General features: G+C 43.8%; 1 protein-coding gene and 1 long non-coding RNA gene across 2 annotated transcripts; both read right to left on the minus strand.

Moving 5' to 3' along the window:
• Positions 1 to 9,919: 9,919 nt before the first annotated feature.
• LOC137096243 (scavenger receptor cysteine-rich type 1 protein M130-like) lies at positions 9,920 to 97,912 on the minus strand. The gene is made up of 10 exons (XM_067465027.1): positions 97,607 to 97,912; positions 64,424 to 64,729; positions 59,183 to 59,485; positions 35,215 to 35,520; positions 26,638 to 26,946; positions 23,403 to 23,702; positions 21,899 to 22,204; positions 16,543 to 16,848; positions 12,512 to 12,814; positions 9,920 to 11,106 (listed from the first exon to the last, which is right to left on the minus strand). The coding sequence occupies exons 3-10, from the start codon at positions 59,265 to 59,267 to the stop codon at positions 10,955 to 10,957; spliced, it is 2,067 nt and encodes a 688-aa protein (XP_067321128.1). The 5' UTR covers positions 59,268 to 59,485; positions 64,424 to 64,729; positions 97,607 to 97,912; the 3' UTR covers positions 9,920 to 10,954.
• A 28,489-nt stretch (positions 97,913 to 126,401) lies between these two features.
• On the minus strand, positions 126,402 to 138,346 carry LOC137096250 (uncharacterized). Its single transcript, XR_010909376.1, has 3 exons — positions 138,238 to 138,346; positions 130,681 to 131,022; positions 126,402 to 126,737 (listed from the first exon to the last, which is right to left on the minus strand). It is a non-coding gene; the product is annotated as an uncharacterized lncRNA (long non-coding RNA).
• Positions 138,347 to 144,179: the final 5,833 nt, after the last annotated feature.

The raw sequence follows: 144,179 nt of genomic DNA on the forward strand, positions 1-144,179 counted from the left end.
AACGAAAGCCCTGATCAAAAAGCCATGTGTTGTGCCATACAACAGGATGGGGATGAGAGTCCGGAATCCAGCGCTACGGTTGCTGAGCTTGTTAAGAAGACGGGAGGAGTTGGAGAAATTCGGCAGGAACAAGGAGCCGATGAATCTCTAAAACCTCTGTTCGCTTTGGCTCAAAACCCCACAGTATCGGCAAAAGGACAGCCCTCCGAGTTTGTGTTAAAGAATGGTGTCTTATATAGAGAAACCAGAAATGTGAAGTCAACAGAAGGATCAGTGACATGTAATCAAATTGTAGTGCCTCAAAGTTTTAGAGAACAGCTGATGAGGGTGGCACACGAAAACCCTCAAGGTGGACATTTGGGTGTGAGGAAAACCACAAAGAGAATCACTAAGAACTTTTATTGGCCTGGCATGTTCCAGAAGATCAAAGAGTTTTGCCAGTCTTGTGATATCTGCCAAAGATTGAGTATTGGAAGGGATAAAATTAAAGCTCCTATGATCCCTATGCCGATAATTGGAGAACCATTTTACAGAGTGGGCATTGACATAGTGGGTCCTCTTTGTAAGCCAAGCAGACGTGGTTACAGATACATTTTAACCATGATTGACTACGCCACAAGATATCCAGAGGCTGTAGCTCTAACTAACATCGAGACAACAATGATTGCAAATGCACTGTTATCCATTTGGGGAAGAACTGGTTATCCTAGGGAATTGGTTTCGGATTTGGGAACCCAATTTACTTCCAGACTTATGTCGAAATTGCTTGAGTTATGTGGAATCAGACACCTGACTTCAACAGCTTATCACCCACAGACAAATGGACTAGTTGAAAATATGAACAAGACTTTAGTCAAAATGATAAAGTCTTACAGTCAAAAGAAGCCATACGACTGGGACGTCAAATTGCAACAACTGTTATTCGCCTACAGGACCGTCCCTCATGACAGTACTGGCTACAGTCCATTTGAATTGCTATATGGAAGGAAAGCTCGTGGTCCATTAGACCTGATAAAGGAATATTGGGAAGAAAATCCGGCAACAGATCCAATTCCAGTGTCAGAGTATTTAAAGGATCTTCAATCAACAATGCAACTGGCTAGGGACATTGCACAAGGACATTTGCTTGCGGCTCAGCAGAGACAAAAAGACTATTATGATTCTACTGCTAAGCCAAAGATCTTCAACATCGGAGATGAAGTTTTATTTTTATCTCCCAACAAAACCAACAAACTTCAATTGGATTGGTCGGGACCCTGGAAGATCACCAGGAAGCACAACCAAATAAACTATAATATTTATGATAAACATTCCAATGTAGAAAGAAGAGTCCATGTAAACATGTTAAAGCCTTATGTTGGAAGGTCTGCTAATGTATGTTTTGTTGTTTCGGAAGAAGAATCCGGGCCCTTCTCTTTTTGGGAGGGTGATCGTGAACAGTACAAAAATTTGGATCGAGTAGAAATGAACATAGAATTGTCCCAACCACAGCGAAGAGAGGTTGTGGAAGTTTTGAGTAAATATAAAGACATATTTTCAGATTTGCCAGGAAAGGTCCAGGGAGTCCAGCATCAAATAAACACCGGTGATGCAACTCCTATAGTATCTCCACCCTACAGGGTCACGGGGAGAATTAATGAGTGTATTGAAAAGGAGATTAAAGAAATGTTGGACCTAGGTATCATTGTTCCATCAGTTAGCTCTTGGGCTTCACCCATAGTGTTAGTACAGAAGCCAGACAAGACAATTAGATTTTGCGTGGATTATAGGCGGTAAAATAAAGTAACCCAGACAGATACTTATCCTATGCCACGTTTAGACGATCTGCTAGAAAGGATGGGGAAGGCCAACTTTATTAGTAGTATAGATCTGACTAAAGGATTTTGGCAAGTGCCCATGGCACCACAGGATCAACACAAAACCGCCTTCCGGACCCAAAGTCGGTTATTTGAATTTTCCGTCCTTCCCTTTGGACTAAAAAATAGTCCAGCCACATTTCAGAGATTAGTAGACAGAGTTTTAAGTGGGCTGGGGTCTTTCTGCGTGGCTTATATCGATGATATAGGGATTTTCAGCGATTCATGGGAAGCTCACCTTGAACATTTGGATCTGGTGTTGAGCAGGTTGAGAGAAGCAGGGTTAACTATTAAAGCTTCTAAGTGTAAGATAGGATACAATATTACCAAATATTTAGGACATTTAGTGGGAGGAGGTCATATTCGACCTGACCCTACTAAAGTGGCAGTTATTCACCAGTGGCCAGTGCCCAAAACAAAAAGACAGGTTAGGACATTCCTTGGATTGGCTGGATACTATCGCAAATTTATTCCATCTTTTAGTAATTTGGCAGCTCCTCTTTCGGATCTTACCAAAAAGAAGAACCCGAACCAGGTAATTTGGACTCCAAATTGTCAAACTGCCATGGATCAATTGAAGAAATCCATTACATCGGATTCTGTCCTAATGGCGCCAGATTTTGATAAACCTTTTATTCTAACATGTGATGCATCAGATACTGGGCTAGGAGCTGTCCTAAGCCAGTTAGATGTAGAGGGTGAGGACAGACCTATTTTGTTTTTAAGTAAAAAATGGCATTCTAATGAATATAGTATGTCAACAATTGAAAAAGAATGCTATGCCATCATCTGGTCAGTTAAAAAAACTAAAACCATATTTGTGGGGGAGAAAGTTTACTTTACAAATGGACCATGCTCCATTAAGATGGCTAGATAATGTAAAAGGTACGAATAACAAATTGTTGAGATGGAGTTTATGTTTACAGGATTTTACATTTGAAATTAAACATGTTTCAGGTAAACGGAACATAGTTGCAGACGCCTTATCTAGAATTTCGTAAGGTTAAAGGTTTGTATGTATGTATAAATTGTAATGTATTTAACCATAATATGTTTGCCTTTCAGAAATGGTGTATATGTATATATTGTTGGATAATATGTGGAATTATTTTTGCCATTCCGGGATTGAGAATAGTCCAAAAATAATTTTTCTGGGGGGGAAGGTGTACAGAAGTGTTTATAATAATATGCTTATAACTGTATTTATGTTTGCATTGGTTGCCCTAAGGCTGGAGCGGCCTAGCTGTGAGAAATGTGTTACCATGGAAACGAGGCAGAAGAGGAGGTGGGAGGAGCTTAGAGAGTAAGGTTTTAAAAAGTGACAGTTAGAGTCAGTCAGGGAAGAGACTCTGAGAGAGCAGCAGAGTCAGTTTTAGACTCTGAGGAGTGAAGAAGTGAAGAGTCAGGTTTTATTGTTCGTGAATAGTAGAGATTTCTTCAGCTAGGAAGCTGAAGGGGCAAACCTTGTTAGCTGCTTTAGTTAGAAAGAACTAACAGAGGCTTGTTAGGATCGCCAGTCGGGGAAAGACTGGAAATCTGTGATTTGATCAAGTATAGATCAAACAGAGAGACTATTCACTGCAGGGAACACTGGTTAATAAAACGCTTCACCACAGCAAGAGTTTATAAGTTGTAACATCGAAAGTCTGAATTGTATCGCAACCAAGTTACATGTAACCATCAAGTATTTGCCAAGCTTAACATCTTCATACTGCAACCATATGCTTTGTTAAAAAATAAACTTGTTCTCTTTGGTTTTTAAAACTGCCTCATCTCCATTAATTTTATGTTCTGAGCACCCACTCTACCAAAATTACCTCACCACACAAACAGATCTTTTAATACCAGAGCCTTTTTCAAATCAGTGGCTCCTCTCTCCTAAACCTAGGCGCTTCCTCATTAATTGGTAGCGTCTCTTTACAATTGGGTGGCAGCTTCATTACCATTGGCGGAGATCCTTTACACCACCATTGGAAAAGGATATAAGAATACAAACTTGAGAGAGGAATGTAAAGTGCTTTCATGAGAGTGTACAACAGTGAGTGCTTATACCAGATTTATGACTGTATTTATGTGGATTTGTTATACGCTCCTATTAATTTATTATAATATTCTCAGATAAATTCACTTGAGGAAGACTGAGTCGAAACTGGTCATGTGTTCTACATGCTCTTCGGTTCAACTGATTGATTTCACAAGCGACAAAACTATGTATGGACCTATGGATTTTGACGTATAGAGCATCAACAATTGTAAATTCTGTACTTATTGTATTTCATTCAATATAAGTTTATATTTTATGCCAGCTTAGTGACCATTTCCCAGTGCATATTGTTGTACTTGTGGGTATATATTATTTTGGTTTGTTTTTGTTTTTTTTGTCGTGTCAGGAGCGACTTGAGAAACTGCAAGTCACTTCTGGTGTGAGAGAATTGGCCGTCTGCAAGGACATTGCCCAGGAGGTGCCCGGATGATTTGATGTTTTTATCATCCTTGTGGGAGGCTTCTCTCATGTCCCCGCATGAGGAGCTGGAGCTGATAGAGGGAGCTCATCCGCCTCTCCCGGATTTGAACCTGTGACCTGTCGGTCTTCAGTCCTGCCGGCACAGGGCTTTAACCCACTGCGCCACCGGGGGCTCCATTCATTATTTTGGTGTAGAATCAGGAATCCATTTGATAGAATCATAGAGTTGGAAGAGACCTCATGGCCCATCCAGTCCAACCCCCTGACACATTACTTAATATGTGTCTACATAACAAACATCAGTCTTAGCTGGGTTGTTGTAGGTTTTTTCGGGAGCATTCTCTCCTGACGTTTTGCCTGCATCTATGGCAAGCATCCTCAGAGGTAGTGAGGTGCCTCATGATTGTCTACCTCACTACCTCTGAGGATGCTTGCCATATATGCAGGCGAAATGTCAGAAGAGAATGCCTCTAGACCATGGCCATATAGCCCAAAAAAACCTACAACAACCCAGTGATTCCGGCCATGAATGCCTTCGACAATACATCAGTCTTAGCTCTTGAGTGTTTTTGTTTTCTAAACGCAGAGTCTTGAGAATTTATCAGAGATTTTGCCTAAAGATTAGGATGACGTTCTCTACTGGAAATGATGTTCAAGAGTGGAATAAACCGCCTTAGAGTTTAGGGGATTCTCCTTCTTGAGAGGTTTCTAAACAGAGGTTGGGTGGATGTCTTTCAGGAGTGCCTTAGTTGTGTATTCCTGGATAGCTCCATGGCTGTAGGATTCTATGATCACTGCTGGTGGTTCACTGGTGGTGAGAGAGATTCCTCGCCTCTGCTGCCTGTCAAGTGAGCTGCAGAATAGTTTCATGGTTTCATTCTATAAATCTCTTGCCTTGTTTCATCCACATTGTGATTTTTAAGATCATGGTATGACCTTGCATGTCCTCATATCTACCACATCTCATGAAATGTTTCACTGCCTCCTGCCAAATTTTTATGGTATTTGTGCTGTTAGCATCCTCTGATGCTCATGTGAGGCCACGCTGAGTCCCCCTTGTGGGGAGAAGGGCAGGATATCAATATATGAATAAATAAATAAATAAATAAATAAATAAATAAATAAATGTCTCAATGCCTCCTGCCAAACAGCCCAGATCCTTTCTTCTGCAGACTCTGCTCTGAGGAATCTTCAATCATCACGCTACTATGAGATAGGCATGAGTAAGTCATGTAACCCAGGAGGGGTGGAATATTCACCAAAAGGCAAGGGATATATTGTGCTAACTGAAGGAGAAAAGGCATAGCCCTTATGTTTCATGGTGCAAGAGTACCCAGTCATTGACATATCTTGCACAACATTCACACTCTGTTTGGGTGTGAGTTGGCTGGTGCTGTTTATCTCCACTTGGAGATAGATATACTACACTGAGAAGTTGTGGCTGGAAACTCAAGTATCAAGTGCTTGGAGCTTGTTTTAAAACCAATCACATTCTGATGTCTAGGCTTCCTGTTCCTGAATTCATTATCATAATGCAAAGGTTTTTCCAAATTCTCTTTAAATGTATGTTGACATCTACCATCAGTTTCACTTCTATTATATTGTCAATAAAGTTGGTATCAATCAAGCAGAAAACAAAAGCTAGTTTTCTATCAGCTACTTAGTTTAGTATCCTTAGTTTTATCCATCCGCAACTGTTCCATAGTCACGACTTCTGCTTAGTAACAATGGTGACACAATTGTAATTCCTTCCAATCTACTTTAAGGGGCAGGAGCCCATGCAGAGAAAGAGGTCAATTCTGCTGGTAATGGGAGCATGGGGAGAGGACATTGCTCTCAGCTGGGAGAATATTTCAGGCAAAAAGATTACTTACTTTTGTAGCTAAGTAATGATAGAGGTTACTGGACAACACAACATACAATTTTTCATATATATTTTTGTGCAGAATAAATCCTTGGTATAGTCCTGCCTTGTGTAAGCATTGACCCAAGACAGTTAGGCTTCCCTTGACTTACTGAGGTCTAATTGTCTGATCTGACCTCTTGTTCCTGGTCTTCTCCTGTAAATAAAAGGAAGGGCAAAGGAAAGAGCTACTTTGCTGTTGGAGGAGTGATCAACGGACTACCTGAAGCTCGGTGGCTGCTCCCAGATTGAGAACCTCTTCTCTAAGAGGCTGGGATGGCTCCTCTCTTGGTCTCCCTCTGCTATGAAGTTCCCATTTTCTTATTCCACCAGAGCTTTCATGAATCAACTGTGCTTGGCTTTTTAACAATGTGCTGTGCTATTTTGTTGATTGATATTGTTTCAAAGTGAATTTTAAATAGTTTAACTGTACTGATGATTTAATATTTTCTAAAATATAACTTTGTGAGAATGAGTGTCTTAATTGGAAAAATAACTTTCTACAGTGATCCAGAATGTCTTTGTAGCAAATGTGTTTGAGCTAAAATAAGAAGCTGAAGACCAGAAGAATGAGATCAAAATGGAGAAAAGCCTCAATGCATGATGGCATGCAGGTTCTGGCAGCCAAAAGTGAGGAATTGTTAGGGATTCCTCATCTTTGGAGGAGGAAGGGGAGCAGGGAAGTGCTCAGAAACAGAGGCGGCCCTAGGTAATGTTCAATGGTAAGCAAACAGTATTCCCCCCCCCCCCCCTAACCAATCACTGACATATATTTTCTGTTCATTGTGGGAGATCTGTGTGCCATATTTGATTCAATTCCATCATTGGTGGAGTTCAGAATGCTCTTTGATTGTAGGTGAACTATACATCCCAGTAACTACAACTCGCATATGTCAAGGTCTATTTTCCAACTAACTAAACACACAGATGTCTATAATATGCAGTAGACAGGAAAGAGGGTGTATGGTATAGAGTAGTGTAATACTTCTCATATTGTTGTTGTTCATTCGTTCAGTCGTCTCCGACTCTTCGTGACCTCATGGACCAGCCCATGCCAGAGCTCCCTGTCGGCCGTCACCACTCCCAGCTCCTTCAAGGTCAGTCCAGTCACTTCAAGGATGCCATCCATCCATCTTGCCCTTGGTCGGCCCCTCTTCCTGTTGCCTTCCACTTTCTCCAGCATCATTGTCTTCTCCAGGCTTGGCTGTCTCCTCATGATGTGGCATTCAAAGGACTTCCACTTTCCCTCTAGTCTCCTTCCCTCCAGTGAGCAGTTGGGCTTTATTTCCTGGAGGATGGACTGGTTGGATCTTCTTGCAGTCCAAGGCACTCTCAGAACTTTCCTCCAACACCACAGTTCAACTTCTCATATAGGTATTCTATTTATCTACTTTTCACATAAGTATACTCATAACATATTAAGTGGTATAACTCACATAATTTTACTCCAAACTTGCTATGTGCATTAATTTGTTTGTTGACTCCATGAAGACTTAAGAATATATTCAAGATGGCAATAAGACTGTTTTTGAACTTTATTTGTATTACAGAACCAATACTACTACTATTGTACTGTTAGAATAAGGGTTACCTATATGTACAGCTTTATGTTAAGTATGCATTATTAACCTAATTTGAAGCCTTAGTTATACTTGAGAATCTTAGCAATTTTGGAGTAAAATTATGTGAGTTATACCACTTAATATGTTATGAGTATACTTATGTGAAAAGTGGATAAATAGAATACCTATATGAGAAGTATTACACTACTCTATACCATACACCCTCTTTCCTGTCTTTTCCCCCAAGAGCACCTCAAGAGCGCCCCTGGGCGAAATCAACAATACCGCAAATGCTTATTTTGTGTAATGGTTGAGCCACCCCTGCTCAGAAATTGGAGAGAGAGGAAGAGTCAGATGATGAGGCATTGCAGGTGCCTCCTTTTTTTAGAGAGACGAAGGGAGACAGAGCACAGACGCAGATCAGCCCGAATAGCTGCTAAAAGATGCTGAGCTAATTAGGAGATGCCCTAGTACCTCCTGCTTGGGGAATTCAGGGCTATAAATCAGAGGCAGGTTTTAGTCAGCTTCCGCTGGTAACAACGTCCCTGATAGTGCTGTTTTCACTCCTGTGGAATTCTGCTTTGTGTCCGCTGCTAAGAACTTTGTTCATTGTCTGTTGTTTGATGGAAGACTGGTGTTTCTTTTGAGGACCTTGTAAGAAACTTGAATTTGTGTCTGGATTAAGACTTCCTTGCCTTCTTTTGCACTTTTCAATTGCATTTTGCAATTCCTTTGTGTTTGCTTGAGTAAAGCATTTTTCTTTTACTTTCAATATTGTCTAAAGGCTGTTTTTGAAGGGCAACTCAGGACAGGAATATCTGAACCATGAACCGAACTTTACCAACTTGTTGAATGAAGAACATCAAGGGCTGGTACAGTCAAAGGAGTATTGCCCTTTGTCATTGTAGGGGGCTGCGTTTTGTAATTTTTTTTATCCCTTACCTATATGACACTTTCTCAAAATCTTGTTTTTCTGTGAAAGTGTTGACAGGACATGTTCTGCCTGACATTTGCTATTTGCTCACAAGATAAGGTCATGCAAACCGCAATAATGAATTGGCTTGCTGGATAATGTGTATGTGGGATGAACTATGAACATGTCACCTGAGGATAATGCATACATGGAACAAACTATGGACACTTCACCTGACGTGATGAATAATAACTTATATAACTTTACAAGACAACTACGGATGTCCAAAAGGATTGTAATAATCAGCAAGTTCCATTGTTAGCTCTCTGCGCATGCTTGTGTAAAACTCTCTAAATTGGAAAGCCACTACAGGAAAGGTGTGGTGGTGCATTTTCCGGGCATTAGCTAACTGTCACTTGCTCTTGGCCAAAAGTAAACTATCTTGAAGACAACTTGTGCTGTCAGTCTGCTTTCTTCACCCGCGTCCAAATGAAATTCTGCAACATCATGATGGACTGAACATGAACTGAGTGGGAGGAGGACATGAGAGATTTTTTCCTTTAACATGACTGATCAAGTGTAGACTAAGTTAAGAAGTAAGTTGTGGACTACGTTGGAGCCCCCAGTGGTGAAGAGAGTTAAACATGGACTACGTTGAGGAATAACAAAGGAATAACTCCCTGATACCAGAACCAAGACATGGAAGGAACGATGAGATTACATGAAATGGAACGTAATGTTTATTGCCATAGAAGTCATAGACTAAACTTGCTCCTAAATAATATAAAAGGAGAGCTTCTTCTGATCTGGCTGTTGTTGTCAAATGAAGCACTGCATCAGCGTCCCATCACTTCTGCAAAGGAAACTGATCAGTCCTTTGTGAGAAGATTGGTGAGTGTGAGTGAATGTGTGTGAGTGTGGGTCCGCTTGGTGCCAGGAAAATGTATGATTTTAAATGCTGAATAAAAGTCACATGCATAGTGTTTAAACCCAGATCTGGTGTCACTGGTATATTCTCCAGAGCTATATAGTCTCAAGTGTGCAGATTATCCAGTTTCTCCTCTTCTACAAAGAAAGGACACAAACTGTGTATTTGTGACAACTTTTATAACACACTCACACATGAACTGTCACTAGATTAATGGGGCTCATTAATTGGGGTTTTCAAAGTGCTCCTGAGTGGGAAATGTAGGCATAAAGAACCCAGATCCACACAGGTAATTAAGATTCATTACATGGTTTATTGATATAAAATGTTCAATTCAGGAACATTAAAGAAATAACAGTAATATGAATTTCAGTGATTACATGAGTTGTTTTCATTGTGTGCCTTTAAGAAATTTCTAACTTATGGTTAGGGTCAGGTGAACCCATCATGGAGTTTCCTTCTGGGGCAGAGAATTGGGGATTCATCCGAAGCACCCAGTGGGTGTCCATGGCCAAATGGAGCCCTGGTCATGGCCCTCTCCTTCTCTTCCTCTTCCTCCTCCTCCTCCTTATTTGTTGCCCACATCTCCTCATGGCTTCAGGTGGTGCGGAGCACAATTAAAGCATTGTATTATAAAATACATGCCATAAAATACAAATATTTAAAAATTAGCATAAAATACATGTAATAAAAAGCATAGTACAAGAATTAAAATTCAATACTAGTAGAATCTACATTTAACATTCGTAATATTAAATTGACTTGGTAGGCCTGCCTGAAGAGAGCGCAAATTAAACCCAAAACAGTACATTAAAAAGCTCATCAGCATATCTTGAAATAAGTCAGATAATCCATTGCAGCCAATCAGAGTATATATCCCATACTGAGTTTGAAATTATCCCTTTGTTCTAGCTCTTACACTTCCATTTTTACACTGTACAAATCCGACTCTGACTTCTCCATAAATGGCAAGTGCATATTAATTAGCAATAAGAAATTGACGGTAGTGGAATGAGAGCACAAGGCGGTTCATTCCCATCACGTCAATCACCCATATGCTTAGAAAGACAAAAATGTAAGATTTATTTAATTGATTAATATTTCTGAAGAAGGAAGCTTCCCTAAATTCCTATGAAAGTAAATATGTAACAAACAAGACATGTATCAATTTTTAAAAAGTAACATACAGATATAGAATGATATGCACGATTAACTGTATATTGTTATACTGATAGATTATGATGAACTCTAATATTCCTTCTGTCTCTGGCTCCACCGTACTGGGAGACAGACCTTGGCCCCTGGAACTGGCTGGTGAAGAGGGCTACTCAAGGCTGCTGCTGCTCTCTCCTCCTCCTCCTCCTCCTGATGGTCTTCCTCCTTCTCCTGCATCCAGCCTCAGCCACAATCCCCACCAAGGCAAGGGAGACCAAGGCAGCCACGCCCAGGTGAATGCTGACCTCAAGGGAGGATTCATCAGCTGCAATATAATATAATATAATATAATATAATATAATATAATGTAATATAATATATTGTATATACATATAATATTTATAATATTATAATGTAATACAATATAATACTACTAATAATATGATATTATAATTATATATTTTATATTACATGTAATATTATGAATAATATTACAATATAATGGTATAGTACAATATAGTAATATGTAATACTGATATTGTACTAGGCTAATAATATAATATATTGTGTGTGCGCATGTGTGTGCGTGTGTGTGCGTGCGTGTGTGTGTGTGTGTGTGTATAGCAAGCTGCTCTGAGTCCCTTTTGAGGTGAGTAGGGCAGCATATAAATGTTGTAAATAAATAAATAATAACTACAATGACAACAAAGGACAAATCAGGTGTTGGCTGCAACAGGAAATTGTTATTATCTGATCCCAGTGTCCTTGATTCAACTATTACTCCCAACCAAAATAGATTGATTGAATCACTCACTGAAAAGGAAGTGATGTACAGAGCTATGGAATATTTAACTGATTTATTATTCCAGGTGTCTCTTTTAGCTGGGACCCCAGTTAGATTTTGTTCCAATTGCACAATATTTTGCTCTTCTGGCTGGGCCCACACAGGAATTTGGGAAGCCATTTTTTTTCTGTGGTCTTTCATTTGTTCTAGTATTGCAAAAAGTAGACTGAACGCTTATTTGGCTGTGTAGTAATAACAGCTTGAAATCTATATCAGTGGCATAGTTAATGAGTTTCTACTGTCTGCCTCAAAGTAAGTACCAAGACAAGGAGTTCTGCTCTGGTTGAAGATCGAGACTATTTTATACGATGTACTCTATTAAGAGAGAGAGATTCTTGGGACAAATGCTGCCCTTCCTCTGGTTACTCCTACTAGTTACAGAAATATTTTACAGTCAGGCAAATATCTCATGCTTAGAAAAAAGCTGAGAGGGTATATTGATTAGGGCCAAATAGATGTAGCATTACTAGCATAGCCTTTCAGGGTCTTTGAAGGTGGTTGCCTTCTCTCTCCCTCCATGGTTTTTTTCAAAGATAAAGGAAATAGATTTCACATTTTGAATGTATAAAGCTTTTGCAACGGACTGACCAGAATGGTAATCATTAGGAGCAAGTTTGGGTGGATTATCTCCTTTTGGGTGAAACAATACTAAGAACAAAAGTTTGGATGGTCTGTTGAAGAAGCTATTGAATATTTCCGGTGTTAAGAGTGGATTATAATCTTTCTGAATATTTCCAGAGAAATTCAGCCATCCAGATTGCACTCCAAACTTTTTATTAATTGGAACAGCTGATTTCAATACAAAAGAAAGACTCTCATCGTGATCATGCTGGTTTTGAGGAACCCGATGCAGGCTTTGGTAAGGAAAACTGGGAAAGGCATGTACCTGAACACTCCACGCTGGCATCCTGGCTGTGGCTGCAATTCTGCTCTCCCCAGCTTCCTTTTTGGCACTCCTTCAGGGATGCTTCTTCTCCTGTACAGTTGATGTTCTCCATCCAAATGGGGCCAGATCCTTGGCCATAGTGTGCTCCACCCAATGCTTTGGAGGCATTGCCACAGCCCAGCTGCCTGCAGACCACTTGGGCATCTTGTAAATCCCAGCCAGCATCACAAACGGTCCCCCATGCGTCATTGTGAAAGACTTCAACCCTCCCAGAGCAGGGACTTGTGCCACTCAAACGGAGATCTTTAGCAGAAAAAAGAGAGACTTGGTACGAGATGAATGGTGATGATAGAGTTATAAGCAAAAGTTTTGTTAGAATTCACTAGACTATAAACACTGAATCCATTAATTTTACCTATATGTTGATTCATCAACCAATGAATGGATCTACTCTAGCTGGGAATAACCAGCAGGATGCCAGTCATTGTGATGACTTTGAATCAAATTGCTAAAATAAAAGAATTTAGTATGAGGATGCCTTGGTCTCAGACATTGCCACCCTAACTTAGCTTCTTGTTTCTTCTGTACTCAATGGGATAATTGGAATTGAGGTCTGCTCTCAACCAAACCTGATACACATATCTATCATGACAAACTTAAAATAGTTGTGGGGTTTGAGGACAATGACAGAGGATGATGATGAGAGTTATGGCCCACCCACATATGGAGTGTCATGTTAATCCCAGATACCCATAATGGATCTGAACTAATCTTGGTAAACATCCTCATCATGGCCATCTTAAAATATTGATGGGGTTTAAGGGGGTTGATAAAGGATGATGGAAGTTGTAATCCATGTGTGCATCTAGATCAAATCGGGTACAAGGACCCTTTGTTATTTCATTTACAATAATGATAGGATTTGGCATGGGGGGAGGCAAGAAAGAGGATGATAGAAGCGGGAGTCCACCTAAATCCAGAGAACTGCATCAACGCTGGTTCCAAACCAAACAGACGTGGCTGATGGGATTTCCAGAAAGAAAGATCTCAGATTGGTGGGATTTGCACCCACCCAAACCTAAGGATGTTGGGAATTCCACCTGGCCAGATCTGATCCTGGTGGCATTTTCAGTGAGCCATTTCTATCTCTTATGTGAGTTTCAGATTCACCAGGTTTGGGCTCATAGAAATTGGAACCCATCAGATATACCCTTTTTAAAAGGTCCCATTATATAGCTATACATTTTCTAATGAGGCCATTAATAAAACCATAAAGCTAACCATGATTTTTTCTCTCATGAATAGCATTTGAGAATGCATATGCTGGCAATGCCAGGTACACCTAAGATAATCTGTCTATACACATATTAAAAGTGAAAATATATGTGTGTGTATGTGGCTGGGGTGTCCACTTCCACAAACAGGCTCCCACTTCCACAAATAGCTATAACCCACAGTGCTGAGGAGTCACCAAAAAAACTCCCTCCAATGACATTTCAGGTTATAGTGAGAGTCATGAACATGTAGCCCAACCCTGCCAATGTCTTCCCCAAATACTATGGATCATCACCCAAGGAATGCTTTCATTCAGGGACAATTTCATCCTAGATTTTATGTGTTTTCTCCACCACAGGTAGGCATCGCAGGGTTCCTTTCTTTTTCCATTGGTGTGGAATTTACATGATCCCACTCACTGCCTCTTCCTTAACCCTTAACCACAGTTATAAGGGAGGGGAAAATAGCAGATGAGGAGACACAAATAAACAAAGATAATGGGTGACAAGCTGAAAATGTGCTTTTAAAATACAAACCGTATGGCTTCGAATTTGAAGTGGTCAAGAACAGTACAATTAGGAAAGAAATCACATTGCAATGTGTTTTATTTATAGGAAACCCACAAACATTAGAAAGATAATAAACAATAAATAAATATACTAGATTTATTAAGGGTGATATGAATAAAGCCAGAAGAATAGTGATAGCAATGGAAAACTCATTAAAATTGGAAATACTAGAAACAACAACAGATAAGGAAGACAGATATATAGTATTAATATGTAAAATAAATGGCAGGAAGTATACAATAGGAAATGTATATGGCCCAAATATAGGACAAACAAAATACTTTAGAAAGTGGTTTAGGAAAGTACAAGAAATTTATCAATGGGAGCCAACAGTTGGAGGGGACTTTAATATGGACCTTAGAAATAATATATTTTTAAAAGAATGTAAATTGGAGGACGTATTTGAAGTAAATTCTATAAATCAAAAACATACTTCTCATATAGTCATAAATGTATTAATAAAAAACACCAATAGGTCTAGAATTTTAAATACACAAATACAACCAATCTGGATTTGAGATCATGCGTCTATTATAGTGGAGTTAAACATAAGAGTAGCCAGATGAAACAGAGGCAATAAAAACTTGGAGACCTAAAAAAAATTGATAATTAAGACAGAAAACGTAAGAAAGAACTATTAGAAGAGATAAAAAAGAGGAGGTCAGCAAGTATAGAAATGGTCTGGGATACAGTGGTATATAGGGGTTATTGCATAGCAAAAGAAGTTACAGTAAAGAAATAGCAAGATAAAGAAAGGGAAAGAATGCTTAGAGAAATAAAGGAAACACAAAAACTATTACAAAGTAAATATGAAATGCAGGTGAAAATAAACTTGGAAAAATTAAAGAAACAATAAAAAGAAATGAATAATTTGGACTTCTGGAAAAAAGAGATGTTTATTAAAATAATTTCTTAAGACAAAATACAAATACAATGAAAAACTGGCTAATTATGTGAAAGAGAAAGGTAGAGTCCTACAGTTAAAGAATAAATATAATAAAAAGGTAAATTGAAGCAATGAAATAAGAAAGGTATTTGTAGATTTTTTACCAGGACTTATATATTTAAAAATACATGGAGGAAGTTTTAATGAAAGTTACAGACAATATTAGATAGAGAAGACAATAGGAAACTAAGAACAAAAATAACATATCAAGAAATAGAGCAGATGATCAACACATTGAAAAATGCAAAATCCCCAGGATGTGATGGTTACACTGCAAAGTTTTACAAAGAAACAAAAGAAATAATAATACCAGAATTGAAGAATTTATTTAATAGCATAATGAAAGGAGGAAAACCCCAGATATTTGGAAAGAATCAGAGATAACAATAGTGGGAAAGATCCAGCAGATCCTAATTCATACAGACCCATTAGCCTCCTAAATCAGGATTATAAAATATTAACAAGAATATTAGTAAACAGAATAGAGGGGTTTTAAACTAAAATTGTAAAAGACAATCAATAGGGCTTTATAAAATGTAGAAACATCACACCCTACAAGAAATATATTAACCATAACAAAAGAAAAAGAAAATTTGCACTCTTAAAGTTAGACATCTGTAAAGCTTTTGATTCATTAAACCACGATTATCTGTTGTAATTACTGGGTAACTACGGATTTGAAACTTCATTAATCAAAATAATAAAAGAGTTATATAGTAACATGAGAGCAAGAATAAGAGTAAATGAAGGCTTAACAGAATAAAATAGAAAAAGGAGTAAAACAAGGTTGCCCTCTATTTCCGCTATTATTTGTGTTAGCAATGGAACCTCTGGCAGATAGAATCCAAAACAATGTCAGGATAAAGGGATATGAGATTAAGAACAAAGAATTGAAGATAAATCTTTATACAGATGACATTTTACTAATAATGGAAAACCTAGTAGAAGCAATAAAGAAGTACAAATAATTCTAAAACATTTCAAAAATGACTCAGGATTGAAAGTGAATATGAGAAAATCAGAAATGCTTAAAACATCAGTGGAGGTTTGGGAGAATGGAATATAAAGTAGAAACTCATTGTCCTATTTACTGCCTTACAATTGTTATAAGAAACCACAGTTTGCAAACCACCACAGCATTTGCATATTTCACCACAATTTATTCCCTAGGTTTGGACACTTTTGAGGGAACTGTGGAAATTTCCTGAATTATCAACATTTCTTTAGTTTGCATCGGTTACCTGAGCACACAACACTGGCATCTTCTTCATGACGACACTCGTATAATGTGTGCATTTTGTAAAGGCAGTTGTACAGGGAAACCTCTGTCCCATTGCATTGGACTTCATTTATCAAGATGGGATCTTTTCCTTTTCCAAAGTGGGCTTCTTCAGGAGCGGACACAGCTTCACCACAGCTGAGTTCTCTGCACACGACTTGAGCATCTCTCAGGTCCCATCCATCATCACACACTGTTCCCCAGGTCCCATTGCGGAACACTTCAACTCTCCCAGAGCAATGGTTTGGACCATTCACCAATCTGGTTTCTATTGATGTTGGAAGAATGAAAAATGCTTTATTGATCTATAGTTCACTTCCTCGTTTTCTCCATCATATCTTCCTAGTCATGGGGCCATTCATAGTAAGTGTAGGAATTTAGCTGGCTATTGTGGAATCAATATAGAAACAAGGCTTTGTTGTGCAGGTTATCCTATCTCTTAGTAATACTCATTAGTTGTCATTGACTTCACTTGCCTTCCCTCAAATTCCAATAGTCCACACCTACATACTGCAGCTGGCAAATGAATGTGTCAGGATACACAGTTTGGAAAACTCTGGTCAAAATATTTCATTGTCGAAGGGCATTAATACATAAGTATATTCCTATTGTTATTTTACACAATACCCCCAACAATTTATAGTTTTTTAAGGGCATTGGAATGAAAATATAATTTTTATGTTTTTTTCTGATCCTTTCCTGAACTACCACAATTGCAGTGAATAAGGATACTAAGAATGGACCAGTGGCAGCGACTCCCCACAAAGACTATATTGTTTCAACAATTTAATAAAATATATCCTTTCATTTCAACTTTCTATATTCCTTGTATTTTTAATATTATTTCTCTCCCCATGTGTGTATATAGTTTATGGAACTCATGTCAAAATATAACTGTAGCTTGTCTTCATCCTGGTGAGAGGTTACTCTGTCCTGGTTCATTCAGTTTAGCTTAAATGCTTGCCAGGCATGGATCCTCTTACCCACGATCCTAGCTCTAAATTCAACTAAACTATCATGATATTACTTGTTCAGCACTTAAGTCACATGCATCCTCCAATGTTCCATTGCTGGCCCTGGAGCTTAAATCAATCTATCTATCTATCTATCTATCTATCTATCTATCATCCTTGTACCCCGCTCTTCTCACCCTCAAAGGGGGACTCAGGGCGGCTTCACAGCAAGCACCATTTGGTACCATCACAATAATAAAAACAATCAACAAATTCATTAAAGCAGGACATTAAATAAACAGTTGTTGAAAACACACCAGTTAAAATAAAAGGTTTTGCTTCCAAGTACCCTTTAGAGCAGGGGTTTTCAAACTTTTTCAGCCATAGAGCCCTTTTTGAAGCAAATGTGTCTGGTGGAGCATCAATAAATGTTTATGTATTAGAGGATATGGAAGGGATTTCCACCATATTTTGAGTATGGGCCTCCTCTGGGTCTTTTCTCTAATCTACACTCCATAGAACAATGTCTTGCTGCAACCTCCAAGAGGCATTGACTATTTTGACTGAATGTGATGTATAATTTTATACATGAATTCAGAAAGAGATTTGCAAAGAATGAAAGACAGAATGCACATGGTGCCTACCTCATTTTCTTTTCCCATGTATTACCACATAAGCCTCAATACCCTACAACTGTGTTTCTCAACCTGTAGGTGCCCAGGTTTACCAGCTGTTATGATTTCTGGAAGTTGAAGGCCAAAACATCTGGGGAGCAACAGGTTGAGAACCACTGCCTTAAAGGCATCATATCTCATCTTGGATACTAAGCAGTGCTGCCATGTTTAACACTCAGACAGAAGACAGGTAATGAATATCATGTGCTGTGGGCTATAGTGTCATAAAATATAATGTGTGGAAATTAAATGGATTTGGTATGAATGAAATGGTATGAAAGAAGTATGACTGGGGCCTAATTGGGATGAAGGCATAATTGTAAAATATTGAGGCCTGGAAAACAACTACACTGCTGAATTGTAATTAAAAGTTGCTGATAAGAACCATGGCAATGATTAACTGTTCAGATTGCTGACTCGATTAACTCTTGGAAAACAACATGTTTACATAATCAAAGACAATTCTCTTTTAAGTTAAGGAAACCAGTGACTGTTAAGAAGAAAAGTCAGCATCTGCTAGGAACTGGTGGGGAGCCAGGATGTTTCAGGCTGGAAAACAACTTGTCACTCATTTACAGCTTCTTCAACTTTTTGGAACGGCATCAGCAAAAAATTGCTATAAAAGAGACCTTCTAATATTCCAAAATTGTGGCAGATAGCTGGTCTGCTCACCCGCTGCTCGCCTCCATGGGAAGGAGAGAAAGTTGGTATATTAGGAGAATGGCAGATCTGCAATGGATCTCAGAGTCTGGTCACTTGCTTCTTTCACAGAGGAAGGGAAAATGTGTATTGGAAGTATTGGAAAAGCGGCAGATGTGCAGGGAAGCAATCTGGCCTAAGTGCAGGTGTTCTTCTCCAGGAGACGGAGAAAGAATGGTGATGCATTCATTTGAAGGGTGAATGCGTATGTGTAGTGTGAATGCGGAGTAGGTGTAGAACCCCTTTGTTTGTTTGTTAACCAATGTATCTTAGATAATCTGTATGTCTACCTTCTTTCTCTGTGTAAAAGTTACTCTGATATACTCTCTCACTGAAAATGCAATAAAAAGGACCTTTGTTTAAAAAGTTTCTATTACAATATTTCATAGGTTGAAATGATCACTACTACCTCTGAGGCCCCTTCTAAATTGCCTAATATCCCAGGATCTGATTTGATCCCAGATTATCTGCTTTAAACTAGGTTATGTGAGTCTCCACTGCCTGATAATCTGTAGGCCTGGGTAACAACGCAAAATCGATTTGTAATTGGGGTGTTTTTTTGTTTCGATATTTAAAATAATTACAAAATTTTCCAAAAAAAAGTTCGGTATTTACGAAATTTCGTAAATATTTACAAAACATTTTGTAAAGATGGCGCCCTTTTTTTTCAATATTTTTAAAATATTTTTTAAATTTAATTATTAATTTAGTAGAATAGGGAGGAGAAATTATTATTGAGGGAAGGCAGGCACTCACTCTGGCGGACCCTCTCGCTCGCCGCTCGCTCGCCGCTTGCCCTCTCGCTCGCCTTCTCGCCCTCTCGCTAGGATGGGTTCCTTCCAGGAGGGGCTCTTTTTCCCAGGCTGCCAAACTATAACTCCCAGGATGTTACAGCATTGAGCCAATGTGGTGCCAAACCTCATCCAGGCTGCAGTGTAGATGGCTGCAGGATGGAGGGGTTTCCTGCCTCGAATTGAGAGAGAGAGAGAGAGAGAGAGAGAGAGAAGAGGAAGCAAGTGAGCCTTCTTTGGAAGAGAGCTCAGAACCCCCCTGCGAAAGGTGAGAGAGAGAGAAAGAAGAGAAAAGGAAAGAAAGAGAAGGAGACCTCCCTCTCGCCCTCTCGCTCGCCCTCTCGCTCGCAGCTCGCCCTCTCGCTCGCCCTCTCGCTCGCCGCTCGCCTTCTCACTCGCCCTCTCGCTCGCCGCTCACCCTCTCACTCGCCCTCTCGCTCGCTTGCTCAGCCGGCGCCGAGAGAGGAGAGCTCCCAGCAAGCCAGGCGGCCATCTTACGTATTTCCGAAATGGACGGAAATACAAAATTTTTTGGCGCCTGCCGTTTCGATATTTAAAAACACTTCCAGGTTTAAAAATAAGTTTTGTAATCGTTTTGTAATTCAAAAATTAACGAATTTTTTAACGAATTAACGAAACGAATTGCCCAGCCCTAATAATCTGGGATCAGATCCTGGGATATAGGGGCAGTGTCGAAGTGGCCTGAGTATTCCTTGCCTAATTCAATCTTATGAATATCCATCCAAGCATGGGAAGTCAACAGGTGACTTACGGATTGTGCATACACAGAAACACATGCAGAAACATTATTCATAGAGCTTATTAAAATTAATCTATTTATCCATTCATCCATCAGTCTATTTCATCTATGTAACAGTTTCTAGAAATACTGGATAGCACTTAATTGAACAAATGACACATGCATCTTTTTAACAAGTGCAACTGAGCTTTGCCTGAGTTTTCAAGTGACAGAAGCTGAAATGCCTCTCTTTCTTGACATTCTGTATCAAATAGCCAGATGGAGCCATTCTCCACCAAAGAGAGCTACTTGTAGGACTGCCATTGCTTCTCTGCAATCAAGTTCCTTGCACACAATTTGAGCATTGTTCAGATCCCAACTGTCATGGCTGATCTGAGTTCCTCATTGAGGGAGAGAGGATGGAATATAAAACTAAGTAAGTAAACAAATAAATAAATACATGGTTTACCACGTCTGGTTATAAACACCTCAATCCTCCCAAAGTAACACTTTGGACCAATTATTTATTTATTTGTCATATTTATACCCCACCTTTCTCTACCACGGCTGGGGGACTCAAGGCGGCTTACAATGGCACATACACAGTGCCTTAAAACAACACATTCACCTAAAATAGTTTAAAATTACAATATATTAGACATGATTAAAATATATTCAAAATTAAAAACACGACATCCAGATTTCAAGTAGGGAGGGGGATGATCTAATGTTGCTAGGAAGGGAGTTCCACAACTGAGGGGCCACCACTGAGAAGGCCTTGTCTCTCGTCCCCACCAGCCGTACTTGTGAGGCAGGCAGGACCGAGAGCAGGGCCTCCCAGATGATCTTAGTCTTCAAAGCTGGTTCATCGGGGAAGATACATTTGGACAGTTAGCCTGAGCCGGAACCATTTAGAGCTTTATAGGCTAAGGCCAGCACTTTGAATTGTACTCAGTAGTGGAGTTGTATGCTCCCTGAATGCCGCTCCAGTAAGCAACCTGGCTGCCGCTCACTGGACCAGTTGGAGCTTCCAAGCAGTCTTCAGAGGCAATCCCATGTAGAGTGCATCGCAGTAATCTATACAGGATGTAACCGGAGCGTGGACTGCCATGGCCAAGTCAGACTTCCCAAGGTACAGGCGCAGCTGGTGCACAAGTTTTAATTGTGCAAAAGCTCCCCTGGTCACCACTGAAACCTGAGGTTCCAGGTTCAGCAATGGCTCCAGGATCACTCCCAAACTGCTAACCTGCACCTTCAGGGGGAGTGTAACCCCATCCAGCACAGGCTGTAACCCTAACCCTTGTTTGGTCTTTTGACTGACCAGGAGGACCTCTGTCTTGTTTGGATTCAATTTCCATTCACATGGAAATGGAAGATAAAGACTCATCCTATCCATGATCACTTTGAGGATACATTAACCCCATGCAGTCTTTGGTAAGTACAACTTGTGAAAGGCATGTACCTGAACACTCCACGCTGGCATCCTGGCTGTGGCTGCAACTGTGCTCTCCCCAGCTTCCTTTTTGGCACTCCTTCAGGAATTCTTCGTCTCCTGTACAGTTGATGCTCTCCAGCCAAATGGGGCCCGATCCTTGGCCATAGTGTGCTCCGCCCAATGCTTTGGAGGCATTGCCACAGCCCAGCTGCCTGCAGACCACTTGGGCATCTTGTAAATCCCAGCCAGAGTCACAAATGGTCCCCCATGTGTCATTGTGAAAGACTTCAACCCGCCCAGAACAGGGACTTGAGTCATTTCTTAAACGGAGATCTTTAAAAAAATATTAAATATAGTAAAAGATTAATGGCGATAAATTTATGGACAAAAATTCTGTTCTTAGCCTTGACTACACTCACACAGAGAGAGAATCTAGATATACCCCAGTTGGGAGTAACTAGCAGGAATTCTTGCCATTATTCTTGCCTCTTTTGATCCAACTGGTAAAACAGGATTTAGTATGATTATTATTACTGGATCCTCTGTACTAGAAGGAATCATTGGACTGGATGTCTGCATGGCAGCTAAAAGTCTCAGGTTTTGTCCTATGCATATCATGGGATATGCATAGGACAAAACATGAGATATGCATGTGCTCCGGGCATGCTCAAAGCAGTTATTTCATGGCACTAGGCATAGCAAGAACTCAGGCATAAAAGGAGATTGGGTGAAATTATTCTCTCTTTGAGACAACACTGAGTGTGATCACAACACGGGCAATTAAAAACACCTATGTATAAACATGACCCCAAACTGTCTACACTTGTATTTCAGGTGAGTACAACCTTGCACTCCCACAGGGAAGTACCCAATAAATATGTTAAGAAAGTGAAGTGGACATGTAAATTATCTCTACCTAATTTATTTGGATGCATCCAATACATTTGTGAAGACACGTTCTGCATGTGTATCTAGACTTACTTACTCAATGCTATGTCTTACTTGAAGCCATAAGAGTAGAGCAACCAATAAGCAAATAAGTGCAGATTTAGATTAAAAACTGCAGAATAAATTATTAATTTTAAATTACATTAATAGTACAAACATAAGAAAATCTTGGTTGAGATTCTGCATGGTAGATAATGTATAGCTAAGGCTAAGGTCCATTTCCAGATCTTGGTTATTAGTAGTGTGTAAACTGTTTTTTCTCTTAGCTATAAACTCCTTTTCATTATAAGTTTTATAAGGCTTTATTACAGTAATGCTAAAGGTTGGGTATATGCTGTATTGAAGGAGTGGAGATGTGGGAGAAAGGCCTATAAGGTCAAGTGGGAAGACAGTCCCCTCTTTGCTGCCTTACAGTGTTCGCAAAGCAAGCACCATACGTAGTCTTTCCTAGCACTAGAAATCTGTACTGGGATTTCTTTTCTGAATATCCAGTTTTTAAGATGGGTTAATTTTAGACTCTTCTGCTATCAAATGTAAAAGTCCAGAGTGAATAATCAATCTTACTTTAATTTTCAACAATTACCTGAACACACAACACCAGCCGATTCATGTGTGTTACAACGACTTCTTCTATCAAACATACATTGGTCAAAGGCAACTTCTGTTCCCAAACATTTATGTTCATAAGGGAAGTTTCCGAAATTCTCTCCAGTCCCAAAGAAAGATCCTCCTGGGGCTGACACGGCAACTCCACAGCCAAGTTCTCTGCACACGACTTGAGCAGCACGCAGGTCCCATATGCTATTACACACTGACCACCAGGTCTCGAAAAGCATTTCAACTCTGCCAGAGCAACGGTTTCTGCCATTCACCAATCTGGTTGCTGTTGGTTTTGGAAGAACAAAAGGTGTTTTCATTGATTTGAAGGTCAAATACATTATTTCTCTTGCATACTTTCTGGTTATAGGACCTCTCTTAGTGAGAGATAAGCTGGCAGTTGTGAAATCAACGCAAGAGTGTTGCAAAGGCCTGCAGCACAACTCCTATCTCCCAGGAATACTCATTTGTTGCTATGGGACACTCCCTAACCCCATTGATAACCAATAGTCCACATGTTCATTTGAAGATCCCTCCCTCCTATTTGTAAAGTTCTGTCTTGTGTTTTTCAGTGAACTGAGGAAAATTGAGTTACAACTTAGAGTGGGACTGGATTCTAGAATTGAGGATCGCAGAGGAATCTCTGTTCTCCTTCAACTTCCTTTCCATTTCCAATAGGCAAGATTCTCCAATGATAACAACCAGCTTGGAATATAAGGTGATAATTATAATAATAAAAAACCCTCCAGCTAGATAGAGCTGAACTGCTTCCTGCTTCTTGGCAGTTGGAGTGGATGGCTCGCAAGGATTCTATGATTCTATGAATTGATAAACACAGCTGAGCAAAACCTAAGCAGAAAGAATCACAGAAGAATCATAGGATCCTAGAGTTGGGCCATCCAGTCCAACCCCTTGCCAAGAAGCAGGAAAATTGCATTCAAAACACCCCTGACAGATGGCCATCCAGAGTTAAGATCTTGAGTTTATGGTTGGATTTAATGGGGAAATCAGCCTCAGGGAAGAGCCAGAGGCAAATGGCCCACTGGGCGAAGCTTCCAGGTGCTTTTAGGGAGAACTTCCTATATAAGCCTCAGGGGCCCATGTGCTTAGAAAGAGGAGCTCAAGGTATGTGGGAAGGGGAGGGGGTCCTAGGCTGGGCAGACAGAAGGCCCAGGCCCCCAACTCCCAAAGACAACCCAGACCCCCAGGAAGTGCTGGAGCCATGAGTAGCCAGGGACCGTTGGGTTGGGGAAATTCTATTTCTTGAAGCTCTGGCTCAACATGATTCAATAAATAACAGTAAAGAACAACACGCAAAAACAGGGGAATTCCAGTCAGGAAGCTATCAGGGCTGGGTAACAACGGAAAAATTTGTTTCTAAAATCAATTCGTTTTTTGGGTTTTTTTGCGTTTCGATATTTAAAAGAATTCCGAAATTTTCCTTAAAAAAAGTTCAATATTTACGAAATTTCGTAAATGGTAAAAAAATTACAAAACAATAACGAAACAATAACGAATTGATTCGTTAATGGCGGCCGCGATCGCGCAATACGCTAAAAAAACTTCTGAAGCTTCCCTCTCCCTCTGTTGTTGACTGTTGGTGTGATATTATAATTTTTTTTCACTAATTAAACAAAAAACAACTATAAAACTTGCCCCAGACATGCGGAAATAATAACGAAACGACCTCAAACCAATAACGAAACGAATACATAACGAAATACGAAGCATTTACGAAACGAATTGAAAAATTTGTTTCGTTTTTAAGTTGCTCCAGAATGGTTCGTTATCGCTTCATTAACAAAAAAAATAACGAATGTTTAACGAATTACGAATTAACGAAACGAAACCGCCCAGCCCTACTAGCTAATCATCTTCCAATGAATGATTCCCCCAGGCAGCAAGCAGCCAGACCTTGAAGCTGCAAGGCCAATAAATGTTAATCAAGGTGGCCAATTATAACATTCCCACCTGCCTCAAACAGACAAGAGTTCTTTCTCCCACCCTGGACATTCCATAGAAATATATAAATCCCACTTGCCTAGTTTACGACAGACCTCCCAACCTCTGAGGGTTCCTGCCATAGATGGAGGTGAAACATCAGGAGAGAATACTTCTGAAACATGGTCATATAGCCCAGAAAATTCACAGCAACCCAATGATTTGTTTTTGAGCTTTATGACTACTCCTAACTATATCAGAACAACATTGCCTTCCTGTAAGAGAGACCTTTCCATGCCAATGCCAATTTTTTGCTTGGAAGAAAAGGTTCCTTTTAAAACTCTCCATTTCTTTCCTTCTCTTTTTATGTGCCTTTTCCTCAGTGTGCATGTGCACAGGGGATCTTCCCTTCCACAATAACCTCCTCACTGGATCACTGAAATCAATGGGAGGGGGCAACTATTCCATATGGACTTCCCTTGCAATTGTAAACAGTGGCATTGTCCAATAGGCGGTTTATGATCCACATGGCCTTTCACGAATGTCTTAAGAGTGGGGATTTCACCTCAGAAGAGAAGAATAAGCAGGAGGTCTTGCCTTAAATTAAATAAACGGTTCTTCTCTTTTCCTGCTTCCATCATAATATTATTAATTCAAAAAGCAAAACAAAGTGTTTACTCAAACACCTTCTCTTTGCTCCTCTGGATATCTTTTCTCCTCTGGAAATACCCGGCTGAATCCTGTTTAAGGAGGTTTGGTGTTTCAGAAAAGGTCCCCAAGTGATGAAAAGTCCTTCAGTGGTGACTCTTGGTGCTTGTCATCTTTATTTCTCTGAATGGCTTTGGCCCCCTCCCTTCCCCTATGATGACTTATTGGGAACCTTTACATTTTTTATGGCAGCCCAAACATGAGACCTAAATAGCCTAAAGCCACCAGATACCATTTAATTTTTTGTGGCTCAGCAGTGTCCATCCTGGTTGGTACTTGAATGGGAGACTATCAACAATTGCCAGATATATTTCACTGAAAAAAATAGGCAATTTGCCCTCTTTGCCTTAGAAAGACCTATGACATTCATGAGGTAGCCATAAATTGAGAGGCGACTGGAAGGCACAAGTACAAACCAAGTGTTTTCTATGCAACATTTGTTCAGAATGAGTTTGCCATTTCTTTCCTTTAAGACTTAAAAGTTTTGCTTCCACCTGGTCACCAAGCTGGTATTTGAACCCTGGTCTCCTCCCGTCCTAGTCTGACTATCCAACCAGTTCACCAACAATTACCTGAACACATAACAGCTTCTCCATTATTGCAGCTTTCCCGTTCGAAATCTGTCAGGTCACATTCAGCAAGGTCATTTGCTGTCCATTTGCAGGATTCTATAGATGGCCTCTTCTCACTGTATGAACTGTAAAGTGGATGTATTTTTGGGGCCCATGAGATCGTTCCACAGCCCATTTCCCTGCAGGCGATATGGTTTTGATACATATCCCAGTTTTCAATACATATGGATATGGCTTTCCATTGCTGCTTGTGGAGCACCTCTACTGTTCCAGAACAGCGGCTTAAACCGTTGACCATCCTGATCCAGCCTGAAAAGGGAAAAACCAATATGATTTCTTCTCCTCCCAGTTTCTCTCTGATGTCTGTTTCTCTTTCAGGTAGATAATTATTTGTCACACAGGGACATTCAGGAGAAGTGGCGAGTGTCCCTTGCTAAAGCCATACAGCAGCAGTACATGGAGCAAACACAAGCTGTGGCATATGGTAGGCTCAGGGGCAAATGTAGTAACAGGGAGTCATGCCACCAATAATAATAAGAAGAAAAGTGATATCTAGATCACCATCCTCCCAGGACACCCCTGATGTTCTTCTCAAGCATCATGTATCATCCATTCTCAGCTGGCTTCTCCCTGCTTTTCCCCCATCTCTAATGCAGAGAAGCAGGACACTGTCTTATGTATTACATCTTATAGATGGCAAACTACTAAACTATCGCATTCAGACCAACACTGTGTCCGAAAAGATTTTCGGACACTAACCCCGTGGTTACTCACAAGGTGTTGCTATTTTCTCAAACAAATAGCCAACAGCTGTAGGGAAAAGGTCCGCAAGGCTAAAGCAAAAAACGAGCTCAGACTTGCCAGGGACATTAAAAACAATAAAAAGGGCTTCTATTCTTATGTCAGTAGAAAAAGGAAAAACAAGGAGGCGATAGGACCTCTTCGAGGAGAAGATGGGGCAATGCTGACAGGGGATAGGGAAAAGGCAGAACTACTTAATGCCTTCTTTGCCTCAGTCTTCTCACAAAAAGAGAGTCTTCAACCTCAGCAAGATGGAGTGGATGAGGGTTTGGAGGACATCCAACCCCAAATTGGGAAAGAAGTCGTCCAGGAATACCTGGCCGCTCTTAATGAGTTCAAGTCCCCAGGGCCAGATCAACTACACCCAAGAGTATTGAAGGAACTAGCGGAAGTCATTTCGGAACCATTGGCAACCATCTTTGAGAGTTCTTGGAGAACGGGAGAAGTTCCAGCAGATTGGAGGAGGGCCAATGTGGTCCCAATCTTCAAGAAGGGAAAAAAGGATGACCCAAACAACTACCGTCCGGTCAGCCTCACGTCGATACCGGGCAAGATTCTGGAAAAGATTGTTAAGGAAGCGGTCTGCAAACACTTAGAAACAAATGCAGTCATCGCTAATCGTCAACATGGATTTATCAAAAACAAGTCATGCCAGACTAATCTGATCTCTTTCTTCGATAGAGCTACAAGCTGGGTAGATGCGGGGAATGCCGTGGATGTAGCGTACCTGGATTTCAGTAAGGCCTTCGACAAGGTCCCCCATGACCTTCTGGCAAGGAAACTAGTCCAATGTGGGCTAAGCAAAACTACGGTGAGGTGGATCTGTAATTGGTTAAGTGGACGAACACAGAGAGTGCTCACTAATGCTTCCTCTTCATCTTGGAAAGAAGTGACAAGTGGAGTGCCGCAGGGTTCCGTCCTGGGCCTGGTCCTGTTCAACATCTTTATTAATGACTTAGATGAAGGGCTAGAAGGCATGATCATCAAGTTTGCAGACGACACCAAATTGGGAGGGATAGCCAATACTCCAGAGGACAGGAGCAGGATTCAAAACGATCTTGACAGATTAGAGAGATGGGCCAAAACTAACAAAATGAAATTCAACAGTGACAAATGCAAGATACTCCACTTTGGCAGAAAAAACGAAATGCAAAGATACAGAATGGGGGACAATGCCTGGCTCGAGAGCAGTACGTGTGAAAAAGATCTTGGAGTCCTCGTGGACAACAAGTTAAACATGAGCCAACAATGTGATGTGGCGGCAAAAAAAGCCAATGGGATTTTGGCCTGCATCAATAGGAGCATAGTGTCTAGATCTAGGGAAGTCATGCTACCCCTCTATTCCGCTTTGGTTAGACCACATCTGGAATATTGTGTCCAATTCTGGGCACCACAATTCAAGAGAGATATTGACAAGCTGGAATGTGTCCAGAGGAGGGCGACTAAAATGATCAAGGGTCTGGAGAACAAGCCCTATGAGGAGCGGCTTAAGGAGCTGGGCATGTTTAGCCTGAAGAAGAGAAGGCTGAGAGGAGATATGATAGCCATGTATAAATATGTGAGAGGAAGCCACAGGGAGGAGGGAGCAAGCTTGTTTTCTGCTTCCTTGGAGACTAGGACGCGGAACAATGGCTTCAAACTACAAGAGAGGAGATTCCATCTGAACATTAGGAAGAACTTCCTGACTGTGAGAGCCGTTCAGCAGTGGAACTCTCTGTCCCGGAGTGTGGTGGAGGCTCCTTCTTTGGAAGCTTTTAAGCAGAGGCTGGATGGCCATCTGTCAGGGGTGATTTGAATGCAATATTCCTGCTTCTTGGCAGGGGGTTGGACTGGATGGCCCATGAGGTCTCTTCCAACTCTTTGATTCTATGATTCTATGATTCTTTTTGCCCTGGCAGCACAGAAAATCCGGGCAAAACTAATAGCTGAAATTGCAGTTGACTGTGCTAGGGATGCTTTCAACTAATAGTGGCTGTTTATGTAGTTTTAATAATGCTGTATCTATTTGTTTTTACTTGGTTTTTAATTACGCAGATGTTCTTCTCAAGCATAATGTATCATTTATTCTCAGCTGGTTTTCCCTCCTTCCCTCAGCTGGCTTCCCCCTGCCTTTCCCCATCTCTAATGCAGACAAGTGGGACACCGTCTTATGTATTACATTTAATTTATCTTATGGGGGACATGAGAGAAGCCTCCTTGCAGGATTGCAAGACATCTAGGCATCCCCTGGGCAATGTCTTCATAGAGGGCTGATTCTCTCACTCCAGAAGCAACCAGAAGTGACTTGCAGCATGCAAACAAGCAAGCAAAACAATCAACAGACCTTTTCAGGACCAACCATGACAATAATCTCAATCAACATTGAAGGCATGTCAGCTGCCAACGAACAACTGCTCTCAAAGGACATCTAATCAACTACCAAGCTTGCAAACTTTGTGTTTTGTTTGTTAAAAAAATGCAATACAACTGTTTGGTTTGCTCCTGACACGATAAATAAATAATTTATCTTATGTAGATGGTAAGCTGCTATGAGTGCCTTTGCGGTTGAAAAGCAGGGTAAAAACTATCTAAATAAAAAAAATTAGAAAATTTAGACAGGTCATTTTCAGGTGAGGATAGAATCATAGAATCATAGAATCAAAGAGTTGGAAGAGACCTCATGGGCCATCCAGTCCAACCCCCTGCCAAGAAGCAGGAATATTGCATTCAAATCACCCCTGACAAATGGCCATCCAGCCTCTGCTTAAAAGCTTCCAAAGAAGGAGCCTCCACCACACTCCGGGGCAGAGAGTTCCACTGCTGAACGGCTCTCACAGGAAGTTCTTCCTCATGTTCAGATGGAATCTCCTCTCTTGTAGTTTGAAGCCATTGTTCCGCGTCCTAGTCTCCAGGGAAGCAGAAAACAAGCTTGCTCCCTCCTCCCTGTGGCTTCCTCTCACATATTTATACATGGCTATCATATCCCCTCTCAGCCTTCTCTTCTTCAGGCTAAACATGCCCAGCTCCTTAAGCCGCTCCTCATAGGGCTTGTTCTCCAGACCTTTTATAATTTTAGTCGCTCTCCTCTGGACACATTCCAGCTTGTCAATATCTCTCTTGAATTGTGGTGCCCAGAACTGGACACAATATTCCAGATGTGGTCTAACCAAAGCAGAATAGAGGGGTAGCATTACTTCCCTAGATCTAGACACTATGCTCCTATTGATGCAGGCCAAAATCCCATTGGCTTTTTTTGCCGCCACATCACATTGTTGGCTCATGTTTAACTTGTTGTCCACGAGGACTCCAAGATCTTTTTCACACGTACTGCTCTCGAGCCAGGCATCCCCCATTCTGTATCTTTGCATTTCGTTTTTCCTGCCAAAGTGGAGTATCTTGCATTTATCACTGTTGAACTTCATTTTGTTAGTTTTGGCCCATCTCTCTAATCTGTCAAGATCGTTTTGAATCCTGCTCCTGTCCTCTGGAGTATTGGCTATCCCTCCCAATTTGGTGTCGTCTGCAAACTTGATGATCCTGCCTTCTAACCCTTCATCTAAGTCATTAATAAAGATTTGAACAGGACCGGGCCCAGGACGGAACCCTGCGGCACTCCGCTCGTCACTTCTTTCCAGGATGAAGAGGAAGCATTGGTGAGCACCCTCTGGGTTCGTCCATTTAACCAATTACAGATCCACTTCACCGTAGTTTTGCCTAGCCCACATTGTACTAGTTTCCTTGCCAGAAGGTCATGCGGGACCTTGTAGAAGGCCTTACTGAAATCCAGGTACGCTACATCCACAGCATTCCCCGCATCTACCCAGCTTGTAACTCTATCGAAAAAAGAGATCAGATTAGTCTGGCATGACTTGTTTTTGATAAATCCATGTTGACTATTAGCAATGACCGCATTTGTTTCTAAGTGTTTGCAGACCACTTCCTTAACAATCTTTTCCAGAATCTTGCCTGGTATTGACGTGAGGCTGACTGGACGGTAGTTGTTTGGGTCATCCTTTTTTCCCTTCTTGAAGATTGGGACCACATTGGCCCTCCTCCATCTGCTGGAACTTCTCCTGTTCTCCAAGAACTCTCAAAGATGGTTGCCAATGGTTCCGAAATGACTTCCGCTAGTTCCTTCAATACTCTTGGGTGTAGTTGATCTGGCCCTGGGGACTTGGACTCATTTAGAGCGGCCAGGTATTCCTGTACGACTTGTTTCCCAATTTGGAGTTGGATGTCCTCTAATCCCTCATCCACTCCGTCTTGCTGAGGTTGAAGATGACTTTCTTTTTGTGAGAAGACCGAGGCAAAGAAGGTATTAAGTAGTTCTGCCTTTTCCCTATCCCCTGTCAGCATTGCCCCATCTTCTCCTCGAAGAGGTCCTATCGCCTCCTTGTTTTTCCTTTTTCTACTGACATAAGAAAAGAATCCATTTTTATTGTTTTTAATGTCCCTGGCAAGCCTGAGCTCGTTTTGTGCTTTAGCCTTGCGGACCTTTTCCCTACAGGTGTTGGCTATTTGTTTGAATTCTTTTTTGGTGATTTCTCCCTTTTTCCACTTCTTGTGCATGTCTCTTTTGTGTCTCAGCACAGTTAGAAGTTCTTTGGACATCCATTCTGGCTTCTTTGCACTTGTCCTGTTTTTTCGTTTTGTTGGCACGGTTTGCAACTGCGCCTTGAGTATTTCACTCTTGAGAAACTCCTATCCATCCGTAACTCCCTTGTCTTTTAGTATCTGTGTCCACGGAATGCTGCTCAGTGTTTCCTTCATTTTTTAGAAATCAGTTCTCCTAAAGTCCAAAATGCGGGTTTGACTTGTCTTAGTTTCGGCCTTTCTTTGTACCTCAAATTGCAGGAGCACATGGTCACTTGCCCCTAAGGATCCTACCACTTCAACCACATCGATCAGGTCCTCCACATTTGTTAGGATGAGATCAAGAGTAGCCAATCCCCTTGTTGCCTCTTCTACCTTCTGGACCATGAAATTGTCTGCAAGGCAAGCGAGGAATTTGTTGGACTTTGTACTCTTGGCCGAGTTTGTTTTCCAGCAAATATCGGGATAGTTGAAATCGCCCATGACTACTACATCTCTTCTCTGTGCCTGTTTGGTCAACTGTTGGCAGAAGACTTCATCAAGTTCTTCCTCCTGGCTTGGAGGTCTGTAGTAGACTCCTACAACAAGATCTTTTTGAGTCCCAGTTCCCTTGATTCTTATCCAGATGCTTTCAAGCTGGTTTCCCGGATTGCTGTCATGCATTTCTTCTGCAGCATAAGAGTTTTTGACATATAAGGCTACTCCGTCTCCTCTCCCCTTTGTTCGGTTTCTGTGAAAGAGGTTATACCCCTCGATATCTACATTCCAGCGATTGGTGTCATCCCACCAGGTTTCAGTGATGCCTATGATATCATATTTGTGGTGTTGTGCTAAAAGTTGGAGTTCGTCATGTTTATTTCCCATTCTCTGTGCATTAGTGTAAAGCGTTCCTCCTGACACCATTTTCTAAGCCAGTCATTGACCTGTACTATTTTTCTGGCCCTTATAGGACCGTGTTTTATGACTGGGAGGAGGGATGAAAAGACCACCTGTACATTACATTGCTTTCGCTTTGTTCCTAGAGCTCGAAAATCATTTGTGATCTTTTCAACAGTATGCCTAGCAGTATCATTGGTTCCTACATGAATCAACATGAGGGGAGGATGGTGAAAGAAGAAAGCGCAAAAGCTGGGTTGCAGCTGAACATATATAAAAAACCCAAGATTATGGTAACAAGAATGATTGACAACTGGAAAATAGAGGGAGAAAATGTGGAGGCCGTGACAGACTTTGTATTTCTAGGTGCAAAGATTACTGCAGACGCAGACTGTGGCCAGGAAATCAGAAGACGCTTCCTTCTTGGGAGGAGAGCAGTGTCCAAGCTCGATAAAGTAGTAAAGAGTAGAGACATCACACTGGCAAAAAAGATCCATTGCATAGTCAAAACCATGGTATTCCCTGTAGTAACCTACGGATGTGAGAGCTGGACCTTAGGGAAGGCTGAGCGAAGGAAGATCGATGCTTTTGAGCTGTGGTGTTGGAGGAAAGTCCTGAGAGTGCCTTGGACTGCGAGAAGATCCAACCAGTCCATCCTCCAGGAAATAAAGCCCGGCTGCTCATTGGAGGGAAGGATACTAGAGACAAAGTTGAAGTCCTTTGGCCACATCATGAGGAGACAGCAAAGCCTAGAGAAGACAATTATGCTGGGGAAAGTAGAAGGTAAAAGGAAGAGGGGCCGACCAAGGGCAAGATGGATGGATGGCATCCTTGAAGTGACTGGACTGACCTTGAAGGAGCTGGGGGTGGTGACGGCCGACAGGGAGCTCTGGTGTGGGCTGGTCCATGAGGTCACGAAGAGTCGGAGACGACTGAACGAATGAACAACTAGACCTTAGTCTACACAAGCTTCTGACACCTGCTTCTTTCTTACAGTGAATTTCCAAAGTGATGCAGAACCCCTTGGCACTCTGCCTCTGCCGTTGTCTCTTTTCATGCCCTCTTCTCCTGAAGCCGAGCATGACCACCACCCCAACAAGGTATGGTGACTTATAGTTCTGCAAAGGACAAAGGTACCAGACTGCACAATAGGGGTTAAGTCTTGGTCAATTTGTCAAGGCCTTAACAACAATGAGGACCCCATGAAACTTTGGGAATGGCTAGACCTTGGGGTCTCTGCCTCTCTCTCGAGAGCTGTAGTTTTCCAAGGACCATGGGACCGGTTTCCATCCCAGCGCTGCAGGGCGTTGCGTCTTGACCCAGTGGAACTCCATAGACTCCCTTTGGTGGCTTTTTGAATTCTGCTACATTCCTGGACTTCACTCTCTTCAAGGACTCGCTCTCTACCCATGAACTTTCTTCAAGACAACTTATGAATTCATGCTGTGTCCTGATATCGTCTGCTTTTTATAATTGGTATTATTAATCTCTCTCTGGGGTCCTGGATGGGAAGATAGCTGCATATGATTTCCCTGTGTATAATTTCTATATGGTTTTTATGTTTCCTTGTATTCCTGACCCTTTGCCCCTTCTCCCTCCAAAGAAATATGTAAGGGAACCACCTGGCCTAAACAATTGTTTGACAAAAGTTTCTGTAAGATAAGGGGAAACCTTCCCCTCTGCTTTTTGTTTACTTCCCATTGATAGCATTAACCCCAGGCATTGATCCCCTGTCTCACAGCCAGGAAGGACACATGTTGATTCACAACATGCAAAGCAGCCCTGTATGGACTCTTTGTCTCACAGAGCACATGGCATTTCCCAGATTCCTTTGTGTTCCATCATCCCGCCTCCATCTCTCCTGATTGGCTGTCACCACCAGGTGGCAGAGGTCTTCCCATTGGATCCTACGGACCACTGGAGCTTCCTGATTGGTCCAGAGGCACCGGGGGCAGGAGGGCCACCTCCCAGGTGTCCGCCCATCACCCAATCACAGCAGGGAACAACAGGGAAACCGGGGTGGGGAGTTTGAACTCTGCAAATTTGAATTCACTATAAATATGACTGCATTGGTGTAATCTCCTCATGCTTAGCTTTGGCAAATGATTGCAGCTTTGCATCCGGTTTCAGCTGAATCGCATTAAACTTCGATGGCTTTTCTTCAACTAATGAGATTTTTCATTGGGAAATCAGGGAAAAATATGGGATGCTTCTCTGTCTCGCCAGGGAAAAAGAACTGTTTGATGAGTCTAATTGGTCTCTGCCTCCTTGCAAAGACCCCTAAATTTTAGCTCTAGAACACTCCTGCATCCTTTGCTAGAAACCTACCTGTGCACTCCACGCTGGCATCCTGGCTGTGTTTGCAGTGGTGCTCTCCCCATGGGCTTCGGGGACACTCCCTCAGAGATGCCTCTTTCCCTGTACAGTCCAGTCCCTCCAGCCAGATGGGACCAGATCCTTGGCCATGATGAGCTCCTCTGAATGCTTTGAGGGCATTTCCACAGCCCAGTTCTTTGCATACAACCTGAGCATCATTTATGTCCCAGCTGGTATCACATACGGTTCCCCACTCTTGGTTGTGCAAGAGCTCTATCTGCCCAGAGCAGGGATTTGGGCCATTCACCAGGCGAGCCTCTGATGGGAGAAAATAAAGGAATCTTGAAATGTACTCATATAATTAGATCCAGCAGTTTTAACACAGCTTTTGTACAAAGTGGAGAAATCAATAAAAATGTCCTGTGAAAACTTTCCGGGGGGAGACAGCTTGTTCTGCTTTCAGGAGAAATCAGATATGTTAAATCTGTATATTTTAATTCTAATTCTGAATTGCATTGTAAAATTAATATTATATATTTCTCTGACTGCCCCTACACAAGGAATAAAGAGCACCAGTCAAATGCCAGAATGTCTGCTTCTTCATTAGGGGGTTGGACTGGATGGCCCATGGGGTCTCTTCCAACTCTTTGATTCTTTGATTCTTTGATTCTTTTATTATTGTCTCTCCCAAAAGGTTTAACACATCTACAGGGATAACAGAGGAGAAATACTTCTTGTCTGAGAGTCCCATTTCCACTTTTGAATATTGCACAGATTGAATTATGGAACTGTGCATGGCTTCTCCCTCACCAATGCACTGTCTTGGGCAAAAAAAGAAACCTATGCATTTCCACCTGGCAATCAGGAGAAAAGCTTTATTCTCACTTCTTCATGAGGAAGAAATAAGAATGAGGGACTTCTGGTCCATAGACATCTACTGAGACATGTGGTCAGGTCTCAAGTCCAGGCTGTTTTTTAATACACAAATGAATATTACTGTACAATGGTAGTAATTTCTGAACAGAAAATGCTGTTTTCTACCACATGTGAAATTTGTGCCAATAAAATCTGCCCAAATTCTTAGTATCAGATTGATACTCAAAAAACCTTTTTCTACAATATTTCAAATAAGTATATGCATTTATTTCCATACATTATTTAAAGTGCTACAGTTTAACTCTCTGAGGGAATATATTTCAGTGTTAAAAGGCAGCAAGTTATCATCTTTAAAGACCCTAAGATGGCAGTGCAATTGTCGATAAGCTTAAGATTGGACTTCTTCAAGGCACTGCACATTGGCCTACCTCTGTGCTGTCATGAATGACTTTTCAATGACTTTGAAGCATAGGTTCTTTTATTGCAATTTCCAGTGTGAGAGGTATATCAGAATACAGAAAAACATTTAGACAAAGAATGACATTGGACATACAGACATACAGATTCTATGCAACTACATTGGATTTACAATTACATTGGTTAACAAACAAACAAAGGGGAATTACATTTTCTCTCAACATTCACATGTACACTAGGCTTGGGTAACCATGGAAAAAATTGTTTCTAAACTCACTTCGTTTCCAGTGGGGCGCTTGCGTTTCTAAATTCTAAATACTTCCGAAATTTGAGATTTCAAACTTTCGATATTTACGAAATTTTGTAATTAATAACGAATCGATTCGTTAAAATGGCAGACGCATTTGCGCATGCGCAAAGCAATTAATTACGAAATAATTTCGCAATTAATTACGAATCGATTCGTTAAAATGGCGGACGCGTTTGCGCATGCGCAAAGTAATTAATTACGAAGTAGTTTCGTAATTAATTACGAATCAATTCGTTAAAATGGCGGACGCGTTTGCGCAATGCACTAAAAACAAAATCATTTTAAACAATTACTCAAATAGAATAAGAAATTAAATAAAAAATAATAAAATAAAGTAGCAAAATAAGTAGTAAGTCAAGAAATTGAAATTACTTAACTTTGTAATAAAATATAATATATAAAATAATAATAATATTTAAAAATAATATATAAATTATAATTAATAATATATATATAAAATAACAATGTAATTTATAAAAAATTAGAAAGTAAATATAAGAAAAAAATAAATAAAAAGTAACAAAAATTGCACTTTGAAACAAACTATGAAGTTATTAAATTATGGCCAAAGTATCTGGCAAGTGTTCATATTAATTATAATTTCTCTAACAGTAGTGCAAGTTAAGTAAGGACCAAGCAGATAATCTGACTGTGATGTCCAGTACCCATTCCGCCCACCTCCAAGCCCTCCCGGGGGTCATGAAGCCTTGACCCCCCCCCCCCCCCGGGGTTGCCTGCTTGCCTAGTTTCTGAAGGCCCGCGCCCCATTCCGGCCTTCTCCAAATCCTCCCGGGGGGTGGGGCATCAGCCATCAACACCTTTGGAGTGTAAGGCCAATATCCTTCCCAGCCTTATCCAACTCCGGAGGGGGGGGGGCATCGGGCATTAACCCCCCGGGAGTGTCATAATGCATTCTGCTTTCACTGAATATCAGCCGTCCTCCAGTGAGACTGCCTCCAAGTCCTCCCGGGGGGGGGGGGGGCATTGGGCATTGGCCCCCCGGGAGTGTCTGTATGCAATCTACTTTCACAGCATATCAGCCGTCCCCCAGTGAGACAGCCTCTAAGCCCTCCCGGGGGGGCCTTGACCCTGGCCCCCCGGGACTGCCTGCCTGTCTGCTGTGTGAAGGCCAATTCCCTTTCTGGCCACCTCCATGCCCTCCTGGGGGGCGGTAAGTCTATTAACCCCCCGGGAGTGTCAATATGCAATCTACTTTCACAGCATATCAGCCGTCCCCTAGTGAGACAGCCTTTAAGCCCTCCCGGGAGGGGGAGGCCTTGACCCTGGCCCCCCGGGAATGCCTGCCTGCCTGCTGTGTGAAGGGCAATTCCCTTTCTGGCCACCTCCATGCCCTCCCGGGGGGCCGTAAGTCCATTAACCCCCCGGGAGTGTCTGTATGCAATCCACTTTCACAGCATATCAGCCGTCCCCCAGTGAGACAGCCTCTAAGCCCTCCTGGGGGGGGGCTTGATCCTGCCCCCCCGGGACTGCCTGCTTGATTGCTGGGTGAAGGCCAATACCTTTCCCGGCCTTCTCCAAGTCCTCCCGGGGGGGCATTGGGCATTGACCCCCCGGGAGTGTCTGTATGCAATCTACTTTCACAGCATATCAGCCGTCCCCCAGTGAGACAGTCTATAAGCCCTCCCTGGGGGGGGCATTGATCCTGCCCCCCTCCCGGGAATGCCTGCCTGCCTGCTTTGTGAAGGCCAATTCCCTTTCTGGCCACCTCCATGCCCTCCCGGGGGGCCGTAAGTCCATTAAACCCCCGGGAGTGTCTGTATGCAATCCACTTTCACAGCATATCAGCCGTCCCCCAGTGAGACAGCCTCCCTCTAAGCCCTCCCGGGGGGGGGGCTTGATCCTGGCCCCCCTGGGACGGCCTGCTTGATTGCTGGGTGAAGGCCAATACCTTTCCTGGCCTTCTCCAAGTCCTCCGGGGGGGGGGGCATTGGGCATTGACCCCCCGGGAGTGTCTGTATGCAATCTACTTTCACAGCATATCAGCCGTCCCCCAGTGAGACAGTCTATAAGCCCTCCCTGGGGGGGCATTGATCCTGCCCCCCTCCCAGGAATGCCTGCCTGCCTGCTGTGTGAAGGCCAATTCCCTTTCTGGCCACCTCCATGCCCTCCCGGGGGGCCGTAAGTCCATTAACCCCCCGGGAGTGTCTGTATGCAATCTACTTTCACAGCATATCAGCCATCCTCCAGTGAGACTGCCTGTAAGCCCTTCCAGGGGGGCATTTGTCCTGCACACCGTGTACAACCGTCAGTCTTTCCATTCCCGCAGGAATGATCGCTTGCCATTTACGTTGCCACATGCTTACTTTGCCTCTGACCGACTGCCCCTCTGCATCGATGGTGTCTGTTTACTTCCTCTTCCCTTTGAAAACCAATGCCGTGTTGGAAGAAAAGGGATCCTTTGCACACCCAGTGACACCAAGGGAAAGTTCAAAATACTCCAAGAAAGGAACAGCTGCCGGCTATGCCAAATTCAAGGTGATCCACCATGCAGTAGTGCGGCAATACACAGTAGTGAAGCGGACACCCCAGAGAATCTCTGGCTCTAGAGAAGGTCAGGGTATGAATACTCAAAGTAAAATTCACTGTATAGAAAAATTAAATTAACCAACGTTTCAAATTTTTATGTCATATGATAAAATTAATGAAACTAAAAGACTAAATTGGGAGATTGATTACAATTATTATCTATTATATATAATAAAAGTGAATGTTTGTTTGTATGTATGTATGCGGAGGGCGGACGTGTATGTGGCAGCTTTCTGATTGGCTCTCAGTTTCACAGGCCACAGAGACTTGCACGAGCTACGGACCTGGACCAAACTTGGCACACAAAACCCCCATGACCCCCTGTATGTCCTGCTGAGGTATGGGGGAGTGCGGACAAGGGAGGATGAATTTGTAGTACTTTCAACCCCTTCGGATTCCAGAGACCACTGTGGCTCCCAACAATTACCGATAAAGGCCAAACTTGGCACACAGAGCCCCCATGACCCAATCTACATCCAGGGGAGGTTTGGAGGAGGATGAACCGTGCACAATGGGATTTGCAGTACCTACACGAACTGATAACTGATAAAGAACACCTTTGCCACACAATGCCTTTCTCAGATAACCCGGGTAGCGCCGTGTCCCCAATCTATTTTCTAATAAATTTGAATAAGTAACACTACGAATGAGGAAGACAAGGAAGCCTTTAAGTGAATTTATGCAGCAGACCTTATATCAGGTTACACCAAAAATCCGACAAAAAGATAGCTCGCCAAGGGACAGAGAACAGAACACAGATTCATAGAGTGCAATCAGTTTGCAGACTGTGAACAAGTGAGAACCAGTAGCACCCATCCAGCAGAGGATGATGGTTATTCAGGAGGAAAATCTGGGATAAAACAAGCGTTTCTTCACAAAGGGCCTTATGACTCTTATCCTCACAGATTCATTGGAGAAAAGAGATGGTACGTCCTCCGCGGGGTACTCTAAAAGATTCAAAGTCACACAGCAATCAAGCAGTAGCTCCGCGTATACAAAGGAGGTAAAGAGGAAACTGCCCTGGATGGAAAAAAAAAAACAGTGACAGTACAGGTCAGGGATGGGGATGCAAAGCTGGCATGAGAAAAAATGTCTGGGGTCAATGGCACTCCATCAAACTGCAGAGGAACATTCCTAAATTGCGGTAAATTCTGGGAGGAATGGGCATACCAAGCCGCCTTGTCTCTCTCCCGGGGAGCCTAAACAAATCTCTCAAAGAGGGGAACACGGCCCAGGTAAGAACCAAGCAAGCAGGTTAAAAACTCCGTTCCTCAAAGATTCATTCGAGAAACGTGATGGTATGTCCTCCGTGGGGTACTCTAAAAGATTCAAAGTCATGCAGCAATTAAGCAGTAGCTCCGCGTATACAAAGGAGGTAAAGACGAAACTGTCCTGGATGGAAAAAAACAGTGACAGTATAGGTCAGGGATGGGGACGTAAAGCTGGCATGAGAAAAAATGTCTGGGATCAATGGCACTTCATCAAACTGCAGAGGAACGTTCCTAAATTGCGGTAAATTCTGGGAGGGATGGGCATACCAAGCCGCCTTGTTTCTCTCCCAGGGAGCCTAAACAAATCTTTCAAAGAACGTCTTCCGCTGATAGATCCAACCGATCCAGACTCACCCAGTAATCAAGCAGTAGTTGCCCGGAGACAAAGGAGATAAAGAGGGAAGTTAGTTATGGGTGGATAGCAGACGGATTGGAGTTCCAGGAGCAGGGAGGGGGGGAAGGGTCCCAGAGTAATTGCAGTGTTTGTTCTTGGGATGGCGATTTGCATTGCTACACGGTGTAAAGGTTAAGGTGAGTAGGTAGGCAGGTAAAGTGTATTGAATACAGATGAGAGCAGGAAAATAACACAGTAAAGAGTGCAGCAATAATGTAGCAGCTGTTCTCTGATAAATGCAATTCCCCCCCCCCCCCCCCAGTTTTTAATAGGTTTTCTTTAGGGTAATTTTTTTCATCTTTTTTATTTTTTTTATGAGGTAGTTTATGTAAGTTGATGTGAATGTATTTCAGGCTCATTCATTGACCACTTCTTTATATGAAGGCAAAGAGCAGTTGTGTGGATGATATAAGTATAGAGAGGTGCACCATCCCTCATGAAGAATCATACTATTGTTCCGTTTCAAAAAGTAAATAAGTTGTGCTTGAGGAAGTTTGCGGAAACAGTATGGGATCATTCCCCCAGTGCGACTATCTGCAAGCCCTCCGGGGTGGCATCGAGCCTTAACCCCCCCCCCCCCCCCCCGTGAGTTTCTGCCCGAATTCTTGTCTGCAGTTAAGGACAGCGCAAAGTGAAGAAAGGTCCTTCGCACCAAAAACTTGAGACCTGAATGGCCCACCAACACACAGCAGACAACCAGGTAGCCCCGTGACTCAACAGTAAGGTAAAAGATAGCTGGGAAAGGGCAGCTCACATGTGGAAGAACCAAAGGGTTCAAAGTCACCTTAATAAGGAAGCAGTTGCACGCATAGAACAGAGAGTTGTGGTTGTTCCCGAGAATAGTCTGGGATGAAGTATTGGCCTACACTCAGCAGCCAGGCAGACAGTTCCAACCAGACAATTTTTACATCTGTCATCCTTCGATGCCACTCAGGAGCACATTACTCACTGGACAAGCACAGTGAATGATACGTTTGCAAGGAGCAGCCAAACTGCATTTGGGATATTCACACCACAAACATTAGAGAGAGGGAGGAAAAAGTACCATTAGCTGGAAGAGAATGGTAAGGCACCCAACAAGGACAGCTATTTTGTAGTGGTGTTTGAGTAATGCGACGCCACAATGTGTGGCTAAAGGGGGCACCCATCCCTCCAAAATGGAAAGAGAAGACTCACAGAACTGCCCTGTAAGAAATCATGAATGAGAAGAACAATCGACTATGTATGCCAGTATTACAGCAAATCTAAATCTTTCCAAATCTCTTCCTCTAAGAACGATAGCTGTCCTCCACAGAGCAGACAAGCTGACACTCCCACATTACTAAAATACTGGATTGATACCATGGAAAAAGGATAAGGAGGTTGAGATGATTCCAACCTACCTGCCCTAAGACCCGCGCAACCTTTGTAATTGCAAAAAGCTACCCAAATACACCTAGAACGAAACTCCTGCTGGCCAAGGGAAAGTACATTGGATCCACCATGGAGGAGTGCACAAATACAGAAAGCAGTAAAGCAGACACACCTCTGATTCCTCCTTGGGTGTAGAGAAGGACTGGGTTTTAAAACTTAAAGCAGAAATCATATTATGGAAAAATGATATGAACCAACGTTGTGATTATGAATATCTGATAATAACATTACATAAGCCAATGGATTATTATTATTATTATTATTATTAACTTTATTTGTACCCCGCGAGCATCTCCCGAAGGACTCGATGCGGCTTACACAGGCCGAAGCCACACAACACAATACAATAGAGAACATATCAAGTAATAACAAAGCAAATCAAAAATCAAAAAGCAAATCAAAATCAGAAATTAGCAAGACAGCAATAACAATACATCAAGACATATTAAAACTGGTTCGGCCGACGAGAGGGGTACAAGGTTAAAAGTGCTGAAATGGCAGGAGGGGCGTAGGAATTAAAGTACGGTGTGCAGCAATGTTAATTGTGCTAAAGTGCTACTAGGACTTGGGATAGGGATTCCTAATCCGGGAAGGCACAACGGATTAAAGACAGGAGAACATTAGGCGGTTGAAATCATTCCAGAGAAAGCATAAAGTAACAGGAGGAACAAGGAAAATAAGGTAGCCTTTTGGGAAATGTATGTTGCAGACCTTTAATCGGCCACCACAACACAGCAGACATACAGAGAACCCTCAAGGAGAGGAAACCTACGGTAAGCTCCAGAGGGAAGAGAGAACACAACTGAAGCAGAGTCTTGAAAAACTTGTCAGACTCAGAACAAGCAAGAAGCAATAGCACCCATTGAGCAGAGGGTACTGTTTATTCCAAATGAAACTCTGAGAAAAAAGAACTGGCCTACACAAAGCAGCCAGGCAGACATAACCCTCAGGACATAGCATATTACTAACGCGTTAGGAAAACAAATTCCTTAGGAATACTCCTTATTTGTAAAATAAAGAAATTAGGAGGCCACCCAGGAGTTGCACGCATAAGTTGATCTGAGGCAAGCAGAGTAATACCAGATGACAGCATGCGTAACACAGAACTTTTGAATGTACCAGAAGATGGGGAAGAGGATTTAAGATTTCCGAAACAACGATCACCTACTGGTTATGGGAGGTTTGTGCAAACGCATTTGTCACTTCTCACAAGAACTACGGAGACGTTGCCTGCAAAGCTCAGTACTGAACTTCTGAATGTACCCAAGGATGGGTAAGAGGATTAAAAATTCCTGAACCAACAAATGCCTCCTGGTTCACAGGGGTTGCTGGAGGAATACTATGGGTTCGTTCCTCTAGTGAGACTGCCTCTAAGCTATCCCGGGTGGTATCGAGCCTTAACCACCTCTGAGTTTATGTCTGAATGCCTGGAAGCGCCACTTTCTGGCCACCACAATGCCCTAGAAGGGGTGCATTTACCCTTAACACCCGTGGTGGAAGAAGAATAACAGGAAAAAGAGAAACAGGGGCACAGGGAGATTGACGCCAAGGATACAGTGGCCATGCTCTAGCTATGCTGCAGTGATCGATCAGAGGAGAAAGCCAACACTGTTCTGGATGTCAAAGGGAAGAGGAAGAAACCAGCTGACAGCTATGCATAGAAAATGACATCCAAAGACAAAGGAAACGTCAGAACACATCATTGTGATCATAACTGCCAGGGGCCCCCGGGAGTAATGGCTCACATGTTATGAAAGCCCAACGCAAACGCCCTCTTTTCCGGGCACCACAGAGACGTTGCCTGCCAGGCTGAAAAGTGGACTTCTGACTACCCAAAGATAGGGAGCAAGGATTAAAAACCTCCGAACCAACGAACACCTACTGGTTCACGGGGGGTTGGAGGGGGACGGCACAGATTCAGTGAAAGTGAAATGCATACATGACAACCAGAAGGGCGGCCGGGATCGACTAAGGAAAGGGTGCTTAAAAGGGCGTTGATTGAAGCAGACAGTCGTTCTTTGGCCACATCATGAGGAAAGGGGAAGTCAAGCTGGCCTTTGAGCGACAATGCCCGCCCTCAATGGAGGGGGACGGCAGAGATGCTGTGAAAGCTAAATGCATACATGACAACCGGAAAGGGGCCCCGGGAATGATGGCTCCCCTGTTATGAAAGCCCAACACATGCGCCCTCTTTTCCGGGCACCCCAGAGAGACATTGCCTGACCGGCTGAAAAGTGGACTTCTGAATCTACCCAAAGATAGGGAGCAAGGATTAGAAACCTCCGAACCAATGGACACCAACTGGTTCACGGGGGGTTGGAGGGGGACGGCACAGGTGCAGTGAAAGAAATGCACACATGACAACCACAAGGGGCCCCGGGAATTACGGCTCCCCTGTTATGAAAGCCCAATGCATGCACCCTCTTTTCTGGGCACCCCAGAGAGACGTTGCCTGCCAGGCTGAAAAGTGGACTTCCGAATCTACCGAAAGATAGGGAGCAAGGATTAAAAACCTCCGAACCAACGGACACCTACTGGTTCACGGGGGGTTGGAGGGGGACAGCACAGATGCAGTGAAAGCTAAATGCATACATGACAACCAGAAGGGCGGCCGGGATCAACTAAGGAAAGGGTGCTTAAAAGGGCGTTGATTGAAGCAGACAGTAGTTCTTTGGCCACATCATGAGGAAAGGGGAAGTCAAGCTGGCCTTTGAGTGAGAATGTCCGCCCTTGATGGAGGGGGACGGCAGAGATGCTGTGAAAGCTAAATGCATACATTACAACCGCAAGGGGCCCCAGGAATGCCTGCCTGCCTGCTGTGAAAGCTTAATGCATACATGACAACCGGAATGGCGGCTGGTAATGACTAAGGAAAGGGTTAGGGTTAGGGCAAGGGTTATCGTTAGGGCCAGGTGTAACTACTTATTTATTTATTTATTTATTTGCTGCATTTGTTAACCGCCGTTCTCAGCCCTAGGGCGACTCACGGCGGTGTACAACATATAAAAGACAATTTACAATAAAGCTATGACGACAAAAAACCAACATATCACTAATACACAATCATCTAATTACACTAAAAAAATCTGCTCCGTCTTATCGTTGAATCAATACCAATCTCGTAATCCATATTCCGTTCCAGTTGTCATTTCCAGTTACTGTAGCACTCAGTTAAATGCCTTCTCGAATAGCCATGTCTTCAGGCTCTTACGGAAGGACATAAGGGAGGGCGCCTGTCTGATGTCAACAGGGAGGGTGTTCCACAGCCGGGGGGCCACCACCGAGAAGGCCCTCTCTCTCGTCCCCGCCAGACGTGCCTGTGAAGCAGGCGGGATCGAGAGAAGGGCCTCCCCAGACGATCTCAAGGTCCTCGTGGGCTCATAGAGGTAAAAGAAAGCAAAGTAAACTGGATTTTCAATAAGGGCTTGACCCCAAAGGGCCAATTTTCCCGCAGTCAGCAGGTGTAACTGCTTTGAGGTAACAGAAAGCAAAGCACACTGGTTTTTGCAGAAGGGCTCTACTCCAAAGGGGTCTTCTGACTCTGCCCAAAGATAGGGAACAAGGATTAGAAACCTCTGAACCAACGAACACCTACAGGTTCACGGGGGGTTGGAGGGGGACGGCAGAGAAGCTGTGAAAGCTAAATGCATACATGACAACCGGAAGGGGCCCTGGGAATGACGGCTCCCCTGTTATGAAAGCCCAACGCATGCTCCCTCTTTTCTGGGCACCCCAGAGAGACGTTGCCTGCCAGGCTGAAAAGTGGACTTCCGAATCTAACCAAAGATTCAGGGAACAAGAATTAGAAACCTCCGAACCAACGAACACCTACTGGTTCACGGGGGGTTGGAGGGGGACGGCAGAGATGCTGTGAAAGCTAAATGCATACACGACAACCGCAAGGGGCCCCGGGAATGCCTGCCTATCTGCTGTGAAAGCTAAATGCATACATGACAATCTCAAGGGACCCCGGGAATGACGGCTCCCCTGTTATGAAAGCCCGCAGTCAGCAGGTGTAACTACTTAGAGGTAACATAAAGAAAAGTATACTGGACTAGCTGTATCCGCCACGCGTTGCTGTGGCCAACCTTCCCTCCCTCTTTCTCTCCTTTTTTCCTGTCTTTCCTTCCCTCCCTCTTTCATTCCTTACCTCTTTTTCTTTCTTTTTCTTTCCCTTCTCTTCCTTCTCTACTTGTTTCTTTTCTCACCTCTTTTGCTCTTTGGTTCCACCCTTCCCTCCCTCTTTCCTTCCTTTCCTCCCTCTTTCTCTTTTTCTTTCCTTCTCTCCTTCCTCCCCTCTTTCACTTTTTCTTTCATTCTCTCCCTCCTCTCCTTCCTTCTCTACTCTTCTTTCTTTCCTTCTTTATCTCCTTCCCTCCTTCTTTCCCTCCTTCTCTACCCTTTTCTTTCCTTCCTTCTCTCCTTCCCTCTTTCTCTCCCTCCTTATCTTCCTCCGGCTCTCCTTCCTTCCTTCTTTACTCTGCCTTTTTTCTTCCTTCTCTCCTTCTCTCTTTCTTTCCCTTATTCTCTCACACTTTCTATCCTTTCTTCTCTCCTTCTTTCCTTCTTTACCTTTCTTTCCTTCTTTCTTTCCCTCCTTCTTTCCCTTTTTCTCTCCCTCCTTCTCTCCTTCCTTCCGTGGGGGGCATGACCAGGGGAAGAAGGAGGGGGAGATGCTTTGGAAAGAGGGCGTGTGGGAGGGTAGGGACACAGTGACGGAGGATGAGGGCGTGGCTTGCATGGAGGGTGCATTAGCCGGCCGGCCATGTGCACGTGCCGGAGACTTCGTTGGCCGGCTGGCCATATGCGCGCGCCGGGGACTTGCGACGGGGCACCATTGTGCATGCTCAGTTGTTTTGTCTAATTGTGAGTGTGTTTTAATGTTGTTTAGAATTTTGAATCGATTTGTGCATACCTTGTGGGTTGAGGTATGTGCATGGTAAATTTGGTAAATTTTCATCAGGGGTTTTTTGAGTTTTGCTGTCCCGTTGGGCGCCCTTTCTCTTTTTATATTATATAGATTTTCAATAAGGGCTTGAACCCAAAGGGCCAATGTTCCTGCAGTCAGCAGGTTTAACTACTTTGAGGTAACAGAAATAAAAGTACACTGGTTTTTTGCAGAAGGGCTCGACCCCAAAGGGCTAATTAGCCCGCAGTCAGCAGGTGTAACTACTTTGAGATTAAAAGAAAGCCAAGTCTTTGAACGTTTCTGATTGTAAGTACTAGCACTCAAAGGGGAAACCTAATCAACACACGGTGTACTTTAACCGCTGCAGGAGTGAGGGATACAGGCCAAAATACCAACTAAAAGGCAAGGCAAGGCAAATTTAAGGACAAAAAAAAGAAGAAAATTGGATAGACCCCAACGGCCAACTAGCCCGCAGTCAGCAGGTGTAACTTCTTAGAGGTAACAGAAAGCAAAACACACTGGTTTTTGCAGAAGGGCTCGACCCCAAAGGGCCAATTAGCCCGCATTCAGCAGGTCTAACTACTTTGAGATTTAAAGAAATCAAAGTCTTTGAACATTTCTGATTGTAACTAACAGCACTCAAAGGGGAAAAGCTAATCAACATACGGTGTACTTTAACCGCAGTAGGAGTGAGGGGTACAGGCAGAAATACCTACTGAAAGGGAACGTAAGGCAAGGCAAGGAAAATATAAGGACAAAAAAAGGAGGTAAATTGGATTGACGCCAATTAGCCCGCAGTCAGCAGGTGAAACTACTTTGAGGTAACAGAAAAGCAAAGCACACTGGTTTTTGCAGAAGGGCTCGACCCCAAAGGGCCTATTATCCCGCAATCAGCAGGTGTAACTGCTAACTGCTTTGAGGTAAAAGAACCTCAAAGCACACTGGTTTTTGCAGAAGGGCTCAACCTCTAGGGCCAGTTAGCCCGCAGTCAGCAGACTTTGTTTTTGGGATGTGGATTTTGATTGTACCTTTGAATACAGTGTCATATGGGGTGAGGTAGTTTTAGTGGGTAGGGTGGTGTTAATCATTGGTGTGGTTTTTGTGTAGGAGACTTGGATTGCACGCCGGTGTAAAATGTTGGGGGGGGGGGAGAGGTAGTTGAAGTGGATTGATTAAAGATGAGATCAATAGTTGTTAATGTGAGAACTCTCGATAGATCCAAAGTAGAGTAGCAGAAGTTCTCAGGTAAATTCATGTAGGAGACTTGGATTGCATGCCGGTGTAAAATGTTGGGGGGGGGGGGGAGAGGTAGTTGAAGTAGATTGATTAAAGATGAGATCAATAGTTGTTAATGTGAGAACTCTCTATAGATCCAAAGTAGAGTAGCAGCAGTTCTCAGGTAAATTCATGTAGGAGACTTGGATTGCACGCCGGTGTAAAATGTTGGGGGGGGGGGGGGAGAGGTAGTTGAAGTAGATTGATTAAAGATGTGATCAATAGTTGTTAATGTGAGAACTCTCTATAGATCCAAAGTAGAGTAGCAGCAGTTCTCAGGTAAATTCAATGACCTCCCTTTTTAAAGGGTTTACTATTTTTTAAAAAAGTTTTTTAATTTATAATTGTTCTCAAGATAAATTTGGTTCATTGATTGACCGTTCCTTTGAATGCAAGCGAAGTCTGCAAGTGAGGATCTCCAACGTATAGTGTGCTCCACCTTCCCTCAGGAAGGATCTCAATACCACCCCTTTTCTAAATGAACCAATTAGGTGTACAGGAAGACCAATGATGAAGAAATATTCAGAGGAACACAGCAGATAACAAGGCAGTGTAGGTAGTATTTCAAAGGAAATCATTTCTGGTTTTCGAAAACAGAAGGCTATAGTGATCTACGGGACGGTGCTCTCAAAATCAATCTCTGGATAACCCAAAAGTGGCAGGTTGGCCTTCAGAAAGACCAGCTTTTCCACCGCAAGGGGGTCGAGCAAGCTACGTTGGAGGGTGACGACATCTCCTGCCAGGCTGAAGACCCTCTCCCTCTGCACGCTAGTAGGTGGATAGCTGAGAAACTTGCGTGTGACGTTTGAGAAATCAGGCCATACCTTGCTTCGGGAGGACCAGTAAGTCAATTGATCGGTGGAGAAACTCTCCTGAGGCTCCTCAAAGTAACGGTTTATGGAGTACTCGGCCAAGTCTATCTTTGCCGCCTGGGCCGACAAAGATGTTCCTTCCTCTGAAAGAAAAGCGATGCTCTCCTGTATGAAATTTTCCTCGCACACACTTTTCTGCCGCACTGCCCTACCGTCATTCCTTGTAGGTGGCAAGGTGGGGCTATTCGAATCGGTGCTGGCGTAACCGCTGGGGTTATGGGGAATAACGGCATCGATTATTTGCTCTGAGTGTTCCCCCACCCTGTGAGAGTATTCTCCTCTCACGAGCGAGACAAGTTCGGCATTCCACCTCAGCAAATCTTTGGGGCAAACGGTGTCCTTGATGCAAGGGTCGCAGAGTGCTGCCAAAACATTACTCTCCATCAGTGGGAGGAGATGTTTACGGAGGACGAAACCCAACTTTCTGACCAACTCCTGGGCCTGTGGAGTCAGGGGCCCAGCCATAGAATGCAATGTACTGTGTCCACCCAGCGTCTCCAAATGCCTCTTCAACCATAAGATGACAGGGAGCACCTGGTTGAGTAGAGCTTTCTGGCCTGAAAGGGTCTCGGTGGCTATTTAAACGGTTGAAGGATCTCGACCAGCTGAGCGATGGTCATCCACTCCTGGTTGTTGGGGACCAGCTTGTTTATCGGAGCAGCGATTGACAGTGAGACAGTGTGGACTGCCCTCTGTTGCTCCACCATGCGCTCCAACATCTTGTAGGTGGAGTTCCAGCAGGTGGAGACATCCTGCAGTAACCTGTGTTGTGGGAGGCACTCCAGGGTCTGTCTGTCACGCAGCATTTTTGCAGACTTTGTGCTACGGTGGAAGAAGTCTGCGATTCTGCGGCAGCGGTCAATGAGCTGAGTGACAGTGGTGGTGTTGTTGTTTTCGGGCCCCCTGAAGCCATCTTTTACACAATTATGCAGTAAGTGCACCATGCATGTGACGTTTGTGAAGCCCGCACTTTCAACCGCCCGGATCATGTTCCTTCCTGCATCTGTGACCATGAATCCTGAGTTACCACTGGAATGAGTATGCCGCATCCAATCTCTCATCATGTCTCGCAAGTACTCAGAGATGGTGTCGGCCCTGTGATCCGTATCTATAACCTCAAGGGATAGGAGGGCTCATCGATGACCCGAGGCAAGGCAACCCTCCGTCTCCCACCAGTGAGCGGTGAGGGACAGATAGGAATGCCCTCCGCCCGTGCTGGACCAAATGTCCAAGGTAAAATGTACATTGACGGGTCGTGTTTTGTTCAGCAGGGTTCTGAGGCGTTGCTTGCATCCCTCGTACAAAGATCGAATGACAGTTCAAGAGAAAGTTTTGCGAGTCGGGATGTGGTACCATGGTGCCAGGAGGTGAACAAATTGGCGAAAACCTTCCCGTTCCACCATACGGAAGGGGTGGTGGTCTAGAGCCATCATCTCTCCCAGGCGACGTGTTATTTCCTTCACTGATGGCGGCTTCAATCCAGATCTCACCCTTGTAACTGGCAGGCCCCAAGCATCGATGGTTTTCTGCATGGGGTCTGTTGGTGAGGTTGGAGTGCTCTGTGTACTGCTGCATGTGCCTTCCACTGCCGCCTTCCACTGTGTCTAACTTTACATTTGGGTGGTGTCTCTTCATGTGCATCCTTAGCCCCGTTGTGGCAAGATGCTTCACATCTTTTCCTCTGCTGACGCTCACACTGCAATGCCTACAAACTGCCAAAGTGGGCTTCTGAGCATGGACGTCGTAATGATCCCAGAGGAGCGATCTCAGCCTACCCACACACACTACAGGTATAATGCTTGTGTTTGGAGTGACAATGTTTGTGGAAGGGAGTGGGATTGTTGGTGGTTCCTCTACCTCGCCCTCCAGCAGCATGCAGTCCTCTGGATCACTAAGTCCCGAGGTGGAAGCAGAATCCATGTTGTCTTCCTCCAGACATGTCCTCCTCACCCTCCTCTTCATAACCAGTGGTAGTTTGATCTGAGGTACTTTGTAGGACATCTCAAGCGCAACGTTGAGACTTTCGAACTGATGAAGAAGATTCTCCCATCTCACAGCTTGATAAAGCATTTGTGTCTGTTTCAGTAGCCATGTCGATGGTTGAATGTTCCCTCCTTCTCGATGTGTTCATCATCGTTCCCCTGCCTTTCTTATATGTTCGTGATACCCACACTGGGCCCTTGCGTCCCGAAGAGCTTGGAAGGAAACGTTTCATAACACAAGTCAAAGGCAAAGGCTGCTAGGAGTGGGTGAGGTTTCCTCAGAGTATTAGAACATTTCTGATTGTAACTAACTGCACTCAAAGGGGAAACCTAATCAACATATGGTGTATTTTAACGGCACTAGGAGTGAGGGGTGCAGGCCAAAATAACAACTAAGAGGGAACGTAAGGCAAGGCAAGGAAAATTTGAGGACAAAAAAAGAGGAAAATTGTATTATTGACCCCTTGGGCCAATGAGCCCGCAGGAACTACTTTGAGGTAACAGAAAAGCAAAGTGCACTGTTTTTGGCAGAAGAGCTTGACACCTTGGGCCAATGAGCCCGCAGTAAGTGGTTGAAACTACTTTGAGGTAACACAAAAGCAAAGTGCACTGTTTTTGGCAGAAGAGCTTGACCCCTTGGGCCAATGAGCCCGCAGTAAGTGGTTGAAACTACTTTAAGGTAACAGAAAAGCAAAATAGAGGGTTTTTTTCAAAACAGCTTGACCCCTTGGGCCAATGAGCCCGCAGTAACTGGTTGGAACTACTTTGAGGTAACAGAAAAGCAAAATAGAGGGTTTTTTTCAAAACAGCTTGACCCCTTGGGCCAATGAGCCCGCAGTAAGTGGTTGAAACTACTTTGAGGTAACAGAAAAGCAAAATAGAGGGTTTTTTTTCAAAACAGCTTGACCCCTTGGGCCAATGAGCCTGCAGTAACTGGTTGAAACTGCTTTGAGGTAACAGAAAAGCAAAATAGAGGGTTTTTTTTCAAAACAGCTTGACCCCTTGGGCCAATGAGTCTGCAGTAACTGGTTGGAACTACTTTGAGGTAACAGAAAAGCAAAGTGCACTGAATAATAATAACAATAATAATAAAACTTTGTATTAATAATAAAAGAAAAATATTTTTTTAAATAATAAATATTAATAATATAATAAAATATTACTAATTAAATACAATTAAAGAAAAAAATAAATTAAAATTTCCTCAACTCCCAACCCCACACACATGCAGGCCTGGCACAAGCCACAGCCACAACCACAGCCAGGGACTGGGAGGCAGTCTACAAGCTCTCTGCCCCCAGCCCCCAGCACTCCAAAGCCAGCAATAACACTGAACTCCCAGACGAAGAAAGACATCCTTCCACCCTTGCTTCCCCGGCTGCAATGCGGCCACGCGGAGCGCGCAGCTGCTTTTAAAGGGCAATGGCCGCCCTGACTGACCCGTGGCTACTCCTGATTGGCTCACTGCGCTCCCAGCATCCTACCATCTTTGACATCACTTCCGAAACTGGCGGAAGTTGTATCAAAGATGGCGGATGCCGCTTCGATACTGGCAAATCACTTCCTGGTTGTAGAAAAGCCTCGAAATCGCCTCTAATTTTAAAAAAATAACGAATAAATAACGAAATACAAAATTAACAAACGAAACCGCCCAAGCCTAATGTACACACATTCATCCTTAGGCATTCAAGTATTACCATATCATTTCCTCCCTTCTTGGAAAAGCACCTGTTAGGCCAGACTCAGCTTTCCTGCAGCCTGCCAATGCATAGTTCCAAAACGTCCATAACGCCAAAACTTCAAAACGCTGAGATGCCAAACTTCTTTCCCTAAGCACAATGCCAAGGACCAGATCTCTTTTTTCCATACAGCAGAACCTGACTCCCTGCACAAAATCTAAGACTCCAAAAGCGCACTTCTTCCTCTTCCCTTGAGAAAGAAACCCCAAAGTGACCAGACTGCTCCCATGCAGATCTGCCACTCCATAGTACACTATCTCTCTCCTTCCCATGGAGCAGAGCATAGCGGGTGAACCAGACTTCTCAGGTCGGTCACAATTTGAGCATTATTAGACTGAGTCTTTTATAGGAATATTCTGTTGATGTAGTCCCAAAGTTGTAAATTAATGATAGACGTCTTCCATCCTGGCTCCATCTCAGTTTCCTGGTCAAATATTGATCTTCTTGATTGGTGTTGATCTAATCATCATCATCATCTTTATTTATACCCCACCACCATCTCCCCAATGGGGACTCAGAGTGGCTTATATGAGGCCAAGCCCAAACAACAATTACAATAAAGAAAAACCAAAAATGCAAACCGAAAATGCGAACAACAAATAACAACATCATTGTTTTGTCTTCCAGGAGCATAGTTTGCATTACCTTTTAGTTGCATGGGATAGTGTTCTTTTGTATTTCCCCAGGGTTGCTACAATATTAGCTGCACCCTGAAAGTTAACAGCATCAGAGGCTAGAAAGCCAGCCTGCAGGCCTCTTTTGCAGCTATTGGTTTAGAAAGTATCTCTTTGGGTTTAGAGACTGCCCTTTTTCCTAGGGTTGAGATCAACATTTTGGAATCTCCTCTGCCTCCTTCAGTAGAGAAAGAAAGCTTCAGATGTGCTGTTGATCAGGCAGGTAACTCTGAAAAAACCATTGTAAGAACAATTGAGTTATAGCTAACTGAGTTTTAATTAAGTCTTTAATTAAGTCTGTTATGTGTACTGTACACCGCCATGAGTCGCCCATATGGGCTGAGAATGGCGGTTAATAAGTGCATCAAATAAATAGATAGATAGATAGATAGATAGATAGATAGATAGAAAGATAGAGAGACAGATAGGCTTACTGAGTCTTGATTGAGTTATTTAGATAGAGAAGCTGATTGAGTTATATAGATAAAGAAGCTAATTGAGATAGATAGATAGATAGATAGATAGATAGATAGATAGACAGAATAGCAATTGAGCAATTGAGCAATTGAGCTATAGATAGCAATTGAGATATAGAAAGTTATTGAATATTATTGAGCATTACTTCATCTCGAAAGCTAACCTTGAGCTATAGATAGGGAAAAAACCTGTTGTTAGGGTGAAAATATCTCAGGATTTTTCCTGCCATTTAGAGAAAAGTTACCTCAGTAACTGAAGGAAAGGAAAGAAAGATCATCTCTATGGTTTCACCAATTGACTGTTTTGTTTGTAACTTTGACAAGCTGTGCCAAGTCTGTGCCAAACATGACAAGCTGTGCCAAGTTTTGAGAAATAAATATTCTGTTTTTTTGTTCAAAACCTGTAGCAGCTTCAGTTGCTGGGCATCTCAAGCTTCTAAAGAAAGACCCCCGCGGTCTGCCCAGACAAAGAGAGAAGCACATCTTAGTTTTATTTTTATAGGGTCTGGGTGTGCCAGCACAATCATAATTACTAGGGCTGGGCAACCACGGAAACATTTGTTTCTAAAATCGATTCGTTTTTTGGGGTTTTTTGCGTTTCGATTTTTAAAAGAATTCCGAAATTTTTCTTTTAAAAAGTTAGATATTTACGAAATTTCGGAAATTTTAAAAAAATTACGAAACAATTCCGAAACAATAACGAATCGATTCGTTAATGGCAGACGCGACCGCGCAATACGCTAAAAAACTTCCAAATGTTCCAGGGGGAACTTCTGAAGCTTCCCTCTCCCTCTGTTGTTGACTGTTGGTGTGATATTTATAATTTTTTTTCACTGATTAAACAAACAACAACTATAAAACTTGCCCCAGACATGCGGAAATAAGAACGAAACGATTTCAAAACGATAACGAAACGAATACAAAACAAATTTGAAACAATTACGAAACGAATTGAAAAAATCATTTCGTTTTTTAGTTGCTCCTGAATGGTTCCTTATCGCTTCGTTATATTAAAAAAAACCGAATTTTTAACGAATTACGAAATTACGAAATGAAACCGCCCAGCCCTAATAATTACATAAAACATGTAATTACATAACAATGTAAAAATTACAGTAAGCACAAGCACAATGACAATGGGAGGGCTACATGTAATGATTAAAAAAACAAAATGATTAAAACTAATTAAAAACTCCGGCAAGATAAAAGAGAAGCAGGGTTTTTTTGCGGAGGAGGACTCACTATAGCAGGGGTTATGTTGACTTCCTTCTTAACATAAGGAATAGTGCAAACATTTCCTTAACTTGAAAGAACCATTGTCACAATTCTTATCAATTCTCATTAGCAGGTTTTGATCACAGTTCCAGCAAGCAGGTAGTTAGTCATTGCAGGCCTTAATATTATACTGGTGTTTCCAAAATTATTAACTCCATCCATACAACTTTCATTCTTCCATTCATTCCCACACATCATATTTAAATTCACATTTATCAAATCTACACATCGAATTTCTTGTGACATTCCCCCTCTTGCATATAGATTTCATTTTTAAATCTATATGCAACATATAGTAAAGTAACTTCTAAATTTCAGTTGTATCAAATCTCAATTTCTTAAACCAGAAATACATTTTCACAATTACAATTACAAGTAGCCATATCATCATCATTAAAATTGAATAAACTATTTCATATAAACTGAACATTTGCATATAAACCTTCAAAACATTTGATGAGTTAATAAAAAATCTTCATATGCACAAGATCTAAAACCATGTTGTTCCCAAATGTTTCCTTCTTTGTTCATTTTCATTACATTTCCATAGCAAAGCTTTATTAAACTTTATTTCTCATCAACAAACTTTCAAATATATCACATTTCTTTTGACTTCTCATGTTTGTAACCCATATAAACCTTCAATATTTTATTTTCTTTATATATCTATGTATCTGAACCCAAATTAAGGTATCCAAAATGTTCAATTTATTAAACCACCACTGTATCACATTTCCCTTACATTATCATGAATTAACTTAAACCATAACCAAACCACATTTTCCCATGTATACGTTTCCCCAACATCAGTGTAAACTTTTCAAATGTAAAACCTTTATTTAACAGTATAATGATAAAATGATAATAAAGTTATACTAGGACTTCTTTCTATTTTAATGTTCATTATAAAGAGACAACAAAAAGAGACAACGGCAGAGGCAGAGTACCAAGGGGTTTTGCAGCACTTTGGAAATTTACTGTAAGAAAGAAGTAGGTGTCAGAAGTTTGTGTAGACTAAGGTCCACTTCAGCTCTTCCACACCACCACCTGCTTCCCATCCCTGGCAGAAAACCAGATCTAATGTGTGCCCAGCGCTGTGGGTGGGACCAGATACTAATCGAGACAGGCCCATGGTTGCCATGGTTGCCATGAAGTCCTGAGCTGCTCCTGACAGAGTGGTCTCGGCATAAACATTGAAGTCTCCCAGCACTATGAGCCATTGAAACTCCAGTGCTAGGCCCGAGACCACTCCAGCTAGATCGGGTAGGGAGACTGTAGTGCAGCGAGGTGGACGGTACACTAACAAAATCACCATCCTGTCTTGGTCACCAACTTTCAGGTAGACATATTCAAAAGTGGTTGATATGGGATAGGGCACCTGGTCAGGCAGATGGTATCCTTATAGATTATTGCAACCCCTCCTCCCTACCCTCCAGATCTTGATTGGTGCTGTACGGAATAGCCTGGTGGACAGAGTTGGGAGATATTTACCCCCCCCCCCCTCCAACCTCATCCAAACAGGTTTCCATTATACATGGCAGGTCAGCATGTTCTTCAAGGATCAAGTCCTGAATAATAGATGTTTTTCCATTGACTGACTTAGCGTTAAACAGCACTACTCGTAACCTGGAGGAACCGCCATCCTGGGTACTCAGCTTATTTTTATCAGGAGTCCAATTTAGACTTGTAAGGGTTCTTTCATTCACTCTAGGCCAAATTGGTAAATTGGATCTATCACAAATTCTTGGCCAAATCGGTAATTTAAATTCTTCACATATTTCTGGCCGAATTGAAGATTTAGATCTTTCACATGTTTTAGGCCGAATTGGTAATTTGGGTCTCCCTTTCCCGTATCTCCCTCTTCCCGTTAAAACCTCGATAGCCCCCCCCCCCGCCCTTGCCATCCCTCTCTCCAGATAGTCCTACTTCCCTCTCTTCAGTAGATGGTCTAAATAAAACTCCATGTTCCAATGACACATCCTCCCTTCCTGATGACGTGGAGGGGATCCTTGGGACAGTGAGAGCAACCACTTGCACTCTAGATCCTTGCCTTTCCTGGCTAGTTAAACTGGCCAGAGAGAGGTTATTGGAATGCTTTGTTGCAATAATAAATGTTTCACTGGGCCAGGGGAAATTCCCATCCTGCCTCAAGCAGGCGGTGGTAAAACCTCTATTAAAGAAGACTTCCCTGGACCCGACCATATGTAACAACTACAGACCGATTTCTAACCTTCCTTTTCTGGGCAAGGTTCTGGAGCGGGTGGTTGCATTGCAGCTTCAGGGATTCCTCGATGACACCGATTTTCTGGATTGTTTGCAGTCTGGCTTCAGGCCTGGGCACAATATCGAGACAGCTTTGGTCGCCTTGGTGGATGACCTTGGCAGGGAACTGGACAGGGGGAGTGTGACCCTGCTTGTTCTCTAACCGTAACTCTAACCCAATCCCTTAGTCATCTGTCATCCAAGGTAAACATACCTAGATGCCTACCTTTCTGTTGGAATTCAACTCCACACTGCCTAAGTCTACAGTACTCAATAAGGAACAGTTAGCCTTAGAAAAGGCTGAGGGAACCCGCCCCCCCCCCCCGACTCCTGAATGTCAGTTGGACATTCTATTTGCTCTCCCCCCCCCCCCCGCTCTCATCCTGATTGATGATGTAAAACAAATACTTTTCAGGTTGCATGCCTTTGTTTAAGACCTCTGTGTTTTCTGCCTTTGCAAGCGGACCTCTCTCTGCTTTGCGTGTTTGAAGAGATGTAGTGTTTGGAGCTCTTCCTCTTATTTAAGCTTCTGAAGAGATGGAGTTCGAGAGAAGCTCAGACCTAATTCTTTTCTATCAAGGAATGTAGTTCTTATATTTTTAAATAAACCTTTTTGAAACTTTAAAGACTGAACTATGCATCTTCAGTCCCCTCAGGGAGATAGGGCGGAATATATATAAAGTCTTATTTTCTTTGCCTTTTAAGCTCAGAATTCTTTTACAGCAACAACACTTCCCCTTCTGCTTGATGTGAGCTGACTGCTCAGTGAAGAATCCTGTTTATGCTTTTGAATGTTCTGCTATTTTGGGGAGTTTTTCCTAACTATTTCCAGGTCATTCCTCACAAAGATCGCATCCAAACTATCTTTTGTCTGACACTCCAAATGTACAAGGTCCACCTGCTCCATTGGTTCCCCTTTCTTTTGCTCTTTCAGGTCATACCAAGCCCCTATACCTTATCTTACGCGCAGACGTACGCACACACACACACACACCCCTACTTCTTACATTCTTACAATCCAATCTCACCCTTCCTGTTTCTTTGTGGACACTTCACCCCAGCCCTCTCTCTTTTCACTATTTCTAAAAAGAATTCTGAGGCCAAATGGAGCCCAGAGAAGTCACGTGGATGAAGGCCCTCTAGTCAGTTTGCAACTTTCCTGTGCAGTGCCTGAAAACAGTCCTCAATAAAGGGAAATTATAAAAGGAAAAGTTTAAAATCCACAGGACACTATATTGCTACAGTAGTGTGTGTGCACTTTCCTGGTCACATTACCCTGACTCATTACCTGAGCAAATCACACCAGCAGCTTCTCCAGAGAAACAGTGTCCCCAATCCCTTAAATCGCACAGTATAAAAGAATCTCCTGTCATGATGCAAAACTCATAGATTATTTTGATGAGATTATATTTTCTTCCAAAGTGGGAACTTCTCGGGGTTGATAAGGCTCTTCCACAGTTTAATGTCCTACAAAAAAATTCAGCCAACTCCAGATCCCAGTCATCATCACAAATGTCATTCCACTGCTGCTCCCCGAACACTTCCAGTCTCCCAGAACAGGGACTCGAACCGTTGACCAATCTAATCTGACCTGAAATGATGGAAAATAAAGCTTGTTATTTTCCAACTTCATCCACTCTCCGTAGGGGAAGGTTTTTCATATTGAGGCTGCCCCAAGAGTTTGAGTGGTCATTTTAAGAGCACAGAGCCACCCCAAATATTCTTCATTTTATGTCATAGAAACCACCCCCCTCCCAATAGGAAGCATTTAAAAGATAAAGCTTACTTACTTAGGCGATCCCTCGCTTTCCGGGGATGATTGTCTTCCAATATTATTGTGGGTTTGTAGGTGGCTGTGGAGCCCTATTCGTGCTCTGCATCTTCTTCCACAGTGAGGGCATTGGTTTCCAGGTGGAAGGCAGTCCCGGTCAGAGTTGGCTTGACGCGCCTTCCTCCTGGCACGTTTCTATTTTTCACCCTTCACTCGTGCCTCCTCAAATTCTGCAGCACTGCTGGTCACAGCTGACCACCAGCTGGAGCGGTCAAGGGCCAGGGCTTCCCAGTTCTCAGTGCCTATGCCAGAGTTTTTAAGGTTGGCTTTGAGCCCATCTTTAAATCTCTTTTCCTGTCCTCCAACATTCCGTTTTCCATTCTTGAGTTCGGAGTAGAGCAACTGCTTTGGGAGACGGTGGTCGGGCATCCGGACAACATGGCCGGTCCAGCGGAGTTGGTGGCGGAGGACCATCGCTTCAGTGCTGGTGGTCTTTGCTTCTTCCAGCACACTGACGTTTGTCCGCTTGTCTTCCCAAGAGATTTGCAGGATTTTCTGGAGGCATCGCTGATGGAATCGTTCCAGGAGCTGCATGTGACGTCTGTAGACAGTCCACGTCTCACAGGCATAGAGCAGGGTTGGGAGGACAATAGCTTTATAAACAAGCACCTTGGTATCCCTACGGATGTCCCGGTCCTCAAACACTCTCTGCTTCATTCGGAAAAATGCTGCGCTTGCAGAGCTCAGGCAGTGTTGTATTTCGGTGTCGATGTTGACTTTGGTGGAGAGGTGGCTGCCAAGGTAGCGGAAATGATCAACATTTTCTAATGTTGACACCATTCAGCTGTATCTCTGGCATTGGAGAGGGATTGGCTGGTGACTGCTGGAACAGCACCTTGGTTTTTTCAATGTTCAATGAAAAGCCGAGCTTCTCGTATGCTTCTGCAAAGGTGTTTAGAGTGGCTTGTAGATCTTCTTCTGAATGCGCACAGATGACGTTGTCATCAGCATACTGGAGTTCTATAACAGATGTTGTTGTAACCTTGGTTTTGGTTTTCAGTCTGCTGAGGTTGAATAGCTTGCCATCTGTCCGATAGATGATTTCCACTCCGGTGGGAAGCTTCCCATCAATAAGGTGAAGTATCATAGCGATGAAGATGGAGAATAGAGTTGGGGCAATAACACATCCCTGTTTGACACCCGATTCCACCTTAAATGGGTCACTTTGGGAGCCACTGCTGTCCAAAACTGTTGCCATCATGTCATCATGGAGGAGCCGCAGGATGTTCACAAATTTGTTAGGGCACCCGATTTTTTGGAGGATGGTCCAGAGAGTGCTGCGATTCACTGTGTCAAATGCCTTTGCAAGGTCGATGAATGCCATGTACAGAGGTTGATTTTGTTCTCTGCATTTTTCTTGGAGCTGTCGTGCAGTGAAGATCATGTCCACGGTTCCTCTGGAGGGGCGGAAGCCGTTCTGGGATTCTGGGAGGGTGTCTTCTGAGAGGGGCAGAAAGCAGTTTGCAAGGATTCTTGCGAGGATTTTCCCAGCGGAGGTTAGAAGGGAGAGACCTCGATAGTTTCCGCAGTCTGTTCTTTCCCCTTTTTTGAAGAGGGTGATGATGGTGGCATTCTTGAAGTCTGCTGGGATTTTCTCGGTCACCCATACTTTTTCTATGAGCTGGTGGAGTTGGTGTGTCAGCTCGGGTCCTCCCTCTTTAAAGATTTCAGCAGGGATCCCATCCGGTCCGCTGGCTTTGTTATTCTTCTGTTGGCTGATGGCATTGCTGACTTCTTCCAAACTAGGCAGTGCTGCAAGCTCATTCCTGGTTTGTTGTTGCGGGATTTGTGAGAGGACCTCTTCAGCCACATTGGAGCTGCGGTTCAGGAGGCTTTGGTAGTGTTCTTTCCAACGTAGTGCAATTGAGTTTTGGTCCTTCAGGAGTTTGGTTCCATCTGATGAGCGTAGAGGCTGTATGCCATGGTTTCTTGGTCCATAGATGACCTTTGTGGCTTTGAAGAATCCCTGAGCATCATGGGTATTTGCCAGGTGTTGGATTTCTTCAACCTTCTTTGTCCACCAGATGTTTTTGAGTTCTCTTGTCCTTCTTTGGACTTCAGCTTTTGCACTGGCGTAGATCCTTTTCTTAGCAGCACAGTTGATGTCTCTCTGCCATGTTTGGAAGGCTTTCCTTTTCTTGTCAATTAGCTGTTGGATCTCGATGTCAAACCAATCTTGATGTTTCTTGGTTTGATATCCAATAGTTTCTTCACAGGCTGTGATGATGGAGGTCTTCAGTTTGTTCCAATGTTCCTCAACATTTTCAGGGTGTTCTGTGGGTAGATGGTCCTTGAGTGCTGTTTGGAGATGGGCTCGCCTGGAGGGCTCCTGAAGGGCTTGGGTGTTCATTTTGCGCCTTGTCTTTCTTCCTTGGAGCCTGCGCTTGGGGGCAATTTTGAGAGCCATCGTTGATCGGATTAGCCTGTGGTCAGTCCAGCAGTCGTCAGCACCTGTCATGGCTCTTGTGAGGAGCACCTCACAGCGGTCTCTGGCACGTGTGATTACATAGTCTAAGAGGTGCCAATGCTTTGACCGGGGGTGCTTCCATGATGTCTTGAACTTGTTTTTCTGGCGGAAGAGCGTGTTGGTGATGACAAGGTTGTGTTCCGCACATTTGGTGAGAAGCAGGATGCCGTTTGAGTTGCTGTTTCCAACCCCGTCTTTTCCGATGGTCCCTGGCCAGAGGTCGAAGTCTCGCCCAACTCTTGCATTGAAGTCCCCCAGGAGGATGATTTTGTCCTCCTTAGGTATCCCCGATAGGACGGTGTCCAGCTGACAGTAGAATTTCTCCTTGATGTCTTCATCCGCATCTAGTGTTGGTGCATAGGCACTTATGATGGTTGCCTGTTGGTTTTTGGCAAGATCAGTTCGGAGGGTTGAGAGTCGTTCGTTGATGCCAGTGGGTGCTTCGGTCCGATGTTTCACCAGATCATTCCTGATAGCAAAGACAACTCCGTGCAGTCTTTGGTCTTCTTCAGGCAGTCCCTTCCAGAAGAAGGCGTAGCCTCCTTTTTCTTCCTTTAGCTGTCCCTCTCCTGCTCTCCGGGTCTCTTGAAGGGCTGCTATGTTGATGTTAAAGCATCCCAGCTCCCTTGCAATGATGGCAATTCTGCGTTCAGGACGTTCGCTGTCACTGTTGTCCATCAGTGTCCATACATTCCATGTACCGAAGTTCATATTTCTTTTTTGGCCGCAGGGTGGTGACCCCCCTGGACGCGGCAGTCCAATCAGGGATGAGAGAGGCAGACTATGTTTAGGGCACCTTTTCTAGCCCCCTCCCCGTGTGGGGTGAGCAGAGTGGGTCCTCAATAGGGCTGCTCAGTCACGGATACAGCTGCCGAACTACTCAACTGCCTCGGACCTTGAGGTAGAACGACTGAGTCTGTACCCACTGCCCATGTGCCAGTCTGTGACTAGAGGCTTCCAGATTTCACAATCCTGCCCCTGTCGCCACTCAGTGATCGCCATGGGACTTTGGTTGGTTGGTTTTTATTTTCTTTGGAAGACACCTGTGCGTGAGTTTTTTTAATGTGTGGAGGTCAGTGCACAACTGATCAACACACAGTCTTCACAGAGGTTCCACTGGTGATGTAGTTTATGTATGTAGTTTGTATGTAGTTTGTAGTTTGTATGTATGTAGTTATGTATGTAGTTTGTGATGTAGTTTGCACCCCAAATATTTTTCATTTTATGTCATAGAAACCACCCCCTCCCAATAGGAAGCATTTAAAAGATAAAGCACAGCATAGCAGAATAGCTTACTCACACACAGCAGGAGGAAACAGTGTGATTGGAGGAATCCTGAGCTTAAAAACAATTAGCAGCAGAGCTTACCTTGAAGTGTGAAAAAAATATTATTACAACATAAAGAACTACATTTTATAGATAGGAAAAAATGGGGTCTAGTGTTCTGTGACGCACTGGGCCTGTATAAATTGTCTTTTCTATAGGACATATACTTTATGCCCAGCGGGAAGCCAGGGCGCCTCAAAGAGACGTTCTTAGGGATTTTCCTGAAGTGATAGTCTTTAGAGTCTTTAATCATACAACATAGTCTTTATTATGGAACAAAACCAAATCTTGAATGGTTCAAACAACACTTCAAGGCTTTCTTATTCTAGTCCTACGCCGCCTCCAAAAAATCCTGCAAATCTCTTGGGAAGATAAGTGGACAAATGTCAGCATGCTGAAAGAAGCAAAAACCACCAGCATTGAAATGATGGTTCTCAACCATCAACTCCAGCTAGACTGGCCATTTTGTCCGGATGCCAGACCACCGTCTCCCAAAGCAATTGCTCTATTCCTAACTCAAGAACAGAAAATGAAATGATGGAGGACAGGAAAAGAGATTGAAAGGTGGGCTGAAAGCCAACCTTAAAATCTCTGGCATAGACACTGAGAACTGGGAAGCCCTGGCCGTTGAGCATTCCAGCTGCAGGTCAGCTGTGACCAGCAGTGCTGCAGAATTTGGCGCGAATGGAGGGTGAAAGAGAGAAACGTGCCAAGAGGAAGGTGCATCAAGCCAACCCCGACCGGGACTGCCTTCCACCTGGAAACCGATGCCCTCATTGCAGGAAAAGATGCAGATCAAGAATAGGGCTCCACAGTCACCTACGGACCCACCACCAGGATACTAGACTTGGAGGACCATCATCATCGGACTACGAGGGATCACCTAAGTAAGTAAGTAAACTCACCTGAGCACTTTACACTCACATCCTGGCTGTGGTTGCAGCTGTGCTTTCCCCAAGGGCTTTTGGGACATGCAAGCAGAGATATTTCTTCTCCCGTACAGTTCACATTCTCCAACCAAATCAGTCCAGACCCTTGGCCATAGCGAACTCCCCCAAATGCTGTTGAGGCATCTCCACAATTCAGTTCCCGGCACACAACTTGAGCATCACGGGCATGCCAGCCACTGTCACACACAGTCCCCCACTGCTGGTTGTGTAACACCTCAAGATACCCGGAGCAGCGATCGGGGCCATTTACTAGGCGGAGCTCTGATGGGAAAAATGAGTTAATTGTGCAATAAGTTGTAAAATTAATTTTGAACTGTCTCATCATAGTCTTTTCATGGTTATGTTATTGAACACAACTACCCTAACCCCTAATAAAAGTGATATATAGTTAGGGATTTATATTTTCCAAGGGCAACAAGCCAGAATGAGATAAAGTGGTGTAGCCCATCACCCCCAGACCCTTCTCTCTCCCCATCTATCTTCTTTACCATAAACTATATTTTATTCCACTTTTATTTCTATAAAGCTATGAAACATGTTCTATTTTACTTCTTGCCTCAAGGGCCATCACTCAAGAATGCTTCTCAGCCTCAGGCTAAGGATATAAAAAAAGATAGACAATAGCTCTCAACTTCCCCACTGCAGCGATCTCAGTGGACTTTCAGTAGAACTTTCTTTGTTTACCTGGCAAACTCTGTTTGCATGCTTCCAGGAGCAAAGGCCACAAGATAAAGTGACAAAAAAGCATATGGAACTCCATGCTAAAGGGGAAATCTATGTAAATAGAGAAATCCTCTCCCCCTTCTTCAAAAGGATGGCAGGGAGACAACACGGAGGATTTGAATCTTAATTAAGAAATATTTATTTTCTGGCCAGCAAATGGCGGACAGTTTAGCTCAAGCTCAAAGAACCACCATGTGTCCTCTCTGAGGTTGTAGCCTTTCAATCTCTTTACAGTGGATCAAACTGTACATTTCTCATTAGTTATAATGTTTCTCTTTTTTCACTATTGCCCCACTTTCACTTACTAGGCATGTGTGATCAAAAAATTGGTTCTAAACTGTGTTCAAAAATAGGGGGCGCTGGCACTTCTTTTCTAGGTTCATTTCTGAATTTTTCAGAAAAAAAATAGTTTATGAAACTTCTAACTACAACTCGTTAATGGCAGACCCACATGCACATTAGGGATAGCTATTGTGATGAAATGCTACTGGGGAGGAGCAGAGGAAAAGTTCAACTAGCCCCAGATGTGAGGACGCAGCTAGTAGGCCTGGGTAACAACGCAAAAAATTGTTTCTAAAATCGATTCGTTTTTGGGGTTTTTTTGAGTTTCGTTATTTAAAAGAATTACAAAATTTTCCTTTAAAAAAGTTCGGTATTTACGAAATTTTGTTATTATTAACGAATCGATTCGTTAAGATGGCGGACCCCCGCGCATGCGCAAATCACTTCCGAAACGTTGTTATTGATGCGGGGTCGATTCATTAAGGTAATAACGAATCGATTCGTTAAAATCGCCCTAGGGCTGAGAACGGCGGTCAACAAATGCAGTAAATAAATAAATAAATAAATAAAATGGCGGACGCGATTTGCGCATGCGCAAAACGACTTCCGAACTCCGTTATTAAATACGAATCGATTCGTTATTAAAATAATAACGAATCGATTCGTTAAAATGGCGGACGCGATTGCGCAATGCTAAATGCTCTATAAACAAAATCATTTCATAAAATAAATAAAAAAATAATCAAATAGAACAAGATATTATTAAGATAAAGATATTAAATAAAAAAGTAATAAGATAAAGTAGCCAAAACTGAGTCAATAATGAAAAAAACAATAATATAATAATAAAATTTGAATAAATAAAATATAAATAATAATAAATAATAATAATTTATAAATAATAATAATAAATATAATAAATAATATAAAATTATATAATATATACAATATAAAATAAAATTATATAATATAATAATATATTATTATATATATAAATGAAATAAATAATAATATAAATATTTAAATAAAATATAATTAAATTTACAAAATATTTATAAAATATAATTATAAATAATAAAAAATAATATATAAAATTAAATTATTAATATATATAAAAATAATGTTATTATAAAAACTTAGAAAGTAAATATAAGAAATAAATAAACAAAAAGTAACAAAAAGTAACCAAAATTGCACTTTGAAAAATCTCTGAAAATTATCTGGGAAGTATTACATAGAACTTATAATTTCTGTAGCAGTATTGCAAGTTAAGTAAGAAGGACCAATTCCTACTGGGTGTGGGGGTGGGTGGGTGTGTGGTTGGTTGGTTGTTTGGCTTCAAAATCGAAATCATTAAGTATATAATTTAGAAATTAATTTATAAATGAAAAAACATTACATTCAAAATACACAATTGTCATCCATCCCCTAGTGAGACAGCCTCTAGGACCTCCTGGGGGGTGGGGGGGTGGGGGGGTGGGCTTGACCCTGGCCCCCCAGGGTTGGCTGCCTTTTTGCCTGCTGTGAGAAGGCCAAAACCCTTTCCCGGCCTGCCCCCCCCCCCCCCCCCGGATTGGCTGCCTGCCTGCTGCTTGATTGCATGTTGCCTGGGAGATGATGGCTCTCCACCAGCCATCATCTTCCAGGCAACATGCAATCATGCAGTATGGTGGAACGGGAAGGTTTTCGCTGATTTGTTCAGTTCACCTCCTGGCACCATGGTACAATACAATATCCCGAATCGCAAAACTTTCTCTCGAACAGTCATTGCAGCTTTGTTCGAGGGATGAGTACTTGCGAGAGATGATGAGAGACTGGATACGGCATACTCATTTCGGTGGTACTAACTCGGGATTCATGGTCACAGATGCAGGAAGGAACATGATCCGGGCGGTCGAAAGTGCCGGCTTCTCAAACGTAACATGCATGGCGCATTTGCTGCATAACTGTGTAAAAGATGGCTTCAAGGGGCCCGATGAGAACAGCGCCACCGCCGTCACTCAACTCATTGACCGCTGCCGAAGAATCGCGGGCTTCTTCCACCATAGCTCTAAGTCCGCAAAACTGGAGTGCCTCCCACAACACCGGTTACTGCAGGATGTCTCAACCCGCTGGAACTCCACCTACATCATGTTGGAGCGCATGGTGGAGCAACAGAGGGCAGTCCACGCTGTCTCACTATCAATTGAGGCTCCGATAAACAAGCTGGTCCCCAACAACCAGGAGTGGATGACCATCACTCAGCTGGTCGAGATCCTAGAACCATTCAAATTAGCCACCGAACATCTTTCAGCACAGAAAGCACTACTCAGCCATGTGGTCCCTGTCGTCCTGCGTTTGAAGAGGCATTTGGAGTCGCTGGGTGGACAAAGTACATTGCAATCGTCACCCTCCAACGTAACTCGCTCGACCCCCTTGCTGTGGAAAAGCTGGTCTTCTTGAAGGCCAACTTGCCAGTTTTGGGCTATCCTCAGATTGATTTTGATAGCACGGACCCGTAGATCACTACCTCCTTTTTTTTTGGTAAGTCGCTGGGTGGACAAAGTACATTGCAATCTATGGCTGGGCCCCTGTTGACTCCACAGGCTCAGGAGGTGGTCAGAAAGTTGACTTTCGCCATCCGTAAACGTCTTCACATTTGTCTTTGGTGAAACAAAAGCTGTTTCACCCAGTTGTTGTGTGTCCTGTGGCTGTTTTTGCCCCCCTACAGGGCAAGCATTTTGATAATTTTCTTTTTTAAAACTTTTACTGCTAAATATTTCTTTTATGCTTAAATTTTTTTAAAAAAAATTAAAAAAAAGAAAACACTGCTGCACATTTGTCTTTGGTGAAACAAAAGCTGTTTCACCCAGTTGTTTTAAAACACAAAGGTTTTAAAGTCAGAAACTAGTAAGTATCAAAACAGCTTCAAAGGACAGTGTGAAGAACAGTCAGATATATCTTCATGGGAAATTGAAACTGGAAGCTATTACCACTCCTAATCCTTATCAATTCCCTCTTTTCTCTATGCTATAGCAAAGCCTATTATAATTCTAAATTATTATAATTATGTATGTATGTATGTGTATATGTATATATTTACAGCATTGATATTCGGCCCTTCTCATTCCGAAGGGGACTCAGGGCGGATTACAGAACACATACACAGCAAACGTTCAATGCCATTAAACAGACAGGATAGACAACATATAGAGGTATTATATGGTATGATCCAGACTCACCCAGTAAACAAGCAGTAGTTGCCCGGAGACAAAGGAGGTAAAGAGGAATTTTTGCCCAGGACGGGGAAAAAAAAGAGGGTGACCGTATAGGTCAGGGATGGGGACCGACTTACAGCTGGCATGAGAAAAAAAGGGAGGGGTCAAAGGCACTCCGTCAAACTTCAGGAGTACGTTCCTTTATTGCGGTCAATTCTGGGAGGGATGGGCATGCCATAGCAGTTGCACGCGTAGAGCAGAGAGTTGTGGAGTAGAGGAGTGCCTCTTTTCCGGGCACTTCAGAGGCGATGCCCAACAGTTAAGGAGTCAAAGGCCAATAATACCCTTCCCAGCCTTAACCAAGTCCTCCCAGGGGGGGTCATTGACCCCCCGGTAGTGTCTCTCTGCAGTCATCTTTCACAGCATATCAGCCGCGCTCCAGTGAGACTGCCTGCAAGGGGCAGCCGGTAACGACTGGGGAAAGGGTGTATGAAAGGGAGTTGGGGGGGGAAGCGTACACAGGAGTAGAGGAGTGCCTCTTTTCCGGGCACTCAGAGGCGATGCCCAACAGGCTGAAAGGAGAAAAAGGAAAAAAACAGGGGCACAGAGAGATTGAAGCCAAGAATACAGTGGCCATACTCTAGGTATGCTGCAGCATTCGATCGGAGGAGAAAACAAACACTGTTTGGGAGGTCAAAGAGAAGAGGAAGAAACCAGGTGCCAGCCATGCATAGAAAATGTCATCCAAAGACAAAGGAAACTTCTGAGAACATCACTGTGTGGCAACACAAAGCAAAGTAAACTTGATTTTCAATGTTCCCACATTGATTTTCCTGAATTGATTTTCAAGAAGGGCAGGAAAACAGTGGGGCACTGAGGGCAGGAAAACAGTGGGGCACTGTATTACAAAATGATACACTGCAATAAGTAAATAAAGTAAGTAAAAAAGTAGTTTCCAAAAAGCACTGATTGCCAGGGATAAATCCCCTTGGCAACAACAACAAAGGATCAACACTACACTACTAAAGTACTAACTACTTATTTACAATTATTTGTAATTTTTATTTGTAATATTTTTTTGGGTAATTTTTTAATTAAATAAAAGTATTATATAACGCTAAAATAAATTGTTAAAAATAAAAATCAACAAAATGCTTGCTGGCGGTCTGCCGTGAGGCGAGCTAACGCCAGTCCCAGCCCCTGCCTCTCGGCGCTCCCCCTGTGCTCTTAAATGAGTGTCCCTGTGGTCCGAAGGGTTTACTTTGAAAAAACTTGCCTAAAAGTCGCCATTAAAATCATCAATAAAAAGAAGTGCTTCCACGAAAATGTAGAGGACCAAAGCGTTTACTTTGAAAAAATTAGTGTGTTCAAAGCTGGCCACTTGCATTAATCAAGAACGGAAGTCGGAGGTTTGAAGACGATCAGATACCGGAGGAAAGGTGTATGGGGAAAGGGTGTATGACAGGGAGGATGCTGCTGAGGGAAGAGGAGGAGACGACGACGACGATGGAGGAGGAGGAAGGAGGAGGAAAAGAAGAGACGGCCGCGCTGTTGCTGCCAGGGGCCTGTTGTCGTCGCTGACGCCGTTGCTGTCGCTGCTCCTCTCCGCGGCGGTTCAGCCCAGCAAGGCCCCGGAGGAGACCCCTGCCGGCGCCCAAACAGCTGCCTTTTTGCCTGCTGTGAGAAAGCCAAAACCTTCCTGGCCTTCTCCATGCCCTCCCGGGGGGGGGGGCATTGGACATTCACAGCATCTTTCACTGCATCTTTCACAGCATCTCAGCCGTTCCCCAGTGAGACAGACTGCAAGTCCTCCCAGGGGGGGGGGCTCTTGACCCTGGCCCCCCGGGATTGGCCGCCTGCTGCTTGATTACTGGGTGTAGGCCAATACCCTTCCTGGCCTTCTCCCATGCCCTCCATGCCCTCCCGGGGGGACATTGGTCAGTGCCCCCCGGGAGTGTCATGGTGTGTGCACTGATCTTTCACAGCATATCAGCCGTCCCCCAGTGAGACAGACTGTGAGTTCTCCCGGGGGGGGGGCATTGGACATTCACACACCCCCCCCCCGGGAGTGTCATCTAATCCCAGCCGTCCCCCTGTGAGACCGACTGTACGACCTCCCGGGGGGGGCTTGACCCTGGCCCCCTGGGAATGGCTGGCTGCCTGCTTTGTGAAGGCCAATTCCCTTCCCGGCATTCTCCAAATCCTTTCGGGGGGGGCCTTGACCCTGGCCCCCCCAGGATTGGCTGCCTTTTTGTCTGCTGTGGGAAGGCCAAGACCCTTCCTGGCCTTCTCCCATGCCCTCCCGGGGGGACATTGGTCAGTGCCCCCCCGGGAGTGTCATGGTGTGCACTTATCTTTCACAGCATACCAGCCATCCCCCAGTGAGGCAGTGAGACAGTGAGACAGACTGTAAGCACATGCTTACGTTGCGTCTGAATGACCGCTCCTCTGCAGGGATGGTGCCTGGTTTCTTCCTCTTCTCTTTGTCAACCAATGCTGTGTTGACACCCCAAAGAATCTCTGGCTGTACAGGAGGTCAGGGTATGAATATGCCCATGACATAATCGGGCTGGGCGTTTTCGTTCGTTATTTTCGTATTTAGTTATTTTTTTTTGATAATGATAACACAACAATAGCGATGTTTTTTTCAAACCGGAAGTGTATTTTCTAAATCGAAGCATCATCTGCCATCTCACAGGGAGCTTGTAGCTGTCTGCCTCCCGGTCCCTGGCTGTGGATGCGGCTTGTGCCACCCTTTTTTTTGGGAGGGGAAGCTTTGGGTTAAATTGATATTTTATTATTATTGTTTTTATTTTTAATATTTATAAACAATTACAAATTACTTTTAAATCATTACAACGAAATAATTTCCTTTCTTTTTTTTCCTAAACTGGTGGAAGTCGTTTCCAAAATGGCGGATGCTGTTCCTCTTTTTTGGTGCCAAGGAGATTTCTCCCTGGCAGTAAGTGTGTTTTGGAAATCCAGTGTTCTTTGCTTTTCTGTTAACTCAAGGTAGTTACAACCAGTGACTGTCTGCGGCCTTTGTGGCCCATTTTGGTCCAGCCCTTTTTGAAAATCCACTGTTCTTTGCAGTGGCAGAGCAAGATTGAACTTGGCGCACAGAGCCAACATAACCCACTCTACATTCAGGGGACGAGTGGAGAATGATTAACGATGCATAATGGGATTTTATTTGCAGTACCTTCACGAACTGATAACCGATAAAGAACACCTTTGTAACATTATGCCTTTCTCAAGTAATCCTGCTTGCGCCATGTCCCCAATGTAGTTTGTAATAAATGTCAATTTGTAACACCACGAATGAGGAAGACAAGGAAGCCTTTAAGTGAATTTATGCAGCACTCCAAATATCGGGTAACACAAAAAAAAGACAAAAAGGTAACTCATCAAGGAATGTCGAACAGAGCACAGATTCATAGAGTGCAATCAGTTTGCAAACTGTGAGCAAGTAAGATCCACTAACACCCTTAAAGCTGAGGATGATGGTTATTCAGGAGGCAAATTTGGGATGAGACATGATTTTCTTCACTAAGGGTCTTATGACTTATTCATTAGAGAAACGTGATGGTTGTACCATCAAGGTACATCCTCCGCCGATAGATCCAACCGATCCACACTCACCCAGTAATCAAGCAGTAGTTGCCCGGAGACAAAGGAGGTAAAGAGGGAAGTTTGTTATGGGTGGATAGCAGACAGATTGGAGTTCCAGGAACAGGGAGGGAACAACTGGGGAAAGGTTTACTAAAAATAATAAGGAATAATCAAAATGCTTGCCGACAACAACTGTGCAAATGTGCAGTGTATTCCTTTTTTTTCAGTATTTTTTTTAAAGAATAAAAGAAGTATGTTCAAATGTGTGGTGTTTAATTTAAGGCAACACAAAGCAAAGTACATTTTTTTGGTTTATTTTTTTGGTGGTTTTTTGGTGGGTTCTTTTGTGGGTTTTTTTGTTTTCTTGTGGGGTTTTTTGTTTTTTTGTTTTGTTTTTTGGGGGATTTATTTCTTGTTTTTTGTGGGGTTACTTTTTGTTTTTTAAATTAATTAAATATATATATAAATAAATAATAGCAGCAGTTTTTTTGGTGAGTTTCTTTGTTTTCCTTTTTTTAATAATTAAATAAATAAATAATAGCAGCTGTTCTCTAATAAATTTTTTTTTGGTTTTTTGGGGGTTTTTTGTGCTTTTTTCAGGTTTTCTTGTGGGTTTTTTGTGGATTTATTTCTTGTTTTATGTGGGGTTTTTTTGTAAATTAAATAAATATATAAATAAATAATAGCAGCAGTTTTTTGGTGAGTTTCTTTGTTTTCCTTTTTTAAATAATTAAATAAATAAATAATAGCAGCTGTTTTCTCTAATAAATATTAAAATATAAGTCCCTTCATTTTTAATGGGTTTTTCATAAGTTTTTTTTTGTGTTTTTTTTATGAGGTAGGTAGTTTGTTTATGGGTAAGGGAGTTGGGGGGGAAAGCGTACACAGGAGTACAGGATTGCCTCTTCTCCGGGCACCTCAGAGGCGATGCCCAACAGGCTGAAAGGGGACCGGCAGGGAATGACTGGGGAAAGATGGGCAGAGATGCTGTGAAAGTGCACAAATGACAACCCCAGGGGCGGTAGGGAATGACGGCTCCCTTGTTATGAATGCCCTACGCAGGCGCCCTCTTTTCCGGGCACCCCAGAGAGACATAGCCTGAGAAGTGGACTTTGGCCACAACAGGAGGTAAGGGAGTTGGGGGAAAGCGTACACACTACAGTACACAGCGCACACACTACACAACACTGTGAAAGCTAAATGCACACATGACAACCGCAGGGCGGCCGGTGACGACTGGGGAAAGAGTTGGGGGGGAAGCATACACAGGAGTACAGGAGTGCCTCTTTTCCGGGCACTCCAGAGGCGATGCCCAACAGGCTGAAAGGGGACCGGCAGGGAACGACTGGGGAAAGGGTGTATAAAAGGGAGTTGGGGGGGGGAAGGGTTCCAGAGTAATTGCAGTGCTTGTATTTGAGATGGCAATTTGCATCGCATTGCATTGCATTGCATCACGGGATGAAGTACTGGCCTACACACAGCAGCCAAGAAGACATTTCAAACCAGAGAATTTGTACATTTTCCGAAACGGCAAGAGAAGACCCACAGAACTGCCCTGCAAGAAATCGTGCTTGAGAAGAAGAATCGACGACTAATTGCAGAAAGCTTCCCTAATCCACCTAGAACGAAACTCTTGCAGGCTAAGGGAAAGCACATTGGTTCCACCACGGAGGAGAGCACTAATAAAGCAGTAAAGCAGACACACGACCACCACAACACAGCAGACATACTGAGAACCCTCAAGGAGAGGAAACCTACGGTAAGCTCCAGAGGTTAGAGAGTATGCAACTGAAGCAGACTCTTGAAAACCTTGGAAGGCTCAGAACAAGCAAGAAGCATTGAGCATAGGATACTGTATTCCATAGGGCTGGGCGGTTTCGTTTCGTTAATTCGTAATTCGTTAATAATTCGTTAATTTTTTAAATTACAAAACGATAACGAACCATTCTGGAGCAATTTTTTTAAAAAACGAATTTTTAAACACGTTTTGTAAATGCTTCGTATTTCGTTATTGTATTCGTTCCGTTATTGTTCTGAGGTCGTTTCGTTATTATTTCCGCATGTCTGGGGCAAGTTTTTTCTTTAATTAGTGAAAAAAAATTATAATATCACACCAACAGTCAACAACAGAGGGAGAGGGAAGCTTCAGAAGTTTTTGGAGGTTTTTTAGCGTATTTCGCGGTCGCGTCCGCCATTAACGAATCGATTCGTTATTGTTTCAGAAATTGATTCGTTAATGTTTTGTCATTTTTTTTCACATTTACGAAATTTCGTAAATATCGAACTTTTTAAAAGGAAAATTTTGTAATTATTTTAAATAACGAAACGCAAAAACCCCCAAAAAACGAATTGATTTTAGAAACAAATTTTTCCGTTGTTACCCAGGCCTAGAATTCCAGTTGAAACTCTGCGAAAAAAGAACTTGCCTACACAAAGCAGCCAGGCAGACACAACCCTCTGGGTACCATACTACTAAAGCATTAGGAAAACTAGTTTCTTAGGAGTACTCTTTTTTTTATAAACAAAAAGAAATTAGGAGGCCACCCAGGAATTTTACACATAAGGTGATGTGAGGCAATCAGAGTAATTCCGGATGACAGCGCACATAACACAGAACTTTGTAATGCATCGGAAGATGAGAAAGACGATTATTTATTTATTTATTTATTTATTTCTTGCATTTATTGACCGCCCCTCTCAGCCCGAGGGCGACTCGGGGCGGTGAACAGCAACAAAAAGACAGTGTACAGTGAATAATGACAATACAAACCAGACAAATACAACATAACATGTACTTATACTAAAAATCCGCTTCGTCAGGTCCTGGGGTCATAGCCAAATTCATAGTCCTAGTTCATTCCAGTGTCATTTCAAGATACACTCAGTTGAAGGCCTGCTCGAAGAGCCATGTTTTCAGGCCCCTACGAAAGGCCATCAAGGAGGGCGCCTGTCTAACTTCAGCAGGGAGGGTGTTCCACAGCCGGGGGGCCACCACCGAGAAGGCCCGCTCTCTTGTCCCCGCCAGACGTGCCTGTGAGGCAGGCGGGACCGAGAGAAGGGCCTCCCCGGAAGATCTCAAGGCCCTCGTGGGCTCGTAGGCCGAGATGCGGTCTGCAAGGTATTTTGGGCCGGAACCGTTTAGGGCTTTGTAGGATAACACCAGCACCTTAAATTGGGCCCGGTAGCGAATCGGCAGCCAGTGGAGCTGGGACAGCAGGGGCGTTGTATGCTCTCTGCGTCCTGCTCCCGTTAACAACATGGCTGCCGCGCGTTGGACTAGCTGGAGCTTCCGGGCCGTCTTCAAGGGCAGCCCCACGTAGAGAGCGTTGCAGTAGTCGAGGCGGGATGTGACCAAAGCGTGTACCACCGTGGCCAAGTCAGACTTCCCAAGATACGGGCGTAGCTGGCGCACGAGCCGAAGCTGTGCAAATGCTCCCCTGGTCACCGCTGAAACCTGGGGCTCCAGGCTCAGCGATGAGTCCAGGGTCACACCCAAGCTGCGAACCTGTGCCTTCAAGGGGAGTGCGACCCCGTCCAGCACAGGCTGTAACCCTATACCCTGTTCGGCCTTACGACTGACCAGGAGTACCTCTGTCTTGTCTGGATTTAGTTTCAGTTTGTTCGCCCTCATCCAGACCATTACAGCGGCCAGGCACCGGTTCAGGACTTCGACGGCCTCCTTAGTAGCAGGTGGGAAGGAGTGACAGAGTTGGACGTCATCTGCGTACAGGTGACACCGCACCCCGAAACTCCGGATGATCTCACCCAGCGGCTTCATGTAGATGTGAAACAGCAAGGGGGACAAGATGGAACCCTGAGGAACGCCACAGGTCAACGGCTGTGGCGTTGAACAGGAGTCCCCCAGTAACACCTTCTGAGTGCGACCCTCCAGAAATGACCGGAGCCACTGCAGAGCAGTGCCCCCAAGACCCATCTCTGCAAGGCGCCCCAGAAGAATACTGTGGTCGACGGTATCGAAGGCCGCTGAGAGGTCCAGGAGCACCAACAGGGACACACTCCCCCTGTCTAGCTCCCGGCGCAGATCATCCACTAAGGCGACCAAGACCGTCTCAGTACCATGTCCCGGTCTGAAACCAGACTGTGCCGGATCCAGATAATCCGTGTCTCTCAAGAATACCTGGAGTTGTGAGGCCACCACGCTTTCCATGACTTTGCCCAAGAAGGGAAGATTGGAAACAGGCCGAAAGTTGTCCAATTTAGTGGGGTCAAGTGATGGTTTCTTCAACAGCGGCTTTATAACAGCCTGTTTTAGGCTCGCTGGAATCTTGCCTTCCCGAAGGGAGGCATTAACCACCACCGTTACCCACTCGGCCAATCCCCCTCTGGCCTCCTTCAGAAGCCAGGATGGGCAGGGGTCTAGGATGGACGTGGTGGGTCTCATTCCTCCAAGTATCTTGTCCACATCCTCGGGTTTCACAAACTGAAAAGAATCCAACAAAATCGGACAAGCAGGTGCTTGTGTCACATCCACAGAGACTGCATCTAATGTGGCGTCCAGCCCAGAGCGGATCAAAGCGACTTTGTCTGCAAAGAACCGAGCAAATGCTTCACAGCGCGCTGCCGAGTTGTCAGGGCTCCCACCTGAAATAGGGGGAGTTAAAAGACCTCTGACAACCCGGAACAACTCCGCCGGACGGTTTTTTGCAGACGCAATAGTGGCCGCAAAGAAAGTTTTCTTTGCGGCCTTTATTGCCGCGGCATATGCCCTTAAGAAGGACACAAACCGTGTTCGGTTTGACTCGCTTGGGTCCGAGCGCCACACGCTCTCTAGAACCCTCTTCCTTCGCTTCATCGCTGCCAGCTCCTCAGTAAACCAAGGGGCTGGTTTAGCTCGGTTACTTGAGAGGGGACGTTCCGGAGCGATCTTGTCAATAGCCCTGGTCATCTCCCCATTCCAGAGAGCGACCAAGGCCTCGACATGATCACCTACCGCGGTGGCGGGAAACTCCCCAAGAGCCGTCAGGAATCCAGTCGGATCCATTAGCCTCCTGGGGCGGACCATCTTAATGGGTCCTCCACCCTTGCGGAGGTTAGGGGGCGCAGTGAGCCTAAATCTAATCAGGAAATGGTCGGTCCACGGCAACGGAGAGATGGACAACTCCTCCACACCGCCACCCTGCTCCCATCCCTGGCAGAAAACCAAGTCCAATGTGTGTCCAGCACAGTGGGTGGGGCCAGTTATTTGTTGGGACAGCCCCATGGTTGCCATGGCGGACATGAAGTCCTGAGCCGCACCTGTGAGGGTTGCCTCGGCATGGATGTTGAAGTCCCCCAGCACAAGAAGCCGTTGGGACTCCACCGCCAGGCTCGAGACCACCCCCGCTAGCTCAGGTAGGGAGACTGTAGTGCAGCGAGGTGGACGGTACACTAGCAGAATCCCTATTCTGTCCCGGTCACCCACCCTCAGGTGGACAGATTCAAAATTTGTGGTCTGCGGGATGGGGCTCCTGGTTAGATGGATGGTATCTCTATAGACCACTGCGACCCCGCCTCCCCGTCCTCCGGCTCTTGGTTGGTGTTGCACAGAGAAGCCTGGAGGACAAAGCTGGGAGAGATTTACGCCCCCCGCTTCATCCAACCAGGTCTCCGTGATGCACGCCAGATCTGCCCGCTCCTCCAGGATTAAATCCTGAATCCAAGTTGTTTTTCCGTTGACAGACCTGGCGTTCAACAACACCACCTTCAAGCCGGAGGGCCCGCTCACCTGGTTACACCAAGTTACCTTAGGAGACCTATTGGGAATGGTTAATTTGGAAAAACGGTCCGAATTAGGCCGAATTCGAGGTCTCCTTCTCCCGCATCTCCTCCTTCCCACCACGACCTCTATGGGGGCCCCTCGGCTCGTGGAACACCTCCCCCCCTCCATGCCGCAGTTATAAGCCATAAGATTACTTTCTCCTATGTTTGTTGTTAGGTTTATTGGTTCTTGCCAGCATCCCCCCTCCCCCTCCTCCCCCCTCCCCACCACACCTACAATCACCGGCTCCGGGCCACTTCCTCTTCTGCCCCCTCAGATTTCAGAACTAACGATCACGTAGTGGTCCAGGAGGGAAGAGAAACGGAGATTGTAACACTTGCACCAGACATACAAAAAAGTAACAAAACAATTACAAAACTTGGAGTCATTAATTTGATTCTTCATTGATCCTCAAACTATTACAAAATGGCTCTATATTCTATTGTAAAATAATTTAAATACAAATCATTGACGAAATACAAAATTACCGAACAAACTGGCCAAGCCAAGGGCCAATGTCTCCGCAATAAGTGCTGGGATTTATTGAAAGTGCGGCCAATGTCCCCGCATGCAGCAGGTGTGTGTGTCAGTGTAACTCATTTGAGGGTAAAGTAAAGCAAAGTAAAATTGATTTTCAATAAGTGCTGGGATTTATTAAAAGTGCGGCCAATGTCCCCGCATGCAGCAGGTGTGTGTATCTGTGTAACTCAGTTGAGGTAAAAGTAAAGCAAAGCAAAATTGATTTTCAATAAGTGCTGGGATTTATTAAAAGTGCGGCCAATGTCCCCGCATGCAGCAGGTGTGTGTGTCTGTGTAACTCAGTTGAGGTAAAAGTAAAGCAAAGCAAAATTGATTTTCAATAAGTGCTGGACCCCAAAGGGCCAATGTCCCCGCAGACAGCAGGTGTGTGTGTGCGGGCAGGGGCTGTGGGAAGGGGCTCCGGGAATGCCTGCCTGCTTGCCTGCTGTGAAAGCTAAATGGATCTTGGGATCGAGCTGGCGAGGCGAGCTACCGCCTGTCCCAGCCCCTGCCTCTCGGCGCTCCCCCCATGCTCTTAAATGAGTGTCCCGGGGGTCCGAAGCGTTTACTTTGAAAAAATTAGTGTGTTCAAAGCTGGCCTAAAAAAAAACTTGCCTAAGAAAAACTTGCCTAAAAAACTTGCCTAAAAGTCGCATTAAAATCATCAATAAAAAGAAGTGCTTCCATGAAAATGTAGAGGACCGAAGCGTTTACTTTGAAAAAATTAGTGTGTTCAAAGCTGGCCGCTTGCATTAATCAAGAACGAAAGTCGGAGGTTTGAAGACGATCAGATACCGTCGTTGTTCCGACCACAAACGATGCCGACTAGCCATCCACCACAGGAGGCCATGGGCAAGTCAATATGGGCCGCACTGGTTGGAACTACACAAATGAAATGCTTGCCCTGTAGCGGGGCAAAAACAGCCACAGGGCAAATGTGCAGCAGTGTTATCTTTTATAAAAATATTTTAAAAAATATTTTTAATTTTTTTTTTAAGAATAAAAGAAGTATTTAGCAGGAAAAGTTTAAAAAAAGAAAATAATCAAAATGCTTGCCGACAACAACTGTGCAAATGTGCAGTGTATTCCTTTTTTTTCAGTATTTATTTTTTTTAAAGAATAAAAGAAGTATGTGCAAATGTGCAGTGTTTTTTTTTTTTGGAAATAATTTTTAATTTTTTTTTTAGAATGGTGATGATCTACAAGGGCAATGTTCCCGCATACAGCAGGCAATAGTTATTTTAGCGTACACTGGAGTAGAGGAGTGCCTCTTTTCCAGGCACTCCAGAGGCAATGCCCAATAGGCTGAAAGGGGACCGGCCGGGAACAACTGGGGAAATGGTGTATGAAAGGGAGTTGGGGGGAAGCATACACAGGAGTAGAGGAGTGGCTCTTTTCCGGGCACCCCAGAGGCGATGCCCGACTGGGGAAAGGGTGTACGAAAGGGAGTTGGGGGAAGCGGACAGGAGTACTTTGGCCACATCATGAGGAAAGGGGAAGTCAAGCAGGGCTTTGACAAGGAATGCCCACCCTCGATGGAGGGGGACGGCAGAGATGCTGTTAAAGGTAAATGCACACCTGACAAACGGAAAGGGGCCCTGGGAATGATGTCAGAGGAAAGGGTGCATAAAAAGGGCGTAGGTGGAAGCGGACAGGGAAAAATGTCAACCGCAAGGTGTCGGGGGAATGACGGCTCCCCTGTTACAGAGGCGATGCACAACAGGCAGAAAGGGGACCGTTGTTTTTCAAAAAGAAAAAAACATGTTTTTCAAAGTTCCAATGTTCCCGCATTCAGCAGGTAGTAGTAATTTAAGGCAACACAAAGCAAAGTAGTACACATCAGGACAATGTTCCCGCATTCAGGAGGCAGTAGTAATTTAAGGCAACACAAAGCACGGTACACATGGTGATCAATGAGGGCAATGTTCCCGCATTCAGCAGGCAGTAGTAATTTAAGGCAACACAAAGCAAAGTACACATGGTGACCAATGAGGGCAATGTTCCCGCATTCAGCAGGCAGTAGTAATTTAAGGCAACACAAAGCAAGGTACACATGGTGATCAATGAGGGCAATGTTCCCGCATTCAGCGGGCAATATACCGATCTACGGGACAGAGCAAGGGTTAGGGTTAGGGTATTCAAAGTAATTCAATTCGGGTTTTTAGAAAACAGGAGGCTGCTAAGGTGATCTACGGCACGGAGCAAGGGTTGCTGTCGAAATCAATCTCTGGGTAGCCCAAAAGTGGCAAGTTGGCCTTTAAGAAGACCAGCTTCTCCACCGCAAGGGGGTCGAGCGAGGTACGTTGGAGGGTGACGACATCTCCTGCCAGGCTGAAGACCCTCTCACTCTGCACGCTAGTTGGTGGGCAGCTGAGAAACTTGCGTGCAACGGTTGAGAGGTCAGGCCATGTATTGCTTCGGGAGGACCAGTACGCCAATGGATCGCTGGGTACAATCTCCTGAGGCTCCTCAAAGTAACGATTGACAGAGAACTCTGCCGAGTCAATCTTTGCCGCCTGGGCCGACAAAGATGTTCCTTGCCCTGCCATCAAAACAATACTGTCGGTTATGAAATGCTCCACTCTCCTCTTTTTCAGCTGCAATGCTCTTCCTTCATCCATGGTAGGTGGCAAGGTGGGACTAATGTTATCGGTGCTGCCGTAACCACTGGTGTTTCGGGGAGTAACGGCAGCAAGAATTTCCTCTGAGCGTTCCCCCACCCTCCGAGAGTATTCTTCTCTCACGAGCGAGAGAAGTTCGGCCTTCCACTTTGGCAGTTCTTTGGGGCAGACAGAGTCTTTGATGCAAGGGTCGCAGAGTGCTGCCAAAACATGAGTCTTACTCTCCGTCAACGGTAGAAGACGTTTACGGAGGGCGAAATTCAACTTTCTGACCACCTCCTGGGCCTGTGGAGTCAGGGGCCCAGCCATAGACTGCAATGTATTTTGTCCACCCAGCGACTCCAAATGGCTCTTCAAACGCAAGATGACTGGGACCACATGGCTGAGTAGTGCTTTCTGTCCTGAAAGTTTTTCGGTGGCCAGTTTGAATGGTTCTAGGATCTCAACCAGCTGAATGATGGTCATCCACTCCTGGTTGGGGAGTGGATGGTTGGGGACCAGCTTGTTTATCGGAGCCGCAATTGACAGTGAGACAGCGTGGACTGCCCTCTGTTGCTCCACCATGCGCTCCAACATGATGTAGGTGGAGTTCCAGCGGGTGGGGACATCCTGCAGTAACCAGTGTTGTGGGAGGCACTCCAGGATCTGCCTGTCACGCAGCAGTTTTGAGGACTTAGAGCTACGGTGGAAGAAGCCCGCGATTCTGCGGCAGCGCTCAATGAGTTGAGTGACGGCGGTGGTGCTGTTCTCATCGGGCCCCTTGAAGCCATCTTTTACGCAGTTATGCAGCAAGTGCGCCATGCATGTTACGTTTGAGAAGCCGGCACTTTCGACCGCCTGGATCATGTTCCTTCCTGCGTCTGTGACCATAAATCCCGAGGTAGTACCACCAGAATGAGTATCATCTCTCGCAAGTACTCAGAAATGGTGTCGGCCCTGTGATCCATATCGATCACCTCCAGTGACAGGAGTGCCCAACGATGACCCGAGTCTAGGCAACCCTCCGTCTCCCACCAGTGCGCGGTCAGGGACAAATAGGAATGCCCTCCTCCCATGCTCGTCCAAATGTCTGAGGTGAAATGTACATGGACGGGTTGTGATTTGTTCAACAGGGTTCTGAGACGTTGCTTGCATCCCTCGAACAAAGCGAGAATGACCGTTCGAGAGAAAGTTCTGTGACTTGGGATATTGTACCATGGTGCCAGGAGGTGAACAAATCGGCGGAACCCTTCCCGTTCCACCATACGGAAGGGCTGGTGGTCCAGAGCCATCATCTCTCCCAGGCGACGTGTTATTTCCTTCACTGATGGAGGCTTAAATCCAGATCTCACCCTTGTAACTTGCACACCCCAAGCATCGATGGTTTTCTGCATGGGGCCTGTTGGTGTGGTTGGAGTGCTCTGTGTACTGCTGTATGTGCTGCCGACTTCTACTGCGTCCAACTTCACATTTGGGTGGTGTCTCTTAATGTGCATCCTTAGCCCTGTTGTGGCAAGATGCCTCATATCGTTTCCTCTGCTGATGCTCACACCACAATGCCTGCAAACTGCCAAAGTGGCCCTCTGATTATAGACATCGTAATGATCCCATAGGAGCGATCTCGGCCTACCCCTACTACGCACTTCAGGTGTACTCATGCTCGTGTTTGGACTGTCGGTGTTGGTGGAAGGGAGTATAATTGTTGGTTGTTTCTGTAGCTCGCCCTCCAGCAGCATGCAGTCCTCTTGATCACTAATTCCTGTGGTGGAAGCAGATTCCATATTGTCTTCCTCCCATTCCTCTGACATGTCCACCTCCTCGCCCTCCTCTTCATAACAAGTAGTATCAGAGGTACTTGGAAGGACATCAGGATCTGAACGTAGAGTCTTTCGAACTGATGAAGAAGAAGGTTCTGCCATCTCTCAGCTGGTTGAAGGATCTGTGGGTGTTTGAATAACCATCTCGTTGGATGAATGTTCCCTTCTTGTCAATGTGTTCATCTTCAGTCCCCTGCCTTTCTTAGGTATTCGCGATAGCACTTGGCCCTTGCGACTAGAAAAGCCGGGAAGGAAGCGTTTCATCACACTGGTTGGAACTACACAAATAATGAGCAAAAGGACCGCACTGGTTGGAACTACACAAATAATGAGCGAGCACTGTCTTATAGCACTTTGTGTTGGCCAAAGGACCGCACTGGAACTACACAAATAATGAGCGAGCACTGTATTATAGCACTTTGTGTTGGCCAAAGGACCGCACTGGTGGGAACTACACAAATAATGAGCGAGCACTGTATTATAGCACTTTGTGTTGGCAAAAGGACCGCACTGGTTGGAACTACACAAATAATGAGCGAGCACTGTCTTATAGCACTTTGTGTTGGCAAAAGGAGCGCACTGGAACTACACAAATAATGAGCGAGCACTGTCTTATAGCACTTTGTGTTGGCCAAAGGAGCGCACTGGAACTACACAAATAATGAGCGAGCACTGTATTATAGCACTTTGTGTTGGCAAAAGGAGCGCACTGGAACTACACAAATAATGAGCGAGCACTGTATTATAGCACTTTGTGTTGGCCAAAGGAGCGCACTGGAACTACACAAATAATGAGCGAGCACTTTATTATAGCACTTTGTGTTGGCAAAAGGAGCGCACTGGAACTACACAAATAATGAGCGAGCACTGTATTATAACACTTTCTGTTGGCAAAAGGACCGCACTGGTTGGAACTACACAAATGAAATGCTTGCCCTGTTGTGGAGCGAACACAGCCGCAGGACAGGGACAAACGCACACACAGGCACACAAGTTTCTTTTCTTTTTTTAGAATATTTTTTGAATTTTTTGAAGAATAAAAGAAATATATTTTTCAGAAATATTTAAAAATGGAAAAATAGGGCGAAAACAGGGCAAAGCCTCCCCGCTGCTCCCAGCCCAGGGAATGAATGCAAGCAATGAATGAATGCAAGCAAGCCAAGCCTCCCTCCCGAACCTCCCATCTCCTCGCCTTCCCCAGCAATGAGCAATGCGGCCATGCGGAGCCGCTTTTAAAGGGCAGCCCGCCCAAATCACAATGAACCACGGTGCTTCGGAGCGCCGGATTGGCTCCCGGCGCACCCAGCATCCTCCATCCCTAAAACGTCATTTCCGAAACGGGCAGAAGCTCGTAAAAAAGATGGAGGATGCCGTTTCGATATTTAAAAACACTTCCGGGTTTGAAAATAAGTTTTGTAATTGTTTTGTAATTGTTAAAAATAACGAATATTTAACGAATTACTAAATTAACAAACGAAACCGCCCAGGCCTAGCAGCTAGCTCAAAGCCGAAAGGAAGGCTAGCGGCTGACGGTCCCAAAAGTGAATGATGAATCCGATACTCTAACGATCAACACACCATAGGAACCTGGAATGTAAGATCTATGAGCCAGAGCAAACTGGATGTCATTATTGGTGAGATGTCAAGACTAAAGATAGACATTCTGAGGGTCAGCGAACTGAAATGGACTGGAATGGGCCACTTCACATCAGATGACCACCAGATCTACTACTGCGGACAAGAGGAACACCAAAGAAATGGAGTAGCCTCCTCCTCGCAGCCAGAACTCAACTTAGAGCAGAGTATCATGTGAGTACCCTCTTAATGTGAAAAATACTGTAATATTTCTACAAAATAACCATTCTTAACATAGTAATTTACAAAAATTTATAGCCACATTTCGTTCCTTTTATGTAGATACCAACAAAAAAAATTGTATCTCCTGAGGAGAACATACTTTCAAGTGTATAATTTTGTAAGTATTTAAATGTGTTGTAACTCATGGTATTTAATGGATATGTTCAACAAATATGGATGCAATAACAGGTGTGAAGACTTTACTAATTTCTTAATATGTAAAATACTTGAATATTAAGTATTTCTACAATATAATTATTTTCAACATAGTAATTTTCAAGCTCTTATATCCACATTTCGTTTCTTTGATATAGACACCACTGACTCAAAAATATCTGTATCCCCTGAGGAGAATTTGTTCAAGTGTATAACTTTGTAAGTACTTAAGTGTGTTGTAACTTATGATATTTAATGATACAGATGCTCTATGTGTATGCAAAGAAAAAGAAAACTAAGAAAGCAAAATGGTTGTCTGTTGAGACACTGGAAGTAGCCCAAGAAAGGAGGAAAGCAAAAGGAAACAGGGATAAGGGGAGATGTGCCCAATTAAATGCGCAATTCCAGAGGTTAGCCAGAAGAGATAAGGAACTATTTTTAAACAAGTAATGCATGGAAGTGGAAGAAGACAACAGAATAGGAAGGACAAGAGACCTCTTCCAGAAAATTAGAAACCTTGGAGGTAAATTTCATGGCCATGATAAAAAACAAAGATGGTAGGGACCTAACAGAAGCTGAAGAGATCAAGAGAAGGTGGGGAGACTATACAGAAGATCTGTATAGGAAGGATAATAATATTATTTATTTATTTATTTACTTTGTTTCTATACCGCATTTTTCAGCCTAATTAGGCGACTCAATGCGGTTTACACAATACAGGTTATCACAACAATATCCTAAGCGATTAAAACACATCATATACAGCAGACAAAATCAAACAATCATTATCATATCATAACGCCTCAATAACAAATCAGAATCCATTCTCATAATCCTTGTACCATTTCCTATGTTCAATTTTACCATCTTCCTGTATTCAGTTGCACTGCTTAGCCGAACGCTGGTTCGTAGAGCCAGGTCTTAACCTTCCTCCGGAACGCCAGCAGCGAAGCGGCCTGTCTGATGTCTACAGGTAAGGCATTCCATAGCCGAGGGGTCACCACCGAGAAGGCCCTGTCCCTCGTCCCCGCCAACCGTGCCTGTGACGCAGGCGGGACCGAGAGCAGGGCCTCCCCGGACGATCTTAATGTCCTGGTCGGTTCATAGGTGGAGATGCGTTTGGAGAGGTAAGAAGGGCCAGAACCATTTAGGGCTTTATAGGCTAACGCCAGTACCTTGAATTGTGCCTGGTAGCAGATTGGCAGCCAGTGGAGCTGGCTCAACAGAGGAGTGGTATGCTCCCTGAGTGCCGCTCACGTTAACAACCTGGCTGCCGAGCACTGGACCATCTGGGGCTTCCGGGCAGTCTTCAAGGGCAACCCCACGTAGAGTGCGTTGCAGTAATCTATACGGGATGTAACCAGAGCGTGGACTACCATGGCCAAGTCAGACTTCCCAAGGTACGGGTGCAGCTGGCGCACAAGTTTTAATTGTGCAAATGCTCCCCTGGAAACCGCCGAGACCTGGGGTTCCAGGCTTAGCGAAGAATCCAGGGTCACACCCAAGCTGCGAACCTGCGTCTTCAGGGGGAGTGTGACCCCGTCTAACATAGGCTGTAACCCTATACCCTGTTCGGCCTTTCGACTGACTAGGAGTGCCTCTGTCTTGTCTGGATTCAATTTCAATTTGTTATCCCTCATCCAGTCCGACACAGTGGCCAAGCACCGGTTCAGGACCTGAACAGCCTCCTTAGTAGTAGGTGGGAAGGAGTGACAGAGTTGGACATCATCTGCATACAGATAACACCGCACCCCGAAACTCCGGATGATCTCTCGCAGCGGCTTCATGTAGATGTTAAACAACATGGGGGACAGTATTGAACCCTGCGGGACCCCACAAGACAATGGTTGTGAGGACGAGCAGTATTCCCCCAGCAACACCTTCTGGGTACGATCCTCTAGGAAGGACCTGAGCCACTGCAAAACAGTGCCACCAAGGCCCATTCCCGCGAGGCGTCTCAGAAGGATACCGTGGTCGACAGTATCGAAGGCCGCTGAGAGGTCCAGCAGAACCAACAGGGACACACTCCCCCTGTCTAGCTCCCGCCGGAGGTCATCCACTAAGGCGACCAAGGCTGTCTCGATACCATGTCCCGGCCTAAAGCCAGACTGTCCCGGATCCAGATAATCCATGTCTATCAAGAATACCTGGAGTTGCGAGGCCACCACAAAAAGGGGAGATTGGAAACAGGCCGATAGTTGACGAATTGAGTGGGGTCCAGTGATGGTTTTTTCAACAGCGGTTTTATTACAGCTTGTTTTAAGCTGGCTGGAATGATGCCTTCCTGAAGGGAGGCATTAACCACCACCTTCACCCACTCGGCCAATCCCCCTCTGGCCTCCTTTAGAAGCCAGGATGGACAGGGGTCTAGGATGCATGTGGTTGCTCTCATTCTCCAAGTATCTTGTCCACATCCTCGGGTTTCACCAATTGAAATGAATCCATCAAAATCGGACAAGCAGGTGCTCGTGTTACATCCTCAGAGACCGCCGTTAACATGGTATCCAGACCGGAATGGATCAAAGTGACTTTGTCCGCAAAGAACCGAGCAAATGCTTCACAGCGGGCCGTCGAGTTCTCAGGGTTCCCATCCAGAATGGTGGGATTTAATAGACCTCTGACAACTCGAAACAACTCAGCCGGACGGTTCTTTGCGGACGCAATATTGGCCGCAAAGAAAGATTTCTTTGCCACCTTTATTGCCACGGCATATGCCCTTAGAAGGGCAACAAACTGTGTTCGATTTAACTCACTCGGATCCGAACGCCACACACGCTCTAGTCTCCTCTTCCTTTGCTTCATCGCTGCCAGCTCCTCGTTGAACCAAGGAGCTGGTTTAGCTCGGCTACTTGAGAGGGGACGTTCTGGAGCAATCGTGTCTATTGCCTTAGTCATCTCCCCATTCCAGAGAGACACCAGGGCATCAACAGGATCACCAACCGAGGTGGCGGGAAAATCCCCAAGAGCCGTCAGGAATCCGTTCGGATCCATAAGCCTCCTGGGGCGGACCAACTTAATGGGTCCCCCACCTCTGCAGAGGTTAGGAGGTGCAGTAAGTCTAAATCTGACCAGATAGTGGTCGGTCCATGGCAATGGAGAGATGGACAACTCCTCAACGCCACGACCTTGCTCCCATCCCTGACAGAAAACCAAATCCAATGTGTGTCCAGCACTGTGAGTGGGGCCAGATACCCATTGGGACAGCCCCATGGTTGCCATGGAAGACATGAAGTCCTGAGCCGCTCCTCCTAGGGTAGTCTCGGCGTGTACATTGAAGTCCCTCAGCACAAGAAGCCGTTGGGACTCCAATGCCAGGCTCGAGACCACCCCTGCTAGCTCAGGTAGGGAGACCGTAGTGCAGCGAGGTGGGCGGTACACTAACAGAATCCCTATTCTGTCCCGGTCACCCACCCTCAGGTGGACACATTCAAAATTAGTTGACTGCGGGATGGGGCCTCTGGTCAGGGGGATTGAATTTTTATAGACTACCGCAACTCCGCCTCCCCGCCCTCCAGATCTCGATTGGTGCTGTACGGAGAAGCCTGGTCGACAAAGCTGGGTCAAATTTACTCCTCCAGCTTCGTCCAGCCAGGTCTCCGTAATGCAAACCAGATCTGCCCGTTCCTCCAAAATTAGATCTTGGATGAAGGATGTTTTACCATTGACAGATCTGGCGTTCAGCAGCACCATCTTCAACCCAGAGGGACCGCCATCCTGGGTACACCAACATACCTAGTCAGGAGACCGATTACAAATTGTTAAATTTCTTCTTCTTCTATCTCTAGGCCGAATTTGAATTGTCAAATTTCCTCTATCTCTAGGCCGAATTGGCGGTCTCCCTTTCCTGCATCTCCCCCTCCACGTTATAGTTTCTATGGGGACCCCTCGGCTGTCGGAACACCCCTCTTCTACCATATTGCACTTCACCTTCATAGCTAGTTTTGACAGTGTGGTGAGTGAATTAGAACCAGACATCCTGAGGAGTGAGGTTGAACGGGCCTTAAGAAGCATTGCTAACAACAAGGCAGCAGGAGATGATAGGATCCAAGCAGAACTGTTTAAAATCTTGAAAGATGATGCTGACAAGGTGATGCATGCCATATGCCAGAAAATATGGAAAACACAAGAATGGCCATCAGACGAAAAAATCAACTTATATCCCCATGCCAAAAAAGGGAAAGGCTAAAGACTGCTCAAACCTTCATACAGTGGCACCTATTGCTCATGCCAGTGAGGTAATGCTCAAGATCCTGCAAGGAAGACTCAAGCAATACACGGAGCGAGAGTTGCCAGATGTACAAGCTGGGTTTAGAAAGGGCAGAGGAACGAGAGACCACATAGCCAATATCCATAGGATAATGGAGAAAGGAAGGGAGTCTCAGGAAAACATCTATTTCTGTTTTATTGACTATTCCAAAGCCTTTGACTGTGTGGATCATAATAAATTGTGGCAAGTTCTTGGTGGGGTGGGCATACCAAATCACCTTGTTTCTCTCCTGAGGAATCTGTATAATGACCAAGTAGCAGCTCTGAGGATTACCTGGGAAGGAATCCCACTGGAGCATTGCAGCGCACCCAAATACCTGGGAGTCACTCTGGACCGTTCTCTGACCTGCAAGAAGCATTGCCTGAACATGAAACAAAAAGTGGGTGCTAGAAACAATATCATACGAAAGCTGACTGGCACAACCTGGGGATCACAACCAGACACAGTGAAGGCATCTGCCCTTGCGCTATGCTACTCTGCTGCTGAGTATGCATGCCCAGTGTGGAACACATCTCACCACACTAAAACAGTGGATGTGGCTCTTAATGAGACATGCCGCATTATCACAGAGTGTCTGCGCCCTACACCACTGGAGAAATTACACTGCTTAGCCGGTATTGCACCACCTGACATCTGCCGGGAAGTTGCAGCCAATAGTGAAAGGACCAAGGCAGAGACATCTCCAGCTCATCCCCTGTTTGGGTATCAGCCAGCACGTCAATGACTTAAATCAAGAAATAGTTTTCTTAGATCTACAGAGACACTCACTGGAACACCTCAGCAAGCGAGAGTTCAAAAGTGGCAGGCTCAAACCCAGCACATCAATCTGTGGGTGATACCAGATGAGAAACTCCCCCCTGGGCACACAGAAGACTGGGCGACTTGGAAGGCGCTGAACAGACTGCACTCTGGCACCACAAGATGCAGAGCCAATCTTAAGAAATGGGGCCACAAAGTGGAATCCACGTCATGCGAGTGTGGAGAAGAGCAAACCACTGACCACCTGCTGCAATGCACCCTGAGCCCTGCCACATGCACCATGGAGGACCTTCTTGCGGCAACACCAGAGGCACTCCAAGTGGCCAGATACTGGTCAAAGGACATTTAATCAGCTACCAAGTTTGCAAAATTTGTTTTTTTATCTGTTTGTTTGTTTTGTTCCGTTAGAAATGTAATACAATGTTCTGGATGCGGATGACACAATAAATAAATAAATAAATAAACCAAGTAGCAACAGTAAGAACTGACCATGGAGCAACAAACTGGTTCAACATTGGGAAAGGCATATGGCAGGGATGTATACTCTCACCCAACCTATTCAACTTGTATGCAGAACACATCATGCTATGTGCGTGGCTTGAGGAAAGTAAGGCTGCGGTAAAAATTGCTGAAAGAAACATTAACAACCTTAGATGTGCAGATGTGGACTTTGGTGGCTGAAAGCGAGGAGGAGCTGAGGAGACTTCTAACCGAAGTGAATGAAGAAAGTGCAAAAGCTGGGTTGCAGCTAAACATAAAAAAACACCAAGATGATGGCCACAAGAATGATTGATAACTATCAAATAGAGGGAGAAAACGTGGAAGCAGTGACAGACTTTGTATCTCTAGGTCCAAAGATTACGGCAGACGCAGACTGCAGCCATGAAATCAGAAGACATTTACTTATTGGGAGGAGAGCAAGGACCAATCTAGATAAAACAGTGAAGAGTAGAGACATCACAATGGCAACGAAGATCCGCATAGTCAAAGCAATGGTATTCCCCATAGTCACCTATGAATGTGAGAGCTGGACCTTAGGGAAGGCCAAGTGAAGGAAGAGAGATGCTTTTGAACTGTGGTGTTGGAGGAAAGTTCTGAGAGTGCCTTGGACTGCGAGAAGATCCAACCAGTCCATCCTCCAGGAAAGAAAGCCCGACTGCTCACTGGAGGGAAGGATATTACAGGCAAAGATGAAGTATTTTGGCCACATCATGAGAAGACAGGAAAGCTTAGAGAAGACAATGATGCTGGGGGAAATGGAAGGAAAAAGGAAGAGGGGCTGACCAAGGACAAGATGCATGGATGGCATCCTTGAAGTGACTGGCTTGACCCTGAAGGAGCTGGGGGAGGTGACGGCCGACAGGGAGCCCTGGCGTAGGCTGGTCCATGAGGTCACAAAGAGTCGGAAGCGACTGAACGAATAAACAACAAACAAAATCAGTAAGACAATTCACTGTAAGATAAGAAAAATGACATTTAAAACATGAAATATAAAAATTAAAACATTGAATAAAAACATTAAAATCACATTATCCAAGCACGTAGACCGGGCCATTCCAATGTCCTTTGCACATATTTCATATTTGCTCCTCCCCTGCGAAAGCGCACAGGTGGGAGCCGACACTAGAGCTGCCTGGAAAAGGAAGCTCGATGAATGTTCATTGAGATCTCCCAAGGACTCAAAGCCAAGATAGCAAGTATGTGGGAGACTTGGTGGTTTTGTCTCCGCTGCAGAACTCCCTCACCATTGGTGGAACTCCTTTAAAAACTGGAGAAGTGTGTGGATGACTTTTGGTGGGCATCATTTTACTGTTCCTACAACTTGTGTTCCCACAGAAGTTGTGTTCCTACAACTTGTGTTCCCACAGAAGTTGAGGAAGCAAGAAGCCATTTTGTTCCCTTCTGCTTCAGGTAAGCCTTGTCTTAGGGGGCACTAGGAATCTGAGTGTGTTTTTAAAATTAGCCGCTGAGTGCTTTGTTTGAGAGGCGGGGCAATGCTCATTGTTCTCAGAGTGACTCGGAGTGACTCAGACTGAGTCATTGCTGCTTCCGGTTTACCCTATAAAAGCCAGTGTCTGGACAAAAGGGGCAGTTGTGTTCCCACAGAAGTGGAGGAAGCAAGAAGCCATTTTGTTCCCTTCTGCTTCAGGTAAGCCTTGTCTTAGGGGGCACTAGGAATCTGAGTGTGTTTTTAAAATTAGCTGCTGAGTGTGTTTTTAAAATTAGCTGCTGAGTGTGTTTTTAAAATTAGCTGCTGAACTCACACACTCACTAACCTACACTTTTCACCCCCACATACAGACAACAACATAAAACACACACCAAGAGGAGGTCGTTAGCAGCCTGCAGATGGAACAAACACAATATCTTCCTGTCCCATGCACAAGCTGTGGCATGTTCAGCTTTTTCACACAATTACTCAATTACATCTGCCACAAGTGTAAACATATCACTCACATGGAAAGAGGATCCAACAACTTGAGGACTGTATTAAGACCCTTAATGACATGCAGGAACTTGAGCTGTTCTTAGACACCACACACCACACTGTCCTAGACACGCAGCCCATAGCACACCAACATTATGGGGAGGCTCAAGAGGAGATCACCTCAGATATGGACAACCCTCAAGCTTGGAGGCATGTCACCCTTAGAAAGAAACATAGGACCCAGAAGACTCCTCAGAATGCCTCTGCACAGCTGCACTTACGCAATAGATTCCAAATTCTTACACAACCAACACTTGACCATGAAACGCAGCATAATGGGGAAGACCAGAATGGCTTAGATACTTATCAGTGTGTGGGGAATAGCCCTGACTGGGACAACACTTCACAACATTCACACTTACACAATCATGCAGTTGCACCATCACCAGCCATAGACCAGGTGCAACAGGAACACATACAAGGGAACAATTGGCTCTTGGACAAACCTCAATGGATTGTCCTTGACGAATGCACCGGGGATGTTGAGGAGGAGAACAACACTTTACACCTACAAAATTCACATCAACAGGATCACTTTTCTGGGGACCTACACACTACATTGCACAAAAGGGACCCTGTCAATCCTGAAAGTAAACAGATCTTGGTAGTAGGTGAGTCCCTCCTTAGAGGAACGGAAGCCGTCATTTCCAGACCAGATGGGATGGCTCGAGAAATATGCTGCCTACTCGGGGCAAAAATACACCATATCACTCAGAGGCTCACCAGGCTCCTCAAGCCCCATCACCGTCCTCCCCTCATGTTGATTCATGTAGGAACCAATGATCCTGCTAGGCATACTTTTCAAAAGATCATAAATGATTTTTGAGCTCTTGGAACAAAGCTAAAGCAATCTAATGTACAGGTGGTCTTTTCATCCCTCCTCTCAATTGTAAGACACGGTCCTACAAGGGCCAGGAAAATAGTACAGGTCAATGACTGGCTTAGAAAATGGTGTCAGGAGGAATGCTTTGGCTTCCTCGATCATGGCCTGCTTTTCCAGGAGGATGGCCTACTGGCAAGGGATGGGATACATCTCACACAAGTAAGAAAACACCTTTTTGCTCCTCGAGTGGGTCCCCTGACGACTCGGCAGCTCGCTGTGAAGCCTTTGCTCAGTACTTTGCGGACAAAGTCGCTTTGATCCGTTCGGGCTTTGACACCACTTTAACGGCAGTCTCTGAGGATGTAACACAAGCAGCTCTTTGTCCAGTTTTGTTGGATTCATTTCGATCTATTCAACTCGATGAGGTCATCAGGGTCCTGGGGGAGGCGAGGCCTACCACATCATCCTAGACCCCTGTCCTTCCTGGCTGGTAAAAGAGGCCAGAGGGGGTTTGGCAGAGTGGGTAAAGGTGGTGGTCAATGCCTCCCTTCGGGAAGGCAATTTTCCAGCCAACTTAAAACAAGCTGTTATTAAACCGCTGTTGAAAAAACCATCACTGGACCCCACTCAATTCGTCAACTTTCGGCCAGTTTCCAATCTCCCCTACTTGGGCAAAGTCCTGGAACGTGTGGTGGCCTCGCAACTCCAGGAGTTCCTGGTAGACACGGACTATCTAGATCCGTCACAGTCTGGCTTTAGGCCGGGACATGGTACTGAGACAGCCTTGGTCACCTTAATGGATGATCTTCGCCGGGAACTGGACAGGGGGAGTGTGTCCCTGTTGGTTCTGCTGGACCTCTCCTTGGCCTTCGATACCATTGACCACGGTATCCTTCTGGGACGCCTCGCAGGAATGGTTCTTGGGGGAACTGCGTTGCAGTGGCTCCGGTCCTTTCTCGAGGGCCGTTCCCAGAAGGTGTCACTAGGGGACTCCTGCTCGACTCCTTGGCCATTGCACTGTGGAGTCACGCAGGGCTCAATACTGTTCCCTATGTTGTTTAACATATACATGAAGCCACTGGGAGACATCATCCGGAGTTTTGGGGTGCAGTTTCATTTGTACGCAGATGATGTCCAACTCTATCACTCCTTTCCACCTGCAACTAAGGAGGCTGTTGAAGTCCTGAACCGGTGCTTGGCCACTGTAACGGACTGGATGAGGGACAACAGATTGAAACTAAATCCAGACAAGACAGAGGTACTCCTGGTCAGTCGTAAGGCCGAACAGGGGACGGGATTACAGCCTTTGCTGGATGAGGTCACACTCCCCCTAAAGGCGCAGGTTCGCAGTCTGGGAGTTCTCCTGGACTCATCGCTGAGCCTGGAGCCCCAGGTTTCAGCGGTGGTCAGGGGAGCTTTCACACAACTAAAACTTGTGCACCAGCTGCGACCATACCTTGGGAAGCCTAACTTGGCCACGGTGGTCCACGCTTTGGTTACATCCCGCTTAGATTACTGCAACACTCTCTACGTGGGGTTGCCACTGAAGACTACCCGGAAGCTGCAGCAAGTCCAACGCGCAGCAGCCAGATTACTAACGGGGGCTGGGTACAGGGAGCACACCACTCCGCTGCCACACCAGCTCCACTGGCTGCCAATTAGCTTCCGAGCACAATTCAAAGTGCTGGTGTTGACCTATAAAGCCCTAAACGACTTTGGCCCTGTTTACCTCTCCAAACGTATTCTCCCCTATGAACCATCAAGATTATTAAGATCGTCTGGAGAGGCCCTGCTCTCGGTCTCACCAGCCTCTCAAGCGTGTCTGGTGGGGACGAGGGACAGGGCCTTCTCGATGGTGGCCCCTCGACTCTGGAACTCTCTCCCTCCGGAGGTCAGAACCGCCCCGTCTATCCTGACTTTCAGGAAACGGGTGAAGACGTGGCTGTGGAGTCAGGCTTTTAATGAATAAGACAACACCCTAGGATCCTGGATGGAAGTTGATATAGATCTGGTTTTTAATACGACGACTGACCTTCGTATATATATATATATAGTGTCAGGCATGTAGCCGGGGGGGGGGGGGGCTCGGGGGGCTTCAGCCCCACCCCCCAAATTCTCATGGTGGTTTGCGAAAAGGCCTTACTGGTGCATTATTTAAACTGTTATGTTTATTCATATCATGATCTGATCACCATACTCAATATATCCCATATGCATGGGGGTATTGGGGTAATGATACAAAAGATTTGCTAGGCTAGACCCTCTTTCACTCAGACTCAGCCCCCCCGAAACTCAGCCCCCCCCGAAACTCCCCCTGAATTTTTTTAGCCCCCCCCCCCCCCCCGAAACGAAATCCTGGCTACGGGCCTGTATAGTGTATTTTAAATTTGTTATTGTAATTTGTGATATATGATATTTTAATTATTGTATTTGTTTTTATGTCTGGAAACCGGGCTGAGTCCCTCGATGAGGTTGAGAAGTTCGGTATTGAAAACTTCGAAATAAATAAATAAATAAATAAACAAATCAAGGCCAGTAATGTTTATCTGTTGGGATCCACCCCAATTCCAAAAGGAGAATAGGATGAGATACCAAAAATTAGAAGTCTTGTGTTTATTTCTTTCTGACAGCTGACTCAATCAAGATCCAGGAAGCCCAGGAGTGAGAGATTGGCTTTAAGGAACAACAGCCTTTCCGGTGTTTTAGGGTTCAGCTCACTGTGTTGTGCAGTGGCTACATCTCTACACATGCTGAACAGCCTCTTGCTTGCCACACTGGTAGGTGGGCAGCTGAGGTACTTCCTGGCCACAATGGCCAGATCTGGTCACCTCTGGTTGTGGGACTCCCAGTAGACAACAGGCCACAGGACAGATCCTCCAAAGGCTCCTCCAGGTACTGTTGTACAGAAGCACCTAGGCCTGTCGTTCGTTGCTGGCTGCTGAGAAGCAGCCAAGCTAACGCAAAAAGCCCCAAAATCTTTCCCTGCTGGCTGGCAGCAAGTAAGGCAAGCAAGCACTGCAGGCAGGAGAGAGCGCAGCAACAAATTGGCTGGCAGCACCAAAAGACGCACCCACAATAGGTGCTTTGGGGGCAGTCGCCCCATTAAACAGTCTTGTGACATCACTGTTTTCTTGGCATTTGATTGGCCCAAACACCTCTTCCTCCTACTCAGAGGCATGGGGAAGGACTCCCTGTGATGCATGAGGAAAGCCATGTGGCCCAAAAACCAAATAAACAGTTACTGGTCAACTTTCTCTTTCATTTCACCCCTTCTTTCAGTCAAGAAGGAGGTATTTCATTTCGTGAGATCCAAATGGACGGTACGAAACGAAAGCAGGAAAGAAACAAATGAGACAAATACTGGGTCCATGATTACTATTTACTGTCCTGATTTCAAAGTTTTTTAAAATACTGGTATCCAGATTTTGTTCATTTTCATTTTTTTCCCTTTCTGTTGAAATTGTCCTCATGCTTGTGGATTTCAATGGCTTCTCTGTGTAGTGTGACATAGTGGCTGTTAGCATTTCTGTGTTCTCAAATAATATGATCCCCAAGTACAAGTTTGTGGGAGATGACCATTGCATCTCCCTAGGCTGCTCTTGGAGAGATGATGCTGGAGCACTCCCACGCTGCGAACACAGTCTTTCAGTGGGAGTGGGGCTCCATCCAGAACTGGGTGAAACATCTGCAATCCTAGGTTAGGACCCTTAATGCACTTTTGTGTTAGCTGGGTTCAGTTTCAATTTGTTTTTCAACTTTTTTTATCAACTCCAGCCATTAATTTAGAGAAGATATACTATCCTTTGCTAAAAATGTCTTTGAAGACATGGAGAAATATTGATTTTGGTGTCATTGGTGTACTGATAGCACCCCACTTCTGGATGATATTTCCCAGCGGTTTCATGTAAATGCTTGTCGGATGCCATATAACAGCTCGGAGAAGCACCTATCCCCAAGCACCACCATCTGGACCCTGCCTGTGAGGGACAATAGGAACCACTGCAAAACAGTGCCTCTGATTCTTATATCCCCCAGGTGTTCCAGAAAGTTATCACTGTTGATATCAAATGCCATTCAGAGTTCTAGAAGCACCAACAGCAGCACACACCCCTTGTCAGTGATAAAATGGAGATCATTCACTAAGATGGCCATAGCAGTCTCAACTCTGTATCCAGCTCTGATGCCAGGTTGAAATGGGTTGAGGAAGTGTGTGTCATCCAAGACTGCCTGGAGTTGAAGGGAATATCTGGTATTATTGAATATATATTCTCATACATTACCTGAGCACACAACTGCAGCACTTTCTCTACGGTAGTAGTATTCCTCATCAGTATAGTCACAATCACTGAGAGCATCTTCTGTTCCTTTACAGTTGAAAGAGAGTGTCCAGACATGACTGTTTGTTCTTCCAAAGTAATCTCCCCAAGGAATTGATATGACATCTCCACACTCAAGTTCCTTGCACAAAACCTGAGCATGATTCAGACCCCATCGAGGGTCACACAGAGTCCCCCACTCCTGGTTGTGGAATACTTCAATTCTCCCAGAACAGCGACTGAAACCATTCACCAATCTTATCTTTTTTGGATCTGAAATAGGCATAACTCCTGTTACTTCTTCTCACCATTTCTTCACCAAGGAAACAACACAAATGATCACATGGTGAAAGCAGTTCAGAAATATTGTGTTACTCTGTAGCAGATATGGGCAAACTTTGGTCCTCCAGGTGTTTTGGACTTCAACTCCCATCATTCCTAAAAGCAGAAAAGCTGATGGGGATTTCAAGGAGTGAAGTCCAAAACATCTGGAGGGCCAAAGTTTTCCCATGCCTGCTACAGAGTCACTCTCTGAATGCATCTGAAATTACAATATATGTGCTTACTGACAAAACTTTTACTTGCATGTTTTGATTGTCTCCTCATTGGCTTGATCCTGGGAAAGTTTCACTGCTTTCCACCTCCCAATGTTGGGCTTTAAATACCTTCAATGAGCAGGAAGATTCTGAGATACAGAATCATGAATAGAGTTGGAAGATATTGCATGGGACATCTAGTCCTATCCCCTGACATACAGGAAAAGCAAAATCAGATGGCCATCCAGCCTCTGTTTAAAAGCTTCCAGAGGGGGAGCTTGCACTACACTCCAAAGCAGTGAGTTCCATTGTTGAACAAGGGTCCTTCCACACAGCCATATAACCCAGCATGTCAGGGCAGAAAATCCCACAATATCTGCTTTGAACTGGTTATCTGAGTTCACACTGCCGTATATTCCAGTTCAAAGCCAATAATGTGGGATTTTATTCAGCTGTGTGGAAGGGGCCCAACTCTTGAGGTGAGAAAGTTTTTCCTGGTGGTCAGGTGGAATCTCCTTTCCTGTAGTTTGAACCTATTGCTCCTAGTCTTAGTCTCCAGGGCAGCAGAAATCAAACCTGTTCCTTATTACATCCTTTCACTTACTGAAACGTGGCTCTTGCTTCTCCTCTCACTCAGCTCTTTAAGCCGCTCCATAGAGGGCATGGTCTCCAGACACTTGATCACTTTAGCCACTCTCTACTGGATGTGTTCCAGCTTGTCAATATCTCTCTTAAACTGTGGTGACCAGAACTGAACACACCATGACTTCAACTTGATCTGGACATTACAGTTAGTCCCCAAAGTTATGAACAAGATTGGTTCTGTCGAATTGTTCTTAAGCTGAGTTTGTATATGTCAGAACAGCTACATGTTTTAAGTGTAGTTCCAGATGTGTGCGTGTGTTTGTGTGTGCATATATATAAGCTTCAGATAGCATAGGGAACGATTAACACACACTGTGGTGTTTGTTTTGGTGTCTCTGCCCCTGTTCAGAAGATTCAGAAGATTTCGCCTCACTTTCTGTCCCCGTGAAAATTGGATTTTGAATGTGTTGAATAGCCCTGGGCCTAGGACAGAGCCCTGCGGCATCCCAACACTCACTTTTCCTGGTATTGATGTCAAGCTTACTGGATGGTAATTGTTTGGGTCCTATTTCTTCCCTTCTTGAAAACAGGGACAACATTTGCTTTCCTGAATGGAGAGTGAGTAACTGGAAAAACTATACCCGCAAAAGCAGCAAAAGCAAGTATTTCTGTAATTAATGTGACTCGTTTAAAAATACAATAATGTTTAGTAAAATAGAAGAAAGTAGAAAAAGAAGGAGACCATGACAGATGGCCTTATTCAAATTAAGGAAATTGTGGACTTGAATTTGCGAGACAGAAAGAGGACAATTGATGACCCAAGGTCTTGGGGGTCTCTCATTCATGAGGTTGTCATAAGTCAAAAACAACATGATTGCAAATAACAAGAATAACAACTTGGCAACTTGGATCTATACTGATTCATTATTTTATAGTGATGTAATCCTACCTGCACACTCCACACTTGCATCTCTGCTGTGGTCACAGCTGTGTTCTCCCCACTGTCCTTTGGGGCATTGCATTAAAGATCCTTCTTTCCCAGTGCAGTTCATTTCCTTTAGCCAGATGGGACCAGTCCCTCTTCCAAAATGTGCTCCACCGGATGCCCTCAAGGCCTCTCCACAGCCCAGTTCCCTGCACACAACTTGGGCATCCTGTAGATCCCAGCCAGCATCACAAATCGTCCCCCACGTTTCATTGTGAAACACCTCGACCCTTCCAGAACAGTTACTGGAGCCATTCACAAGGCGAAGCTCTGATGAAACAGAAGTGTTACAGCATCACACTAATTTTTCAGTCTTAGGGGATTTCCTGGGGTTCTCACAATAAAGATTGGGAATGCTGTGAAGGTATTTATTGTCAGTGTATGATTTATGTATGATGTATGTTTAAATGTAATTTTATGCAATAGGATTGTGATTGTAATAGAATTGTATTGTCAGGATGTATTCTGACACAGAAGGGTTAAACAGCAGAGTTAGCAAGCTGTGAATATGTGACCCTGAGTTCTTGTCTTGAAAGATTAGAGAGTGCATGAGAAAAACTCCCTTCTAGTTACAGTGTATTATCTTAGTTTTGATTCCTTTTGGTTTGTCCTTTGTGTGTGCCTACTGTCCACGTATGGTGTATATTTTGAGCTGCTTAAGTAAAGCTGAATACCTGCTTTTATTGGAGACTCCAGAATCTATTATTCAGAGCTTCTGCAACACTCTGCTAACTCCAACAATAGGGTTATGGGTCCACACTGACCGGGCCTGTTAACCTGGACCTGCTGACCTACAGAGCTGCTGACCAGGTTTGAGGCTGCGATTGAAGCTGTGTGGTTTGGACTGGTGACTGGAGCCTGTTTCTACCGAGAGCTGGTGAGTGTCTTCGGAGGAAGACTGATTCCGGGAGTAAGCAGAGTTGTGAGCGGGGCTTGCTGGACCCAGATCGATGATCGGAAAGTGTGAAGCCGTAAAGTCATAAAGTTGGAAACCAGAGGGGAGACTGCCAGATGCCAGTGATGGTGTGAATCAGCGGCTGGGCTGCTTCTAATCCGTTGACGGTGATTGAGACACTCAGTGACCATAATTATAAACAATGGTCTGTGTTTATGCAGCATTTGCTTGCGAGAGATGGCTTGCAAAAGACTGTTTTAGGCATGGAAGTTGACCAGGAGAAGAATCAGAAGGGGCTAGCAAGCCTGATTCTTTTTTTGATGCTGGATCAACTGGTTCATGTGCAAGGTCTGCAAACTGCCAAAGAAGCTTGGGATGCTCTCCGCGCTGTGCACCTGAGACAGAGTACACTTGCCAAAATGATATGGACTAAGAGGCTGTATCGTACTAAGCTGGAGGAAGGTGGAGATGTAAGAGCGCATGTGAAAAGGATGAGAGAGCTTCTTCTTGGAATGCCAAACCAGAGGTGTTGAAATCAGCGGTGAGAATCAAAGTTACATTTTGATGTATTCGCTAAATGATGAATGGGATCATTTGTTGTTTTCCCTACAAGCGGTGAGAGCTCAAGATCTCACGTTGGATTTAGTCTGTTCCAGAATCCTGGAGGAAGAAGACAGACAGTTGTTTGAGAGAGAACAGCATGGAGGCTGCAGGAATGAGGGGGAGAACACAAATGGAGGCTTTTCCTGCGAGCGTGCGAGCAGCAGCGGCTGTACAGAGATGTTATGCCTGTAACAAACCGGGACATTTGGCCAGAGACTGCAAGGCAAGCCATGCCAGAGGGGGTTCCAGCAAAGGAGGACGCCGTGGTGGTGGAGCATCAGACTTTGCCAGAGGCAGAGTGATGATGGCGGCAGCTGGAGATGTGGACAGTGTCCAAAGTGATAAATGGGTGCTTGATTCCGATGCTACTCATCACATCACCAACAATCTCTCTAGTCTGAGGAATGTGGAGTCTCTGGAAGGAGTGACAGTAACTCAGGCAGATGGGTCTTTACAAATGTTTTCTCAATTTGGGACTTGTTATATTCCTTGTCTGAGAGTGTATTGGGAAAACGTTATTATTATTATATTATTATAACTTTATTTGTACCCCGCTAGCATCTCCCAAGGGATTCGATGCGGCTTACAACGGGCTGAGGCCCACACAACACAACAATACAACAATACAGTACCTAGCAAATAAAAACAGTTAAGCAAAAACAATAACAAAAGCGGTACAACAAGACATTATTAAAAACTGTGCCGGCCAGAGTAGGGGTACAGGATTAAAAGTGCTGATGTGTCTGTTTGTTCCACAGATGAAATCCAATCTGCTTAGTGTGGCCACATTGACTGACCACCAATACAAAGTTTCTTTTAAAGGCATCTATTGTTATGTACACGACAAGGAAGGAAAGTTAGTAAGAAAAGGGGTGAAACGAAACAAAATGTATGAAATATTTAACAAAGTGAATAATGTTGGAGAGGAAAATGTTGAGATCTTATGTGTAGGCAGCCAGATACAACACGATCGTTGTGTACATTTGTTTAATCGTGTTATGGGGCATGCAAACATGGAAATCTTAAAGAAAACACTTAATCTATGTCCAGATTATTAAATGGAGTCGTGTTACTATGATTTGGATTGTGCAATTTGTCAGGAAGTGAAGAAGGTGCTTATAAAGTTTTTACAAACAATCAAAAATTAAGGTAAATAACTTGTTTGAAAAAGCACATGTGCATATCGAAGGTCCTTTCGATGAGAGTGGTGGTGGATCAAAATATGTAATGTTGATTGTTGAAAGGTTAAGCAGATTTGGTTATGTGTATTTTCTAAAAGATGTGTCTGAAGCAACTGAGAAACTGTCTAATTGGCTGAACTTGATTGAAAATGTTTATGATAAGAAATTGGGCACACTTATAATTGATAAAGGAGCAGAAATTTGCAGTGATGAAATTAAACAATTCGTGACATCTAAAGATATTGATTGAATGGAGATTGGTCAATTTAAAAATGAGGAAGGGATTGCGGAAAAGAGAATGCAAGTTCTGAGTGAAATGAAAACATGTATTTTGAAAGGTAGTCATTTGTCAAATGTGTATTGGCCAGAGCTGTTACATACTTGCAATTATCTGACCAATAGATTATGGGACGAATGTGTACAAGACATACCTTTTTGCAAGATGTATAATTATGTCCCAAATTACAAATACTTAAGAATATTTGGCCAAAAAGCGAATACGTTAATTCCTGCAAGTGAGAACTCAAAAATGACAGAGACACAGGGAAATGACATTTATTGGTTATAATAAAAGGTTTTACAAATTTCTGGATATGACCAAGACTGTGAAATTAGCGAAAATTGCCTATTTTGAAAGACCTAGAGATTGGAGTCAAATTCATTCAAACACAGAGTGTTTGTATGGCTTTCCTAAAGCTAGTGAGAGAACTGTAAGTGAAGAAAGTAGAGTGACACCTTGTGATGAAGTGGAGCAACAGCAATCAGTGAAAATAGAGAATTTAACGCCTTAGCAAAGTTCACCCAGAAGTAAAACAGCAAAAACAACAGGAGCAAAACAAAAAGCAGCAGGAGGTAACACAACAAGAAGTTCAGTTGGGGAATGTAAGTGCAGAAAAGAGAGAAGAAAAGAGAAAGCGTTATACTTATTCCTTATTTGTCCAAGCCAGGTAAATTTCACAGAGTCCCTGTAGGAAAAGACTATGTTGTTGTTGTTCATTCGTTCAGTCGTCTCCGACTCTTCGTGACCTCATGGACCAGCCCACGCCAGAGCTCCCTGTCGGCCGTTACCACCCCCAGCTCCCTCAAGGTCAGTCCGGTCACTTCAAGGATGCCATCCATCCATCTTGCCCTTGGTCAGCCCCTCTTCCTTTTGCCTTCCACTTTCCCCAGCATAATTGTCTTCTCTAGGCTTTCCTGTCTCCTCATGATGTGGCCAAAGTACTTCAACTTTGTCTCTAGTATCTTTCCCTCCAGTGAGCAGTCGGGCTTTATTTCCTGGAGGATGGACTGGTTGGATCTTCTCGCAGTCAAAGGCACTCTCAGAACTTTCCTCCAGCACCACAGTTCAAAAGCATCGATCTTCCTTCGCTCAGCCTTCCCTAAGGTCCAGCTCTCACATCCGTAGGTTACTACAGGGAATACCATGGCTTTGACCAGGCGGATCTTTGTTGCCAGTCTGATGTCTCTACTCTTTACTATTTTATCGAGATTGGACATTGCTCTCCTCCCAAGAAGTAAGCGTCTTCTGATTTCCTGGCTACAGTCTGCATCTGCAGTAATCTTTGCACCTAGAAATACAAAGTCTGTCACGGCCTCCACGGTTTCTCCCTCTATTTTCCAGTTGTCAATCATTCTTGTTGCCATAATCTTGGTTTTTTTGACATTTAGCTGCAACCCGGCTTTTGCGCTTTCTTCTTTCACCTTGATTAGAAGGCTCCTCAGCTCCTCCTCGCTTTCGGCCATCAGAGTGGTGTCATCTGCATATCTGAGGTTGTTAATGTTTCTTCCAGCAATTTTCACCCCAGCTTTGCATTCATCCAGCCCCGCACATCGCATGATGTGTTCTGCATACAAGTTAAAGAGGTTGGGTGAGAGGATACAGCCTTGCCGTACGCCTTTCCCAATCTTGAACCAGTCTGTTGTTCCGTGGTCAGTTCTTACTGTTGCTACTTGGTCCTTGTACAGATTCCTCAGGAGAGAGACAAGGTGGCTTGGGATGCCCATCCCACTAAGAACTTGCCACAGTTTATTATGATCCACACAGTCAAAGGCTTTAGAATAGTCAATGAAGCAGAAGTAGATGTTTTTCTGAAACTCCCTGCCTTTCTCCATTATCCAGCGGATATTGGCAATCTGGTCTTTCGTTCCTCTGCCTTTTCTAAACCCAGCTTGAACATCTGGCAACTCTCGCTCCATGTATTGCTGGAGTCTTCCTTGCAGGATCTTGAGCATTACCTTACTGGCATGAGAAATAAGGGCCACTGTACGGAAGTTTGAGCAGTCTTTCGCATTTCCCTTTTTTGGTATGGGGATATAAGTTGATTTTTTTTCCAGTCTGATGGCCATTCTTGTGTTTTCCATTAGGCCTGTGCGGTTTCGTTCGTTAATTCGTTAATTCGTTAAACATTCGTTAATTTTTGCATATACGAAACGATATCAAAACATATTTCCAAACCCGGAAGGGTTTTTAAATATCGAAACGGCAACCCTCACAGTTTTAACGAGCTTTCGCTCGTTTCGTAAATGGGGCGGGCAGGGGCGAAGGGGCGGCGCGAGCGCGCACCCAGTGAGCCAAGCCCCGCGCCTGCCTGTTGGGCGCGAGCGCGGCTCCCGATTGGCCGGCCCGCGCGCGCTCGCCCTTAGGCTGAGGCCCTCTTTGACAGGAGCTTGCCCCTCAGCGGCAGCAGCTTCCCCCTCGCCCCTTTGGTGCTCCGTGCTCCTTCTTCCCCAGGCTGGGCGCCAGGCTTGGGAGCCCAGCCCCGGGAAGGAAGGGAATTTTTAGCCACGGAGCAGCAGAAGGGCGAGGAGGAGGCTGCTGGCGAAGAGGGCCTCAGCGGCGGCAGCTTCCCCCTCGCCCTTCTGCTGCTCCGTGGCTAAAAGTTTCCTTCCTCCCCGGGCTGGGCTCCCAAGCCTGGCACCCAGCTTGGGGAAGAAGGAGGACGGAGGAGCAAAGGGGCGAGGGGGAAGCTGCCGCCGCTGAGGCCCCCTTCGCCAGTAGCCTCCTCCTCGCCCTCAGCGGCAGCAGGCTTGGGAGCATTTCCAGAGGGCATTTCCATTTTAAAATATTTTTTAAATATTATTTTAATATTATTCTTAAAAAATACAAAAAAATATTCTAAAAATTCGTTAATATTTACAAAATTTCGTAAATACCGAACTTTTTTTTTTGGAAAATTTTGTAATTATTTTAAATATAGAAACAAAAAAACACCCCAATTACAAATCAATTTTAGAAACAAATTTTTTCTTGATCAAACAGGCCTATTTTCCATATTTGCTGGCAAATGGCATGCATCACCTTGACAGCATCATCTTTTAAGATTTTAAACAGTTCAGCTGGGATCCCGTCGTCTCCTGCTGCCTTGTTGTTAGCAATGCTTCTTAAGGCCCATTCAACCTCACTCCTCAGGATGTCTGGTTCTAATTCATTTACCACACCGTCAAAACTATCTTCAATATTATTATCCTTCCTATACAGATCTTCTGTATAGTCTCGCCACCTTCTCTTGATCTCTTCAGCTTCTGTTAGGTCCCTGCCATCTTTGTTTCTTATCATACCAATTTTTGCCTGAAATTTACCTCCAATGTTTCTAATTTTCTGGAAGAGGTTTCTTGTCCTTCCTATTCTGTTGTCTTCTTCCACTTCCATGCATTGCTTATTTAAAAATAGTTCCTTATCTCCTCTGGCTAACCTCTGGAATTGCGCATTTAACTTATCCCTGTTTCCTTTTGCTTTCCTCCTTTCTTGGGCTACTTCCAGTGTCTCAACAGACAACCATTTTGCCTTCTTGGTTTTAGGAAAAGACTATACTGATGATGATAACTCTGTATTTTGTGAATTGTAATTGTTTTTGTTCAAAAAAATGTAAAAGTGATATTTTGAAGATGTGATTTGAAGAAGATGTGAGTGTTTATGTGTTTATGTATAACAGTTTATAAGATTGTATTCTGTATTCCTTATGCATATGGATTGTGATAAGAGATTGCTGTATACTATTGTCCAGTTTGATAAATAATGTTATAAGGAGTTAAGAGGACAAATGAATGTTGTTTATAGTGGTTAAGATAATGGGTACATAGTAAGAACAGAAAATTACATTTAAAGAGGGGGATATTGTCAGTGTATGATTTATGTATGATGTAATGTAATTTTATGTAATAGGATTGTGATTGTAATAGAATTGTATTGCCAGGACGTATTCAGACACAGAAGGGTTAAACAGCAGAGTTAGCAAGCTGTGAATATGTCCCGAGTTCTTGTCTTGAAAGATTAGAGAGTGCATGAGAAAAACTCCCTTCTAGCTATAGCTACAGTGTATTATCTTCGTTTATATTCCTTTTGGTTTGTCCTTCGTGTCTGTCTACTGCCCTCGTATGGTGTATATTTTGAGCTGCTAAAGCCAGGAGCTAGACAGGGGGAGTGTGTTCCTATAGTTCTGCTGGACCTCTCAGCGGCCTTCGATACCGTATACCACGGTATCCTTCTGGGGCACCTCGCGGGAATGGGCCTTGGAGGCACTGTTCTGCAGTGGCTCCGGTCCTTCCTAGAGGGTCGATCTCAGAAGGCGTTATTGGGAGACACCTGTTCAACCCCACAACCATTGTCTTGTGGAGTTCCTCGGGGTTCAATATTGTCTCCCATGTTGTTTAACATCTACATCAAGCCGCTGGGAGAGATCATCCGGAGTTTCCGGCTACGATGTCATCTGTATGCAGATGATGTCCACCTCTGTCACTCCTTTCTACCTACTACTATGGAAGGCTGTTCAGGTCCTGAACCGGTGCTTGGCCGCTGTAACGGTCTGGATTAGGGCGAACAAATTGAAATTGAATCCAGACAAGACAGAGGTACTCCTGGTCAGTCGCAAGGCCGAACAGGGCATAGGGTTACAGCCTGTGTTGGATGGGGTCACACTCCCCCTGAAGACGCAGGTTCGCAGCTTGGGTGTGATCTTGGATTCGTCGCTGAGCCTGGAACCCCAGGTTTCAGCGGTGACCAGGGGAGCATTCGCACAGTTAAAACTTGTGCGCCAGCTGCGCCCATACCTTGGGAAGTCTGACTTGGCCACGGTAGTCCATGCTGTAGTCACATCCCGTCTAGACTACTGCAACGCTCTCTACGTGGGGTTGCCTCTGAAGACTGTTCGGAAGCTTCAAATGGTCCAACGATTGGTAGCCAGGATGCTAACAGGAGCGGCACTCAGGGAGCATACTACTCCTCTGTTGCGCCAGCTCCACTGGCTGCCAATTTGCTACCAGGCACAATTCAAAGTGCTGGCTTTAGCCTTTAAAGACCTAAATGGTTCTGGCCTGACCTACCTGTCCGAACACATCTCCTCCTATGAACCAGTTAAGACATTAAAATCGTCTGGGGAGGCCCTGCTCTCGATCCCGCCAGCTTCACAAGCACGCCTGGCGGGGACGAGAGAAAGGGCCTTCTCAGTGGTGGCCCCTTGGCTGTGGAAAACCCTTCCTGTAGATATCAGATCAGCCCCCTCCTTGGTGGCATTCCGGAGGAAAGTAAAGACCTGGCTGTTTGAGCAGGCATTCGACTAGGCAGTGTGATTGATTGACTGATTATCGGAACACGGAATAATGGATAACGAGTTTGGATTCTGATTTCATTGATGAGACCTGATGGATTTGTTATATTGATGTACTGATGTATTGATGCTGATGTCTAATGATTTGTGATGCTATTGCTTTTAAATGCCTAATGATTTTGTATTGTGTATACCGAATCTGTTGTCGCCTAAGGGCCGAGAAGAGCGGTATACAAATAAAGTAAGTAAGTAAATAAATAAATAAAGTAAAGCTGAATACCTGCTTTTACCAGAGACTCCAGAGTTCATTATTCTGAGCTTCTGTGACACTCTGATAACCCCAACATTTATGAGGGGTAGGAGGGGAAAATTAGATATACAGACATGTACGACACCATGAAGTAGCATGGGTAGCATGGGTAATGCAAGACGAGTTAAATTCAAATTCAAAACACATGTGAAATCCATCATCTTTTTAATAATAATAATAATAATAATTTTATTTCTTACCCGCCTCTCCTTGTGGCTCGAGGTGGGTTACAGAATAATTTAAACACATAAACATTGCAAAAATACCACAAATACACATGTTAAAATGTATTTCCATAAAGTACATATTAAAATACACAAAACAGGGGGCAAAGGACACAAAGGACTCATGCTTAAAACTGACTGGTACATAATGAAGTTCAATGCATTTAAACTGGATTTTGAGTCTACAATGACTAGATAATGCAGTTTCATTATATGGCAATGTAGATGGGGGCTGAGATAAATTTCCTGACAATGCAGAATGCAAGATGTGAAAGGTGATCTGTCTATTAGTGTTGGGGAATCTGAGCTGCTAGGCTAAAAAATAACTTGAAAATAAAAAAATAGGGTAATTCCACCAAAATATAGCAGAGTACTATAAGTAAACTCTATAACCAGCATAAACTTAGAAGGGATAGCCTTCTAATCATCAGGATGGCTTTTTTTTTTGTCCTGTCAGGAGCAACTTGAGAAACTGCAAGTCGCTTCTGGTGTGAGAGAATTGGCTGACTGCAAGGACGTTGCCCAGGGGACGCCTGGATGATTTGATGTTTTTATCATCCTTGTGGGAGGCTTCTCTCATGTCCCCGCATGAGGAATTGGAGCTGATAGAGGGAGCTCACTCGCCTCTCCCCGGATTTGAACCTGCGACCTGTCGGTCTTCAGTCCTGCTGGCACAGGGGTTTAACCCACTGCACCACGGGGGGTTCCCATGGCCCATGGTGATGCCTGATATTACTGCCAATGGGGATTCTGGGCCTGAGACTTTAAGTCCTGAAATTGAGCAGTCTGTGTCTCCAACTAGTCAAGGCCACATTCAGAGGATGCAGCGGAGGGAAAGGAGTTCAGAAGCTGAAACTCCAGGTACTGGCTAATCATCAGGATGGCCGAGGATTGCAGAATCAAGCTTAAGGTTCAAAAGATATATTAAAGTAAAAAGAAATACATTCTTGATTGAAAAGTCTTGGAGCTCACTAACTTGCTAAATCTCATCTTCTAAAGAAGGTAAAAGGTAAAAAAAAGTCCATGCAGCTACTTTTTGCCTACAGAGAGGCCAACTGCATCCTCACAGGGAGAAAGAAAATCAAAAGTAACAATGGTGGAGACCGCATGGCCTTCCCAGGGCCATTTAAACTTAGAAGGAAGTTCCCTCACTGAATTGAATGGCTACATCATCAAAGGGGAGGAGACAGTGGCTAGCAGTAAAGACAAAAGACAAAGCCCTTTAGGAAACATGCAGAGGAATGTGAGGGAAAGGAATCCCTGAGCTTGGCCCTACTCATTGAGGACTGGAAACTTGATGGCACCAAGACTTATGCAGTCCAGGGAGGAAACCCAACGTGTGCTCCCACAGAGGTTGGGGAAGCAAGAAGCCATCTTGTTCCCTTCTGCTTCAGGATAAGCCTTGTCTTAAAGGGCACTAGAAATCTGAGTAAGTGTTTAAAATCAGTTGCTTTGAGTGTTGCTTTGTTAGAGTTTAAGTTTGTTAGAGTTTAAGTTTAAGTTTGTTAGAGTTTAAGGGTTTAAAACTAGCTGCTTTGTTTAAAATTAGTTGCTTTGTTTGAGAGGCGGGGCGAGGCTACATTCTTTTAGCCAGCACTGCAGGCCAGCAATTAGTGGCCCATTGTTCTGCTTCCTGTTTACCATATATAAGCTAGGGTCGCGCGCGCCTAGCGGCGCGTGTGAACTCACACTCACTAACCTACACTCTCCCAACTGCATACAACATAAAACACACACCAAGAGAAGGTCATTAGCAACCTCCAGATGGAACAAACACAAAATCTTCCTGTCTCATGCACAAGCTGTGGCATGTTCAGCTTTTTCATGCAACAATTACTCAATTACATTTGCCCCAAGTGTAAACAGATCACTCACATGGAACACAGGATCCGACAGCTCGAGGACCATATTAAGACCCTTAAGGACACTCAGGAACTTGAGCTGTTCTTAGACACCACACACCACATTGCCCTAGGCACACCGCCTATAGCGCACCAACATTATGGGGAGGCTCAAGAGGAGATCACCTCAGATGTGGACAACCCTCAGGCTTGGAGGAATGTCACCCTTAGAAAGAGACATAGGACCCGGAAGCCTCTTCAGAATACTTCTGCTCAGTTGCAGTTACACAATAGATTCCAAATTCTCACACAGCTATCACTTGACCAAGAAACACAACACATTGAGGAAGACCAGAATGGCTTAGATACTGATCAGTGGCTCATCCTTGATCAGTGTGTGGGGGATAGCCCTGTCTGGGACAACACTTCACAACTTTCACACTTACACAATCATGCAGGTGTACCATCCCCAACCATAGACCAGGTGCAACAGGAACACATACAGGAGAACGCTAGGCTCTTGGACGAATCTCAATAGATTGTCCTTGATGAATGCACTGGGGATGTCGAAGAGGAGGACAACACTTTTCACCTACACAATTCACACCAACAGGATCACTTTTCTGGGGACCTACACACTACATTGCACAAAAGGGGCCCTACCAATCCTGAAAATAAACAGGTCTTGGTAGTAAGCGACTCCCTCCTTAGAGGAACGGAAGCCGTCATTTCCAGACCGGATGGGATGGCTTGAGAAATATGCTGCCTACCGGGGGCAAAAGTACACCATATCACTCAGAGGCTCACCAGGCTCCTCAAACCCCATCACCGTCCTCCCCTCATGTTGATTCATGTAGGAACCAATGATACTGCTAGGCATACTTTTCAAAAGATCACAAATGATTTTCGAGCTCTAGGAACAAAGCTAAAGCAATGTAATGTACAGGTGGTCTTTTCATCCCTCCTCCCAGTCATAAAACATGGTCCTACAAGGGCCAGAAAAATAGTACAGGTCAAAAACTGGCTTAGAAAATGGTGTCAGGAGGAACGCTTTGGCTTCCTTGACCATGGCCTGCTTTTCCAGGAGGATGGCCTACTGGCAAGGGATGGGGTGCATCTCACACAAGTAGGAAAACACCTTTTTGCTCACAGACTCGCAAACCTCTGTCAGAATGGTTATAATTATTTCATATGTATGTTTTTCAATGTGTTTGTATTAGTATTATAATGTATTACAATGTATTAGTATTGGTTTTTAAAGATGGATTCAGCTGTGCGTTAGAATTGTTATTAAGAGGCAGAGAGAGAAAGAACCTTGAGACAGAGATAACAGAAATTCCTTTGCCCAGAGAAGAAAAAGGGAATCACCCAGCTTGAAGGACAGGATGTTTATTTTTGCCTGTATGTCTTGTACTGTGTGTCCGTCGCCATTTTTTTTTAGTTCTAAGATGTAGTCTGTGTGTATAGACGCTTTAAGTAAAGCTACCTTAGAAGAAGAATGCTGCCTGCGTTTGTTTATTTTGAAACCACACACTTGCTGTGCCCAGACTGGAGAGTCTGATGCTAACAACCTCATTAGGCGCACTTTAAACTAGGCCCACTGGGGGAGGGGGACAACAGCCTTGCGAACACTACTTTACCCACAATGTCAGGGAACCACCAGAAGGCTAAACGGAGGGCTGCACAAACACAAAAAGGACCAAGTACCGAAAGCACAATAATCCCAATTAAACAGCTCAGGGGAAGATCTCAGGGGCTCACATGTCTTTACACTAATGCACAGAGCATGGGAAATAAACATGACGAACTCCAAATTTTAGCACAACACCACAAATATGATATCATAGGCATCACTGAAACCTCTTTCACAGAAACCGAACAAAGGGGAGAGGAGGCGGAGTAGCCTTATATGTCAAAAACTCTTATGCTGCAGAAGAAATGCATGACAGCAATCCGGGAAATTTATTTATTTATTTATTTATTTGATGCACTTATTAACCGCCATTCTCAGCCCATAAGGGCGACTCATGGCAGTGTACAGTACACATAAAAGACAATTACAAAAAGCCAGTTTCAACAACATATAAACTATACAACAATTACAGACTACACTAAATATCCGCTTCGTCTCTCTAGTGGAATCATAGCCAGTCTCATATTCCTTGTTCCATTCCAGTTCTCATTACCGTATTGTTTAGCACTTAATTAAATGCCCTCTCGAACAGCCATGTCTTAAGGCTCATGTCGAAAGGACATGAGGGAAGGCGCCTGTCTGATGTGTGCAGGGAGAGTGTTCCACAGCCGGGGGGCCACCACCGAGAAGGCCCTCTCCCTCGTCCCCGCCAGCCGTGCCTGTGAGGCAGGCGGGATCGAGAGAAGGGCCTCCCCAGACGATCTCAAGGTCCTCGTGGGCTCGTAGGCCAAGATGCGGTCAGAAAGGTATTTTGGGCCAGAACCGTTTAGGGCTTTGTAGGCCAAAACCAGCACCTTGAATTGGGTCCGGTAGCAAATCGGCAGCCAGTGGAGCTGGGACAACAAGGGCGTTGTGTGCTCCCTGCCACCCGCTCCAGTTAGTAACATGGCTGCCGCGCGCAGAACCAGCTGAAGCTTCCGGGCCGTCTTCAAGGGCAGCCCCACGTAGAGAGCATTGCAGTAGTCCAGGCGGGATGTGACAAGAGCGTGTACCACCGTGGCCAAGTCAGACTTCCCGAGATACGTGCGCAGCTGGCGCACGAGCCTGAGCTGTGCAAATGCTCCCCTGGTCACCGCTGAAACCTGGGGGTCCAGGCTCAACGATGAGTCCAGGGTCACACCCAAGCTGCGAACCTGCGCCTTCAAGGGGAGTGCGACCCCGTCCAGCACAGGCTGTAACCCTATACCCCGTTCGGCCTTGCGACTGACCAGGAGTACCTCTGTCTTGTCTGGATTTAGTTTCGGTTTGTTTGCCCTCATCCAGACCGTTACAGCGGCCAGGCACCGGTTCAGGACCTCGACAGCCTCCTTAGTAGCAGGTGGGAAGGAGTGACAGAGTTGGACATCATCTGCGTACAGATGACACCGCACCCCGAAACTCCGGATGATCTCACCCAGCGGCTTCAGGTAGATATTAAACAGCATGGGGGACAGTATGGAACCCTGTGGCACCCCACAAGTCAAAGGTTGTGGTGCGGAACAGGAGTCCCCCAATAACACCTTCTGGGTGCGGCCCTCCAGAAATGACTGGAGCCACTGCAGAGCAGTGCCCCCCAGACCCATTTCCGCAAGGCGCCCCAGAAGGATACCGTGGTCGACGGTATCGAAGGCCGCTGAGAGGTCCAGGAGCACCAACAGGGACACACTCCCCCTGTCTAGCTCCCGGCGCAGATCATCCACTAAGGCGACCAAGACCGTCTCGGTACCATGCCCCGGTCTGAAACCAGACTGTGCCGGATCCAGATAATCCGTGTCTCTCAAGAATACTTGGAGTTGTGAGGCCACCACGCTTTCCATGACTTTGCCCAAGAAGGGGAGATTGGAAACAGGCCGAAAGTTGTCTAATTTAGTGGGGTCCAGTGATGGCTTCTTCAACAGCGGCTTTATGATAGCCTGTTTTAGGCTCGCTGGAATCTTGCCTTCCCGAAGGGAGGCATTCACCACCACTGTTACCCACTCAGCCAATCCCCCTCTGGCCTCCCTCAGAAGCCAGGATGGGCAGGGGTCTAGGATGGACGTGGTGGGCCTCATTCCTCCAAGTATCTTGTCCACATCCTCGGGTTTCACAAACTGAAAAGAATTCATCAAAATAGGACAAGCAGGTGCTCTTGTTACATTCTCGGAGTCTGCATCTAACGCGGCGTCCAGCCCAGAACGGATCAAGGTGACTTTGTCTGCAAAGAACCGAGCAAATGCTTCACAGCGCGCGACCGAATTGTCAGGGCTCCCACCTGCAGTGGTGGGAGTTAAAAGACCTCTGACAATCCGAAACAACTCCGCCGGACGGTTCTTTGCAGACGCAATAGTGGCCGCAAAGAAAGTTTTCTTTGCGGCCTTTATTGCCGCGGTATATGCCCTAAGAAAGGACACAAACCGTGCTCGGTTTGACTCGCTCGGATCCGAACGCCACACGCTCTCTAGTTCCCTCTTCCTTCGCTTCATCACTGCCAGCTCCTCAGTAAACCAAGGGGCTGGTTTAGCTCGGCTACTTGAGAGGGGACGTTCCGGAGCAATCATGTCAATAGCCCTGGCCATCTCCCCATTCCAGAGAGCCACCAAGGCTTCGACATGGTCACCTACCGAGGTGGCGGGAAAATCCCCAAGAGCCGTCAGGAATCCATTCGGATCCATCAGCCTCCTGGGGCGGACCATCTTAATAGGTCCTCCACCTTTGCAGAGGTTAGGGGGCGCAGTGAGCCTAAATCTGATCAGGAAGTGGTCGGTCCATGGCAACGGAGAGATGGACAGCTCCTCCACACCGCCACCCTGTTCCCATCCCTGGCAGAAAACCAAATCCAATGTGTGTCCAGCACAGTGGGTGGGGCCAGATATTTGTTGGGACAGCCCCATGGTTGCCATGGCAGACATGAAGTCCTGAGCCGCACCTGTGAGGGTCGCCTCGGCATGGATGTTGAAGTCTCCCAGCACAAGGAGCTGTTGAGATTTCAACGCCAGGCTCGAGACCACCCCCGCTAGCTCAGGTAGGGAGACTGTAGTGCAGCGAGGTGGACGGTACACTAACAGAATCCCTATTCTGTCCCGGTCACCCACCCTCAGGTAGACGCTTTCAAAATTTGCGGTCTGCGGGATGGGGCACCTGGTCAGATGGATGGAATCTCTATAGACCACTGCGACCCCGGCTCCCCGCCCTCCGGATCTCGGTTGGTGCTGCACGGAGAAGCCCGGAGGACAAAGCTGGGTCAGATTTACTCCTCCAGCTTCATCCAACCAGGTCTCCGTGATGCACGCCAGATCTGCCCGCTCGTCCAGGATTAGGTCCTGGATCCAGGTCGTTTTTCCGTTGACAGATCTGGCGTTCAACAGTACCACCTTCAGTCCAGAGGGTCCGCTCACCTGGTTACACCAATTTACCTTAGGAGACCGAGTTGGAATTGTTAATGTTTTGGATAAATGGTCCGAATTTGGCCGAATTTGAGGTCTCCTTTTCCCGCATCTCCTCCTTCCCACCACGACCTCTATGGGGGCCCCTCGGCTAGTGGAACACCTCCCCTCCTCCATGCCGCAGTTCCTGACCAGGGTCTTAATCTCTATTTCATCAGATGTTTGAAATGTTGGCGTTTTTTCTTGCCAATTACTTTGGTCTTCTTTGTCCCCCCTCCCTTCCTCATTGTTCTTCACAGGCTCCAGCCCACTTCCTCCCCTGCTTCTTCCACCAGTCAATAGTATCAGAGACAGTATACATAGGAGGGTGGGGGACCACATGGATGGGAACAATACACTTCGGTAGATGGTAAATACAGATGGTAAACGTTCAACCGCAAAATAGGGTGGTCCCTAGAGTGCTAGAGTCTTAAGTGCAACAGTAGTAACAGTAGCAAAATCCACGGCTACAAGGGTAGTTCTTAAAGTGCAGGAACTTAAAGTGCGACAAGATATTAAAGTGCAACAAGCCCAAAACTTGGCCCTCAATGCTACTAAAGTGCGGCAGGGGGACTCGGGGAAGGGACAAAGTGCAAAAACAGTTGGCGACAGAGGCAGGCGCCTTTAAAGTGCTATGCTATGCTCTTATTATCACATTAGCAGCAAGTTAGGATGGAACTATAACGTTCGATGTTGGCAATATGTAAACACAGTAAACAAGAGATTGACAGTTGGCACAAGTGCTATGATTCAGATGTAAAACAGACGATTGATGTAAGATAGCGGATGGACCTCCGGAGGTGGTCGACACGGTGGCGGTCGGCCCAGTTGGTCTCTATCCGGTTAAATTGCGCAGGCAACACAAGGCCAAGGCAGGTGCAACACAGCTTTATAGTCACTCCCTCCTTGGAGGATTGCTGAGTCGCACCCAGTTGGAAAGGGCCTGGGGCTTCTCCTACTCACAAGTAGTCCAGGGCAGCCAAGCTGGATGGAAGGATTCAGGACCCCTGTGGCAGGAGCAGCAGCAGTCTGAGACTAGGCCAAGGCAGGTGCAACACAGCTTTATAGTCACTCCCTCCTTGGAGGATTGCTGAGTCGCACCCAGTTGGAAAGGGCCTGGGGCTTCTCCTACTCACAAGTAGTCCAGGGCAGCCAAGCTGGATGGAAGGATTCAAGCTGGAAACCAGCTTGAAAGCATCTGGATAAGAATCAAGGGAGCTGGGACTCAAAAAAATCTTGTAGTAGGAGTCTACTACAGACCTCCAAGCCAGGAGGAAGAACTTGATGAAGTCTTCTGCCAACAGTTGACCAAACAGGCACAGAGAAGAGATGTAGTAGTCATGGGCGATTTCAACTATCCTGATATTTGCTGGAAAACAAACTCGGCTAAGAGTACAAACTCCAACAAATTCCTCGCTTGCCTTGCAGACAATTTCATGGTCCAGAAGGTAGAAGAGGCAACAAGGGGATTGGCTACTCTTGATCTCATCCTAACAAATGTGGAGGACCTGATCGCTGTGGTTGAAGTGGTAGGATCCTTAGGGGCAAGTGACCAAGTGCTCCTGCAATTTGAGGTACAAAGAAAGGCCGAAACTAAGACAAGTCAAACCCGCATTTTGGACTTTAGGAGAGCTGATTTCCAAAACATGAAGGAAACACTGAGCAGCATTCCGTGGACACAGATACTAAAAGACAAGGGAGTTACGGATGAATGGGAGTTTCTCAAGAGTGAAATACTCAAGGCGCAGTTGCAAACCATGCCAACAAAGAGAAAAAATAGGACAAGTGCAAAGAAGCCAGAATAGATGTCCAAAGAACTTCTAACTGTGCTGAGACACAAAAGAGACATGCACAAAAACTGGAAAAAGGGAGAAATCACCAAAGAAGAATTCAAACAAATAGCCAACACCTGTAGGGAAAAGGTCCGCAAGGCTAAAGCAAAAAATGAGCTCAGGCTTGCCAGGGACATTAAAAACAATAAAAAGGGATTCTTTTCTTATGTCAGTAGAAAAAGGAAAAACAAGGAGGCGATAGGGCCTCTTCGAGGAGAAGATGGGGCAATGCTGACAGGGGATAGGGAAAAGGCAGAACTACTAAACACCTTCTTTGCCTCGGTCTTCTCACAAAAAGAAAGTCATCTTCAACCTCAACAAGACAGAGTGGATGAGGGATTTGAGGACATCCAACTCCAAATTGGGAAACAAGTCGTACAGGAATACCTGGCTGCTCTAAATGAGTTCAAGTCCCCAGGGCCAGCTCAACTACACCCAAGAGTATTGAAGGAACTAGCGGAAGTCATTTCGGAACCATTGGCAATCATCTTTGAGAGTTCTTGGAGAACAGGAGAAGTTCCAGCAGATTGGAGGAGGGCCAATGTGGTCCCAATCTTCAAGAAGGGAAAAAAGGATGACCCAAACAACTACCGTCCGGTCAGCCTCACGTCAATACCAGGCAGGATTCTGGAAAAGATTGTTAAGGAAGTGGTCTGCAAACACTTAGAAACAAATGCGGTCATTGCTAATAGTCAACATGGATTTGTGGAGTGCCGCAGGGTTCCGTCCTGGGCCCGGTCCTGTTCAACATCTTTATTAATGACTTAGATGAAGGGCTAGAAGGCAGGATCATCAAGTTTGCAGATGACACCAAATTGGAAGGGATAGCCAATACTCCAGAGGACAGGAGCAGGATTCAAAACGATCTTGACAGATTAGAGAGATGGGCCAAAACTAACAAAATGAAGTTCAACAGTGACAAATGCAAGATACTCCACTTTGGCAGGAAAAACGAAATGCAAAGATACAGAATGGGGGATGCCTGGCTCGAGAGCAGTACGTGTGAAAAAGATCTTGGAGTCCTCGTGGACAACAAGTTAAACATGAGCCAACAATGTGATGTGGCGGCAAAAAAAAGCCAATGGGATGTTGGCCTGTATCAATAGGAGCATAGTGTCTAGATCTAGGGAAGTAATGCTACTCCTCTATTCTGTTTTGGTTAGACCACATCTGGAATATTGTGTCCAGTTCTGGGCACCACAATTCAAGAGAGATATTGACAAGCTGGAATGTGTCCAGAGGAGAGCGACTAAAATGATAAAAGGTCTGGAGAACAAGCCCTATGAGGAGCGGCTTAAGGAGCTGGGCATGTTTAGCCTGAAGAAGAGAAGGCTGAGAGGGGATATGATAGCCATGTATAAATATGTGAGAGGAAGCCACAGGGAGGAGGGAGCAAGCATGTTTTCTGCTTCCCTGGAGACTAGGACACGGAACAATGGCTTCAAACTACAAGAGAGGAGATTCCATCTGAACATGAGGAAGAACTTCCTGACTGTGAGAGCCGTTCAGCAGTGGAACTCTCTGCCCCGCAGTGTGGTGGAGGCTCCTTCTTTGGAAGCTTTTAAACAGAGGCTGGATGGCCATCTGTCAGGGGTGATTTGAATGCAATATTCCTGCTTCTTGGCAGGGGGTTGGACTGGATGGCCCATGAGGTCTCTTCTAACTCTTTGATTCTATGATTCTATGATTCTATGAATTAGAAAATATGAAATGGATAAACTAACTGTAGGAACTGTACCTAATTAAAGATTGGGCAGCATAAGTTAAGGCATCTTCAGTCCTTGGAGTAAGAGAATGGAGCAAGGAAACCATGCCTTCCTCAGGATGGAAATGAATGACCCAGATGGACAGACAGAAGCCATTTAGCTTTTGCACTCTTATTCATTTCTATTATTTTACTTTAGTAGGACAGAAGAGATGAATAACAAAAATATCTCATGCTCCTGGTTCGGGATACAAATTTTCATGTCAATGACTTACCTGTGCATGTGACACCGGCCATATAAAATACCCGTTCGCTATCGGAATAATACTTCCGCCTTCTTCCACATTCACTGAGGGAGGTCTCTGACCCATTACAGCGAAAACCATCCAGCCAGAAGGGAGTCGTTATTCCTCCATAAATTGGATAGCGTGGGGCACGCAGGGCAGTTCCACAGCCAAGGTACCTGCACACCACCCTGGCTTCTTTATCACCTAAGCCGTCGTACTCTACCATTCTCCATTGGCCCTCGTGGAGGAGCTCAAATTTCCCAGCACAGCGATTATGGCCACCAGCTAATCTCATCACTGAGAAGGATGCAGAACAACAGTCATTATCAGGTTTTCAGGTGCAGGTAGGAACAAAAAGAATATTTACAACCATTCAAAAATAATTTTAAAAACCATGTTTGTTGGCTATCCTGACAGTATTTTTTATGCAAAAATAGTATTTTCAATAGAAAAGGCAGGTCTTTGTACATAAATAATATTTTCTGAGAAAAATGTTAGGTGTACTTTTATGGAGAACAAGTTCTGAGCTGTGAATAATCTTTGGAAGTAGGGAGAAACCAGAAGGGTCATCTAGTCAAAACCCATTCTGCCTTCAATCAAAGCATCCCTGAGAGATGGCCACCCAGTGACTCCTGAGAAAAGGCCAGAGAAGGAGACTCCATTATGTTCCTCCACTTATTAACTTCAAGGAAGAAGTGAGTGAAAAAGGTTATCCAATGCCACAGAATGTGGGGGAAGCCCCTTCTTTGGAGGCCTTTGATCAGAGGCTGGATGGACCTCCTTCAGGACTACTTTGTGCTTTTCCTGCATGGCAGGAGCTTGGACTAAATGGCCCATGTGGTCTGCTCCGACTCTATCATTCTGTGATTCAAAGCTATATCCTCTCGTTAGTATCTTCTCAAAATGCACCCTTTCACCTTCGATTAACATACATTTTTGCTGGGACAAGGGAGATGGGAGAGAAAGCTACAAATCAACCTCATCATGGATGGTCAGGAAAAAGACCTTTCCAAAATGTGAACAGGGCTATCATGCCATCTCTTTGCCTACTCTTCTCCAGGCTAAACATACCCAGCTCCTCCAGTGGCTCCTTATAGGGCTTGGCTTCCAGATGTTCAACATTTTGGCTGTGCTTCTCTGGCCCTACTCTAGCTTGTCAATGTCATGCCTGAACTCTGATAAACTATTGGAAGTTCCATAACTTATTGGAAATAATGGCACCATAAGTGAACCATAATCTTATTGGAAAGGTAAAAATGATGTCACATCCGTTTGGCAAATGTGAATCTCCATGAACATCTGAAGACCACATTTTGAAAACCTCTAGTCAAGAAAAGCATGACCTTGTTAGAAGTCAACTCTTTGAACAAGTGATATTCCTAAGCATTCTTGTAATGGCACACAGGTAACTCAGCTGTTAAACTAAAGAACCATGTCTTTAAACTGCCAAGGATAAATACATGCCATATTTGGTTAGCAGAGGATGGCTGCTTCTTTGAAGTAGAATTTGCAATTGTCCAAAAGGTATACACTCCCTTAAAACCTCTTAGTAGAAATATACACTCAAGAGACAAAACAAAATAGTCTTCTTTAAAAATAACATCTCGGGTTTACTAACAACTTTTTGTATATATTCAGCATACTAGGCTAGAGTCCAATGTCTTTAAGCATAGAGATATAATCCAAACTGTATAACTGTGCTCACTAGGCCTGGGTAACAACGCAAAAATTTGTTTCTAAAATCGTTTTGTAATTGGGGTTTTTTTATGTTTCGATATTTAAAATAATTACAAAATTTTCCAAAAAAAAGTTCGGTATTTACGAAATTTCATAAATATTTACAAAACATTTTGTAAAAATGGTGCCCTTTTTTTTTAAAATTTTTAAAATAATTTTTTAAATTTAATTATTACTTTAGTAGAATAGGGAGGAGAAATTAAAATTATTATTAAGGAGGGAAGGCAGGCACTCACTCTGGCGGGCCCTCTAATCAAGGTGGTCAGTTGAAACATTCACACCTCGCTCCAGCAGACAAGAGTCCTTTGTCCCACCCTGGTCATTATTCCACATAAATATAAACCCTTATAAATATAGACCTCTGAGGATGCTTGCCATAGATGCAGGCAAAACGTCAGGAGAGAATGCCTCGCTCGCCCCTCTCGCTCGCCGCTCGCTCGCCCCTCTCACTCGCCATAGATGCAGGCGAAAAGTCAGGAGAAAATGCCTCTAGGCCATGGCCATATGGCCTGAAAAAACCTACAACAACCCAATCAGGGACATCTAATCACCTCTCAACAAAAGATTGCTCCAGGCACTGCCAGGCCATCAAATGCTAATCAAGGTGGTCAGTTGAAACATTCACACCTCGCTCCAGCAGACAAGAGTCCTTTGTCCCACCCTGGTCATTATTCCACATAAATATAAACCCTTATAAATATAGACCTCACTACCTCTGAGGATGCTTGCCATAGATGCAGGCAAAACGTCAGGAGAGAATGCCTCGCTCGCCCCTCTCGCTCGCCGCTCGCTCGCCCCTCTCGCTCGCCCCGCTCGCTCGCCATAGATGCAGGCGAAAAGTCAGGAGAAAATGCCTCTAGGCCATGGCCATATAGCCTGAAAAAACCTACAACTCAGAGAGGAGAGCTCCCAGCAAGCATCGGCAGGCGGCCATCTTACGTATTTCCGAAATGGACGGAAATACAAAATTTTTTGGCGCCTGCCGTTTCGATATTTAAAAACACTTCCAGGTTAAAAAAAAAGTTTTGTAATCGTTTCGTAATTCAAAAAATAACGAATTTTTTAATGAATTACGAATTAACGAAACGAATTGACCAGCCCTAGTGCTCACCGAAGTTTGAAAAGAGACAAATGGCACCCGCCTCCATTGAGGTCTAAAAGCATACTGTATACCAAACATGGAGTCCTGTGTCTGAAGCCCCTCCCAAACCAAAGAGGTACAGTCAAACTGGCAAACCAAAATGTACGTACAGTATAGGTTAACAATTATACACATTTACAAACAGACATCCTCAGAGGTTGTGAGGTCTGTTGGAAACTAGGAAAATTGGGTATATATATATGTGGAAAGTCCAGGGTGGGAGAAAGAACACTTGTCTGTTGGAGCTAGATGGGAATGTTTCAACTGGCCACCTTGATTAGCATTTGATGGCCTGACAGTTTTTAGCTGTGACTTGTTACTGCCTGGGGAAATCCTTTGTTGAGGGCCAGGCCCGTAGCCAGGATTTTGTTTCGGGTGGAGCTGAGTTTGATTCGGGGGGAGGGGAGGGGGCGCTGAGTCTGAGTGAAAGAGAGTCTACCCTAGCAAGCCTTTTGTATCATTACCCCAATACCCCCATGCATCTGAGATATATTGAGCATGGTGATCAGATCATGATATGAATAAACATAACAGTTTAAATAATGTACCAGTAAGGCCTTCTCGCGGACCACCATGAGAATTTCGGGGGGGGGGCTGAAGCCCCCCAAGCCCCCCCCCCCCCTCGGCTACATGCCTATTGAGGGTTGATTAGCTGTCCCTTACTGTTTCCTGGCTGGAGTTCCCCGATGTTTGAGTGTTATTCTCTATTTGTTGTTATGCTTTTAATTTTTTTAAAATACTGGTAGCAAAATTTTGTTCATTTTTACGTTTTCTTCTTTTCTGTTGAAATTGGCCAAGGCACCCCCACCCTCCAAACACACAACCTCAAAAGGCCTCAAACAGAGGTGCCAACACACTGATACCTCAGCAGCCAAAACAACCACAAAGCCTTAAAAAAACTACCTACCTTACAAACAAGAAATAACTGCTCAGTTCTCTAGCACACTTCAAAAGGTCAGGTTTTTCCCAAGCACAGACCACCTCCGGCTTCCTCTTCAGCCTCTGGGTCTCTGCTACCGCCTCCCCCTCCCTGAAAGCTCAGATGATCTAGCTGATGCATGTGACTGGAAAATGGTAATTTTCCAGTCACATGCATGTGACTGGATGCATGTGACTGGAAAATGGTTGTTCTAATTCAGAATAATTTACTACTCGGGGAGAAAGGTGTATCTACTTCGCTTAGAACACAGGAAGTGTTGTAGTACAGCCTGAACCTGAGGCTGATGAGTTCACTAATGGTTTAGAGAGAATTGTGGGATTTCCTGTGAGATTTCCTGGGGCACAAACTGATGAAAATTCAAGTCAGAAAAATGATGGTTTTCTCTGGAGCAAATCTGACTCAGAAAGTACAAGGCTCCAAGGTCAGACAGAGGAGCCAAAAACTGCAACATTAGATAAGGAGTTGGCTGAAGAGTTAAGGGATACGGAAGGCTCCTGAGAAAAACACCTGGAGCTATGGAGGTCAACAAAAGCCTTTGTTTACGGATTAGAGCAGAAAACATACACCGCTCCAGTCAGAGTGTCTACATGGGAAAGTTGAAGAAAGAATTTGTGGAAAATGAAATGATTTCATGGCTGCTTATTAATTAACAAGTTGTTTTTCCTAAGAGTTAGTTCAGGCAACATCGTGTACAAGAGAGAAGCTAGGCCTGAGTTCTCTGGTTCTTGTTCCAAGTCAAGGTTTGGTTATGCATTCAAGTGTCCTGGAAGCTTTCCATGTTCCTGTTTTCTAATATCACTCAAGGTTTGCTAAATATACCTTTGCTTGTGGACTTGTGCTATACTTGTGACTTTCTGGCTATTCCTGGACTAGATTACCTTGGAATCACATGAGACATTTGGATTACTGCCTGGTTATCATCAATTGCTGACCTTTTCTTGGATTATATGTCTTCTATCCATCTTCCTGATTTTTCATATATTTTATGTGTTTTTACAAAAAGCAGTTTGTTTGGACTCTTGTGTGGTGCTGTGGTCATAGGCATTTCGAGACCTGGGGGGCAACAGAAAGCAGTTTACAGCATTTAGGCCAAAATGGAAGGGGGGGGGGGGATAGAAGGAATGGGAAAGAATACTGACATTGTGGTATCTCTGGGGAATCATTGAAGTTTTTCGATGGCCTCCTCTTGGGAATACTTAACTGGTCATTCCCACACTGGCATTTCCACATTACATATGACCTCATTGATTGAACTGATACTCTGCCTTTCTCCTGAGATCAAACCTAAGGTCAGTTCAAATGATGCAACACAAGATTCATACAGAGAAGAGCATTTTTAAAGTCTTTTTGAAGGTACATTTGAGAGGGAGAAATGAAGAATATGTGTCTTCACCTGACCTTTCTATGGTTACTCTTCCATGACAATTACCTGCACATTCCACACCGGTGTCTTTCCTGTGGTCACATGTGAGATTGAGGCTCTTCTCTTGAGGACATTCCTTCAAAATGTTCTCTTTCCCTGTGCAGTTCACTTGATCCATCCAAATGGGACCAGACCCTTGACCAAATCTCGCTCCAGTGGCTGCTACTAGAGGTTCTCCACAGCCTACTTCCTGGCACACCACACGGGCATCCTCTAAATCCCAGCCATTGTCACACACGGTTCCCCAACTCTTGTTATGGAACACCTCCACTCGACCAGAGCATGGAGTGGGACCATCGACCAACCATACCTCTGATTAGAGAGAGGTAAAATAATATTAATATTTATTATTCACCTCTCCTTTCAGCTCAAGGCAGGGAACAACACAGTGAAATACCTCTATAAAATCATAAATTAAAACATAGTTAAAATGCAACCATAAAAGCATATATTAAAACATACACATATTGAAACACCTGACACAAAAGTTAAAACACAGTGAACAGTGAATGTGATTTAAAAGTCATAGTTGAAATGGTTTGGGTAGGCAGGCTGGAAAAGATAGATCTTCAGTTATGTTTTCAAGTCCAGCAGCTCATTTAGAACAGTCTAACTTAAATGCATCAGGGTTTTATAAATACTTAAACAACTGCCTATACAGTCACTGCACAAGCTCATAATACTGCTGTTTCTTTTAGATAGATTATGCACTTAGATGGGAATGCATTGATTGTAACCTCATTGTGTAAAACCTGGTGTGCAAATACAGGTCTAATAGACATGCAATCACACACCTACTGAAGGGTTAAGTAGATGGCAGCTATACTATCCATGCAGGCCGATCCAACTCAATTTGAGAAAAGGTGTTTATATGGTTATACCCTGGATAAATTACTCAGGAAAACCCAAACACCACACCAGGATTCGGGCTTTCCCCAGAGTTCTGGCAGTGGTTCTCATGCAGAATTGGTTATGAATTTCCCTACATCCATTGCATGCTTTTTGGGTTCATGTGACCTGGGGACTTGGGATGGCTGTCCCCTCTGTCCCTGTTAGTGTTGGCTGCAAGAGCAATAGGGTGACCGATCACAGAGGATCTTTGGGGAAGAGAGAGGGTGGCCTTTCCCTTCTCTCTTCGCTCAGTCACATGGCACAGAAGGAGGAAGAGGAACTGCCAAGCAACAGGTAGGTTCCCTATAGCTGTAGGATAGATATTTTTGTGTTAGAATGGATTCCAAGGGCTATTTAGTCCAACACCACTAAAGGAGTCTAGAAAGATGGTCATCTTGCTGTTGAAAAGCAGACCCCAAAATGATAAAACGTATAGTCCTCAGCCCCATGGAGAGTAATTAGAGAGCCCACGTGGACATCATCCCTAGTTTCAGAGTTATTTCCATTAACCCCCCTGGGATGTTGCATACACACACCTCAGGGGATGACGACACCTTAGTTGACACAATCCCCTCATGAAGCCCTGGGAAGACACCTGGGACATACATTGGTGGCTTTCAAAAGAGCATCTGAGTGTTTCCTTGTTATGACCTGATTTATTTATGGGAATATTTGCTCATATCTGTTCAGCTGGCTGGTGCCCATTGTATTAACTGAAGCTGAAATACCAAAACCCATATGAATCCATTATCCCTTCTCTCCTGGGAGGATGAATAAATGGACACAAATTTTAAAATAATCCAATGAGTTTATTAAATGTCCCACCATGGCTGGGATCCAGGTCTCCCAGAGTCCTAGCCAAAGACTCAAACCACTATGGCACACTTCTTTCCTGGATTCTTTCCCTAATTTCTTCTCTTTGGAACACAGCTTCAGGTCAACAGCATCTGGAAGGGGCCAGTTGGAAACCTCAGTTACTGGAAAAAAATGCATTCAAGCTAATCATGGTTGATGAACTTACCCGAACACACAACAGAAGCCGTCCTTCCACTATCACAGTCATATCTCCCCAAAGGACTTGCCAAGCACTGATGCAGAGAAGATTCTGTCCCTCTGCAATGGACGTCATCCAACCAAATGGGTCCGGTTCCACTTCCATTCCATGTTCTGCTTTGATCCATACTGGCACTTCCACATCCCATCTCTTGGCACACCACTGTGGCTTCCTCAACGCCCCATCCATCTCCACAAATCATGCCCCATTCACCATGATGGAGCAATTCTACTCTTCCGCTGCAATTATTTAGGCCTTCCACCAGTCGGATCTCTGTTTGGTGCATGGGATCAGAGCCCAAGAGCTGCCCTAATGTAAAGCATGTGAGAGAAAGGATAAACAGACAGAGTAGGCGGCTTTTTGCCTTCTCTATTTCTTGCATAACAAAGCCCTAGGAAACTCATGGGGTTGCCATTGATCTACATGCGATTTGCAGGCATACACAAACACTACCATTTCAAAACCTGAATAACCATGGACAAGAGCAAGAACAAAGGCGAACTATCTGGCCGACTCAGGCAAAGGCTCCTCTAGCTCAGCCAATATTGTTTTCTTTAAATATCTGCCATAATTCCTATGGCATGGTGGCTTCATTTAACAAAGCTAACAATGCTCATGACAAAGAAAATCCTTGCACAAACTCTGTTTCATGTCAATCCAGTATCCGCTTTCTTCCTCCTTTCTCCATCCCAGGGGTTCTCAAACTTTTATTTATTTCAAATATTTGTACCCCGCCCTTTTTCAGCTATGGAGCTCTTTTAGAATCAAACGTTTTCTAGAAATGTTTCTATGTTATAGTATATTTGGTATGCTACTTGTACTATATTGCATGCCCGGCCTTTCTATAGCCTGGTCACACCCATTGTATTACTTTGCTGAGCATGATTTTGATTGGTTTCCAATGTTGCTGCTTTATATTGATATGTTTTGTTTTAATTGTGTTCTTGTTTTATTGTTTATTTTATTGTGTTCTTATTTTAATTATGTTTGGTTTGGTTGTATTTGTGTCTTGTGGGCATTTTATTCCATATGTAAGCCATCCTGAGTATAATATATATTAACCATGGGCCAAGCCTGTAACGGATGGAGAGTGTGTGAACTAATTCACACAGTGCAAAAGAAAAGGAAAGAAAGAAAAAATACAACATTCCAAATGAAGAACAATTTTAACCAACATAAAATTATCAGTATTTCTGTGAAAGATCCCAGGGGCCGTCCAGTTTAACCCTTTCTGTCATGCAGGAAAAAAACATAATCAAAGCACTCCAACAGATGCCCGCCCAGCCTTTGTAATAACAATACTAATACTACTAATACTACTACCAATAGCAAAAACCCCAGACTCCATTCAACCCTGATCTAGAGCTGGTATTTAAAGGTCTTTGCCAGGAGGCAGAGACCAATTAGACTCATCAAAGAGTTCTTTTTCCCTGGCGAGACAGAGAAGTACCCAATATTTTTCCCTGATCTTCCCAATGAAAGGTCTCACCAAGTTGAAGAAAAGCCATCGAGGTTTATTAGCGATTCAGCTGAAAAGGATGCAGAGCTGCAATCATTCGCCAGCAGAGCATGAGGAGAATACACCAATACAGTCATATTTATAGTAAATTCAAAGTTGCAGAGTTCAAACTTCCCACCCCAGCTTCCCTGCCGCCCTCCACCATGATTGGACGATGGGCAAACAGCTGGGAGATGGAAAGCTCTCACTGGGAACACTTTTCCTTTAAGGGGAGAGTCCCTTGAAAGAGTAACCATCTACCGCAGTCTTTGCTGAGGGAAGGACTGAAGAAGAGCATGCCAGGTTCGCTGCCCCTGCTTGAAAACCATCCAACATTGTAGAAACATGATCACTTTTGTCGTTGACCACCTCTAGCCTTTTGAAAAGGTAATGTGTGCCAGGAGAATGGAGAAGTGGGCATTCTTTCTTCAAGGGAACTGTCATTTAGAGCGATCGAAGTTGTGGGATGCAGGGCTTTGAAGTCTCTAAGCCAGGCATAGGTCCATGAAAGCCCAACCACAATATAGAAAGAATGAATTTGCTTATTGGAAAAAATATATTTAGTTTGAGATGAAGATCTGGGGTCAAGAGTTATAGATGACCCCAAGAGTTATGGATGGAAAGTATATTTGATGTAAATACAGAAAAAGAGGCAGCATGATCATGAGAAAATGATAAAACACGATCTAAATTACAATTGTAGAACTGTCTTTGTAGATATTAATAATAAATAATTCAAGAAAGGTTTAAATGTGAAATAATCTGTTTGAAAATTCAGTTTAATTTCCATTGAAGAAGAATTGGAAAAGAATATATGAAGGCCAGGAGATAGTGTGGGAAGACAGAAGAAGATACAATAAAGGTATAATGAAGACCAACACAAGTAAGCAAGTAAGCTTGGACAACAGCGGGTGGGATATGGCTTCCGCTTCTGCTTTTGGTTTCGCTTTCACTTTTGGTTCTCACTCCTTTGGCAGAAGACGATGTCATGCTTTTTGGGCTTTGCAATGCTTGCAAGGACTGTGTAAGTTACTTACACCATAAGATTTGTATTTGATGTAACACTGCAAGTTTATGACTCTGCTAAAAAGAGTAAAGTTTTCTGTTTTTCCCTTTGCAACTGTGCAAAGTTATTGTGTTTTTGTCAGACTAGACTGAATTCTGCTTGAAACACAACAGATACAACCAATGGACTTAAAATTAAAATGGTTAGAATCCTCAATATATTATGTAATATGTGTTAAAGAAATAGAGATGAAGACTTGTTGTAACAATGATAATATTGTAAAAGAACCCTGCATTCCTCAACAACGTTGTTTTCTCCCTGCAATATACTAGACATTTGTAAAGATGCTACTAACCAATAATTAATCTATTATCCCCAATATTTTCATTTTCCTTCCCTTGTCCCCCCATACGCCCCTTTCCTATTAAATTTTTAAGAAACATTATTTGGGAAAAAAGAGAGTGATGAAGACCTGGTGGTTGTTTTGTTGCTGCTGCTGAAAGAGTTTAAGATCCATAGTGATCAGCTGCCCTGAGGGCATCTTGTAAACTCTGAGCCATGGCTCTCTTGATTGACACAATTTCTCTGTAATGTCGCCTCCCTCTTCCTCCTCTACTCTGCAATTTCTCACCAAATACTGCCATATTTTCCAGTGAGTTATACTGGTCCAGGGTAAGGACAAAATGTGATACCTGCAGTTTACTCCCTTGATGTGTAAGACCAATTTATTACTCTGAGGACCTGTACAACCTGCAGCCCTGCAACCATTTTGGCCTCCAACGCCTAGAATTCTTAGCCATTGAACAAACTAGCTAGATTTTCTGGCGGGGGGGGGGGGGTGCAGCTTGTGCAGGTCTTCTCTAAGACCTATTTATTGATGATTTTAGTAGTCTGTGTCTTGTTTCTGTAAGTTGCTTAGCTAATACAATATATTACTGAAACGCACTCTACGTGGGGTTTCCTTTGAAGACTGTTCCGAAACTCCAACTAGTCCGACGGGCGGCAGCCAGATTACTCACTGGAGTGCTATACAGGGAGCATACCACCCGCCATTGTTGTGTTCGGATGAGTGGGAGCACAACTAAAGGAGTTATTGTGTTATGTTTGATATAACAGGTTGCGTTTTTTATTTCATTTTAGTCATTAAGGTATAATTTGTTTTTATATGTTGGGATGTCAATTTTTGTTATTATGGGTTATTGTTGTTGTGTTATTGTGTTTCATTATTATGGGTTATTGTTGTTGTGTTATTGTTGTGTTTTATGTTTGGATTGTTCCCTGAGTCCCTCTGGGAAGATAGGGTGGAATATAAATAAAGTTTTGTTATTATATTATTATTGTTCTTTTGTAACTCTTCACTCTCTGAAGCAGAAGAATCTGTCTACTTCCCCACTGTGTCCATCATCTCCACCTACAATACTACCTTTAGGAGGTTCACTTCCTCAAAATGAGGCATTGTGAAGAAGGTGACCCCAAGTCTTCCTCTGCCATCACAAAGAGAGAGTTTGGGCAGGAGCTTGGGTAGAACTGCAGCTCTTCATGTTTCCCCCTTTTGGCTAAAGATTATGAGACTCTTCTATCTTTGTCCCCTTCCATCAGAAGAGTAGGTCAAAATAGTTTTTATTTTTTTCCCTACCTTTTTTCTGATATAGAGACTCAAGAGATTAAGTGAACCTAAGGAACATATGTATATATATCTCCCAGAGGGGATCTGGAGCATGTGAAGCTGATGAAGTCAATCAACCCACCTGAACATATAACCCCAGCGGTTTCTTCATGGCTGCAGTCATGTTCCCCCCATGGACTTGCTGGGCACTCACTGAGGGCAGATTCCATCCCTCCACATCTGACGTCATCCAGACCAATGGGAACCCATCCATTTCCAAACTGTGCTTCATGTGTGGCAGAGACTGCAGATCCACAGCCCAGCTGGCGGCAGACAACCATGGCCTCCTCAATGCCCCAATTGTTGTCACAAACCGATGTCCACTGACCAGAAAGGAAGACTTCAATCCTTCCACTGCAGAGATTTGGACCTCCCTCCAGCCTGATCTCCATGTGGTCTGACTCTGCAATACTTGAGCTCATTACTACACATAGAGGAAACAGAATGGCAAGAAATGCTTTAGCAGATGGCATCAGAACAATTTCTTTCCTGGGCTATCCTTTTGAAAAGGCAGGAACACAGACAGGCACATTTTGTCACATGTGATGGTCTTGTAGAAAAGCAAACAAATATTGGAAGAATGTATATGAGATAACACAGAAAATACTGAAGAAAAGACTCCAGGTGAAACCAGAGTATTTTTAATTGGGAATAACAGACATAAAATGGGAGAAAAACAAATACATTTCATTTAATTATTTGCTAATGCAGCAAATATAATATATGCAAAAATTTCTGTTTCCTCCCCAAGCGCTACTTCTAAGTCTGAATTAAAGTCAAAAGTCACAAAACACCTGTGTGTACTTATCTATCTTCTCTTCTTCTGGAGGAGGAGAAGTGGCTTTCCAGAGCATCTCTCCATCTCCCAAAGGTTCTTTTTTAGCCAAACTCTGCAGCCAGCATTACCAGATCCACCTTCCACATCACAGAAACACAAAATCTCTCATACTCACTCCCTCTTCTTCTTCCATCTGGAGGTTTCTCTTGAGTGTTTGTAGTGATCCAAGCAGCCTATGTGCCCCGGGGTGTCCTGGCGGTGGATGGTTGTTTTGGGGGTCCGACTGCTCACTCTGGGCAGTCTCCTCTTGGCCTGCCCCTCAAAGTAGGCCGGCACAAACCCCAAAGATCCATTTAGCTCCTCCTGCACCACTCTCCTGGGTTTCGGTACCAAAATTAACTGGCACGGGCTCAAACCAGCACTCCAGACAAACTCTGCACAAGCTCAGGAGTCCCCTTAAAGGTCTGGGCAGGACAGATGGATTCTCCCCTTATCTATTGCCAGACTCATTTTCCCAACAGTCAGCAACTAACTTTTCAAACACCTTTACTCAAACTTCCAGCCAGTCCCAATTTCCTCTTAGACTCAACACATTCCTCCTCACTCCCTGATCATAATTTACAATGCACTAATTCCAAAACAGGATTTCAAACCATTCTTGAGGATAATAAGATCATAAGTAATTTGAGGCAAGTCTCAGTTACTTTTCCTGCTTGGTGATACTTTTACGAGAAATTATTTCCACATTTTCAGAGGGTTTTCACAAAGTATTTTCTGTGAAAATGATATCAAGTTTTGTACCAAAGGGATTCTGGAGTGGTATTCAATTGTAAAAAAATTAGGCAAAGTGTTTAAGAAACCTTTCTCGAAGACTCAACAAGAATTAAATCCACAATATAAGACAATATCCTGGTTTCAGCACCAACAATGGAGAGAGTATTATAACAAAGACAAAACAGTACATTTTGTAGACTAATATCAACTGAAAAAAGATAATTACTAAACTTTATATAAGAAACTTCTGGAATTGAATGCAGAGACTGAACAAGTCAACGAATGTATGGTAAAATGGGAAAAAATATTGACAGAAAAATAGTATTGGAAAAATGGGAGAAGATCTGGAACCAAAAATTGGTATAAAATGCTGTACCAGTGGTACACAACACTACAAACATTATCAAAATACTACAAACATGTGAATAATAAATGCCGGAAATGTGTAAAACAAGAGGAGACATTTTACCACATGTGGTGGTCTTGCGACAGAGCAAAGGTGTCCTGGAAAGCCACCCAGGAAGAAATTCAGAAAATTCTTGATACGAAAATACAATTCAAACCAGAACATTTTTATTAGGAATAATTTTTTCAGATGTCTTTGTCTACATAATTGTAACCTCTCCATTTCATTTCTTTTCATCCCTAAATCTTCTTCCCAGATCACCTTCAGGATGTCATTCTTTATTTTTCCTTCATTTATTTCAATTATTATCTTATATACTTTACTAGTTATTTCTTTCCTATTTTTATCTTCCTCTATATCCCTTCCATTTTGTATTATTTATTAAAATTGATTAAGCTTACTTCCATGTTTATTATTTTTATCCATTTTTAACCATTGCTCTAATTGTATCCTGTATTTCTTCCATACTTTTAATACATTACTCAACATTGGGTTACTCATTTCCCAAATTTATTTTCTCGTGAACTCGTTAAAAGAAATTCCAGATTTCTTCCTCCACTCACTTTTTCCAAATCCATTTTAGCCATTCTACACCCTCCTTTTTATCATTCCTTCTGTAACCAGTCTCAGTCTCTTTGCTTCATAATATTTTTAAGTGCTAATCCTCCTTCTTTTTGCAATCTGTACCATAACTGTTTGTTTAATCTATTTCTTTCACTACCATTACAATATTTATTTATCATTTGTTGCCATCTATTTAGCTCTTCTTCTGTAATCTGGTGGCAGCATTCTAAATATGAAATTTATTCTCAGAAGTATCTTCATTTTTACTAATGCTATCTTTCCAAACCCAGATAAATGTATATTTTCATACTCTATTAATTTTTTTAACTACTTTCCTCAGTGCTACTACATTTACCTCTTTCATTTCTTTTAAGTCTGATGTTGTAATTACTCACAGGTATTTTCATTTGTTCTTCATTGTAATTCCCATAATACTCTGTTCTATAAAGTCTTTTTCTTCTTCTTTTGTATAATTAAATAACATCATTTTATTCCATTTTATTTGTAAACCCGTTGTTTCCTCAAATATCTCTAACTGATCCTTTATTCAATCAATTTACCTAACATATTTCCAATAAATAACAATGTATCATCGGCATATAATCTCACCTTCTGCTTTTCCTTTATTCCTATCCCTTCTAAGTTCTTATAATTCCTATTGCCATTTGCAAATAATTCTATCACCATGGCAAACAAAATTGGTGATAGAAGGCAACCTTGTTTTGTTTCCCTTGTCAGTTTTATTTCTTTCCCTGTCATTAATCATTACTACCGCTGAATTTCTTGAATAGTATTGCTTAATAATCTTTTTATTCTACTTCCCATTTCAAATTTGTTCATAATCTCCCTTATTGTCCACAATTCCATACAATCAAAAGTTTGAAATATATCTAATGATAATATACCTGCTTTTTATCTTTCTCTCTTGAACCACACAGATTTTATTTAATACTCTCCCTATTAAATTTGACATTTCTCTTCCTTTTACAAATCCACACTGATCTTTTATACACACACACACACACACACACATACTTGTGGATGCATTTGTTCAGTCTATTGGCTATTATAGCAGATAGATTCTTTGTGTCCTGATTAACTAATGATATGGGCCTATATGACTCTGAGTCTGTTAAATCTTTGTCAGGTTTTGGTATTAGTATTATTAATTACTTCCTCCATGATTCAGGTATCTTCTCTCCTTTCATTTTTCCATTATAGAATTCTAATAATTTTGGAATCAATACTTTATTATATTCTGTTTCCAGTCCGTCCAGACCTGGAGCTTTCCCAGCTTTTAAATTCTTAATAACATCCTCTATTTCTGTCTTCTTCATAGGTTGTTCCAATAGTTCTTTATCTTTCACCATCAGCCTTCTTTTCCAATTTTCCTCCTCCTGTTTCCTAATTGCTTCTGTGGATCTGGTTTTTGTTTGGTATAGTTCATTATAAATTTTATTTATTTATTTATTTACACCATTTCTACCCCACCCTTCTCACCCCCGAGGGGGGACTCAGGGCGGCTAACACAGGCAACAATTCAATGCCAACAGTATCAATAACAACAATATAAGCGAACAATATAAAATCCTATTACATAACAATTAAACAGTGATATTAATTAAAATTACATAATCACATAGAACAAATCACATAATCACAAGTCATATAGCCATTTCCAATTTTCATAACAATCCTATTGTCTGCTTTCAGTGCCTAAAGTGAGCTGTGCCCACTAACCAAAACTCTTCAAAGACCTTCCATTTCTTCATAGATATATATATTTTACCCATTTTATCTTTTATCATATTTATTATACTTTCCATTTTCTTTTTTCCTTTGTGTGGACTACAGTAACATCTTTGAATTCCTATTACTAAATTTAAAAAATTCCCTCCATAAATATATTAAATTTTCTTGTACTTTGTCTATTTACATTTTATCCAATTTCTCTTTTTTAGCTATCAACCTTACATAAATTTGTATATCTCTCTTTATTGCTTATTCTTTTTCCAACTCCTCTGTCTCTTTTTCTAAGTTCCCTTTCTTTTCTTCTTGCCTTTTTAAAGATGTATTGTATTTTTATACATCTCTCTCACCACCGCTTTCATTGTATCCCATAGCACTCCTTTTGATATTTCCCTTTCATTAAATCCCCAAATTTCTTGCCATTCCGTTTTCATTCTATCCACAATCTTTTTATAATTCAAAATCCCCTCCAAATATTACATATTGTTGAATATGGACAAACTCACCTATTCAGCAACAAAGACCAAGGCAAACAAATGAGAACAACGGAATGGACTTTGTTCAAAGAATACATATCAAAGAAAAAAGGGAACATCATGATTTAGTATAAATCACTTACAGAAAAATTGTACCACATCAACAAGGACCTTGGAGGAGGAGCATGTTCAGAGAAACAAACTAAGAGGACAATTGATAAAACACAATGGAGATGATTGAAAATACATATTTTACCCCCCTCCCTCTATTCTTCCCTCTTTTTTATACCCTCCCCGTTGTACCTTAGACCATTCTCTCTTTTTCCCTTCTTTACCTACTCTGTGTTTTCCCCACATTTTTGTCTTTATTATTTCCAATCATCCTTCAGTTGACTAGATAAAAAGCAAACAGGGCTGGAAATAACCTCCTAAAATTCCACCAGCTGGGAAAACAAAGAGGCAGATAGGGAATTCTTTGGTACTCTTCAGAAATTTGACATAATCTGCCTACAAGAGACCTGGACAAAGGAACTCAATTCAGCATTCCTACATGGCATTAAAGCATTTACTCAACCAAAGAAATTTAAAACGGCAGAGGAAGTGGTGATTTGGTGTCCTCTATCTCAATAGAAATAACTGGAGAACCCCAAGTAGTGGACTTTGGCCTGCAAAATAATTACCCTTTTCCAGTGCAAATCAATACAGATACAGAGAAGATTTTTTTTTCTGTATAAACATTTATTTTCCGCTACCAATGGACCAATGGTGACTCCCAAAATATGGAAAGACCTACCGTTTTTGCTTGAACAGATAAACTTGAACGATCCCAAGGCATTGATCTTTCTATGTGTGGCCTTCAACACCCGGATTGGAGATGCCTCAGAAGGCCTCTTGCAACGCACAGATTTAGATTTGTTTGATTTTTTTAAAAATTTCATACCTCTATGGACAAAACATATAATCTGCAGGGTATAAACCTTTTAGAATTTATATAACTGAACAACTTATATACTTTGCATGGGAATCCAAAGAACATATCCAGAGGTTATTATGCATATCTGAGCAAACGAGGCAGCAGTGTCATCAATCACATAATGGTATCACATGGTTCCCTCAAGTAATTACCTAGGATGCTCTGGAATGCACAGAAAGTGACCATTTCTCATTAGTAATGTCCTTAGATCCACTTCTTGAACAGGAAGAATTAAGCAGAACAGAAAATTTAACAGGAGAATTGTTGGGAGACAGGAGGCTGAAGTAGTCAATTGGTCTAAGTAGTACTATCAAAGAGAAATTACGCAGCAACTTTTTGATGAGCATACGTCAACAACTTTGCAACAAGTCAGCAAACCATCTAGATATCTACCAACAAACTGTAAACAAGCTTAGACCATGCATAACAACTTCTACATATAAAAACTTTCAATCCACAATAAATGGTTGATTTGAGACTGAGTGCAGGGCAGCCAAAAGACATCAGGCAAATAAAATAAGGAAATCTCATATAAAATCTGTCTGGAAAAAATATGGAAAATATAACCAAATGTAGGACAAAATATAAAAGTCTACTCAAAGATAAGAAAAACAAACACACAAAATCCAAGTGGCAGGAATTGGACCAAGCACTCACAGAATGGAAGGAAGATCAATTTTGGGAACCTGTCACCAGAGGAACACAAGGAATAAGATACACATCCAAAGCCTCAATCGCTCCATCTACATGGATTCAGCACTTCTTCAGCATCTTTTGCCCCAAGACAAGTACATTGGAAATCGCAGGGCCAGACAAAAACAATGACTTCTCTACTTTATCTGAGTGGGAAGCAGCCTCTAGCAAAGAAGTAAAATCTTTAATTGGATCCTTGAAACCCAAGAAAGCACCTGGAGAAGATATGCTTCCTCCAGAACTCTTCAAGTAAAATGCTGAATGGTTAAGGCCCTTCCCTGCTAACCTCTTGACCAACAGAAACACCACAGAACTAATGCCACGTGGGTGGAAAATGAGCATTATAGTTCCAATCTATAAGAAAGGTGAGAGAAACAAACCACAAAACTATTGCCCAATCAGCCTACTTAACATCGCCTCAAAGCTATATGCTCAACACCTGCGATATAAACTGCAGACTGGCTACAAGAAAAACAATTCATATATGAAGAACAAGCTGGTTTCTCAAAATGGATATAGCACCATAGACCAATGCTTCACATTAAATCACGTCATAAGGAAATCTTTATTCTTCTTTTTTTGGAAAATATATCATAATAAAATTATTTTTATATACAAAAGAAACCCTTTTTGAATAAGGATCTCTAATCCAAATGGTCAGAATTATCATCATACTATGTCATTTTTTATTAGTAGTATTCTTAGGAAAATCACCTTCAGGGCGTCCGTTCTGGCCAGTCAGAAAACACCATTTTACGCCCTTTCTACACTGTCATATAATCCAGTCTCTGCATCCCAATTTTTTGTTTTAGTTGGATTATATGGAAGTCAAGGTTCATATAATCCAGTAAAGAGCAGGTGGTTTAGATTTTATTTATTTATTTATTTACTATATTTCTATACCGCCATTCTCAGCCCGGGGGCGACTCATGGCAATTTACAGCATGGCACAATTCGATGCCCATAACAATATAAAAATAGCTAAAATATTTAAACATAGAAACATAGAAAAAAATTCACTATATAATAACATTAATTCAAAAACTGCATTATATGTCAGTGTAGATCCAGGCTTAGAGAGACAAGGAAGATTAAGAAAAGAAGGAGATTCAGTTAGTCCCATGAGAAAGTTCCTGAGAATGCAAGGAGGGAAATACGTGTCTCCTCTTTCCACCCTGTCATTACACCACCACTGGTCCCACTCCATTTCAACCTGTGCTACTCACCAAGGAAGGCGATGCCGAGAGAGAGCCACATGCTGAAAGGCCACTCAGCTCTTTGCTCAGCAGTCCAAGCTTTATGTCTTTGCAAGAGGAGCTCTCAGTTGAGGCTGCAGCTTCAGAAATGCAGTGCCGCTCAGGAACAGTCCTCCACCCTCCTATCCTTTATCTCTTTGCTCTGACAAAGAACACATCATGTGTCACCCTAAAGACCACATCCCATTTTAAGCTGGAACCAAAAAGCAAACTAGATGAATTGACCAGAAGTTCTCATCTATAGCACTGTATTGATTCAACCTGGAGGACCTCTTCAATGCTGACTGGAGGAGCCATCCTTTATTGCAGTCTAAACACAAGCAATGGGATAGTGTTTTGTTTAGTCCCTTTGAAGAAGAATGTATGGGATCCTCTCCAGAGTCCTAGTTATATTCTGATGGATGTTTATCATGGCAAACAGCTGAAGTAGTTGCAACTTGTCTTATGACTAAACCTGCAGAGAACAATTTTTTGCCATTGTACTGCCCTGAGCCTTTTGTTTGGCCATTTTCTCTCTCTCTCGGTCACAATTCTTGAATTTTAGTGCTACTATAAAGGCATTGTTATTGTTGTCTCATGATACACCCATGTAATGTTGCCAGATGCTAAGGTCTGGCCCTAGGCCTTCAATTTTCATGGTTCAGCTCAACGTGGGAGGCCAGGGTTCAGATTCTCTAGCTTTGGAGGACTCAGCTCTAGTCAGGAAGAAACTGTTGAATCTTAATATCCAGTTCACCCAGGAGAGCAACAGTTTGCTACAATTGGCAATGCTTCATAGATTGCTTGCTGCAACTGGTAAACAACATTCACTCTTTGGGAATGTCACTCGGTCCAGAGACCCCCTCTTTGTGGGCCTGAGGTCTACGTATCAGTTGTGTCCGGATGTACAATGCTATGTAATGCAGTTTGAATCTGTATTATATGGTCAATGTATATAATCATAGAGTTGGAAGAGACTGCATGGGCTATATAGTCCAACCCCCTGCCATACAGGAAAAGCACAACCAAAGTATCCCTGACAGATGGCATCCAGCCTCTGTTTAAAAGCCTCAAAGGAAGGAGCTCCCATAGTACTCAGAAGCAGAGAGTTCCACTGCTGAACAATTCTTCTTACAGCCAGGAACTTCTTCCTAATGTTCTGGTGGAATCTCATTTCCTGCAGTTTGAATCCATTGCTCCATTTTGTCTTAGTCTCTGAAGCAGCAGAGAACCAGCTTGTCCCCTGCTCAATGTGACATCCCTTTAAATATTTAGGCATGGCTATTATGTCTCCTTTCAGCCTCTTTTGCTTCAAGCTAAACTTACCCAGTTCCCTCAGCTGCTCCTCATAAGGCTTGACCTTCTGATCTTCTCCCATTTGGGTCACCCTTCTATGAATACATTCCAACTTGTCAATATCCTTCCAGAATTGTGGGAGCAAGTATTGGACACAGTGTTATTTCCAATGAGGTTGGACAGGAGCAGAATAGAGTGGGACTCATTCTTCCCTCAGTGAGTTCAAATCTCTATCCCTTATACTACATTGAAGTAGTAGATGCCTCATGATTGTCTAACCTTTAGAGGTACAAATTCCCAGCTCATCTTCCAACTGCAATGACATTTGAAATTACTGAAACATTCTCTACCTGGGGTTGCTTTTGAACAATGTTTGGGAATGTCACTCGGTCCAGAGACCCCCTCCTTCCTGTGATGCCACTGCCATGCCCGTCCTAAGTTTGGAGGTACCAATCTTTCTTCAGAAATGTTTTTGAAAAGGAAGTGCTCAGTTATCATCTGGGCTGTGGACAGGAAGCAAGTGGGCTCACTGATAGAGTTCCTAAGCAATGGCAGAGATATGAGAGATAGGAGAATATGCACACAGATAGGAAGAGTGCAATCTTTCAAAAATGCTATTATTGTGAAATAAGACCAAAGAGTAAAACAGTCTCACGAGAAGAGTGAAATAGCTGAAGGAAGGCAGTGGAAAAAAGAAACCCAGCCTGGAATATCTTGAAAAGAGTTTGAAAGTTTGGAAAAGAAGTTACAGCAGCAGCATCTTTCTCAGCTAATTATATAGAAGGAAAATGAGTGGAGGAAAAATAATGACAAGTGCAATGATGGAAAAATGTAGCTCAGAATGATGAAAAAGGGAAAAATTAAAAGAAATCTTTAACTTTGTCTCTAACAGTCTCTCAGCAATCTCTCATCCCTCATGGGAAGGAGCTCAGAATTGCACTGGAAAGAAAGCTGAGTTTGTTGCACCATCACTGAATATTGAAGGACTGATGATTCACAGAGGAACCCCAATGGATCTTCTCCCTTTGGGTGGTTCTACATAGGCATGACAATAGAGTTTGAAGCCTTCTCTTTATTGGGGTGCCTACATTACAAACATCAATCTAAACTCTTGAGTGTTCATCTTTTCTAAATGCAGAGTGCCAAACTGAGAATTTATCAGAGATTCTGCCTAATGATTAGGAAGAACTTATTTACTGGAAATGATGTTTAATAGTAGTATTGTCACGTTGCCAGGGCTCTGCTGTTATTTCCAGCAGGTGAATCAAACAAAAACCCAGTTTGATATAAAACAGTTTAATTAAAACAGCACTTACTTTCTGACTGTTTTAATAGTCCAAAATATAAAACATAAAGTTAGCACGCAGCCACAGAATAAACAAAAACTGATAGCAAAAGCTACACCATAGTCAAAGGGTCCAGTCCACTGGTCAAACGCTGAGAGTTGAATAAACAAAGTCCAGGGATCAAGGGTCTATATACCGTAGTCAAAAGCCAGTCTTGAGATTCAAGGTTCCAGGATTCCAAAGGTTCAGGAAACAGGCAAGACACCAAAAATCCACAAACCTGGGGGAAAACCAGCAGCATCTACCACCAAAATAAAACAATACTTTTTTCCCAAAGATCAGTCCGAAGGCTAGCTCCTTATATCCAGAAACACCCAGCTGCAACCCATCTCTTGCATACCTTCACCCTTAATTGCTTTCACCCATGAACTCTTACTTACAGATTACTCAACCCTTTAGAACTAAGACTTACATTAGCCCTTCCATCACCAACTGCCAGGGCTACCATCACCAACCACCAACAACTGCAGAACATGATACATAACAAGTATAAACCACATTAGGGTTTAGGGGACCCTCCTTCTTGGGAGGTTTCTAAATGGAGGTTGGGAGGATGTCTTTCAGGAGTGCTTTAGTTGTGTATTCCTGGATAGCTCAATGGCTGTATGATTCCTGTTGGAAGTTCCTGGAGGTTGCTGCCTGCCAAGTGAGCTGCGAGATTGTTTCATGGTTTCATTCTGTACATCTCTTGCCTTGTTTCGTCCAAATTGTGGTTTTTAAGATCCTGATCTTTCTACCGGCTTGCATGTCCTCATATCTCCCCCATCTCTCACATCTAATGAAATGTCTCAGTGCCTCCTGCCAAACAGCCCAGATCCTTTCTTCTGCAGACTCTGCTCTGAGGAATCTTCAATGTGCACGCTATTATGAGATAGTCATGAGTAAGTCATACTACCCAGGAAGGGTGGAATATTCACCAAAGGACAAGGGATATATTGTGCTAACAGAAGGAGAAAAGGAATAGCCCTTGCGACACTGTTCACTGCAATTGTTTATTATGGTCACACATTACACAGCATATGTTTCATGGTGGAAGAGTACCCAGTCATTGCCATATGTTGCACAATGTTCACATTCTGTGTGGGGGCTGAGTTTGTTGGTGCAGCATATCTCCACTTGGAGATATGTATAATACACTAAGAAGTTGTGGCTGGAAACTCTTCAAGTATCAAGTGCTTGGATCTTGTTTTAAAACCAATCACATCATAATATCTAGGCTTCCTGTTCTTGGATTCATTGCCATAATGCAAAGGCTTTTTTTCCAAATCTATTTTTTCTATCAGCTACTTAGTTGTATCCTTTGATTTATCCATCCACAAACATTTGATATTCATGATTGCTGCTCAGTAACAATAGTGACACATCTGTCATTCCTTCCAATCTACTTTAAGAGGCAGGAGCCGATGAAGAGAAGGAGGTCCATTGAGCTGGCAATGGGAGCATGGGTACAGGATATTGCTCTCAGATGGAAGGACATTTCAGGCAGAAAAGATTACTTACTTTTGTAGCTTAATAATGAGAGAGAATACTGGACAACACAACATACAATTTTTTATTTTTCATGCAGAATAAATCCTTGGTTTAGTCCTGCCTCTTGTAAGGCTTGACCCAAGACAGTTAGGCTTACTGAGGGTCTGGTTGTCTGATCCGACCTCCTATTTTTGATCTTCTCCTGTAAATAAAAGGGAGGGCAACGAAAAGAACTACTCTGCTCTTGGAGGAGGTAATGAACTGACTACCTGAAGCCTGGTGGCTGCTCCCAGATAGAGAAGCCCTTCACTAAGAGGCTGGGATGGCTCCTCTCTTGATCTCCCTCTCCTGGGAAGTTATTACCATTTTCCTATTTCGCCAGAGCTTCTATGCATCAACTGTGCTTGGCTTTTGAACAATGTGCCATGCTATTTTCTTGGTTGAACCTGGTGAAGACTGAGATTCTCTGGCATGGCTGCCCGGCAGGTCTGACTCCTCCATTACCCACCTTCGATGGTGCCGCCCTATCTCCATCGACCACTGTTAAGAGCTTAGGTGTCGTCCTGGATTCACAGCTGACAATGGAAGCTCAGGTCGCTGCTGCCAATAAACAGGCCTTTTTCCATCTACAACAAGCAAGGCAATTGGCACCCTACCTATCTGACGAGGCTCTGGCAACTGTCATCCATGCCACGGTCACGTCTAGGCTGGACTATTGCAACGCCCTGTATGTTGGCCTTCCGATGTCTGCGACTCGAAAGCTCCATATTGTTCAGAATGCGGCAGCCAGGTTACTCACAAGAACGCCCATGAAATGCCGTATAACACCAGTGCTGCAACATTTACATTGGCTTCCAAGTGAGTAGGGTGGCCTGTATAAGACCTTTAAAACTCTTTACTGCCAAGGTCCATCGTACCTTAGGGACCGCCTCTCCTTCTCCCATCATCGGAGGTCACAACGACCAGCCCAACGTGACTTACTCCATATAGCAGGTCCTAGAGAAGTGCACTTGGAAAGGACCAGACACAGGGCTTTTTCTATTTCTGCCCCTGCCTTGTGGAATTCCTTGCCGCCCTACATGAGACCAAGGGTGACTTCGGGCCTTTTACTCTGGCACTTAAGACCTGGCTTTTCACTAGAGCATTCGATCTCTGTTAATTTTTAATTTTTGTATGTATGTATTTTATCTTTTATAATTTAGCTGTAAATCGCCTAGAGCATTCTCGGATGGAGGGCGATTAATAAGTTATTAAATGATGATGATGATGATGATGATATGTCTTTTAAAGTGAATTTTAAATAGTTTAACTCTACTGATAATTTAATATTTTCTAAAATATAACATTGTGAGAATGAGTGTCTGAATTGGAAAAATAGCATTCTACAGTGATCCAGAATGTCTTTGCAGCAAATCTAAGTGTTTGGGCTAAAAGAAGCTGAAGACCAGAAGAATGAGTACAAAATGGAGAAAAGCCACAATGCCTGATGGCATGGAGGTTCTGGCAGCCAAAAGCAAAGAGGAATATCTGAACCATGAAGTGAACTTTACCAACTTGATGAATGAAGAAGATCAAGGACTGGTACTGTCAAAGAAGTAGAGCGCTTTATTTATTCTGCGCATTTCTACCCCGCCCTTCTCAACCCCCGGGGGGGGGGGGACGACTCAGGAGCACTTTGTCATGATGGATTGAGCATGGACTGAGTTGGAGGGGGACATGAGAGATTGTCCCTTCAACATGATTGATGAAGCATGGACTAAGAACTAAGTTGTGGACTAAGTTGGAGCCCCCAGTGGTGAAGTGGGTTAAACTGCTGAGCTG

Source organism: Anolis sagrei, chromosome 2, assembly GCF_037176765.1.
Source record: "Anolis sagrei isolate rAnoSag1 chromosome 2, rAnoSag1.mat, whole genome shotgun sequence".
Lineage (NCBI taxonomy): Eukaryota > Metazoa > Chordata > Lepidosauria > Squamata > Dactyloidae > Anolis > Anolis sagrei.

Coding starts and splice junctions, on each gene's coding strand:
- LOC137096243 (XM_067465027.1), bottom strand. CDS start 59,267: ATGACAGGAGATTCTTTTATACTGTGCGATTTAAGGGATTGGGGACAC. Junction 26,947..35,214: donor TGCCAGCGTGGAGTGCACAG/GTAGGTTTCTAG, acceptor TTCCCTTTTCAG/GCTGGATCAGGATGGTCAAC. Junction 22,205..23,402: donor GGCTGGTGTTGTGTGTTCAG/GTAATTGTTGAA, acceptor ATTTTTTTAAAG/ATCTCCGTTTAAGAAATGAC.